This window comes from Podarcis filfolensis, assembly GCF_964270895.1.
Source record: "Podarcis filfolensis genome assembly, chromosome: 5".
In the NCBI taxonomy this organism is placed as follows: Eukaryota; Metazoa; Chordata; class Lepidosauria; order Squamata; family Lacertidae; genus Podarcis; species Podarcis filfolensis.
Window position 1 is genome coordinate 24067702 of NC_139608.1, and position 144179 is coordinate 24211880.

A 144179-nucleotide genomic window follows, 5' to 3' on the forward strand; every position below is an offset into this window, starting at 1 on the left:
GCATCCAGCTGGCCACTTTTGAGTATAGGATGCTGAACTAGATGGCCAACTGGTCTGATCCTGCAGGCTCTTCTTACAAGGGCCAGCCAAACGCCTGTGGAATTCTCCCTGCTCCTCAGGCAATATATTGTGGGAATGGGTGAGCCAGCAAGCAAATCCAGTTTGACCTTAGTTTTGTTTTTGCTTGCTGGCCCTATCAAAATACCTACTATTTTTCTGGGGCAAAGTTCTTTGAACAAGAGCAATGTTGTCATCTCAGATGGGACAGAGTCAATCTGATGCAGCTGTTTTTTTCCAGTTGACAATGGGTTAACTAACATACAAGAATGGCAAAGGGGCCAAAAATTCTAGTTAAAACTGGCCTAACATCATTCAACTCTCCCTGAATATATATACAGGTATCTGTCAGGACAGTTATTGTTTGGTAAGCTGATAAATAAGCATGGGTGTATTAAGTATACAGATTGTTCCCTCTGTTTTTGATATTCAGGCTGTGAGTGCTATTGTTTACTAAGCCAGAGCGCTGCCACCCACACAGACGAGGTATTTTTGCCAGGCTTGGCAGAACCTGAACATTTGTAGAAATACCAAAAGTAATTTCAGGGGAATACACCTAAGGGTGTACCCCCCCCCAAAAAAAAAGCTCAGAGAGGAATGACAGTGTGCAGTGACTACAGAATGTTGACTGCCTGGAGGAAAGTAAAAAAACCGGGTGATGGTGAATGTAGAATGGATAGAATCCTGAAAAGAAGCACTCCGCACTGCAACATTTTGTTGCAGTTCATTTGTATCCAAAGTCCATGAAGCTGACAACCCTGACATTAATTTTCTTCCCCATGTAACGGCTGGGAAAACAGCCCCATTTCATGCCTGCAACCCATGCCCCAACTATAACCCCCTTTTAATCCAGGAAGAGACTGGCTGCGCCCTTGCCAATTGTCAAGTTTTCTCAAATGTACACCACAGGGTTTTCTCAAGCACCCACAGCTTATGTGGACTTCCCCTCATTGGCCAGCAGTTGAATGATGACATCATCTGCCAATAAAGTTCACCTTGATTCAAGAAGCATAAAATACAGCATTATGTCTGTGTGATTTATCACTCATGCTTTGGACAGGGGCTACCAACTGTTGAGCTGAGTCTTTTGTTACGTTAGGTTGCCCAATTCACAGGTTGCTGGTCTAGATGGGCATTTGGCCTTCTTATGCTCTTTTGCTATTCTTATTTTTTCTTCTCTTACAAATACATCTGGTTTAAAAAACCCAAGCAAACCACCAGTGTACAGTGGTACCTTGGTTTAAGAACAGCTTAGTTTATGAACAACTTGGATTAAGAACGCTACAAACCCGGAAGTAGGTGTTCTGGTTTGTGAACTTTGCCTTGGAATAAGAACATGCTTCGCTTCCTGTTGAGTGTGTTCCATTTGTAAACTGAGTCCACCGCTGCCATGGGAAAGCACACCTTGGTTTAAGAACGGACTTCCGGAACGGATTAAGTTCGTAAACCAAGGTACCACTGTAATATTGCTCAGTACAGATACCATGACCTTTTCACCTTCTGCCTCACCCTTAGCTGTTAGTAAGAGCTTAACTGGGAGGAAAACCAAAAGCTGACACATAAAAAGGAGTTTCCACAAAAATTGGAGAACTAAGCTTTTAGTTATAAGCTTCTTTCTTTAGACGTCTGCTGTTGCTATTGCTACTTCTACCTTGAGTGCATATCTGGTGTGTCCTCTGTCCCATTTCAGTTCTATCCCTCCTTGCCCTGGGAAAAACATATTGGTGCATTTGACATACACACAATTCTTCCACGTCTAGGAACCGGTGGGCTCAGTTGCTAAACATTTTACCCCTTGCAATAGATACTGATAGTGTTGCCAAGAAGAAAAAAAACAACAGCAACAACCTAGTGTGGCCTATTCCCCCACTTTCCCTTTTAAATAGAGGTTTGCCCTGCAGGAAAAATCTGCCCAGGAAGCTTTTCAGTGGCACTGAGGTAAACGTTTATTGCTTGCTAATTACCGCAGATCAAACTGCTCTTAAAGGGACAGTTACAGTGGCCAGTTTGAAAGCTGACAAGGGCTAAATGCTGAATGCGCACAACTGCAGCCAGGGATGCTCTGATAATTGAGATGAGCTGTACTTGGTGGGAGAGGGGAGAACGCTTGAGACTAGATAATGAGGCAACTAAGTTCCCAGGGCATGAAATATACAGGCTTAGCCTATCCTAAAACCAATTAGTAAATAAATGCAATGAGACATATTCACCATTCTTCTTTAATGTTGTCAGAATGAGGAATTAAAGAGGCAAAACTATGGCCAGAAAAAGAAACAATATGAAGCTTCAGTCCATAGCTGAGTTAGTATCTATTTTCTAAGCACATTATCTTGGAAAAGGTGCTTCTAAACCCATGTTTGCCCAGAGATTGAAACTCTGAGGGTGGGCAGCTGCAGGACAGAATCAGCAAACCCCTCCTGTGACTGCCATTTCTCCCATGCTAATATCCACCCCCCAGTCATTTCCCCTGTCAGACTGGCTAACTTGAGAATTTTTGAGCCTGGCAGTGGCAAGGAAACATAAAGTCAGTGCAAAATGAGGGTGAGGTTTGGTGGCATTTGCAGGTGAGAATCTGCAGATAGAGGAAGAATTAGGCATTATCTTCCTCCTGTTTATTTTGTCCTGCAAGTATTTCACCCCCACTTCACATTAGTCTTAGGAGTGAAACACCAGATTCCCCTCGTCACATCTAGTTCCACATCAAATATTATGCTTTCTGTTGTTTATGAATCTTGATGAGCCAGCACACATGCATAAGGTATAGCATAAGCAACCTACTACTCTCATGAAACAGTGTGCCAGTGGTGTCATAGGCAGATGCCTTGATTCAAATCATAGGAGTCCTACTTTTAGTTCTCCTCCCACTTAACAATTTTTGGTCATTCTACAAGGAAAACATAAATGGAAATATTTTATTGTATGAAAGCAGGTGAGATAAAGCTAGCACTGTACTGGATTAAAAACTGGTTTAGAACAAGGAGCCATCTTACAACACAATTCCAGAAACAGAGAGAAAGAATCGGCAGCACACACTGCAACAGATTTCCAAGGAACACGAAGATCACTCATTGCATTGCCAAGTCCTTCTTGAAATTTTTAGGATTTTGTTATGTTCTCCGAGAAAGGAGAAAATCTAAAAAGAAGAAACAAAAGAGGAGCAAAGTAAGCCAATTGTTTCATTTAGCAGAACATATTTAACATTTTCAGCAAGTTTGTCACAACACAGTGTTTGGCAGAGGACATTTTTGCTGTAAACAACCAAGCGACACATCCGGCTTCACCTGGTTACAGCATAACCTACTTAATAAGCTTCTGTAAAATGAAAAATGGTCTTTCCTTACATTGTATCTTACATACCAAAACCTTGAACCGCCTCACAGATTCTGCAGATTAAAATCAACAACCTGACAGCTGCACTCTATAGCCACTTCCCTAGGAGTAAGTCCAATTCAATTCAGTGGAACTTACTCCTCAGCAGACATATATGGGGTACATTGCAAAAAGGCAGAAAAGGTGTATATCTTAAAATAGCGACTGCACACCTAAATAAGGTCACCAAAGGTTCAGGCAGAAAGGAATATAAACATAACCTGCAATTATAGTTTACCAGAGATAATCTATAGCAGGGATGTCCAACTGGTCGACCACGATCGACAGGTTGATCCCCAGGTGATAGTGGTAGATTGTGGCCGATTGCAGGGTCACTTTCTTCCATGGGGGAAAAAAGGGCATCTGGCCCCGCCCCTCTCTCTTCCCTTAATTTGCGCACGACTGCAAAAATGGAAGATGGAGTTATCGCTGCCGAGTTTTCTACTCAGTAAGCGATTTATGTCGCCCCCCACAAGAAGCGGCTTGCCCCCCTAAAAAAAAAAAGCTCAACAGGTTTGGGGTCTCCCCCCAAATGGGTAGATGGGTAGGGTTTTTTTATCTGTGAGTAGATCATAGTCTCTTGGGAGTTGGATGTCCCCGATCTAAAGTACAGATTATGGTTATAGTCACAAATATATGCTAATGATGTCAACAAATGAATTTGTACGATTAGTACCGGAAGTTGAACAAAATGCAGTCCCAATGTATTACATTATTCCACCAAGAGGAAGGTCTAATTACCCGTTTCTAACATACATCTTAGTGATGAGCATCCTTTATATGAAACACCTAATTTGTAAAGGGAGATCTCTTTACAGCAAGGGATACCGAATGATTTTCACATGCGGTTCCCATTTAAACAGTTGTTTTAACTTCATGTCGCAATGTGGCATGAAAAGGACTATGGAACGCCTTATCATCAAACAAGGCAAGAAGGATGAACCACAGAATTATTTTATGGATTGCGCTGGATGGATTTATTGAATTGTCAACATGAGATAACGTCTGATATTAATTGCAGGAGAGATATTTGGACGCTTTAAAGATGTGGAATGAATAGCAAATGAAATGCCCCTTTACTTCCTTGCTCCTATGCATCCCCATAACACACAAAGCAGAGCTGTCCCATCGCTTTGTGTGCAGAGGGTTCCCACATTAGAAGTATCCACATCTCACCATGAAGAAGGGCAGGGAGGGGAAGATACAAGGACCACTTCAGATGCTGAAAGTGAATTGCAGGGGGCAAGTGCTCTTCCTTCCCCTCCCACCAAGTCCCTGAATATCCAAAGCCGGGTTTCCCTTCTGCAGGACTGAAACTTGGGCCAGTTGCTGTTCTCCTGCTTTATTTTCAAGTCAAAATGCTTTGCCATTTTACTGCAGCACGGGATAAAACAGGGGGTGCTTCCTCTGACAGCAGTGCAAATATGAATATAAAAAGCTGCCTTATACCACCAGGTCATTGGTTCATTTGGTCAAGTACTATCTACTTGGCGGGCCTCTGACAGGTTTTTCAAAGGACAACCCAGTGTGGCCTATTTCCCCCACTTTCCCTTTGACCCTTTTAACTGCAATGTCAGGGATTGAATCAGGGCCCTTTTGCATGCAAAACTTATGCATCATCACTGATCTATGGCCCCTCCTGTCTAAATGCTAGAAACGAAGTGAGGACTGTAACTAGACCAGCACTAAATATACTGCATGTGCACAGAGCAAATGATATGTGACTCCACTACAAAACTGTCTTCTTCTTTGGCGATCACTCGTAGCTGAGTAAGATTGTCTTCCATAAACACAGTTTTAACAATGAGTCTGTAAGTGACTGTGGAGGCCAATTCTGGATCCACACGTCCTTCCACAGTGGAGTTGAACACGGTATGGATTTGCCAAGCATGCCTTCCTCTTAGCACATTTCTCCTTTGCGTCCTGAGTTCGAGTGTCTTCAAAGTCCATGACACCTTTGGTAAAGGCTGTTCTCCAAGTGGAACCAGTGTTTCCCAGTTGTCGGTGTTTATACTACATTTTTTTAGATTTGCCTTGACAGTCTTTAAACCTCTTTTGTTGACAACCAGCATTACGCTTTCCATATTTAAGTTCGGAACAGAGTAGTTGCTTTGGAAGACAGTCATCAGGCAACCACACAACATGACCAGTCCAACAAAGTTGATGTTGAAGAATCATTGCTTCAACACTGGTGATCTTTGCTTCATCCAGTATACTTATATTAGTTCGCCTGTCTTCCCAAGTGATGTGTAAGATTTTTTGGAAACACCGTTGATGGAATATTTCAAGAAGTTGGAGATGGTGTTTGTAAGTGGCTATGTTTCACAAGCATACAGTAAGGTTGGTAGTACAATAGCTTTGTAAACAAGCATTTTGGTTTCCCTTAGAATGTCCCGGTCCTCAAACAATACTGTCATATGCAAAGTACACTTCAGAGAGGGATTAGAGAATGACAAAGTAGCTTGTAATCCCTGATTTGCTCACGAAAACCTAACCAAAACAGGACGAGCTGCTCACCTTCCTAGAATCTCTGTCTTCACAGAAGATGGCTACTCGCATTGTAAGAAGTAGTGCTAAGAATGAATACCTTTTGCACACCCACAAAATGTGATTCTCTTGAAAAAAAAATTAAGTGCATATAGGGACATAGGAAGCAGCTGTACTATACCAAGTCAGACCTCTCTTCCTTCCACCTCTGGGTTGTCAACCCTAACTGGTACCCACCATCCAGAGTTTGGGATAAGAATCTTCCCTAGCCTTGCCTAGAGACCCCAAGGACTGATCAGAGTACAGTATCTTTTGCATGCAAAAGCATGATTTCTAATACTGAACCACATCCCCTTTCCCCTAGTCACTATTTTTTAAAAAATAAATAAATTTAAACCTCATCTATCTTCTAAAGGGCTCAAGGAGATGTATAAGCTTCTTTCAGCATTTTATCCTCATAACAACCCTGATCAGGCTAAGTGACCGGCCCACGGTGGGCTTCATGGCTGAGTGGAATTTGAACCCTGGTCGCTATACCAAGTAGCAATACACACTCTCAAGAGGTAGAACCATCCTTGCAGAAGGACCATTGCTGACATTTCTGCAAATGAAGCCTAGATCTTTCAAGATACAGGAAGGTGGATCCTTAAGAAGAGATGGAATTTCCAGGTGAACTGGTTATGGCAGAATAGCTTAGCCGAGGAGGAAAAAACAGTTGTCTATTTTTCATTTTTTCATTATCTGTGTGGAATATTATCTATGTGGTAAGACTGTTTTGCCAGTGGCAGAGTACAGTGGTACCTTGGTTTAAGAACAGCTTAGTTTATGAATAACTTGGATTAAGAATGCTGCAAACCCGGAAGTAGGTGTTCTGGTTTGTGAACTTTGCCTTGGAAGCAGAACATGTTCCGCTTCCTGTTGAGTGTGTTCCATTTGTAAATTGAGTCCCCCGCTGCTATGGGAAGGCACGCCTTGGTTTAAGAACAGACTTGCGGAACGGAATAAGTTCGCAAACCAAGGTACCACTGTATTCCCCAAACCACTTTCATTTAGCTCTTACTCAACCTCATTGCTGATAACTTCTTCCAGAATAATAGTAATTATTATTTAAAGGGAATTTGAGAATTCAGGTTTGTTGAGAATGGATCCAGCCAAAACATTAGTCGGTAGAGCGTGAGACTCTCCTTGAGCTCCTTGAAGATGGGATACAAATGCAATAATACATACATACCTACATCCCAGGTAAGCATGCAAGGGACTGCAACCGTACCTAGGAATATGCCTCATTTAGAAAGATTCCTCTCCCCCCAGCCCAAGTAAACACGTACAGGACCAGCCTTAATATCAGCTTGGGGAGGAGAATTTGCACAACAGTACCTTGAGCACTCAACAAATTGCTGGCTCAGGCACTCACTTTGGAGAAGATTGTGTGGGTGCAACATGTGCTCCTTATTATTAAGCTTCATTTTATTCTGGGCACTGGAGAATATACCTTGTGGTTTTCTCCCAAGTACAGTCCTTTTCTTGCAGGCTAGGTTTTAATCAAATGGGAAAGCAGCAAGAAGGAAACAGGGCATCAGCAGCAGGCTAAGCTTTCAATACTCCGGCAATTTGAACCATGCTTACAGCTGGGCTAGCTTTTGTTGCTTGAAATTATATGCAACAATATACCTCTGCTCACTTTACTAGCACTTTCCATCCCTTCTGCATAAGAGGGGGACAGTGATTGAGCAGCACTCAGCACCCGAGCAGCCATAAAAATGTATTGTTATTGTTGTTCCTTATGCTGAACGCGTGTTGGGAATGTTGACTGACTGATTAGAGATGAATTGCTGGTGAGGCTGAGCAGAACTGCATTAGCCATGGGAGATAAGCATAATGATCTGCAGAGCTGCCTCAGACCTTTAACTCTGAACTGCAAGCAGAAATTCCGATTGGAATTTGACATTATCTTTGTTCAATAAAGCTTAATTACATATCCAAGAACGCACTCACAGTGCCTTCCATTCACCGGAGGTATACAGAAGATGCCTCTTGTGAGCATGGAGGGCTGAGGGAGAAAAAACCCAGCTAGGTGCCATGATGAACCAGGCAAATGTACCACCTGAAGTGAAGTGAATTTCACACCTACGCTGTTTGTTGGCAAAACCCTCCCAAATGCTTAAACAGAAGCAAGATGTGTGTGCCATTTGACCTTGGTTTGAAAGCTCAGGCAAATGCAATGTATTTAGAACCAGTGTGCTGTAGTGGTTAAGAGCGGTGGACTCATAATCTGGTGAACTGGGTTCGCTTCCCTGCTCCTCCACATGCAGCTGCTGGGTGACCTTGGGCTAGTCATACTTCTCTGAAGTCTCTCATGTGATGTGTTGTATTGTTTTTTGTTTAAAATGATGTTTTTTACTTTTTCTTTTTGTACCCCTTAAAACTTTAATAAATATTATTTTTTTAAAAAAATGAAGTCTCTCAGCCCCACTCACCTCACAGAGTGTTTGTTGTGGGGGAGGAAGGGAAAGGAGAATGTTAGCCGCTTTGAGACTCCTTCGGGTAGTGATAAAGCGGGATAGCAAATCCAAACTCTTCTTCTTCTTCTCTTCTTTATACAACTCTGGGCTGGTTAACACTAGGACCTTCCTGCTAAGGAAATATTTTGGTGCCACTTCATAAATAACCTCCCTCCCTTCCTCTGCATCAGGGATGAGGAAACTGGTGATCTCCAAAAGTTGCGCTTCAAACTCCCATCGTGCCTGACCATGGGCTATGCTGGCTGGAGCAGATGGGAGGCCAACACCACCTCGAGGGCCACAGGTTCTCCCTCCCTGTTCTACATGGTTCCCCATCTACCGAAACTTGGTATACTTTAATCAAGATTATATCTTCTACTAAGGAGATAAGAGCAGCCATATGGGAAGACATCTTTTATTTTTAAAAAAGTCCTTGCTCTAGAATTTTGGAGGCTCCTTAAAGGAACCCAGAGCAGGCATCTTTAAGACAAGAGACTGGAATACAGGAAGCTGTCTTGCACCAAGCTACATTATTGCTCCATCAAGTTCAATACCACCTACATTGATCTGGAGAGGCTTTCTAGGTTTCCAAACGGGTCTTTTCCAGCCTAACCTGGAGTTGCAAACTGACTTTGTGTATGCAAATTGGGAATTTTCTAATGCTACCCACTTCCTAGGTACTCCATACATGAGAAGCACGGCTGCTGGGATATATGGCCGGCCTCTTCACTCTCTAGAATGGGTCCTACGTTTTATCGTTATACAATAACCCTGTGAGGTAGGTCAGGTAGAGAGATCATGACTGGCACAAGATCACCAGTGTGCCTCATGGTAAGGATTAGAATCCATGTCTGCCCATGCAACCTCACACCAGCCCTCAAGGGTATGGCTCTCTTTGCCCTCTTTCACAGGGTTATTATTTGGGGATTTGAACCTGAGACATCCCTACCATCAAAATCAAGAATCATATCTTAGGGCCAAGATGCTTCTCTTGTTCCGGGAAGTTTTTAATGTGTGACATTTTAATGTATTCTTAATCTTTGTTGGAAGCCACCCAGAGTGGCTGGGGAAACCCAGCCAGAAGGGCGGGGAACAAATAAATTATTATTATTATTATTATTATTATTATTATTATTATTATTCAGTTTTGTTGATGGGCTCCTCAAAATAATAAGATTTGAAAATGATAAATGTGAAAGCAATTTTATAACTTTATTTTTTTTACTTTCAGGCCTACTACCTATATGTTTTTTTCTGTGAGGTCTCAAAACCTGAAGAAAGAAAGAAAGAAACCCTAAGAATGTTGCTTTCTAGCAAGAGCCGATAGGCCATGAGTAGGTGTCTAGGCTAAGGGAGAAGGAGAGTAGAGACATATGACTTGTCACTGTTAACAATGTGTTCTGAATTATCATGGTTCCTACAAAAAATATTGCTCAGCGACATGGTTCAAAGAAACGGGAGATTTCCTCTAGCGATGGCATTGTTCAACAATGTATTGCGAAATGAATGTTGACACAGTCTCCGCTTTATTTTTAATACTTCTGCCGTTCTGTTGACATCAGCAAGGTTTCTGGGAGAGAAACCGACAACAGAATTTGACCCTAACAAAACAACTCCACTTGGAAGGCACACAATCCTGCTCTGATGCCTCCCATTTAAAATAACAACGTATCAAATATCTGAATGGATAAATTTGTGCGCCAGTTTCGCCTCTTTTCCAGCAGAAGGTATTTAGTGCCACCACCAGCTACAACCTATTTCCCTAATTAAAATGGGTGTTTTAGTTAGCGCCTATGAAGCGCTCTGCAGTGTGTGCATGCTGCCAAACGACGGTTCATATATTAGCTAATGTACTTTGCTCAACAGCAATCATAGTAATAAGGTTCTGAATTCTTATTACTTCCATATGTACTTACTATGGACAATTGCTCATACCAAAAGGTGAGCTGCATCTTACTCATCGACATCACAAGTTAGATGACCTGCAGTGTTATCACTTCAGAATGCAGGGTGGGGAACGTAATACAGTGTGTGATTTAAGTGCTTTTTGTAAGCCAGAGTAACGTTAGCCTTAACTTTCCCTTCAGTGGGAATTAAAGAATAGTGTTTTATGTAGACTTTTAAATAAGCAAAATGCTTTAGCATCTATCTCATTTTCAAAACCTTACAATTTGGTTGAGAGAGCGAGAGACTGCAAATGGGTGTTCTACATTATCCCCAGTAGAAGGTGGATGGGTGGGTGGGTTTCAATTAAGGGAATCCTTTCTTGTTAAGATGATGCATACAAGGAACAAGGGTCTATTTGCATCTATGACATGCCTGAATACGCATTCTCAGCAGGGCGAGAGAGCAAAAAGTACACTTTCAGAATAGGTACCCACCAGCCACCATCAAACTCTTAAAGAGAAATGAGTCCTTTTGGTTTAATTTGCCTGTATTGGTGTGCTTGCTTGTTACAGTCTTTTGCTTGAACTCCAATATATCTAGATGGAATTTGGTACACAAGATCAGGGCACAATTCTGTTTTCCACGTCTGAACCCAAATCCCATTCATGTCTGATTTAAAGAGGAAGGCGATAGGGGCACAATAATTATATTGTAATGATATACCGAAATGAAGAATAGAATGCACATTCAGGACCCAATTCTATGCTTCAAGTTTGACCCCTACTTTGATGCCTTCACATACTTTTAAGGGAGTCAGGAAAGCTTTGACATACATACTGGCCAGATTTAAATGTAACAAAACAAACCCTTCGCCATTATGAGCGTGAGCAGCCTCGAGTTCATACATTCTTTCCTCTCCTTCTCCTGTGCATGTAATAATAAGTCTAGAAGCTGGTTTGTGGCAAACCATCACTTCTTGTTCAGACAAAAGGAGAAACCACGGTTTGCCACAAAGCCAGGAATGGGAACTTCTAACCTATTCCATTCACGTGCAGGAAAAGGTGAGGTAAAGGTGCATGAGATCAAGGCTTCTCATGCTCATAAAACAAACTATGGTTTGCCATTACATTTATAGCCGCTATAAAGCAAAATCTCCTTGGGTTCTGAGAAATAAAACTTGGGAAGTGTATGCATCTGTTTTCTGAGATAAAAGATTAAAAACATGTTGGGTGATATCCAACTAAATCATGCTCAGAGGAGACCTATTCTGACTATGACTAACTCTTGATAGCACTCACTGTAATGTGGTATCTGAAGCAAAGCTTCTTAAACATTCCAATTTCATATTTTTATATTAGGTTTGGTGCGTCAGATGATTTCTTCCCCCAGGTTTTGCTTCCAGTCCTAGCGTAATAACCCTTAATTATGAAATTAGATGTGAGGAGACATCCTGAAGAGCCTTAAAATACTGTCAGTCTTAATTCTTACATGGGATTACAACCACAACAAAGCAAAATCTTCCCAAGTTAAAGCATAAACAACTACAGTCACTTGAAGCTGTTTCAACCACCGTATTTCTATAAACCACTTGTGGTAAAGAATAGATAGGAAACAGGAAACACAATGTGGTTTAGAAAGAAGTATTTAAAAGCATCACCACAACTCACACAGGAAATAATGAGGGAAAAATTGAAAGTATGTTGGCTTAAAGGCAGGGGTGAGAAACCTCAAGACCACGGGCCAAATCAGCTCTTCCAAATGTCTTCTGGCTCCTTGGAAATTTAACTATCCCCATTAATTTGGTATCACCATGTCATCCGTCAGTTTCTAACCTATCTCCATGGGCCAAGTTCCTCAAGGGTGGGGTTTCAAAGTGATCTGGGAGGCTTGACTTAAGGGGGAGAGTTACAGTGGTAAAAAGCAGGGAGTCAAACTATTTTTAAAACTTGATTCAATTCTGGCTCAGGTTCATCAGCATTTCTAAACTCTGTGATTCTGTCCTGTGCAATTGTTTGGCACCAGTTCTCTCTCTCTCTCTCTCTCTCTCTCTCTCTCTCTCTCTCTCACACACACACACACACACACACACACACACACACACACACTATATAATTGCAGTGTGACTCTTATAACATGACTACAGGGATATTTAATGCAGGAAAATGGTTGCTTTCTTCCCTAAACACATGCATGCATGCCAGATCGTTAGGAAGTTCACTCTCCAAACATACTTTTTACATTGACTTCCATCCCAGAAAAATATATATATGTTATTTTTAGCTTATCTCGGGCATCTTTTATTTGTTGGCTTCTGTAATGCTATTATAGTTCTAATCACCCTACCTATTCTCAGAAACATACAGAAAAGCAATTAAAACGGGGGGGGGGGGGGAGCTTTACCTAGCACAACTGGAGACAAGACAGAAGCTTTAAAAACTATACATTGTTGGACACATAACATGTTATGTGAGGGCTTATGGGATTGGAATGCTTACACAGAAAAAGGGAACCACTTCTCTGAATGCTTTCTCACGATCCTGTATTCACCTCACATAACTACAATTCCCAGCACCCTTAACAAACTACAGCTCCCAGGGTTCTTTTTTAGAGAAGGGACGTGTTTTAAATGTATAGTGTGGCTCTCCCCCTCCTGGCCTCTTTCCCTATTATTAGTCAAAAGAAATAAATATGGTGCGTACACAGCCTTACTGTTTGTCCTCATACACCAGGTCAAAGCATATGCAAGATACAGGAGAACTATAATCCCCAAACTCTTATTTTTGCTCCTCCTCCTCAGTTTGGCCTGCCTGCCTAATGTTAGAGAAGAGAAAGGCCCTATTCACCCCCCTCAAAAGGATCCTTCGGACTATTGGTGAAGCACTTATTTTGAACTGGTTACTAGGTTTTGTTCTGGGGGGGGGGGCTCGGCTCCAAGCTCAAGTTCAAAGCAACTCAACAAGTTCCGCGCCAGCTAAATGAAAAGGAGCAGGGTGGGAAGAGACAACCATCTGAACTGCTGTGTTTGATTTGACCTCCACAGTTGGCAGAATGACTACAGAGAAAGAGGACCAAGTGTTGCCAAGAGACCCCTGAAACTTCAAGGTTGGCCCTGCTGCTGGAACAAATTCCACTCGGTGCCACTATTTTTTTTAGTCAGTGGCCAATTCACGTATTCTTTAGTTCCAGGGCCTGTAGAGGCACATCCCACTTACCAGGGCTGGCCCAAGACATTTTGGTACCTGAGGCAAACCACAAAACGGCACCCTTCCCCCACCAGGGAAAAAGGGGTGAATGAAGATCTACAATGGGTTATCAATTCCTTGGCAGCCAGATCTGCTACACCTGTGGATTTTGCTGCTGGAGGCAAGGAGCTGGCCTTGCCTCAGGCGGGGGAGCAGCCCTGCCATTCATACTGCTGACCCCCACTGGGGATGCATAGGGTCTTTTGGATATGATCTGGCAGAGACCTGTAAGGGTTACGAGTGTTGCATTGGAAGAAGGGAATCAGAAGTGCAGGTTGCTTCTGTTTCTAGAAGCTCCACAACTGGGAAATGTATGAACTGGCTTTAAGCCTCAAGGGCATTTTGAAACAAAGCTCTCCAGAGAGAAAACTGCTGCTGGAAATAAACAAGCACAGGACAGGCTCCTGTTCTTGGCTACCCAGAGCAAAGGAATAGAAGCTTCTTTTTTTGACCATTACTTTGTGTGTGTTTGGGTGGGTGGGACAGAGTGTGCATTTAAGGAAGCACTGAGATGCGTAAGTCATCATTCTTGCATGTGAATCCATGTGTGCAAAGAAGAAAACATGAAACCGTCGAAACTGAGCACAGATTTGCATGGTTGTTATTTTCTGTTAGCCTTGCTGGGCAATTTAAAATTGGCAACGAGGTTTCCTTATCTAAAATAGTTTCCCTAACCCTGGCTTAAAGGCACCATATCATTAAATCAAAAGCAGTAACCAAAACAACTCTAAAGAGTGTGGAATTTCCTGCATTCCTTTGTGTTAAGAGTCTCTGTATCAGTTGTTGGAATCTATGGTTCTCTTTCAAACGAAATACTTTTTAAAGAAAAGAGAAAGAAAAAAAGTTCAGTTTGAAAAACCCACACAGTGCCCTTCCAGAGTTAGAACACATGTGTAAAATTCAAGTTTGCAGAAATGTATCTTGCTCCGATTCAACTTTGCTTTTGAGCATCAATGACATTTTGAACATAGCTCATTGCACTGAACACAGAGTTTTGGCACCATCACAAAAACTACTTTGAGGGAAGTGCTCCTTTATCCCTCTCTCTCTCCCACTGTAGGCAAACACTTCTGTGCATTCTCTTCAAGGCCTGGCTTTCATTCTCCCTGAATTAGGTTACTTGAACAGCACATTTGCAAAAGCATGCTTTTATTTAAAGTCACTGTGGAAAGTTTTTTTTACAAAGACTTTAATACATGGTCAGGAATTAAAACACCACAATTCCAAGTTGTTTTTAAATGTACCCTAAATTACTACACAGCTACTATAAATGTATCTTTGGCATGGACATGATTTAAAATTATGTTAATCTACTCATGCAACGTTTCCAAAAGTACAGCTCAAATAACTGTGTCAACATTAGAAAGAAATCCTGAGGCACTGGCACCAGTATAGCCTCTTCCCCTACTCCTTCCATTTTCCTGCAGGATGGGCTCACACCACATTTTTAATGAATAATGCTTTACTTGGTCTATGTGTGTGGTTGTCTTCACTCTCACCCGTTCCATTTTAGGTGACTCCTTGTTCAGGATTATAAATATCATCATGGACTCCACAGGTCTGTGCATGAAATTCTGGGTCTCCCTCAGTTCTGCTTGTAGGTGGGATAGGATCTCTTGTCAATTCCGCTGCAGGGAACAGCACTGTGGCTGCAGCTCCTGCCTCTGTCTGTCACCCTCTATCAGGGTGGATGGGGGGAGGCAGACAGATATATTACTGTCATGCCAGCTACACTTCCGGAGACAAGAGGATGAGCGAGACCCCTTCCAACTGGCCTGTTGTGACCATTTGTTGCTAGCTTTGAGGGGTGTTTTTTTGTCCTGATGAAAAAAGCAAGACTATCATTCGATCCAGTCGATTACGGATATGGGACCCAGAGCCCACAGGGCTCAACAGAGACTGCTTTATCCCAAGTCAGATAGTAGGTCCACCTAGATCAGGCTTCCTCAACCTCGACCCTCCAGGTGTTTTTGGTCTACAACTCCCATGATCCCTAGCTAGCAGGACCAGTGGTCAGGGATGATGGGAATTATACTCTCAAAACATCTGGAGGGCCAAGGTTGAGGAAGCCTGACCCAGATCAGCCACTCTCCAGAGGTTCATACATATTTCCCGGCCCAATCAAGAGACACTAGGGACCAGAAGCCTTCATTCCCCCCATCTTCTCTCTCTCCCCCTCCCAGCACTGTGAGCGCATGTGCAAAAAGAAGTGATGCAAAGAATGGGATGCCCACACACCCCTCCCACGTCAAAATCTGGAGCCCTGCAGGTTACACATCCTCTGGAACATGAGCGACTTGCATGGCACATGGCAGGATGAGGGTGTATAAAGGGCTCAATGATTTCCCATAATGCTCCTTTGCGCTGCTTGTGTGCATGCCCTGATGAGCTTTTGGGACTCATCTGGGGGTAACGCAGTGGTGCGTTTGACTTTGGCACTAGTAGCAGTCTGCCTTCATCCGCTCCATCCTCTGCATTTCCCTCTGTTTGAATGTGAGAGCGCTGCTGAAGAGCCACATCAACTTGTTCGGCAGTGAGGGCGAAAACAAAAGGGTCGTGAATGCCCAAGTGTTTGTGTTGGATCATAGGCATCCAAGTTTAATGAAGGGGTGGGAAACCTTGGGCCCAGAAGGACATTCCCACCCCCCAAACCATGCCTACTTGCCCCACACCTGACTTATGTGTAGGGCAGGTAAAAACATGGCTCCAAATAAGGAGTTGGGAGCTCAAAGTCAACTCCTAATTGCTCCTTTGCAAGTGGGGATCACTGGCAGCCCTGATCAGCTGACTGGCGGTGACAGCGAGCCCCAATCTGATCAACTGCACTGGGCATGCCTTCAAAGGGGCTTGCCTGGATTTAAGCCTGCAAACAGGCATTCTTCCTTTGCCAGCAGCCTGTCAATCTATGGAGGGGAAATGTCTACTTGCAGGTATGACCTGAATGCAAGCCACACTTGCAGACTGACTTCCAAAGGGTGTGAGAGTAGTGATTGGCAAAGGAACCACACTGGTGTGTCTGAGAGAACACTACATAGGTGGCTTAAGCATCACTTCCTGTTTTGCTGCAGGATTGTAGAGCTTAGACATTTTTTAAACAGGACAGGAAGATGTCTCTTTGGGAGGGACGATTTCTAGAACTAGCGAAAACAGCAAGTGAAGTGTCATCTATGTAAATGGTTCTCTTCATGTGCCATGTACCTTTGTTGGAGCTGCACATTAATCCATAAACTAACAATACGAGATATCAGTTATCAATTGGTTAAATCTCAGTTGGGACATATTTATCCTTGGTTGCCATAGGTCAGGGGCAGTTTGAGGCTGCCCTTTATTGTTATCATCTGGGCACATCTGTGTATCATTGTTATCATCTGGGCACATCTGCTGCAAACAGTAGATCTGAAGCGGGGTAAGTTGCTCAGTTTTAATGTTATCTACTAAACACTTATAACGGGACGCGGGTGACGCTGTGGTCTAAACCACAGAGCCTAGGGCTTGTCGATCAGAAGGTCGGCGGTTCAAATCCCTGCGACGGGGTAAGCTCCCATTGCTCGGTCCCTGCTCCTGCCAACCTAGCAGTTCGAAAGCACACCAAAAAGTGCAAGTAGATAAATAGGTACCACTCCGGCGGGAAGGTAAACAGTGTTTCCATGCACTGCTCTAGTTCGCCAGAAGCGGCTTAGTCATGCTGGCCACATGACCCGGAAGCTGTACTCCGGCTTCCTCGGCCAATAAAGTGAGATGAGCGCCACAACCCCAGAGTTGTCCACAACTGGACCTAACAGTCAGGGGTCCCTTTACCTTTACTAAACACTTATATGGATGGGAACAGGGTAGTCTGATGACCATTTTCGGATGCAGCATGTTCGGATGCTGTCTCTTTTGCGTTTTCTCCCACTTTCTTTCCTCTTGGTTTGGAAGGCAAGGATTTTTTAAAAAAATAAATAACAAAACTCAGCTTTAAAATTCTGCTGTTATGATGAGAAATTACATAGAACACACCGAAGACACTCATTTACAAGCAGGTGGCTTACTACATGTAAATGCACTAATTGCACAATACTTGAAACAGATTTGTGAGATGCTGAGGAGGCAATTTAAGACATTTTGATGCTTCAAGCAAAACAACCAAGTGAGAGGCCTCACATGGTGGCAAAAATAAATGAATGAATGAAAGGATACCCTTTCATGGGTGCTGCCTGGGGTGGATCACCTCACATTGCATAACAGTAAAAATGAGGCAACAGCATTCCAGATTAGCTGGAAAACACACCCAATAACGTTAACCTTACTTCCAGGAATATGTGTGTATATGGGGGCTGGATGCAGTTACTCAGCGATGAATGAAATATCTCTGCACATATTCAAAGGGTGCCTCACCTTATTATTCACATATTCAAGGGCATGTGAACTGCCACTGAATAGAACTCATTTCTGCGCAGAGATGTGTATGATTGCACTGAAAAACCAGGTTGGTTTCTGCTGTCACTTCAGCACTGTGATGGGAAAAGATTTAACAAGGAAGGTTCTCCCTTCTTGGCAATTCTCTAAGTTGCAGCCTATGGAGGTTTGGGGACCAGTAACCAACATGTCAAATGGAACCTCTGCATGTCACAATGCTGGTTTAAATAATATATGGATTCCACAACACACATAATTTTGATAAAGAGCTGAGGTTTGAAAGAACTCCTGTTAATTCCAATGGGCCTGACTGCCAAACAAGTACCACAGCATTAAAAGAGCAATCCAATTACAGTGGTACCTCAGGTTACAGACGTTTCAGGTTACGTGTTTTCGGGTTGTGCACCGTGCCAAACCTGGAAGTATATGAAACGGGTTACTTCCGGGTTTCAGTGCTTGCGCATGAGCAGAAGCGCTAAATCACGCATGCGTAGAAGCGCCAAATTGCAACCCGCGCGTGCGCAGGCTGTGAACGTGCCTCCTGCACGAATCATGTTCACAACCCGAGGTTCCACTGTAGTCTATAAAGCAACCTGCTCAAGTTTCATTGAGGACTATAGTCTTCTCTGGCATTACCTGAGAGTAGTCACTTGTGGGACTGCTCTGAAGAAAAACTGAGTCCAAGTGCAACAAAAAGAGACACACCCACACCCATGTTTTTCAGTGAGGAAGCGGGAAAAGAAAGTCATAATTTACTCTCAGGGAATTCAATGGATGCTCCTTTTCAAATGCAGGCACATAACAAAAACTGCATAAATTTAAGTCTTACAAACATCCAGAATTCTGGGCTGGTGTTTATACAGACCAAAAAGTTTAACCTGCAGCAGAAGTGATAAAATTACATGTGCCAAGCCTCTGCTCTCCTCCCATCTAAGAGGTGCTGAAGGGAAGCAAGCAAACACTCAAAACTTATTAAGCCTGCAACCTTTTCTCTTTTATTACAGTATGGTCAGATAACCATCTGGTGATCCCAGCCAAGAATATGACAGAGGCTCCAATTTACAAACTACTTACTCTTGCAGCCATCTCCTTGAAATCTCTCAGAGATGAATCTAGATTCAGTGCCCAAGGCAGCAAACCCTAGATGCTCTTGCTTGGAAGGAATTCTTTTTATTGAAATTAACTGAACTGAGTAGACATGTTTGGGATTTGCAGTAAAGGGCCGGGATCCTGACCTGAATTTCAACTCTTCACTAAAACCAGTTAAAGCTAGGGCATCAGCCTGCAGGGCAACTAACTTAGCAAACGATGGGGGGGGGGGGGATTCTTGTTCCACACATAAGCTTGTAGCAAGGCCAGGAAGAAACACCTTCTTTCTACAGGACTCTAGGCAGCAGGATCCTTAGCAGGGCTGCAACCCTAACCCCACATATCTGGGAGTAAGCCCATTAACTCCACAAAACCTACTTCCCAGTAGACCGTGGTTAGGACTGCACTGTGTCACTAAACTTGAAAGAGCTCCCAAGAAAACACGTGCAGCATCTCAGCCTGGGTACCAGTCGCATGTGAACCACCAGAAATAACGATTCACACGTCTTGCCCCCTTCCCGCACCTCTCCTCTACCCCAACACCTACATTGCAGGCGGAAAAGCCAACAGGTGAAGCCTCACTCGCCTCCGCCACTGCATCGCCACGCAGGGAACAGCTGCAAAGCGTTGACTTTTGACTTGCCCCATCTTTTTAAAGGAAAAAAAAAAAACTTAACGAAGCTTCAGCAGACCGCAAAAGTGGGATGGGGGCGCCTAGCATTTCTCACCTCTCTTCCCCTCCCTCCGGCCTACACCCCCGCGGGCCCCCGCACATACCCTTGCTCTGCAGCTGCCACGACGCCTCGCCCCGCCTGAGCCCACCAGAGCAGCCACGGCGAAGAAGAAGGCGCCAGCTGGTGTCCAGCAGCCCCCGCGAAGGAGAACAGCAGCAGCAGCAGCAGAGCGGACCCCCTCCTCCCCTCGTGCTTGGGCCTCAGCACGCAGCAGCGCAGCGTATCCCTCCGCCGGGAGGACCCACAATGCCAATAGGCGGCGGCGGCAGCGGAGGGATCCTGCAGCGAAGAGAAGCGTCCGCGGCATTGAGCGAGCGGTGGAGGAGGCGGCGGCAGCAGCGGCCACCCGCACTCTTTGGCTTGCCCTTCCCCCTCCTCCTCCTCCCTCTCGACGCCTCCACACGCGCCGTTCGTCGCTGCGGGTCGGTTGGGCGCTGCCCAGTGGCCGCCTCCTTCCTCTTCCTCGCCTCCCTGTGGGGGAAGCTGCCATTTAATAATAATAATAACGATAATAGTAATAATAATAATAAAGGGAGAAAAGCGGGCGGGCGGCCATCGCGGCAGTGGTTGCCGCCGCAAGCGCCTCAGGTGGACCCACCCCCTCGGTCCCCTCCCCCGCCTGCCTTCTCCTCAACCGCCGCCGCCGCCGCCTTCCCGTCCGTCAGAGAGTCTCGTCCGCTGCGGGGCTGCTCTCCCTCTCTGCCTTTTCTCTCTCTCCGTGTGTCTCTTTCCCCCGCTTCCTCTCGTCCTCGCCTTCTTTCCCTCCCGCCCGCCTCGAGTCCCGGCTTCCTCTCTCTCTCTCTTCCCCCCTCCCTTTCCTTTCCTTCCTTCTTCCCTCCTTCCCCGCCAACCCCCCATCCGCCAGGCGCGAGCCGAAGATGGCAGGCTGGCAGAGCTACGTGGATAACCTGATGTGCGATGGCTGCTGCCAGGAGGCCGCCATTGTCGGCTACTGTGACGCCAAGTACGTCTGGGCAGCGACGGCCGGGGGCATCTTTCAGAGCATTACGGTAAGGGCGGCCGGGGGTGGGTAGGTAGGTTGCGGGGGGGGGGGTCCCGGTCACGGAGAGAAGCAAGTGGCGGGGGGGGGGGAGAGAAAGAGGGATGGATGGAAGGCTAACCCATGATTTGTAACCCTCCCCTTTTAAAAACACCAAACCCGGGCGGGCATATTTCGGCCCTTGGAGAAGGGATGGCGGGCGGGCGGGGGGTGTCGGCTAGGCTTGGGCTTTGGGGGAGGAGGCGGATGAGCCCCACGGAGTTGCACCTAATCCCACGAGGGGCGGGTTGCAAAGTGCAGCCTTTTTTCTTTTTTTCCATGCATAGCGCGCGCGCAGGCGAGGGAAGAAAAAGGAGCGCCGCGTGCGGCGGAGGCGACTCTTCTTTTCTCTCCCACAACTAGGGAGTGGGGAAAGGGGGCTTTCTGTGTTTCCTGCATCTCTCCCTCTTCTCCCTCTGCCACCCAGATGATGATGATAATAATAATAATAATTTATCTCTTGCCCTCCAACCTTGGACCAGTGGTGGGGGTGCCGAGGCTAAGCTAGAAATCTGGGGGCGGGGAGCGCCCTCGTGCAAAAAGCTTTCTGCCCTTTTGCTAGCTTGCATTATGTGTGTGTGCGCGCGCGCGTCCCCTTCCCAGCTTTGGGCCACGGCCGTAGCGCCCCCACCCCCCAAAAAAGAAACACACGGGGGTGCGAGAAAAGGGAATATCAGGAGAGGCCCAGCTGGGTGAAGGTGTAAATGGCAGCGAGTTTCCCTCCTTGCGGTGTCTCCTCTCCTTCCCGCCCACCCGCAGCTTACGATGGCCGTAAAAGCGCCTTTAATGGGAAGAAAGCAGCAGCCCGCGCCAGTTAGGCCCCGGGCATTGCTGCGCCTTTCCCCCTCGGATCCAAGGCTCCTCTCCCCAAGTAGTGATTTGAGGCAGTGGGAGAAAAGGGCCCTTTATCTGGTGGCTGGGCGGGCGAGGGAGGGAGGAGGGGGCAGGCTGGCGTTTTGAGATCCCCTGCTGCTGGGCTACCTTGCAGCTCGCCCTCCCTAGCCTCCAAGGCATGTGGGGCCAGGTTGGGACGGGAATAGCCCCCGGCTTCTCGGGGGACCATTTTGTATGCTAGGCTGCGGGGCTCCTTAATTGCCACGGCAATTGGGCTGGAGCAATAGCCGGCAATACGGCGGCGGCGGGAGGAGGAGGAGGAGGAGGGAAAAGGCCGGGCGCGGGGAAGGGAGGCGATGATTCTTGGAGAGGCTTTGCGTAGGATTCCCTCGTCTCTGGTCCGCACTGCTGGGGAGAGACTTGCGAATCCAGCGTAGGAGGCTTTTGTGAATCCATTCCTCGCCACTGGTTCCATGTTTTTTCACCTCCAAGATGGCGCACTGCCGCTGATTTTTTTTTAACCCCTCCTTTTCTCTTCTCTCCCGAGATATTAATCACCCCGTTTCTGCACTGCAGTCTTTCTATCTCCTCTGTTTTTTCCATCTCTCATCTTTCTCTTGCCATAAAGTTTTCTGGTCATTCGAGATAAGAGTTTATAAAAAGAAAGGAGGGAAATTTCCGTGAGAAGGTTGTGTGCTTGCCTGCTTAACTCACCGATATGGTACCTGCAGGCTGAGAGTGTTGAAATGTGTATTGAAATAATATAGATCCTGTTGGCGCTTCCCCCTTTATTTACCCGTGCATTAGGTGTGCAATGTGATCTTGCATTACAACAGGGGTGGTGGCTGGCTGGCTTTATCCCCTTCCACTCCAAAATGCCATTTTGGCTGGCTGCCTGTCTATGCAGGCAAATGTCATGAAAAGCGAGCTCCCTTATTCTAAACAGCACTCCTCGCCCCTCTTGTCAGTGCCCCCTTATCGGGAATAATACTGAGGGCTCTGTCAGCAGTATTAAAACATGGCTTAGCCTTGTCCTGTCTGTAGGAGGCATAGGAATGGGTTAAAAGAAGTGGTGCCCTTGGTAGCTGCTGAGCCAGTCTCTTTGCTGCTAAGATGTTTATGGGTAGAATCTTGGCTTATGCTTTGGGAATGGCTGGGGCCTGCTATGACTCTGCAGTTCTACTGGAACAAGATGCCTATTCCATCATACAGTGCCGCGGGAGCATGTTTTCTTGCTGGACTCCCTTTTTCCATTTTGCTATACGAATACACACACCTTGCACTATTCCTGAGAAAAGGGGGCTAATATGTAGCCACCATGCTCTTGTTACACATTTTTGGTATTTATATTGCAAATTGCTCTGCGATTGTCAGATGAAGGGCGCCATAAAAATTTAAATTTAAAAATTAATTAATCCCCCCCCCTGCTTGTCTAACATTGAGCTACCATACCCAGTTTTTGAGGGCTCTGCAAAGCACGTGCATTTTCCACCTGAATGGCCTTATTAGCATTGGAGAAGCTGTAATGTAAACTTGGTAATCTGTGTGGGAAAGAACAGAAATGCAGTGTTAGAAACAATAACCTTGAGAACACTGTATTTTAAAAATATGGCTTAATAGCATTCCTGAAACTTATTGACAGCCATGTAGCTATAAGTAATGGAGGCTATTCTGCATTTTGTGCCTATGTTGCATGTAGAACATAGACCCTTTGTGCTTCTGCCATAGTGCTTTAGTTATTTGGCACATTGCAGGGAGTGGTCCTGTAGACAGCATGAAGCTCTAATAAAACTTTTTTTGATCTTCTCTCCCATAGATGTATATGCACAATCTAAAATCAGGGTCTCATCATTAATTGCATACTTAATGAAAAACATATTTGAAGACTCTACATGAGTATTATCCTACTTTGTAGCACTCAGAACTACCTCATTAACTTCATACAGTGTTAGACTTTAGAAGCTACAGTTGTTTCTGCTAGAGTTATGTTCTCTTTGCTATTACATTAGTACATTCAGTATGTACATTGACTCTTCAGAATCCAGGTATGAGAGCTTGCTCTAAAACTCTATGGACTTCTCTTTTTGACAGCCTGTAGAAATAGATATGATTGTAGGAAAAGACCGCGAGGGTTTCTTCACCAATGGTCTAACTCTGGGTGCAAAGAAGTGCTCTGTGATCAGAGATAGCCTCTATGTGGATGGTGACTGTACAATGGACATCAGGACAAAGAGCCAAGGTGGCGAGCCAACATATAATGTTGCTGTAGGCAGAGCTGGTCGAGGTAAGCTTGGAACTTTCACTAGTGTTTGATCTGGTGTTTTGTTTTCTACTGCTTAAAAAACATGTAGGCTTTAAATTATCTCAGTTGATCTGTCCAACAAGATCTGGATTAGGTGACTGGTTGTCAAAATAGCTTTGTGGAGAATAAGACCATATTTTTAAGACTAGGCACCCAGGATGTTAATGTTTTGGAGGTTATTTATTGTACAGCAAAAATATATGACAAAGAGCACATGTACCTGGTTGCTTAACTAAGCAGTTCATAGATGATTTATGCATATATCAGTTTATAAATATGGAATATCTGTTGCTTTACATTCCCAAGACATCCTCAATACTTCAGGATGCCAGTCCATGCAGACTTCTCATATAAACCTTCCACTAAATAAGAAATGCATGTTGGATGGTGTTCCAAAAGGAACTTCTAACAACCTGATCCTCTACAACAGGTGTGGGGAACTTGTGGCCTTCCAGTTGGCTTTGGACTCCCAGCTCCCATCCATCTTTGTCAGCATGGCCAGTAGTCAGAGATAATGGGCGTTGTAGTTGGCAACAGCTGAGTGCCACAGGTTTCCCACAAATGCTGCATATTAGTCTATTAAAAACCCAGTGCTTAGGATTTTACTTTTTAATTTGATATATGGTACTGATCATCATTCAGCTTGTTCAATTTCATATGCACTAAAACTGCAGTCCTGTACCTATTTACGTAGGAGTAAGACCCATTAAATTCTGTAGAGTTTACTTCTGTGTTGACATCTATAGGATTGTGCTGTTTGATTTCTTTCTTAAAATTTACATAAAATGTTGGCCTATAGGACTAATTACAAGTTATTTTGAGGCAAATCAACTAGTATAGAAGTAGAAGCATCAAAAGTGAGAGGACAGTGAGAATGTAAGATTGTTTTGCGCACAGAACTACAACACATTTTAGTGACACCTACTGGCATATAACAGTACATGCATTGATAAAGGTCTTCAGGACTCTTGGCATAAACACAATTGGATTCTTTTTGTACTGTGAACAACTTTTGACTTATGAACTACTAGAGCAAGTGAATATGATACAGTAGGTTCATTCCAGTTATTCCAATTCATATTACCCCACATCTGCTTTATTTACCTTGCAAGAAAATGTAGCCAAAGCTTCCTGACCCCACAGTATGCCCCATGTGTCTCATTTTAAAAGCTTGGTCATACTAAATTAACATCTGCGTCTGCCAAACATTCTTTTCAATTAAACAAGGTAAATGTTCAAAACAATATAGTAATGCTGTGCAGGTAACTATTCTGATATGCCAATATTTGAATATGCTTATTGTACTGCTTTATTAAAACTTGGAATATTTCCTTGTCTAACACACTCCTTTGTAAAACTTCTTTTCTTTTCTCTTTCAGTCTTGGTCTTTGTAATGGGCAAAGAAGGGGTCCATGGAGGCGGATTGAATAAGAAGGCATACTCAATGGCAAAATACTTGAGAGACTCTGGGTTCTAGTTGCTAGGCAGACTGTTAAGTATTAGGGGAAATTGCTATTAAACTTTCCTGGCCTCAAGCTACATTGTGGAAACTTTATTAGCAATGCAGGGTGATGGGGTATGAACCTGTGTCTCCTTTGTATCCCTCTATTGGTGGGGAAAGGTGTTATTCTTTCTTTAATTCTGTTCATCCTTGTTTCCTTGTGTACTCCAGCATTGGTTATGGCCATGGGAAAGGGAAGGTGTCCATGGAGGGACACTCAACAAGAAAGCTTATGAACTGGCTTTATACCTGAGGAGGCCTGACGTCTAAGCAGCCTCTCCCCATCCACATAGCAACTGTTTTCACCACCACCTCTTGTGTTAAAAGTACTACCAGCCTATAGATGGCGGTTTTATTTACACATTTCCCTATTGTCATGGCTCCAGTTACCCTTTTCGTTTGTATGTTAATCACTGTTGTACCCATGTTCTGTATCTGGCACCATCTATTGCAACACAAAAGATGATATGCATGATACGTTGAAGCCTTGGGAGGGAATCATGCCAAGTCCAGGCGTTACTTGTCTTAGCAATTAGTGTGACATTGAGAACTAAACCAATTTAAATTAAACTAAATAAGGTGCCGATTGTACAATCCAGATTGATCAATGCCTCCTCAGCACTTTGAGCATTTACACAGCTCATTAGTCTTCCTTTTGTAGAGCATGGTTGGGAGGGAAAAAGTGCATGCATATCTCTACTTTCCTCCCCCTTGTCCTTACCTTTAATCCACTCTTCTTTTTTGTTTGTTTGCTTCCATCTCTATCTATCTATATATATATACATTTTTAAATACAGTGCCTGGTTTGTTTAACCAATTTGCTGCTTGAAAGCTGTCACAAGTGTTGCTTTAGTTTTGTTGTTGCTCTTCTGTGTAGACTTGCAAAACTCTTCATGGTGTCTGAAGCGCATCCTGCTTTTAAAAGGGTAACTGCAAAACTATGAAAAGGTGCCGATGCTCTTCTCCCCTCCCCTTCACCACCATCCCCATCTTGAATGAATCCCCAGGGACATTCCATCACCGCAATAGCTCAGGCACGTAATTTTGTTTTTGTTTTTGCCAGCTCCTGTTCTGTAGTTGAAATGTAAAAAGGCTGCCATCATGGACTTTAGATATCCCAGTGTAACCATCTGGAGTGTGTCCGGTTTCATTTTTTCATAGGACCAATTTGATTTGCAGCTTGGGTTTTTATATGAAACTGCATTGTCATTGTCAACAAACTACCACCTCCAGCTATACACCTATAGCCTAGTCTGAGATCAGTCTGCCAGATCATCAACTGAGAAATAAGATTTGCTGCTCTGATATCAGTGTATGTTTTGAAGGCTGGTAGTTGTAAGATAAAACGGTCCAAACGGATACCATTTCAAATCTAATCTTCATTTGGCCTGTTATGCCCTTGCTGCAGAAATTGTGGAGTGAACTGCCTTGTGCACTAGTCATCCGAAACATGTGTAACCAAATTGTCAGTTTGAGCACAGTACTAACTTGTATGTCCATTTAAAAGAGAACTGCAGAACTCTGTATACAAAAGAGAAAATGGAAGATGGTCTTGGTTGGAATAACTGAGTTGGCTGTCTTGTGATGAATTTTTAATGTATTCTGTGCCATACTAATGTTTTAAAAAAAATGAACTGTTGCTATTGTGAGATGGATTTTAACTGACAAGAAAGATTTCTTCTGAATGGCACTACTTTAGGGACACTAGTATTTGCTTCTATTGTTCGGGCCTTTGTGGATAATGTACAGACTTAAAACAAATTCTTGTTGCTGATTTGTCCATTTATTTCCCTGCACTTTGTTACATCTGGGATACAGTCTAACTCATCTGATTTAATATGCATTTCAAAAAATGCCATAACTATTAAACACCTTGTTTACAGACAGATGAAATAAATTTATTCCAACCAAATAAAGTATGAGTTAGTGTGTTATGTGGTTCTGATCTGCCCCTTGCCCCACCCCTTATGAAGGCGTGTCATATTGCAGTGCCCTTGTGGCGACCTGACTGTGTTAAGGGTGGGTTTAATGTTGTATTACATTTACCTGGGTCATGTCTTTTATTAATAAAGTGCATCCCATTCATTGTAATGGAGTCACTCTGGTGTAAAATTTGAGTATAGTTCTTTATGGACCTGAACCTATAAAGATTACTTCTTGAACTATAAAACTGTTGCACTAGCTTTTAGTAATAAAATGAAACGTTCCTATACCAGTTAAGATGCATTTGTGGGAGTGGGGCACCCTGAGGCAGCACCTCTGGTACTATACAAAAACTTGTCTTAAACAAGGTTCTTTTTAGAGACTGAGTTTAGCCTAGGATGGTGTTGCTCTGCTGAATTCTGCTTCTGTTACAAATGAGAGAACTATGGTCTTGCACCCCTCAAGCTATTCCTTCTTAAAGGATGTACCATTTTTAAAAAGTAAAATTATGTAAATTTTCCTCTTTCTCTTATTGCTTCCCCCAAATTGCTGTAAGGCTGCTATAGATATCTTTCCACTGCAGCAAGCACTTATTTAGCCTGTGTGTCTCTTCAGTCTAAGTGGTTATTATATCTGCATGTGGAGGTCCTTTTCCCTTGTAGCCAGCAGCTCTTAGTTTGGAAGGAAGAATTAAGAGTTGCACATGGAATCGCCATATTGCAGTCCTATAGGGATATGGCACTTAGAGATTGTGAATAATGTTTCTTTCCAGAGCAGAAGAGTATCTGAAGGTAACATACCATAGGCAAGTGCTAAATTGTCATTTGTGGTGTGTTACAACTTTTCTCTACCCCCACCTTCCTACATAATTTTCTCCATGGTGATTTGTCAGCTTGGACTGAACATATGCATACTGTCTAAGACTGCCATTACCTATCCTGATCACAGCTTTGTGTGGCATGGAAAATCTGGAACCACTTCACAATGCATGTTACAGCTGGGTTAGGGAAATTGCCACAGCTTAAATATTCTTGAAATGGGCTTAGGAGTCAGCTACGTGATGTGTGTTTTTTTTTCCTTTTTAAAAGTCTGCCGCCCGATTAAGAACCTTAATTGACAGTTGTGCAAAATTTGCATATAAAAATAGTTCTGAAGTGGAAAGCATACTTTGTTTTTAGATATACACATGTGCTGTGGTAAGCATTATCATGAAAGTGGTATTGCTTCCTGAGGGGGGAAAGGGATATTTCTCAATATCAGGGAACTGTTTTAGTTAATTACTCTTAATTAAATATTGCAGTCCTAGTTTAAAATCTTAGCTAAAGCTTTGTTTTTAGAACGTTCCTGGTGGTATACATGAACTGTTTCATCAGAAATGCTGTTTTTATGAGAAGTAAGTTGAAATACGAGTGGTGAGAGGTGAGTCAGCATGGGGAACAGCTATAATACTCTCCCCCACCCCTTCCTCTCAAGGATATGAATGAGCCCTTGCAGTCCTTGTTTGAAGTCTGCCTGTCTTTTCAAGAAATGAGTCTGATTTTGTCTAACTGATCAAAATGAGTTGATTCTTTTAAGCTGGGTGAAAGGTTGGTGAAGAATAGAAGTTTTATACCCACTTTCGTCTTTTAACTTCACAATCTTTATTCTGTTAATAGCGTTTCCTTTATTGGTATTTTTAATATTATTCACTCTTCCTTCATAAATAGAAATAGATGATGACTTCAGAAGGTCTCTGATGTTTTCTTTTGTGCAGATGCTTCTCAAGCTCTTCTGTGAGGTATATATGAACCAGGTAGTAGAGGCTCCAGCGCTTTTGGAGGAAAGCAATTTATAGTCATACCTCGGAAGGCGAACGGAATCCGTTCCAGAAGTCCATTCAACTTCCAAAATGTTTGGAAAGTAAGGCGCGGCTTCTGATGGGCTGCAGGAAGCTCCTACAGCCAATTGGAATCTGCGTCAGATGTTCGGGTTCCAAAGAATGTTCGCAAACCGGAACACTCACCTTCGGGTTTCTGGCATTCAGGATCCAACATACAACTGTACACATATTCTTTAGGTAGTCTCCTCTCTCACCCCCACTCTTCTTTTGCTTTTACAAGCTTATCTTGGGTGGAGGGACTACAAAATGTCCATTAGGGCTGCTGCAAGGCACTGCACTGCCTGAAGTGGGGCCCCTCCCTCATCTGATTTGATGCTACTAGCATGGCAGCAGGTGAGGTGACCTGAGAGAGTGCTTGTGCTGCTGCTGCTTTGCCATAGCATCTAGAAAACCTTTTTTTATATAAAAAAGTAAAGTAATCAAAGTAAAAAGGTAAAGGGACCCCTGACAGTTAAGTCCAGTTACGAACGACTCTAGGGTTGTGGCGCTCACCTCACTTGACAGGCCAAGGGAGCCGGCGTTTGTCCGCAGACACTTTCCCCAGGTCATGTGATCAGCATGACTAAGCCGTTTCTGGCTTAACAGAACTCCAAAACCAGAGCAGCGCACGGAAACGCTGTTTAACTTCCCGCCGGAGCGGTTACCTATTTATCTACTTGCACTTTTTGAAATGCTTTTGAACTGCTAGATTGGCAGGAGCTGGGACCGAGCAACGGGAGCTCACCCTGTCGCGGGGATTCGAACCTTTGGGGGGGGGAGCTGACCAGGGATTTGGCAGGTGGATAGGCTGCAGAGGTAGTGGGTGGCAGGCCTGGGTAGAAAGGCAAGCAGGGTGGCTGAGCACTGCTTTCTGGCCTCTGCCACCTAAGACAGTTTCTCATTTCACCCCATGAAAAGACTAGCCCTATTGCCCAGTGATCCTTGGGTCTTAACAAGAAGTTGTACTTTGAAATTCTAATAGTTCATATGATTCTGTTATTGTGTTGACTGATTTGGAAGGATATAACTGGATGGTGCATCTGTCAGTGGGTTAATCTTGGATATTTCTGCATGCTTGAACATTCCTCTCCTTCCACACCCCCTTTACAAAATGTGGGCTAAATTGTGATCATTCGGCATTCTTCCACCAGTCTGTTATTTCTACAGAATACATGCAAAAATGTGTGGCTCAGATCCTCGCATTAAGGCGCGCTATAATTTTCACCCGGATACAAAAAATCCTGAATGGTTCTGGCTAGTGTTCCTAGGCTGCTGCAGTATTGTAGTATGCAACATTTTTGCCTTCACTGTGGAACAGGTTATAGAATAGAAAGCTGTCTTCATTTACCCTTTTCTCAGACGAAACAAATATGGAGGGAGGGAAGCCATTTGTGCACAACAGTGCCTGGAGTGGAAGGACTTGTGTGTGCATTTTAGCTAATGCATCTAATGACAGGGACCCCACCATGCTGGCATATGACAGGCATGACCTGACTGGCAGCCTGAGTGATGAATGTTGAAAAGGGCAGTTGAAGCAGCTTCTGTATGGTTGGTTTCTATATGAGAAAATGTGTGGGATAGGGCACACGATTGTAGCAAAGCAGCAGCTTGCTAGTGAGTGAGAGCCTTGGAAATGACTGCAGAAGTCAAATCTGCATAGCACGAGAGGTGTTAAAGCCCCAACTGTAGCACGTTTCATCATTCCTGTGTCAGCAATAGATTTACCTAGTAAGCTCCATTGAACTAGATACAGTGGTACCTTGGGTTACAGACGCTTCAGGTTACAGACTCCACTAACCCAGAAATAGTACCTTGGGTTAAGAACTTTGCTTCAGGATGAGAACAGCTAAAGTGGTGCTTCAGGTTAAGAACAGTTTCAGGTTAAGAACGGACCTCCGGAACAAATTAAGTTCTTAACCCGAGGTACCACTATAATTGCTTCTGAGTAGTAAGGTTTTTTTAACGTGAGTGTAACAAGGGCCATGTGCATGTTTGTTGTGGGGAAAATGTTAAAAAGGCTGAAAGTGGAAAGGAGAAGGATGTACAGAGAAGCTGTGGGGCAGGGGACCTGTTCTACAACATTTTTAGTAGCTCTCCATATGTACATTTAGTATAAAAACTTGCTTTTGCAGCCATTCTACTACTCTTTGTTGCATATCTCTCAAGAGTTAAAGCCACCATAACCCTAAGCATTCTTAAACTTAAGTAGTTTTTGCTGTTCTGATCTTACTTTCATTGTTTTCCTGGTTTTCTCTAGATCTTCAGTACCTGACTTTAGTCTGTATTAGCCATCACTCTATACAGCACCACCTCCTGAAATCTTGCTCTCGTATAGCTCAAGGCTTGGTGCTGTTCTGCCATGTTCAGTATGCACCCTTTAAGTGTGTGAATAGCTACCATATTTTCTCCTGCACTTTTTGTGGTTTCTCATAGCTCATACTCTTTGACTGCATAGAGATCCTCTCAAAGAGTCATAAAGCTAAAACTCCCTCCCTGCCCCTCCATCAAACCCTATTACAGTCCACCAACTATGTTGTACTAGCTGGTGTGTTCTGTTGAATATTTTACACATTCCCTTGGGGCAGTGGCTGCTGTCAAACCGTTGGTGTATTATCTTCATTTAATGTAACTGATAAATAGCTTCTGATGGGTGTATTCAGAGTATGCACCTTCAGTGATAAAGTAGATCAACATCCTCTCTAGTGTGTACACTTTAGTTTGATGCTTTGACTTCTGCTTATGACTGGGTTGTGTACTGATTGACTTTGATAAAACTTCCAAATCTCTACAGAGGGTTCTTGCTGGGTAAAAAGTGGTTTTCAGCTCATAGTTAAGCTGTCCTGAGCAGCAGTTAGCAAACTTTTGCAGCAGGGGGCCGGTCCACTGTCCCTCAGACCTTTTGGGGGGCCAGACTATATTTTGGGGGGCGGGGGGAAATGAACGAATTCCTATGCCTCACAAATAACCCAGAGATGCATTTTAAATAAAAGGACACATTCTACTCATGTAAAAACATTCTGATTCCTGGACCGTCCGGGGGCCAGATTTAGAAGGCAATTGGGCCAAATCGGGTCCCTGGGCCTTAGTTTGCCTACCCATGGTCATGAGGAAGGAACCAGGTTGATGGTTATTCAGCTCCTCAAGCACTTCTGTTCCTGTCCTTATAAAAGAGACCTATGTTATGGTTTGCAGTTTCCAGTTAGGCTGCAAAGGGGGTGCAGACATGTACAAGTTGTTAAAAGACTGCAAAAGCCATTTCCCAAAATTGTCACCTAGCATACAGCATCTATCTCATGAACCATGGCACCTACAGCTATGAATTTTGTCAAAGTTTTTGATGTCTCTTTAACAGCCAACATAATGAAATGATGTAAATATTAGCCAGAACATGTGTAACAGATAACAAACACTCCAAAATAAACTTTGGATCATCAGAGTTCCAGGAGCATCTCTGCTGTGAGATGGTGTTGAATCACATGTAGCTAGCTGTCTGCTACTTTCATGTGCCTATATACCAGTAATAGCCAAAATGCATTGAACATCATAAGGAATTAAACCACCCACACCTCTGTGAGTCTGCCCTCCTATGAGATAGTATTGAACCTCACCTGTGCCATTTGCCAAAATATGCTTTTTAAAAAATGAATTGGGGATATGCTCCCCCACTGTTAAGGTTTTTGCCACTCCAAATGATTCACTCAAGGTCCAGGAAAGCATCTCCTGCAAGACATTTGACCCAATGCGATGGTTGATGCAACATGCACATGATGAACTATTGAATTTTTTTCCCTGTCTAAATGAAGGTGTTATCAGTAATGACTTTACTGTAGAACCTGTTAGAACCACTGGGCCAGGGAGGGTTATTATTGGTTAACTTTATATCCCACCCTGCCTCCCAGAGGAGCCCAGGGTGACAGAAACACAAGTGATAAAACTCAGATATTTAAAAACATTTAAAGAGTTTATATGCAGTGAAAGATGCAGTGCAGAGCTACTGGTGCCCTCCAGCTGTTTTGGGACTACCCCTTCCATAATCCCTCACCATTGGCCATGCTGGCTGGAGCTGATAGGCATTATAGTCCAAAAATCTGGAAGGCATGTCAAGATGGGCTGCCACAAGCTTTCATGGTGAAAAAGCAGGCTCTAGTTTATGAATGTAAGTCTTTGAAATGCCACAAGACTTTTGAAATTAAGGGCTACAATCTATATTATTATTATTGCCCATTAGCTTTAATAGGGATACTGTGCACTGAAAGCTTTAGGACTTTAGTGATATCGTGTATTTTGTAAGCAGGTTGAGTGTGTATGCATGTGTGGCAGGGGAGAGAAGAGTCCTTCATCTAATGATTGTTGACTCATTTGTGTGTCGTCGCCCTCGCCCCCCACATCTTAATTTTCCTCCAGTCACATTGAGTGACCTTTCCTCAGCTACCACAGTAACACAGCTTGCAGAAATGATTTCTCAGCTGCTGTGAGAAGACTACTGACAGCGTTTCTTTTAAGTTGACAGAGGCTTCCCTAAGACAGGATATTTGAATATGATGGGGGCATTGATGCACTAAGGCTAAAGAGAGACTTATATTTATGTGTTGTTTTTTTAAAAAACTGCACAATGCCTAACACAGAAACTGCAACGAGTAATTTAGAATTGAGCATATTATAAGTGACAAACATATACTGTTCATTTTCTTGGTTCTATATTGGTCACGACATGAAAAGCAAAATATGCTTTTCAATAGGGCTCTTGATTTCAACAGGCTTGCACAAGTAATTCTTGATGTGTTGTGCCCTAAATTTTATTTGCTGCAATGTGAGTGAATACTTATGCATTCAACAGTTGAACTAGGTTAAATCTTCAGCAGGTAATATGGTTGATGCCCAAAAGCATTTCCCAAAAGTTTACTTTATTATACTGGCTCACAGCTCCCACTGACTGCAGCCTCTGCACCATTTCTTGCTTGAAAATAACACAGAACAGCTATGTGACACTCACTATAAACAGGGGGTGGAGACTCCAGATGTTGCTGAACTACTCCATCACCCCTGAGCCCTGCCCATGATGGGAGTTGGAGTCCAGCAACACCTGGAAGGCCACAGTTTCTCCATTACTGTTGTAACTACTCAGAGATGGCAAAGTGATAATGGCAAAGTGTCTGTTTGTGGAATGCTGCTGCCTGAATGCCACATAGTGGCAGGGAGGGGTTTTCTTATTGCATGAACACAGTTTCTCGCGCCTCCCCCACCCCCTTTTTGCATATCCTCTGGGAAGATTGCTTTTGTGGTTCTGTGTTCACAGCATTCCACTACATTTTGGTTCAACTGTAGTTTTTAAACACTTGGTTATGTAGTTCTTTCACATACAGTATTAAAGTGGAAAACATGTTTTATTAACATCCTTTCAAACTTTCCTATACAAGGCCATATAAAAAAATCTCTGCAGTTTAATTATACAGAAGTGTGGCTACTTTCTACATAGTTACAATTGTATATAATTTATCTTTTTCCATGATATACTGTAAGTAGAATTCTGTTAGATATTTATAAGCACTCATTTTTCAAATCCAATACTTAATTTTTCTATGTGCATAGTTGTAGCAGACTAATGGATCTTCAAATGCTCTGTATAGAGGTATATATCCTTTGAGAATCAATAGCGCACACACAAAATTCCATTTTTCTATATGTGGTGTGGCCTGATGGTGCCTTTCTGCATTGGTCCCCACCCCTGTCTTAAGAATAAACTGAGTTGCTTTTAGCGAAGTGTGCCAGATGAATACATTTGTATCCTGATTATTTTCCTCAGGAGATGTTTAAGCCTAAGTGATGCTGAAACTTCTTTCACTACTTCCAGCAGTTCTTGCAAGCACAATAGGATAATGGGAAGGGCAGGCAAATTGCTTTTCTATGGAGATCAAAGCCCATCTCCCTCATCTGTTGGAGAAGCTCTTGATAAATGAATACTAAAACAAGCCTACCTTGTTCTTTCATTGAGTACTAGCTGTTCTAGGAAAAGCCCTCACAGACACATACCCATATACTTTTTTGGTTGGATTTGCAGGGTAGAACGTACCATACATGTAATAAATAACGTTGTCAATATAACCTCTGCTTACCAACACACTGTAAGCAAGAAAAAATATTTACTGTCCTGGCTAAACTCCATTTTAACAAGGTGCTGAAATAACATCTCTTTCTGTGTGCATTGTCGTCTCTAGTGATGGGAGTGCCCCATGTTACTCATTACCATTGTGAAGTCCAGTTAAAACGCTTGTCTTCAAAAGACAAATGGGAACAAAACAACAACAACAAAGAAACCTGTAACGAGATTAAACTATATAGAACACTATATGAACAGCTGCTTCTACTGAAGCAACAGCAGGGTCACAATGTGCTTCCCTATGTATGTGTACATAAAAGTAGAGCTCTCTGGACAGAGGAGTTCAGTTAACACCATTTGTTCTGAAGTTCAAACGGTATTTGCCATTCTGTAATCCTGTTCATCATTGGGCTGTAGCTGGACTACTATACTCTCTTCAGTCATTCCATTCTCTGCATCGCTACTGTCGATATCTTCATTGTCGTCATCATCTTCGTCCTCATAGTCTGAAGACTCGGTCATGTTCGGGTGAGAATAAGACTCTGACAGCGCCCCAAAGGACTGAGTGCTGACGGAAGCAAGCGGCCTAAGCAAAGGAGTGTTCTCGGAGACTTCATTTTCTTCCTGGCTGTCCGTTTCAGAGTCTGAATCTCCCTGGGAAGGGACCACTTTCTGTTTACAGACTGGGCATGTTTTCTTGGTTTTAGTCAACCAGGGATCCACACACTTGCAGTGGTATGCTATTTGGGGGGAAAGAGAGAATCACTTAACTTTATCAGTAGTTTTAGAAAGTGGGTGGTTTATATTTAATGATAAAACATACACAACACTGCCCCCAAATCCCTACCTGTTCTATAGCAGGTAGCTTAGTGGGGTCCACTCCCCCCCCAAAAAAAAAATCAACCATGTGCTGCTTAGGTGTTATCCTCAATGGAGGAACAGCAATAGAACATTTGTCAAGCTTCAATTAATTTTGAAAATAAGGGGCTAAAGCTGAATATTAGGACATTTACAAGCAGATGATTTTGGGTTCAAGTTTTGGCATCAGTGGGTAAGACTGGGAATATCTCATTTCAGAAATTCTGGAGAGCTGCTGCCAGTCAGTGTGGATAATACTGAACTGGATGGACCAAAGGTCTGACTTGGTATAAGCTCCCTTGTACCAAATCAAATAATTGGTCCATCTAACTCAGCATTGCTGCTACTTTTAGAAGCCCTCTGGAAATCCCTGATTGTTCCTGTACAGAATTCTAGGTGGCACTGGGTATCAGGAAAATATTTTTGTCGGACTGCTTAAAAGCACAAAGTGCTGTATAAAATTAAAAGTGAAAGGGGCCCTGTCTGCAGCTCTCAATCTAATCAAATGCATGTACTGCCCTCATTTAGATGTATACTTCAGCCTATTGCTGAGAAAAGTTATTCTGGATTAAGGCAGACATTACACTGTCAGTCTCTCAGGTAGCAGAATTAATCAGGGAGGGAGCAAATTATGCAAACACCACTTTCTAGCTGCAATCAAGGCATTGATGTGTGTAACACTTCCTAACTTTTAGCTGACCTACATGTTCAAATAAGTAAGAGTGCATAGATTTCCTCAGATTAGCATTTCCAAATGCAAGTAGGAAATAGCATATTTGAATGTGCCTCCATTCGCATATTAAAAAGAAACCTCACTAGACAGGACTTCTATCTGGCTATTGCTGTTGGCCATTGTTGTATGAACTCCTTGAATTTGCTACATGACTTTCCTGGCATGCCAGTTTTTTCATAGGAAAGGGTTTTTTTTCACATGGGAGAGCAGTCAAACAGAGCATATGCATGATCTGGCATATGCATTTGGCAGTGGTACAGACTCCAGGGGAGGGGAACCACCTGCTTCTTTGGATAGTGTTGACTGCCATTAGCACTGGGCTGCCTGGAAAAGTTGCCATTCCATCTGTGCTTTTGCAGCAGTCTGCTGAACAAATACAATTTTATTTGTCCGTTATAGTACTTTAAACTATTCTCCTGCTTAACTCCACATACTAAACAACCTGTTGAGTAGATGAAAGTAGGAAGGGATGGTTTTTTCCAGTTTTATTATTTTCAGAAGTCCCAACAATACCCTTGTATTTCACTGTGCATCTTGGACAACTAAAAGGATTTGTTAACAACAACACAGGTTTTGATTTCTTATTCGTTGCATTTTTACATCAAGCCCAAATGAAGTTACTTGCCATGAGAACAAGGAAGGATTCTGAGCTTGTCTCCATCCTCATATTCATCCAGGCAAATGGCACAAACATCATATTCATCTCCTGCAGCAGAAAAAAATGGAATAAAAGTTGCATTACAAAAGTGGAAACTCAAGTATAAGATAGAAAACTGGCTCTACAGGGAATTTCACCTCAATCCTGCAAGGCTGTTTTAGAATGCAGGACAATTAATTTGATGAAATGTTGTCTCTTTTGTTTTTATTCTATTACTGTGTCTCATCTCTTCTTCATGTTAAGCTATTAATGCTATTTTCTCACATTCTTACAGGGTCACTTTCCATAACATTTTAAAATACTGCTAAATGCAGGCTTCTCTCATAGAGTAATACTGAGAATGCTGAACCTTTGTATTGTCCTTGGAACCTCCAGAGAGTGCTGAAATCCCTGTATGAAATGCTGGAGCCACAGCCAGTCAGTATAATAATAAAGCAATGTTTCAAGTGGGTTTAAGGTAGCTTCCAGTGCTGCTACCCCAATTATGGTAAGGTGTAAGAAAAATGGGTGAGGATGGGCCCAAAACGCAGTAGAGAATAGTCATGAAGAGAGCCCTGTACTGAGATCTGCATAACACTAGGCTGCAAGGAAACTAGAGCTCTTGTTTCATTAGACGATGTTTCCGAGCTGCCTACAATACCAAAATTATTTTTGATCTTTTCTCAGAAAGAGCAATGTGTATCATTTCTAGTCCTGGAGAGAAACTATAATTGTAGAGAGGTTAAGCAATCTAAGACATCTTAATATTTTTACAACAGAATAGTAATTTGTTAATTGTTGGAGTCATGATTCCTAAAATTATTAATAAATAATAACAACATGACAGTGTGTGTGTGTGTGTGTGTGTGTGTGAGAGAGAGAGAGAGAGAGAGAGAGAGAGAGTGTATAATATATACATAAATATAAAAACCAACAATATGATGAAAATACACAATTTGAAAGGGAAGATACCTATGGTGAATTTATGTTTGCTTAGATATTAATTTATCAGGTTAGATGATTACCCTTTGGAGTTTACTAATTGTTAATGGGAATAGTTCTGATTCTTTTAACATGGTAAGACCAGGATGTATACATCCTTGTACCCTAAGCCAGCATTTGTTATAAACATCCAAGCTCAGACACACATACACGATTCCTCTATATACAAACAGTTCTCCTTTCCCTATTTATTTCAACGGATGGGCACCTGACAAATACATGCATGGACTTGTTCAGAAGCTTTGTGTGTGCATCAAAGTGCACACAACACTTTGCATTGGGTGTGGTTTTGTATTTTGCAATGTTTTGTGTAACATGGGATGGAAACGTCAAAGCACCTTCCAGGAACTTGTCTGGCAATCGTAAAAGAGTTGCAACTGTATGGTGTGCCGGCACGTACTGCTTCAAAGAAGAGAGCACTGGTTAGAATCAGAATTGTAGAGTTGGGAGGGACCATGCGGGTCATCTAGTCCAACCGCCTGCAATGCAAGACTCTCTTGCCCAACATGGGGCTTGAACCCGCAACCCTGAGATTAAGAGTCTCAAGTTCCACCAACTAAGCTATCTGAGCAACACAAGCAGGGGCAGCAGCCCCTAGTAAACCTTATATTGCTAAATACCTGTACAGTTGAAGTGTTTTAAGACACTAACAATGGAAGCCATGAAAATAAAATTACTAAGACTTGAACCATATTTGGAGTTATACAGTATTGTGAAGTCAGGCAGATGGGCCAGTAATGGACAGTAACAGGATAAAGGACAATCCCATTTGAAAGAATAACACAATTTCTAAATGACAGAATTGTACTTATATTACTTTAGTTTATAATAACACAAACCACTGTTTTCTTCTTTGTCAGCATCCTTAATATGACTTCCATGATAAACTATGTTCAACATTTCTTCTGGTTTAACTATACCAGTTAAACCAGTTATATGAATTTATGGAATTCTTCCCAATCTTGCCACAAAAGGTTTACTTAGCATAGAATTTTCAGCCTACCCTAGGCACCTTCAAACACCACCTTCTCCCACAATTAGTTGTAGGTCTCAAAACCATGAACCCCCTCAGAATGGCTTCCCTACTGAATCCAACAGACATGATCAGTGTGTCTCTTCTTTTACTTGTACAGACAGAGCCTTCTGTTAAAAATGTGGGCATGCGATGGAGACATCTAGTGCAGAACTCAGCAGCCAGGCTGCTCACTGGGACAAAATTGCCTAGCACTTAACACCAATCCTGGCCCGAATGCACTGCCTACCAATTGGTTTCTAGACCAAAGTCAAAGTACTACTGGCTTTGGCTTATAAAACCTTCTGCAGCTCAGGTTCCTAACACTTCAGGGACTGCCTCTCAACACATGAACCAACCCAGAACCTGTGTTCCTTACCTGAGACCCTTCTCAAAGTGCTCCAAGCGAGACACAGAGGATGACAACACAAAAATGGGTCTCTCAGCTTACTGAATGCTCTCCCCAAGAAGGCCCACCTGGTACCATCACTATGTGTTTTTAGGTGCCAGGCCAAACATTATTATCCCAGGCCTCTGTATCTTAATTTTTCTATATTACTTGTGTGTTTTAAGTTGTTTTATCCTTGTTTTTAGTGTTCATTTTTTGCAAGTCTCTGAGTTTCAAAAAAAAAAGCAACTAACAACAGCAACGGCAGTCTCTACAAACACTCCACAAGCTTTGTCTCGACAGGAAAAGCTGGCTTCAACAGAAAATGCCTGACCAAGTCTTCAGGCTCTACATCCTAAATGCTAAGAAATGCATCACATATAATAAAAGAAAGGTCTGATTCTCTTCCCTTACTACTGTGAGACAGGTGTAAGGCCATCCCTGCACAATACCCCTCATGCCAAATGCAAGCTACCAAGAACAGCCAAGAACTGTTGGCTCAGAATTAAAGAGAAAATCCAGCAACGGAATAGCTGGATCCCTCTCCCTTTCTAAAAAGTTTGACTAATTAGCCTCATCTGAATGCAAGGAATCACACAATGCTTTTTCGGCAAGCAGAGTAGGCTGCAGTTGAAAGAAAACCCAGGAATGCCTAATACCAAGATTACAATCCTCTGGAGCTGCTGCTTTACTTCCCATCCAAATAAGTACCAGGAAAGCCCTGAAAGGTTAATCCTTTAGCATCGACAGGGCTGAAGCTGTTGTTATTGGTGCTAATGGATTTTGCATTACTGTCCTGGGAAATCTTATCTAGCAACAATCAAGCCATTTTTATTCCTCTCTTGCCAAATCTGACAAAGAGACAATATGGGACAAGAGTTGGCCATCACACAAGTTTCCCTCTGTAGGCAACACCAGGGATAACTCAGGCTTGCTCTGTCTAGACGCCAGCATACTCAGAGCTACCACATTGTTTAAAGGAGCTTTGAAGAATAATTAAGACTGAAATGTGCCCTATTCCCCACCTCCCCCAACAGGCTTAGAGCTTTTTTCCTTAGGTCTTCCTACGGGAAGTTGACACAGTTTTATATGCCACTTAGCAAATGGCATTAACAACCAGTGAAATATTAGCTTCTATCTTGATGCTTTTGAACTAAAGCAGTTTGAGCGGGGAGGGGGGTCACACTAAAGATGGCTGTTTTCCAAAATAACTATAAGAAACCTTGCACACACTGAAAAGTGGCAAGAAATATGTCTGCCTGTACATACTAAAAACGTTGTGTTCCTTACAACATGCAGGGGGGGGGGGTCAGGGGTATGGCTCACTCAAGCGCAAGCAAATATGCAAGGAGAAGCAGGGAGGAAGGGCACTGCCAAGTCTTAATAGTTTTGAGGGCAAAGGTCTATAGCAGTAAGCCTCCTCCACCCCTGGAGACTCTGCCTGCCATTTAGAAGCCAACTCAATCCACAATCTATTTTTTGTTGCCCTTTTCTTCACATTTTCCAGCTCTTCAGTATCCTTTTTGAGGTACACGACCAGAATGCTACCCAGTATTGCAGCTCAACCATAGATTCGAGTAACAGAATTATGCTACTGGAAGTTCTATTCTCAATCTCTTTCCTAATGATGCCTCACAGGGAATTTTCTTATTCACAGCTGTTGCACATTAGTTGCGTCGAGCAATCTACTACAATTCCAAGGTCTCATTCCTGCTCAGTCATGGTCAATTCAGGCCCCATTAGCATTTCCTTGAAGTTACGAATTTTTGCCCCAATGTACATCACTTAACCATTGCTTTTTCTGAATTGCATTTGTGATTTTAATGCCCATTTCAGCCAATTTGGAGAGATCCTTTTGGAGTTCCTTGCAATCATTCCCCCCCCCATCACCTTGAACAATATGGTGTCATCAGCAAGCTTGGCCACCTTACAGATAACTTCTAACTCCAGACTATTTATGAACAAGTTAAAAAGCAGAGGTTCCTAAACTGATTTTTGGACGAACCCACGTCTTACATCCCTCTGTTGTAAGAACTGTCCATTCCTGCTCTCTGCTTCTTGCTCTTCAAACAGTTACTGATCCATAACTGCTAAGCTCACTTAGGAATCTTTAAGAGACTGTATAGAAAGCATTTTGAGAGTCTTAAGTATACATGCTGTACATGTGCTTATTGACATTCTCAAATAACTCTTAAGAGGCTGGTTAGATGGGTCTTATTCTTGCAGAAGCCATGCTGGAATTGCCCAGTGTATTAATTTAGTAGATGTTTGGTCCCTGTGTTCTAGATGATGAATTATATGAAATAATAAATGCATGTATTCTGCACCTCTAACCTGGCAGATTAGGGAAATATAAAGTATGCAACCATTATTTGAGAAGTAATGGCCACCATGTGATTGTAATAGTATGTACTGGTTATAGGAGATGGGGAATTAATGCCAGCAAGTGGGATGAATGCTGAATCTGAGCTAAAACTTTTAACATCTGATTTCACAGAATTTTGCTCACAAGCACATTACATTAGAAAGGCAATACTACAGTTATCAAAATATGACTTCCATATATATATGTGCTTTGATTTGTAAAATGAATTAATGAATGTGGCGGTCTACTAAGACCCATACCAAATCGTGCCATTTGAGAACTGCTGGTCTAAGTGGAGATCTACTCTATTTTTCACACTCTCTCGCTACTCATTTTACCCTCATTAAGTTAACATTTCAGATTGAAAAAGATATTTGTGGTTTCTCTGGCTTTTACCATGATGGAAAAGATGGAATCTTAATTCATCTTTAAGATTCAGATGCTCTTCCAAACCTGTGAAAGACTGAATGAATTGAGTTAGCTGTGATTCTGCCTATCATGGAAGACCAGAATGAAGAGCTCTATGCTACTGTCTCCATCAATAATAGATTCAATACAGCACCCACTCAGTTGATTCCACAAAGGCCCCTTGATCAAATATTTATCACTTTTCCAGCGGTTTGTACAGTTAAACAATAATTTGGCAGTGTGTTTGAGTATAAATGGACTGCACCTTAAATGTCACACATTGGAGAGCTCCAGTGTAATTAATTAGCATTAGCAGTTAGTAATAGCCTTTACAATAAAAAAAAATGTTTACAAGACTTCAGGAAAAGATGAGCAAGGTAAAGCAACAGAATAATCCAAAAGCTTTCCTTGGAGTTACAGAAGATTTCTGGGTTGTCGTCTTGCCTTCAAAGAACACAAAATATCAGTGTTGTAAAGCCTAGTCTATTTGCTGTTTTAAATCAATTGGCATTGGAATTTAATTTTTTTATAGTAATTTGGAATGTGCTTTCCATTAAAAGAGTGCAAATATTCAAATAAAGTGGAAACAAATAAAAATAGTATGCGCCTGAGGACTTTCAGCTGGCACCCATCTCAGAAGCCTGTGGCTGTGTTCATGGGGACAGCTAATACAGCAGCTTATATGTGCCTGAAATTAGTACATAAAACAAGAACTGCCTGGAATCTAGCCATTAACTTGTGGCAGACCTGTCACCATGAAAGGAGCACTACTCTTGTCAATGGTTAGACAGGGAAGAGAGTTGTGCCCTCCAAATACCCTCGCAGCAGCTCTGGCTGTTCAGGGCCAAACGAGATGTGACATTGGGAAGTGTGCCATGGGATCTCCTGCAATTATTATTTTTTTAAGTTTAAAGGTCACCTGATCAGGACTGCAGCACCAGGAGGGGTATGTAACACATTATTCTATGCCACTTTTCTGATTAAAATCACAACACTCCAAAGATACTATTTGCCATGTAGGGCAAAACACGCAAGTATTTACAGTGCTAGTAAGTCAGCATTTGCCCTGTAGAGAGAAAAATACCATATGGGCACCTGTGTGGCAAATAGCTTTGTGGGACTATTTTCATCAGAGGGGAGGGAGAAATATTCTCTCCCCCTGCCCCCAAAGGCTGAGCATTTGCAGTGTGCCCCTCCATTAAGCCCCATGGATATTATTCTTCAGAAGTGCTTAGGAGAATGTGTTTCTTCCACGATAAGTAGTGTTATTCCACTCATATTTCAAGTGTTCATATGTGTGCCTCCGGCAATATAAAGTACCAGACAGATTTTTTAACTTGAAGAGCCTTACACCTTGTCTTCCTTCCCCCATTGCTTTCCTCCTCAGTCAGTTCTTAGGCAAAGGGTTGACTTCCTATTCTAAGCACCCAGCAACAGCTTTAAAGATTTAACAGACTTGCCTGGCTGTCAAAATCAGCACTTACTCTAGAACTCAATTCTATATATAGACCCGTTCTACAGTTATATGTGCAAACTCGTGACAGCAGTTTGAGGTTTTTTCTACAATCAAGTGACATATAAATTTTGTGAAATAAATAATAAATAAATAAATAAATATACAGTACACTTCTCAGAAAGAGGAATCTTTCATCTCCATGCCTCCCAAATTTTGGAAAAGCTATGTTCTCGTGACATTTCTATACCACTTCACATTTTGAGGTACCTCCACATGGCAGCAAACACACGCAAGTTGACTCTAGTTGTCAGATCTCTGCTAATGAAGGAGGTCAATTAAAAACTGGCAATACCTTAGAGCAAAGGTTTGATCAGAGCAGTTTCCAGGTTTGAGGGGACCCTCAGCATGGGGCTCCCTATGTCAATGTGGCCTCCTGAACATCAGTGGGTGACCCTGCTCCTATTCATTTCCACCATGACACAGTGGCAGATGGGCAGGCATATAAATGAGGGGACAATGACTGCACTCCTCTAAAGAGCATAAGGCAAGCTGCCGTTAACAGCACCCACAATGCCCTGCAGTGAAATAGCATTATGGTGGGCAACTTTGAGCAACTGCAGTGGGGGCTGACTGGAAAAAAGGCCTGGGTCAGCAGAAGTCAGCCTCAGCAATGGTCCAAACATGGCACCTGCTGACATCAGCCTTGGGAATGATATTGTGGCCTATTAGGTCTCTTCCACTTTCATGAAGCAAAGCAAAAAGCAACACACTTACTAAACACATACATGGATGCCATAATTCTACCACACCCCTCCCATGCTCCATAAGCAAGGCATACTGGCAAACCCAGTAAAATAACATGCAATACAACAAGAAGAAAATAATACTCCTTGCATATTTGTCCTCTTTAATTCATCTCCATCAGAAATCCTTATCAGGAAAAGAAATTAACACTCCTTTCTATTAAATTTTAAGCCCGAGAAACAAAAATACTCAGCCTCATTAATTTTTTTATGAGAAACTAACTTTGTATATGACACTGTGCACTCTTTTCAGCTGAACATCTGCTTTGCAATGTCCTCAATAATGGAAGACGGCAATCAAGGGTGAACAGCAAATAGGGTGCAGCTCTGCCCCGAAATCCAAGCCCATGTGTAAGCCTCATATATTCTTCATGTTGCCAATGACAATGTTGTAGTTATCTTAATGTCAGTGAAAATCTCCCCCTCAGTTGTTTGCGTGCTACAGGTTAAGGATGAAAGTCCAATGAATTAGGCAAAACATGTAGAGCAAAAACATTGGCAAAAAGATACATACTCTTCCTCCCCAAGAACTGAAGGGCTTCGTATTGGTTCAATGAATGTTGGAGTTGGGGAAAGGGTTGCAGATTGTGCCTGACTAATACAGTCATCACAGTTGTAATGGAAAAGAGAGACTGAAGGGAAACATGAACCAATTCAAGCATAAGCCTTCAGTTCTTGACTTAATAACTGATTTGTAAAACACATACAACAGCGCGTATACAATGATTCAACATATTTCCTTTTTTCAAAAGCAAAAAACCAAGACTCCCGTGTCCTCATGTGTCCAAACTATTAGGCTACATTAGCAGTCAGGTCATACTGCAACTGGCTCACACACAAATAACTGCTTATGCAAGCTACTCATGCAAACAATGCTCTGTGGGAGTCTGGGACTCGCAAGCAATCATGGTCGTGCTGTTGTAAGTCACAGACTCACGGAAGAGGAACCGCAATCACACAAAAGTTTCCTTTTTTAATATCACACTGCTCATGTCTTAGTCGGCTACAAGTGATCACCAAAGAAGCTCATGTGAATAGGCTACTTGCACAAGTTTTAATTTTAATTTTTTAATTAGTTTTAAAATACACAACACTGATCTGCAACCAACGAACTTGCCCAACCCACATAAACCAGTTGCTAGTATTAAGGTGATAATTATGTTATTCTTTCCTTTCCCCTCCCAACAGTAATGCAACATGATGTGTAAGTACAGTCCAGGAGACTCCAGAGGTGATTCAATCTGTCTATACAGATGATCAGGAGCACAATTAGTATATACAGAATCCTGAAGATCATATTTGTAAAGATGCAGCTGGCAGAGTGTTTTTCAACCCTGTGCCATTGCATTTCCACCATATGGCATAAAACTTTTTGTCCCCTGCCCCAGTTGCTTATTTCTACTATGGCTATATGCCAGACAGCATTGCCACCACTTACAAAAACCTTAGTAAGTCCTTCATTTTAATGTCCTCATTTGGCCTATCCATATTGGATAGGATGCGGGTAGCGCTGTGGTCTAAACCACCAAGTCTCTTAGGCTTGCCAACTAGAAGGTCGTGGTTTGAATCCACGCGACGGGGTAAGCTCCCATTGCTCTGTCCCAGCTCCTGCCAACACACCAGTTCAAAAGCATGCCAGTGCAAGTAGATAAATAGGTACTGCTGTGGTGGGAAGGTGAACAGTGTTTCTGTGCGCTTTGGCACTCGTCATAGTCCTCTGTGCGCCAGCAGCAGTTTAGTCATGCTGGCCACATGACCCAGAAAGCGGTCTATGAACAAACGCCAGCTCCCTCATCCTGAAGCAAGATGAGCACCACAACCCACAGTTGCCTTTGACTGGACTTAACTGTCCAGGGGTCCTTTACCTTTTACCTTTACCAATATGGATAACAAGGACAGTTGCACTGTAATGTCTATTGGTTCATGTAGTAATTTAGCATTTCAGCATGCACTGTCCTCACAAACTGTATCATGTACAATTTTTTTTAAAGTACCTTTATAGCCTGCTTTTTTCCACTGTGGAACTTGGTTATGAGTAGTTAATGAAAAGATTTAGCCAACTCCAGCAATATATGACCTGGTTCAGTAGTAATGACCTATAATACCAGTTCAACTACACAGAGATCTTTTCCAGTCCTGAGTGCCTTAACCAGAGAAGCTGGGGACAGAACACAATGTCTTTGTAATATTAATCATGTGATGCCATTCAATCTACATCAAACCTGCTCAGGTTTGAAAACTCAATGTAGAGTTCTTCATTGCAATCCCATACCGTTCTGCTCAGAAGCAAGCCCTACTGAATTCAATGGGACTTACACCATGGTAAATATGCATAAAATTGCAGCCTTGGCAAAATTAGCCTGTGTCATCTGTAGCTCTAAAATGGCATAGATTATTCAATCAATTCTAAAAAGCCACACTTACCTTTCTTGAACTTATGTACCGGAAGCTTCTTAAGCTGATCTTTTTGAAGCCGATTCCTTCTTGCTCTGTGTCTGTCCTGGACAAATTTTGTGATCTTGAAAGAGACAGAAATAGAAGACGGAAACTTTTAAGAGTAATACACCACACAACTCAAGTCTCCTTTCATTCTGAGAACAGTTGGTCAAAAGAAGAAAGACAAAATCAGCCACACAGAAAACATGACTCAATAGTGGGAATGAAAAACCTATGCACATATCCTTATCCTGCACACCAACACCTCCACAAGGTTATATTGCTTCATCTTCTCTGAAGTCATCATAGTCACCACTACTCAAGGCTACTATAAGACCAAAGCAGCTCTAGTATAGCTATTGGACAAGTGACAAGCTCTAAAGAAGTCTACCTAGTGCATTTAGAAGAACCAACAGGGTCACGCTCCCCAGTCTCCCTCCTACCATCAAGCGACCAAAGCAATCTCTGGACCAAACCCAGGCTTGAAACCTGATTGACACAGATCTACACAATTACTATAATTTGAGAGTTAGGGGGTTGTACAGCAACCATCTGCTCAAGCACCTTGCCTAGTGAATGGTTCTTACCCACTAGCCAAGCTGTTACAATCTTTTATGCCCAGGGATGACTTTTTCCAGGAGTGTTTGCACTCCTACCTCCTTTAATGCAGATGGGACTGACTCGCCTCCCTCAAAACAAAGCATTTATTTCTTGAACCAAGCTGGTCAGCTCTTACCTACACAATGTCATGTAGGAAAGATCTAACTTGGCCCATATCCTCAGGCCTCAACAAAATAATCCATCAGAACCAGATGCTCTCTGGATACATCACAGACTGAACTGCCTCAATAGTGGCTTCCAGGCTGCGGCTGATGTGAGCAATTCCACCCTCAAAGTGCATGTCCTATGAGGAGTATTTCACTTCTTCTGCTGGGTCAAAATGCTGGTGTTGTGTAGTGGTTACAATGTCAAACTAAGACCTGAGAAAGCAAGGTTCAAATCTCCACTGAGCTATCTGGGTGACGGGCAACTCACTCTCAGCCTAACTTACATCACAGGGTTGTTGTGGGGATTAAAAGGGGTGGGGGGAGAAACCATGTACAACACCTTGAGCTCCCTAGATAAAATGGTGGGATAGAAATGCAATTTTTTTTAAAAAAAAGAGGAAGGACCTAAAGCCACTAAGAAAAGCTCAGCTGGACAGAACTATGAAGATGAAATGGCAATAGAAAAATAATGACCCTTCACCATCATCACTGCCACAGAGCAGGTTCAATAAACAGCTCTCACCTGTGTTCCATCAGATTCATTGCAAGTTTGTATTCAAGCCATCTCCCCATCTGCTTTATAGCCTTTAGCTATGGTTGCAGGAAAATAGAGCCACTGTGCTGTGGCCAGATGCGACAAATGACTCTGTCGTTCCCATGTGCTTAGAGTTGCTGTGCGCTGAGTTTTTAAGTGGCTACTTATACTGAAAATGAGAATGTGCACCCATCCTTTGTGGAAAGATGCCAAAGAGGAGGCTGGGAAACTGCCCTTCTCTGCTACATCTCATGCTCTGGGCTTAGCTGTGGCCGTGGAAAAAAGTTGAGAGATGGAGCCTGCATATTCTTTACTGAAAGTTCAACCCTGGGTTTATCATCTTTGGGTATCACCTCCTCTTGCTTTGCCTCTTTTCTATGATTCAGACTGATACGTACATTAGAGAAACTAGACATAGTGCATAGCTGTGTATTCCACAGAAAAATTCTCCAGAGGTTTGCAATTCAGTGTCTTCCTTTAATTGCACATACAGTAAGCTTATCAAAGGCAGCGTCCCCAGGGTTACAATTGTTTTTAAATAACATGTGGTGCTTCTTCCATAGGGAGTTTGAATTCCATTGTATTTGACCAGTTGTCTCCTAGCAGCTCTATTCTATGTTCTATGGTGTTACCCTCTGAGGTCAGCATTGTTTCTGGTTGTTGTTCTTTAATGTATGGTAGAAGAACTGAAAGTGTAATTTCTAAGGTAAAAACATCTTTGTCCATTCAACTTCAGATGGCCAGCTCTGCTTCAAGAAATCCCCAGAAAGTTGAGGACTGTGTTTATCGCTTACATCCAGTACACTCCCACCACTGGTTTGGGAAGTGGTGTACACATGACGTTAGTCACAATCCAAATCTATCCTGCTGTTTCTTATTAAATACTGCATTTTGATGTGTGTTTTTCCCAAACCAGCTTTGATCTGAATTGAAAAAAAGAATGACCTAGCTGCATTTTAAGCGAGTAAATGAGTACACAGCCTACTTTTTTTCCTTCTATAGATGAAATAAATTTGAAAAAAAGTAACTATGACATTGTGAAATCAAAAAAAGATCTAAAGTGTGTTCCTTTGTACAAGCAGATGTTTACCCCAATGAAATGAACAAGAACCCAGGCATGGGCTACATATATGTGTGAGCATCAGCACTCACATAATTCTCTTAACTGGGGATATTTAGGCTTTTTAAAAACCTATTTGTTTCTAGCATTTCGCTGTTATTCTGGCATTAATTTCTAAGCTACCTCAGCAAGGCAAAAAAGGCAAGGATTTTTTACATTGTTTTTAAAATAAAGGCATAACATGAGCATCTAACAAGAGCTGCAAGCACTTTAGGGACCACATACAGCTTCTTTGGTAATTCTCTTTTGATGAAGGACAATTAGGAGTGTCGTAAAGGTTCCTTCTTTTTTTCAAAATTACATACAAGGAAGACACTGAACCTGCAAGGAATCAATCTAATTAAAGCTGCTGTGTCTTCAACATAACAGCAGAAAAAAATCACTGGGTATAGCATAAAACATGGTATCTTCAAAGAATTTTATAAAAAAAGTTAGGTCTAAAACGAGTAAAAGAGTTTTGTCTCTGGAGCATCTGCTGTCATCTCATCCATGAAACTTGCAAATCAAGCATGGCATCAAAGTAACATGCTTGTGTCAACTGTGATGCAGAAAACTATCAATTTCACCTGTAGCATAAAATATACAACTCCAACTGGCCTTATGGAGGGATTGCCTCAGCAGTCAGATCTGCTTTGTCTCTTTTCTGTCCTCCCTCAGCAGCGATGTCAACAGATGGGCAGGTAGGCATAGTTTGGGGGGAAATTCCTCGTGGGCCAAAGTGCACCCACTGATTGGTCATGACAGGCCCACGTGCTGGAGGTTCTCCAATTCTAACAATTCCTAAGTTCTAGAAGCTCACATGCCCTTGTTGTTCTGGGTTTGTAATTCTTTAAAATTTTAATTTACCAATGTATGAACTTCCTCCAGCCTACAGAATTCCCCAAGTAAATCATTACTTTATTCTGGAGCAGCACTGTTTCACTTCCAAACTGATAAGCACTGAGTGGTGGGAGCGACAGCTTTGAATTTTGAGAAGGGCACCATTTAAACTTTCAGTAAGAAGGAAAGAAGGACATGCACTTTTGATCTCTTGTGGGCACCGAAGCAGATGCATACAAAGAACCTCCAGACCCACACCAGCTTCCCTTTTCATATCGACAGATGCAGAACTTCATGTTTGCAGCCCGTTGCATACATATGAATACCCATTCCCACAGAATCTCTTATTGAACTGGTGTATACATGTTGGGGATCTCAATTGGCTGACAGCTTCAAAGCCATTTTTAGATATTTCTTAGTGTATGTCTTAAGAGCTTTAGTGTGCTGATTTCATTTTAAAAAAGAAGCACCCTATCAAGTAAGTCGTAGGCTAAACGGATTCCAGCAATACAACAGCAGTATGTTTATATCACTTGTGGAAGGGGAGCAGGAGAGGAGGTTATACTTACCATAAAAATAACAATAAGGATGAGACAGATTCCCACAATAATTAGGAATGGTATTAGGTAGTACTCCAAAGGAAGGCTGAACTCTGGGATTAACAGAATATGGCCTCTGTTAAAGGGGGGAAAAGGAGAAGGATTGATAGTGAAATTCATGTTAAGGTAGCTGAATATAAATCACTCTTGCCTATGTCCTATATCCACATTCTTCCCCCGACAAAAAAGGTTGTGCCACATTTTATTGAAATATTTAAATCTGAATCATACTTTATTGATTTAAAAATCCATATAAAGTTTGAAAAATCACTAGATATTAACAGTTCACAAACAACTAAAATAAAAGTAAATCTTTGCATACCCTTTCTCATAGGTGAATTCTTTAAGAGACTTAGCTGATGTTTCACCAATAAAGACAGATGGAATGTCAATCTTCTTTAAAACTTCAACTGTTCAAAGAGAGAGGACAGAAAGGGAAAAAAGATGAGCAACAATATACAGTTTATGAGTGCTGTATACTACTATATATGGGTATAATACTAGTGACAATTGGTGAATATAAGCAAATCACTGTGCAAAGGCACCTTTAATAAAATAATTGTTCAGGTACTTTTTGCGTGGGTGTGCTGTGAAAAATCCATTTCCTTCAATAGTATTTCACATGGACACAGTAACATGTTAATGATCCTTACCCCGCATGACCACATAATAAGAATGCATGTCCCCTCTGTTGTCTGGAATATCCTAGCAATAGCCTTGCAGTGGGTAATGAACACCCCAGTGTAATTGCTTCTGCATGAACAGCCACAATAAGAAAGAACTTTCTGGTGGTGTGCAAGTAGGTACAGTAATTTCTGACCTCGATCAAAAGTGACTCCAAGTGTGATGGGAGATGCAGCAAGGAGGGGCTGCACAACAAACATGTCTCTCATGTTTCCTACTCCTCACCACCTCTGTTACATGTGAAATAGTGTGCTTTCATATCTTGCAAAAACCTCTAATGTCATGTGCAAATACAAGTATGCTGCTCACAACTGCTTTTCTTGTGCCTATGCAGCCATTTTCCAATCACTTACAAAACCACATTTTAGGAATGCAAGATCTGATGATGTGATACACCAAAAGCAGAGTTACAATCTAAGACAGAGTATCTTGTTCGTCCCTTGCTTCAATACTTCCAAATACGAACACAGTAGGGAGTGGTCATAAGAAATTTTGGAGCAAGGTGTCCAATGATACTCAACTCTTAATTTTCTGTAACATCCGAGCTGGAAATGGCTGCCCAATACTGGACTGGTGTCTGGATGCAGTGGTAGGCTGAATGAGTTTGAATCCTGGCAAGACGGAGGTTCTGTGGGCAAGTGGTTCCCAGGTTTCTAAGATTTGCTCATTTTATTATGTCCGTTACAGGCTATGCTAGTATGCCCTCTAGTGGAATTGCTAGTTGACTTACACCAGCTGTATGTACCTGCTCTGCAAGCACATGGGCTTATAAGAGCAAAAGTATTGATCACTGCATAATGAAAGAGCATTAAATCTCCATTTACAGCAGCGTGTCAGGGTGTGAGAGGTTCTAGTATTTGACAGAACCCCAGTTACAAGGACTATTGTTGCAAATGTGGGTGTCCTTCATGACCTTCACTAAAGCAAAACAGAACTGACATTCCAGGCAGCATTTTTATTATGCATCTGCTGGAGCACTTTGGCTATGTAAAATGCTTGGTATTTGGCTCTGACAAGTTACTGTCTCTGAACTGGCCTTACTGCAGAAGATGGATTCCACACATTACATATTTGTACCACCAGTACTTTCAAGAAATTCATGTCAATTAGTTCCCTCCACCCCCTGTTGAATTTTATTGCGATTTTAAAAAAACACTCTGAGAACAAAAGAAAAGTTTTAAAAACATGAAAGGAGGAAAATAAGATATGGAAAATGGCCCTCAGGAGAACATAGCACTATAAAGGGTATTGCAACAAAAATAGCATGTATTTTAGATATATATCTTTGGCATTTATATACCACCCAGTCTATTATGCCCTCTTGTCATACTGTTATATCTTGATCGCCTTTACTGATTTCAGTCCTTTTTATGGAGGAGGACTAAACATCTGACAGGCTTACAATCTTCAAAACATTAGCAGGCCTGAAAATGTTACTTCCAACTGGCTAAGTTGGAAGTAAATGAATTTTCATTTGAATTGTACACATTCTGAAGCTTCTGTTTTTGATTGTTGCAAAGAGTGGGAGAATGTCATCAAGCAAGATACCTGTACTTACTGTCTTGAGATCCCATGCTAATGAGGTCATCGGAATCAACATTGTGAACTATGGCTGCCTTATAGCCAGCTCTTTGTGCGTTCAGAACCTGTGAGCCAAACAAAATGCCAGTCAACAAAAAAACTGCACAGAACTGAGAAAATAACTCAGAACATTTTGTGCATAAGAACATTAGCAAATATTAAAGATATTAGCAAGTTCCCTTTCATTCATGCCGTATTCAAATTGCTGCACAAAATATATCCATATATCCACCTTCCCTTCTCCCATTTTATTACTACTACAAGCTTGTGAAATAGGTAAGTTGGGCTGAAAGATAGTGACAGGCTCAAGATCACCCAGTGAGTTTATGAGTAAGTAGGGAATTTGAACTCTGGTCTCAGTCCAGCATTCTAATCACACCACCACACCGGAAGTATACAGTCCTTTGTGTACTAGTTGGTCTCTAAGGTGCTATTGGAAGGAATTTTTTTATTTTGTTCTGACTATGGCAGACCAACACGGCTACCTACCTGTAACTAGAACCGTTAATAATGTACACTATTCAGTACCCTGCATTTCCAACTGAAGTTGACTAAGTATATAGTTTATACACCAATTTGTTAACTCTGTAGAATACTTCCAGGAACTTCGTGAGGTATGTTACACTGTCAACAGAATTTGGTGTCCTACTTTTATACTACTGCACTAAAAATAGCTAACAGTGATACTAGTAACAGTCTGTTTCTGCATAATCATGCAAAAACGTTAGGCTTGATCACATTCTTCTGTTAAGAGCTTTCCACTGGTGGAGGAAGGGAGGGGGAACTCCCTAATTTAATCACAGAGATAACCAAATAAAATAAGCTGGCTAAAACATAAGCGTAACCGAACTATAGCTTAGCACAATTGTGTCAGGGTTCCTGGCGTCACCACTGAGTTCTTCCCACAGTTCACCTGCTGCTCCAAGCTAAGCTACAGTTTAATTTAGCAGGTCATCCATACCCAGGCTCATGGTTTGTCTCCTTCAGACAAGCCATGAGTCCTGGCTCGGACAACATACTAAGTCAAAGCATGGCTTAGCCTACAGCAGTGTAGCAGGTCCAGGGGAAGTGCAAAATAGCTGTAATCTCTTCCTTGGAAGCTTGCACATTCATGTCAAACCTCACACTCTCAAACTGTAGATTATTTCCTCCTCTTTCATGTGCACAGTGATAAATGCCTCCTCTAAATCTTCATCACATGTGGTGATCTGAATTAGAACTATAAGGATTCAATGTAGCAGCATAGTAAAATTTTAAAAAATAATTGGAGTGTGTAATGCTCACTGTGCTAGAACAGAGCTCACGGAAGGCAATGATGCTTTTAAATAATTTCTGTTTTTCTTTCAGGGTTTTAAAATGCTCTCACAGCTCCAATACATGATACTGCAAGTGCCACTGATACCAAGGCTGACCCCAAATTCCATATCAAAACATGGCAGGCAATGCTGGTATGTGAGGCTTGTGCCTCTAAGAGAGCAAAGGAATCTCTCTACACATGAAACCATCTCTCATTCTGAGCCACGGCCACATAATGTGTCTCCATCACATCCTGCAAAACAGGGGGAAATGTGTTCTGGATAAACCACCCTCTCTTACTCAGCAGTTATAGCGACGTCTCTCACAAGGACAACACAGGTTAAATATATGCTGTACAGAGCTGTGGTTGCTCTTGCAACCCCCCCAAAAAAAACCCACACAACCGAGCTGGTCTAGGTTTATAGGCCAGCTAAGTCATGGGATGCTGAAGGTGCCCATTAAACACCAGTGCAAGGGGGGGGAGGGAGAGAATGGCCCTGTTTCCACCCCCAACAGTATATTCTTATGGTAAGCATTTGAGCCAGAGAGGAAAGATGCATCATGAGGTTAGCACACTAACTTAATTTATACAGCAGGAGTGGAAAACCTTTTTCAGCCACAGAACCACGTTAACTTGTGGGCAACCTTCTGGAGGGTATCACTTACTAGTAGTGGACAGGACCAGAGGCAAAAGTGGGCAATTTGCATCCCGCAATGCAAAAAGGCAGAGGTTTCTACACTCCATCTCTACCACCTTCACCATCACCTCTCTCCATCCAGGCAAACAAGATATATTTTCACAGCTGAAGGGCAATTCAAGGCAGCCAAGGAGCAGAACATGTGAGGGGTGTGGTCAGGGGAGTACAACCTGGGGAGACTCTATAGGCCCCCGACCTTGGGTTTCTCCGCCTCTGCTATACCACAAATAAAGTATTAAGGTTCAGGGCTGGCAGCCTGCCCAAACCACGAAGCCTTTAGCATCATAAAGCACAGCGAAGGAAGCTTTCAGCAGTTTTCTGTGAGCCCTAAACAGCACTCCAAGGCTCCTGCTTCAATCTAGCTAGAGCAGAAACAGAAGCACTCTTGGTAGGGGCTGGGGATAAGATTGGAACACTTTGTTTCAAGTCCTCACAAGTAAATACATAAACACAAAACTGAACTGCTTAAATTTTGATGTCTAAACAACCATTTGATCTACCAGGCAGACATTCATGGATATTCATAACCTGCTGATCTACAAAAGAGGAAACACACGCAAAAGGAGCCAACAAAATATGCCGAAAACTCACAAGTTCACTTACTGTTTATTCAACTTAACTCTCAAATTTGTTTTCTGAATATTTCCTCTCAATAGATTGAAAGAGCTCTAAAAACAAAACTTAGTGGAAATGTGCTGCCTTTAAAAAAAACCAATCATGCAAGTTTTCCATTCAGGAATCAGAACTGATTGCAGTTGTTTTCAGCCTATTGTTTCAGTTATTAGACACACAACTTCAGGAGACTTTGTCCATGCCCAAGTTCTGTGTCATCCCCAATTGCCTGCTACTTATTCTATTAGTGGATAATTTACAAGCTGCCTGGGGCTCAGTAGGCATTTCTCAAGCACAAATAACCCAACTCTCCTGGCAACTGTGCTCTGCAAAGTCAATAGCATTTCTTTAGGCGTGGGCTGTCTAACTGGATCCATCAGTAGAATCTGTCCTACACTGGCGCCTCGTCTGTTGCAGTAGGTTAACCATACTGCACTTTTTACCACCAGGTCACAGCAATTATCTCCCCTAAAGGAAACTGGCATTTACATTCCTACAGCTCTTGTTGCTACAGGCATCCAAATCCTTTGGGAGATGCATAGGTTACACTTCTGGATGCTGCACAGAGAAAGCTGTCATCTGTTCCCACGGCTTGCTTTTCCACTGCAGCAAGAGATCAAATGAATGAGCTACAGGCAGTTCTCATTACTGCATTCAGCTGTGAAGTTTTGAGGCGAGATCTGTTCTATGCTGATGTCACAGGATCAGAAAGCACACAAGATATGCTTCATACTTTTTCTGATTTGTGGACCACAGAAGATTTGAAGTTGAGCTAATTGTAGGATAAACTATTACAGGAATATAATATATTATTCGTTTTGTACAACACAGAATATTTTAACACAGCTATCCAGAACACACAGGTTTAGATCAACCCTCCATCCAAGACAGGCTCCTTTCCGTTGGATGATGCGAATGTTGGATGCAACTCACTGGGCCCATTTGGGCAAGCAATCATACCTCAGCATAGTAAAGCTGAGATATTGGCAGAACTGGCACTTTTACAGGTGCCACATAATACCTGCACTGCATCTATAAAAACTCAATCATTTAGTGGCAGCACTGACACTTTGGAACTCCCTGCCTATTGAGGAGGGAGGAGGGAGAAAGGTTGTTTTCTGCTGCTCCAGAGAAGCAGACACGGAGCAATGGATCCAAACTACAAGAAAGAAGATTCCACCTAAACATTAGGAAGAACTTCCTGACAGTAAGAGCTGTTCGACAGTGGATTTTGCTGCCAAGGAGTGTGGTGGAGTCTCCTTCTTTGGAGGTCTTTAAGCAGAGGCTTGACAACCATATGTCAGGAGTGCTCTGATGGTGTTTCCTGCTTGGCAGGGGGTTGGACTCGATGGCCCTTGTGGTCTCTTCCAACTCTATGATTCTATTATTCTATGACCTTCACTGTATTATTTTTGGTGCCTGCTAAAGTCATTCTTATGTAGATGTGTCTACCCATATGTTTAGAAAGTCTGTATGAGTTTTGATTTGTTTTAGTCTATTCTATTGTGGTTTTAACTTTCTGTACGCTTTAAATTATGGTTGTAAATTTTGTAGTGGTCATTTTATTGTTGTAAACCACTTTGATGCTTTTTCTACAATCAAGTGGTATATAAATTTAATGAAATAAATAAATATGAACATGCCTCGCATAGCTTAGTGAGAAGGAGCTGGCCCATTGGGACATCTCCATTAACTACAGCTTCCCATTAAGTCTGAACTAGGCATCAATGGGGAATGGTTTCCAAAAAAGCTAGAATATGAAGCCAACTTTAAAGCATGGCTTAATATTCTAGATAGTTTAGAAGCCATTAACCATCAATAACCAGTTCTGGTACAGCAGGAAACCATTCTTAACTAACACTTCCTGGCTCATGAGAATGGAAGAACAAATCAACTGTGTGAGCATGCAAGGTTCGTTCAAACATAGCTGCTATCAAAATCAATTAACAAGTTTTTTTGCCCAAGTAACTAGAACAGTACAGACAATGATAATAGAAGAGAAAAAATGTGCAGTGAGTCTATATGGGTTTTTTGCAACTAAGTTTATTTATGCACATTGATTCTGTTTTAGGGAGATGTGCATGCACACCTTGGAGGACCACAGAAAGTTTTGTGTACTATGGTGTATGCAGTAGTACTATAATCCCAGAACACCTAGGTAATATACCCAGGATTTTAAGCACTGAAAATTAAAAGGCAGTGGTGGGCCACAAGTTAGCCACTCCTGCTCAAGCCCAACATTTCAGGCTTTGATTTGACAATGCTGTTTTGCTTTCCTGCTCTCACTTTCAGAGGTGACATTAGCAATGCAGCATTATAGTATTCCGTCCCATCTAACAAAAGCAACCCTAAGGCTGTCAAAGCTCCTGCTGTAAAAATGCATGCCATTCCTTCATCTACTTGTGAAAATTTATTCCAAGATTGTTCCAGCTTCAAAGTGGCTTGCTCTTATAACAAAAATAAAAGGAGTATGGGAATCAGAAACCTATTGAATAATGAATGGCATGCCATAGTGTTAATGGTATTCAGCCCCAGAAGGGAAAGGATAATGCTACACAAAACTAAAAGAAAGGGGGAAAGTTACTTTCCTGCGAGACATTTCTCTGCTGTCATTAAAGTTTTTGTAAATTAGGATCAGCCTTCTCCTAATACACTTCATCTGTTGGAATTATAGCCATCAGTGTAGTGCCTAATACAAAGTGTTTATTTCAGTTTGGATTATTTATAGAATACCAAGATGCTTTAGTTTTCCATCCTGCAACTGGAAGGATGGGCAGATGATAAGAGCATGTCTAAAAACATGAGAAGAGCTCTGCTGCATCGGACCAAAGGTCCACCCACTCTCAACATCCGGTTCTCACCGTGGCCAACCAGATGCCTATGGGAAGCCCACAAGCAGGACCAGAGTGCAAGAGAACTCTAAGCATGAGTGCTCCCCAGCAACTGGCATTCAGAGGCATACTGCCTTAAACTGTATTCAATGTGAACTAAGCAACAAAGTTTTATTCCATGTATCTTAAATTGGAATCCTTAGATAATGTTACATTATATCTTTTATCCTAAACAGTGTTGTATACTGCCACACAATGGGATGCCCTTCAAGTGTTTCTGAATTTTAATCTCCATCATCCCTTACCATTGGCCATGCTGGCTGGAGCTGAGGGGAGTTGGGAAACCAGTACAGTCATACCTCGGATTGAATGTGCTTCAGGTTGAGCACTTTCGGGTTGCACTCCGCGGCAACCCAGAAGTAACGGAGTGCATTACTTCCGGGTTTCGCCGCTTGTGCATGCGCAGACGCTCAAAATGACGTCACGCACATGCGCAGAAGCGGCAAAACGTGACCCACGCACGCACAGACGCGCTGTCACATCTTATGTTCCATTCAGGATGTGAACGTGGCTCTGGAACGGATCCTGTTCGCATCCCGAAGTACCACTGTATATGGAGGGCACCTCGTTGGCTACAATAACATCCCTACAATGGCAGCATAACATCAGGTGATTTGGTTTTTAATCAGTGTATGCCAACAGTAAGTCATTTAAATGGACTGCTAGGGGCACTCCACTCAAATATGGTACTCTCATTTTATTTTTTTCATTTGGGCGTGCACAATTTTTCATTAGGTTCAACTTTGTCCACAAAAAATAATAATGTAATATTTCCACCCACACTCCCAATACTACAGATGAGGTGAAAGCTATACAATATTCAACAAAAACATTTTATATATTATATAAGAACCTATCCGGATCAGACAGGCATAAGAGGAAACCATTGTTTCCTGCTACATCAGGGCTGGAGGATCTCTTTCAGTCCAAGGGCCACACTGCCTCATGAACAACTTCAAGGGGTCACATGCCAGTGGTGGGTGGAACCAGAACAACCAGATATAACTCTTTCCTATGTACAGTAGGCTACACTCCATCAAGTATGCCCTCATAAATGTGCTTCCAGGGAAATCATATGATCCTACCCTCTAATACAAGTCAACCCCCCACAAAACGCCTCCTCCAGCACTGTTCCTTCTTTACAGAACAGAAATGTGGGGTCCACAACAGCAACACTGATAATACTGATTTTGCTGAGGGTAAGTAACCGCATGCAATCTTTTTAAGGACACAAGCCACTTTGAGGTTTTATTACAATCAAGTGGTATATAAATCTTGTGAAATTAAGAAAAATAGAGCCGATCAAAGTAAAGCACAAAATGTTACACTTTAAATGACATTCAGAACATTAATCAATGATGCAGAAAATGACTAAAAGAATATTTGTGTAGAACCCAAGCAACTACCACAAATGGTGAAAATTGGTAACACGTTCCTAAAGAAATGTGTATGTATACACCAGATCTGCATGGCTCTTTTTAAAAGAACAAACTAAAGATTATTCTGAATCCTTAGAAACACTGTTCAGAATCCTTACATATGAGAAATTACCTACCTTTATATCAAAGTTGCAATCAAGTCTTCTGATTAATACAATGAATTCATGAGATGTGTTGTCCTTCAGAGGTGGAGGAGTTATGGGCTCACATGCATTCTCGGGTTTTGAATTTATTAGAAAACCCTGAAAGACATTTTCAAAAGCAAATCAATCAGTTCTCAGTCACAAAATGGCTGCATAAGTAGAAGCTACTTGCCTCATACAGTATCATTGAACTCCAATGCAAGTTGCGAAAATTCTTAACACTGCAGCTAGTGAAAATAATTTTGACCAGATTGATACATGTAGCAGTGGTAGAACAGACTATACTATTTTAAGATGCTGGTGACAGCACACTTTTTTTCAATGCCCCTGTATTTATTTTAAAGACAATTCCTTTAACTAGAAAACTAGTATGGAGGGAACAACATATTATATGTTGGTTTTGTATCCACAAGTAGTTGGTTTTTCCTTTATATGCTGTTCTCCATATCCTTTGATTAGAAGACGGGATCAGCACCCATTTGGTTTCAAATTTAAAGTAGGAAGTGAGTTGGGGGAAAAGTCAGCAGCCAGCACCAGTTCTGTTTAGCTGATTGCAGCCTTTGGGAGCTCATGGCCAGGACTTGTAAACAGGAATGCTGTCTCACAGTGTGCGTATGACCAAGATACACTGGTGGTGAGGGAGCTGCTGCAGTGACCTGCAACACCTGTGCCAGAGAAAGTGCAAAACTATACTGCAGCAAGTGCAAGATGGTTGCCTTGCTGGAAGATACAGCAACTTAAGGCCCACCTCTCCACACTTGGAGCTATCAGAAAAGATGAGGAAATTCTTGCTAGAGCAGAGTGGACTGTCCTGGAACAGTGATGCGGGGCGAGGATGCCCCTAGAGAGGGAGAAGATCGCCCAGTGTAGGAGACAAACTCCTGGAGGAACGTGACACACAGAAGCAGGACTGTCAGGGGCCATGCTGTGTCACTGGAGCTGCAAAATCGATTCTATGCCCTCACCTTGGATACCAATTCTGGGCCAGAGGAACAAGGACAGCAGTTGCAGATCTCAGAACACACCGAGGTATACAACTTTTTAATAATAAATTATTATGTGGAAATTGAGAGGTATAAGCTATTCAAAAGGAATTGACCAGACAGGAAGGGAGGAAGAGGAGATTGGCAACTGGCTGGTAGTTACTTAGATTTTCCGAGTTCAGGGTGGTGCAAATTGTTGTCGTCTCTCCATTTTATCCTCCTAAGAATGTTGTGAGGTAGGGAAAGGCTGAGGGACAGTGGCTGGCACAAGGTCAACCAGGGAGCTTCATGGCTAAGTGGAGATTTGAACCCTGGTCTCCCAGGTCATAGGCTAATCCTCTAACCCTTACACGACATTGGCCCTCTTACATATGCCTATTTTTAGAAAGTTCTCGCCACAATGATTAGAAACATGGTAGATCATTCTATGACACCAGGAAACGAAGAGTTTATAATTTAAATAAAGTAGTAAGGGGGGCTCAAGTTCAGCAAAACCTAAAAATCATCAAAAGTCAAAGTATGGTACAACTTGTAATGACAAGTTGTCAAGTATGAAAGAGATATGTTTCTAGTACCACTCCACCTGGGCATTAATCCAACAAAGCACTTAAGTGTTTACTTCGTTTTAAAAATGCACACTGTCTCATGAAAGCTAAAGTTTAAAGTTAAGCATATGCTGAAGTGCTCTACTGGAGTGAAGCCTGCCAATTTCAGTGTTTTAACAACAACAACAACAACAACAACAACAATAATAATAATAATAATAATAATAAATTTTATTTATATCCCGCCCTCCCCAGCCGAAGCCGGGCTCAGGGCGGCTAACAACAATCAAATAATCAAACAATCAAATAATCCAACATTCTAAAAATATTTCATTATAAAAATTAATTAAAATCAAGTTGATGGCAACCATTAAGCAAAATTCTGTGCAAGTTGCCAGAGGAGGGAGTCAGGCTGCGCCCTGACCAAAGGCCTGGTGGAACAACTCTGTCTTGCAGGCCCTGCGGAAAGATGTCAGGTCCCGCAGGGCCCTAGTCTCTTGGAGCCGCAGCCGAGAAGGCCCTGGCTCTAGTTGAGGCCAGCCTAACCTCTCTGAGGCCTGGGACCTTCAGGATGTTTTTATTTGCAGACCGTAGGTTTCTCTGTGAGGCATACCAGGAGAGGCGGTCCCGTAGGTACGAGGGTCCTAGGCCGTATAGGGCTTTAAAGGTTAAAACCAGCACCTTAAACCTGATCCTGTACTCCACCGGGAGCCAGTGCAGCTGGTATAGTACCGGATGAATGTGGTCTCGCAGCGAAGACCCCATAAGGAGTCTCGCCGCGGCATTCTGCACCCGCTGGAGTTTCTGAGTCAGTCTCAAGGGCAGCCGCACGTAGAGCGAGTTACAATTATCCAGTCTGGAGGTGACCGTCGCATGGATCACAGTGGCTAGGTCAGGGCGAGAGAGATAAGGGGCCAACTGCTTAGCTTGGCGGAGATGAAAAAATGCCGCCTTTGTTATAGCTGTAATCTGCGCCTCCATAGAGAGGGAGGTATCGAAGATTACACCCAAACTCTTAACGGACGGTGCTGGCACTAATTGCACCCCCGCAAGAGATGGGAGTTGCCCCCTCAATCCCATATCGTCCTGTCCCAGCCAGAGGACCTCTGTCTTCGAAGGACTTCAACCGGCTCCCACGTAACCATCCAGCCACAGCTTCCAGACATCTGGTCAGTGTGTCTGGGGCCGAGTCAGGGTGGCCATCCATCAACAGATAGAGTTGGGTGTCATTGGCATACTGATGGCAACCCAGCCCAAAACTCCGGACAAGCTGGGCGAGGGGGCGCATAAAGATGTTAAAAAGCATCGGGGAGAGAATCGCACCCTGAGGCACTCCACACACCAAGGAGTGGCGCGATGACAATTCCCCCCCAAGCGCCACCCTCTGTCCCCGACCAGAGAGAAACGAGCGCAGCCATTGGAGGACTGTGCCCTGGATCCCCACGTCGGCAAGGCGGTGGTCTAGGAGTTCGTGATCGACCATGTCGAAGGCTGCTGACAGGTCTAGAAGAATCAGCAGCCCCGACCCGCCTCGATCCAGCTGCCTGCGGAGATCATCTGTTAGGGCGACCAGAGCCGTCTCGGTCCCATGACCAGCGCGGAAGCCAGACTGGAATGGATCGAGAGCCGATGTTTCATCCAGAAACCTACCAAGCTGTTCAGCAACCGCTCTCTCAATCACCTTACCCAGGAATGGAAGATTCGAAACCGGGCGGTAATTGGATAGATCTAAGGGATCTAATGATGTTTTCTTTAAGAGCGGACGCACCACTGCCTCCTTCAGTTCCCCTGGGAATATCCCGGTGCCAAGGGACAAATTGATGATATCCCCCAGGGGGGCCCGCACCTCGTCTGGACACGCTCTAATCAGCCATGACGGGCACGGGTCAAGAGGACAGGTGGTGGGCTTTCCAGCTTGGAGGAGTCTGTCCACATCGGCTGGAGATATCCGGTCAAAGTGGTCCAATACTGGACCCGAGGACAGTAGAGGGGCCTCCATTATTGTATCCAAATTGGCAGGAAGGTCATGGCGGAGCAACAGGACCTTCTCCGCAAAAAAGCTCATAAATGCCTCACAGCTGTGTGTCAGATTGTTATTTAAATTTGGCTGTCCTTCAAGGGACGTTAAAGACCTAATTATACTAAATAATTGCGCCGGGCGAGAGCTAGTGGATGCAATGGAGGCCGAGAAGTAAGACTTCTTAGCGGCCTTCACTGCCATCTCATAGGTTTTCATAAAAACCCTATAAGATGTTGTTGAGACTCCGTCACGGGCACCCCGCCATACTCGCTCTAGCCGTCTGAGATCCCGCTTCATTTTCCGAAGCTCCTCGGTAAACCAGGGAGCCCGGTTTCTGCGGGGTCGCAGAGGGCGCTTAGGTGCGATCTCATCGATGGCTGCCAGGAGCTGGATATTCCAGCCCTCAACAAGCTCAGTCAATGAGTCACCAGGGGGAGCAAGGTCCCGCAAGGCTTGACGGAATCTATCAGGGTTCATCAGCCTCTGCGGGCGAGCCCAAATCGGCTCGCCACCTAAGCAGGGTGGGGGTGGAAAGTCAATCCTGGCTTTCAGAGCGTAGTGATCAGACCATGGCACCTTCATCAAAGGAGACATGATCACATCTATACCGGCGCCAAAGATCAAATCCAGCGTGTGGCCTGCTTGATGTGTGGGGCCCGAAACAAACTGGGAGAGCCCTAGTGTTGCCATGGAAGACACCAGGTCCAGAGCCTGTGAGGAGCGAGTGGCATCAGCATGGATGTTGAAGTCCCCCAATACCAATAGGTTAGGGAACTCCAAGGCCCAGCCAGCCACCGCCTCCAGCAGGCCTGACAGGGTGGCTGCTGGTGCGCTAGGTGGCCGGTACACCAGCCAGACAGCCAAGCTCACCTCAGAGCCCCACACTAGGCCAACACATTCAATGCCGGGGATCAATGGCGATGGTAGAGCCCTGAAAGAACAATCTTCCCGGATTAATAATGCCACCCCTCCCCCCCGGCCCACAGTCCGTGACTGGTGGAGGACGGAGAAACCCGGGGGCGCCATCTCTCGTAAGGTAACAGTTTCCCCTTCGCGCACCCAGGTCTCCGTCACACAAGCCAGATCGACCCCCTGCGAGGTGAAGAAGTCTCGCAGGGTGGCGGTTTTGTTGCCTATAGACCTGGCATTGCACAACACCAGTGAAGGAGGTGAGTAATCCTTGCTCACCCTACCCTCGTCCCTCGGGATGGGGCGCAGATTGGAAGGGGTACGAGCATATCCGTATCTTGATCCCCTTCGCCTATGACATCTGCCCCCACCGCCATACCTCCCTCGCCCCACTACGGTAGCAATCCCAAGCCTCATACTTGCCTCCATTTACAAAATAGAAAAACAAAACAACCAAAAACAATTATACCCAAACAAAACCAATCCCCACCCCACTCAATATTCAACCCCAAACCAAAACAAAACAGAACAAAACAAAAATACATAGATAAGAACCACCATTCACAGTGGTACAACAGAGTAAACAGTAAAAACACCTTTAAAACACCTTAAAATATATAAAAACATCTTTAACATTTGCTGCAGCAGCACCAGTGTCCTTAAAGCTGTCACAGAGGTGAGCCTGGGCCCCGCCCCCTAGGCCAGATGGAATTAGCCTGAGGAGGGAGAACTCCACTAATAAAGCTTTTAGCTACTCTCATGGGCAGCATGATGGTAGGATTTTTATTGCAATCTGCATTTAAAACATGGCAGGTACTGGGTAGCATTCATTTCTATCACCTTGTTCAAGCAAGCCTTTCAAATCTGGAATAATTGCTGGATTTTTAAAGGAATCACTTTCAAGTGATTCCCCGCCCGCCCACCCCAACAAAGGAAAGCCAGGAAATGAAATATTCAGAACACCCAAGGTCACTTAACAAGGATAAGCTATTTCGCCAAATAAATGTAACCAATCTTCTGTATACACAGATCAAAGCAGCTGGAATTTAAAAAGAGCATATTGCAACTTGCTCTCTTTCAACACAGGTTTAGGTGCAGAGTAAGGAATCTTCTCTTATTAGCAATTTGGTGACAATAGCTATTGTGAATCAGTATATTAGGAGCAGCATTATGGTTTTAGGAATAAAAAGCAAGCAGTGCATTTAGCCTTGTTTGCACATTGTCTTCACCCAAGTTTCATTGTTCAGCAGTTCTGAAATAGCGTGACCAGAAAACTTTATGCACTCTAGTGCTAACATGGATCTCTTGCATGACTGTTTCCATAGTCACTTAAACGAAGTGGAAGCTTTACCTAGAGCAGGCATCCCCAAAGTCGGCCATCCAGTTGTTTTGGGACTATAATCCCCATCATCCCTGACCACTGGTCCTGTTAGCTAGGGATCCCAAAACAGCTGGAGGGCCAAGTTTGGGGATGTCTGACCTTTAGCAAAGCAGATGGAGCCATCTTCTCTATCAATATGAACACCAACAGTGATGAAGTTCCAAGTGTCATCAGAGAACCCACTTCAACGTGTCACTACTTCAGCAAGCGTTTCCGAGGATATCTTAGAATCCCCATGTTATTTATCTACTGTGCTTTGTATCAAGTTTCATATTCACTATAGGCTAACATACAATGGATACCTACAACCATACTTCCACAAAGGAGGAACATGTCTTCCAGGTGTATGACTATTTCATTATAGGGAAAGGAATTTCTATAAATTTGAATACTTCTGTCCAGTCTGTTGTACATTCGGAAGTTCAGCTGCTCTCAATGAATTTAATATCAATATACATCTTACCATTCTCCACTGCTTCCCAGTTTCCCACATTAATAGCAGAATTTTCTGTGTAGCTTTCCTGAACTGCAAATCTGAATAAAGACTGGCACTAAAGCAAATGCTCTACTGATATATGAAAAAAATAATGAATACCATTTGGCTGTTGCGTGGTATGTTGTTTTGAAATTAATATAGATAGAATCTTCTCATAATAGCAAAATGGCAATTATCCCAATACCTCTATTTTTTCTTGCAATTCTTATTTCTTGCCTCAAAAATAAAATGAAAACACAATAAAATTACTGCAACTGTATTTCTACCACCTTCCTGACTATTAGGGCACGTGATAAAAGCTTCTTTCAGATATGTCTGGATTTTAGATTTCTTCAGCAAAGCCCCTATATTTTGTAAAGTTACTTTAAAAAAATCACTATTAGAAAATATATGTACAAGACTCTCAGTAGCCGAGGTTTGAAAAACACTGCTCGCATTTAGCATTCATACCACGGCATCAATAGTGACACAATCTGGTGTTTGCAACTATAATGTACTGATTTTAACCTTGAGACACTGAATGCTGCGGCTTGCTGCAATTACATTAGCAGGCAGAGGAGGCAGACCTCAGTCAATATCCAGAGAAACCAAAATGCTCTTGGAATATGTTGCACTACAAACAGCAGTACAACATACTGCTGCTTCCTAGTCCCCTTACGTACTGTTACACATCAGAAACTGTGAAGGGCTAGATGGTATCATATATACGGTGGTATCAAGTCAAAGATACTCATCAAATCCTGAAAGTCTTTACATTAAATTCAACAGTAAATCAGCTCTAGGTGTTGCAGAGACATCTGAGGAGGATCAAAGTTGTGGGAAGTGTTCTCACAATCTCCAAACCACTTATTCTCAGAACAAACAATACTGTCTTTGAGGAGATGTACAAGTGAGTTCAATACTGCAACCGACTGCCCGCTATTCTCTGCCCTAAGTCAACAGTACCACAAATTCTGGAGAAGACAACATCAGAAGAGGAGACCCTATGGCCCTCAGATGTTGCTGGACTACAGGCTCCCCTTTCCAGGTACATATGGTTGCGTCCATGTCTATCAAGAACAACCTGCTTCACAAGGATATATGGCCAGAACATATGTCACCACAATTCTAAACAACAGCTGAAATGAACTAAAGTATGATTTTCCTATGTGCTTTCATAATTCGAATTGCCAGGGTTTGGGTGGGAGGCTACTCCAGCTCCTAAACCAAATTGTTCCAACAACATTGTTTGTCAGCATTGTTTAAAAAAACTTTTTGCTAAGTTTTTTGTATTTTGTAGAGGTCCTTGAGCATACACATTCATTAAGGCTATAAATGTTTAGAATCAACTGAAAGAAACACAAAAGATGACTCACGGCCATTGTTGGACAAGGGCGTATTGTCCAAGAATGTCTAACTAAAGAAAGTGTTCAAAATGCAGAAATCACTTATATTTGACTAAGAGTCACTGGCTACAGCAGAGACCCTGAATCAAACTGCAAGAGATATTGGGGTATTGCAACAAGTGTACAATTGTTATGGGACAATCAAATAAGAGAAGAACTGCAAGCATGCATTAAAATATAGTATGGTTATTTATGCTAAGGTTTGTTTTAGACAGGATCAAACTTGGCTGTTACGTTTTATCAGTTTTAAAGCTAACTAACTGATAGCTTAGACCAACTTCATTTGAGGAATAGTTGCATATCAGAAGTATTATAAGCAAAAGCAGGAGCAATAAAAACATTTCCTAACAGGTCAATCTTGTGCAGATTTCCTCAGGATTCAATCCCACTGAGTTACTGTCAAGCAACTAAGCACAGGACAACCACAGGACAAGAAATAAAGCCTGTGGAGTTAATAGGAGGACACTGATTTCAGGTAGGTTTAGGGTTGGGTCCTTGATGAAAGGAAGACCTACTGTTTGCCACAGAAGGAAGGAAAGGTGATTGCTCCAGAGGGAAGATCTAGAATTATTGGGTGAAAACTGCAGGGAAGCAGATTTTGATTAAACATTAGTAGAAGCTTCCTAACTGTAGGAGATGTTTAGCAATGTAAAAGGCTGCCTTGGAAGGTGGTGGAATCGCCTTCATTTTAGGTCAGAGATGTTGCAGTTGTATCCTGCACTGCAGGTCCAACATTGAGCAAGGGCTGACCTCCCACACTCATCCCAACTCTGTGATTTTAGAGAGCCAGATACTAGATTAGTATCATTCTAAAGCCAAGCCTTAGTTTAAATGTTCTGGGCTCAGTCTTTTACTTGACTGCTTTCTAATAACATCTTTACATGGAAGTCCAGTGGTTGTCATAAATGCTTTTCTGCAGGTTTATATCTCAAAGCTTTATTTCTCAACACCCTGTCCCTTAATTAATCACCAAGGATTATAAAAGTATTCTTGAAATCCTCCACACTAGAAAGAAAAGTCTTTGCATTGTTTTCCGTTGCTCTAGGCAACACTATTGGCAGAGAGTTCTTTCTTTTCTTTTCTTACAGTTGGGACACAGTTGTGCCTACCACCTTTTCCAGCTGATTTTGGATTAAGTCTGTCCTGCAGTTGTAAAATCCATAGAGCCAATTGAGACTAAGCTACATATTAAGAACTCACAAAGCACCATGTTAAATTTTATTTATTTGCTCCTATTCTGTTACTTGCTGTTGCAAGCTGTTGCTTCTTACCTTCAAGCCTTCCGTCGGGAGTCTGTAGCCAAACCTTGCTGGCAGGTCATCAAATGTTTGTGTTACATTTTCAAAATTAAACTAAAAGCAAAAGGAAAGTGAAGGATTATATTATGTACTAAACTGGAAAGGGGATCATATAAAACCATTGTCGTACTACTAAGAAATAAGATACCAATAGCACAAATGATTCATTTCTCAAAGTACAGTTCAACTATCTCAACAAAATCTTGTCATATGCCCCACATTGTGCCCAGGACCAGCCCCTGAAGTTCCTTTCTTCACCTAATGACCTGCTTCAGTTTCAGTTTATAACACAGCTCAGCAATATTTTAATTCCCAAGGTTTTTCCACCTTCAAACATTTTTGCAATGAGTTAAATGCTGAACAACTCTTTGGAAGTGTTCCAGTTCCTTAAATTTCACTGTAAAGTCTGCTTTTACTGTAAAAAGAATGCACAGTAAACAGCAAAGAGTGGTTTGCAAAATGTTTTAACGTTAAAGTTTTTAATCCTAAACAGTCTTTGCTAATTTTTCTACAACAGACTAACACGACAAGCCCCTGGAAATTGTTACAAAGCAAAATCAAGACTATGTCTTTAAAATGGACAAAACAGGCAGTGTGTGTTTTGAACTTAAATTAGACATTGTAAAATGCTTTCTTTATGGAAGTTCAGAATCTACAACTGTCAGATTGCAGAAACCCACTAAAATTATGTAATCTGTATTCTTTTGCCTGAGCTCTTTTTATGCTTCTGACCAGAGTAAAAAAAAAAGGTCATTTTAAATCCAATTAAGTAAAATAAAAGTTATGTTTTCAACATATTGCAAGGAAGAAAATGTACCATTTGTGAAAACTGAACTAGAGCCAACTAGAGCCAAGTGTGTTTGTGATAGTGAACTCTTGTCATAAGCGGAGGATTTTCTGGTCAAAAGAAATAAGGGACTCTTTTATTAAATACAGATTCCTGGGTTGACCACAGGCTTAATGCAGATGTGGGAAGAACGAAGAATGGAGAATTTGCTAGGAGAGAACAGCTATCAGAGAAGAAAACACTTTTGTAAGAAGCTAGTAAAAGGGGGATAGGGGAAAAACAGAGGGGAAGGAGTAAGTTCTGCAATCACACATTATTGGTGGTAAAGAAGATTTCTTTTCTTTATAAATCAAGAGAGGCACTACAGCTCAAGCTTGCATGACAGTAATGTTATATCCAGTCCTGTAAGTCTGAATGACCTAGGAGGGGAGAAAGCTTTATTGGAGTGTATATGTTGGAGAGAAAGAAATGAGAGATTCCCCCTCCCTTCTTTCTCAGTACAGGAACTAAGGGCGTTCCAATGAAGTTGATTGGCAGGAGTTTCAAGACTGACAAAAGAACGGACGTTTCACATTCATGAATTTCTTGCCACAAGTGAATGGAGTGCAATGGTCATACAAAGGGAAGTGTGGGAGACTGTAGATTAGAGAACACTTAGAAATGGCCAAAAGCAGGGACCACCATCATGTTAAACCATAGTTTGTTTTAAACTATGCTTTAATGTGAACGAGCAACATATTGTTCATATTTAAAACTTATATCCTTCCCTCATCACAAGACCCCAGTGTGAATTGCAAACACATAGAACAAGGTAATAAAACCAATAGTAGCAACAGTTCTTACTACACAAGCCAATCTTGCAGCTTTAAAAGGCCTGTTCAAAAACGCACGGGCTCAGGAGGTGCCTGAAGATATAGAATGTTGGTGCCAAAGTAACCTCCAGAGGAAGTATGTTCCAAAACCATGGTGTTACTGCTGAGAAGGCTCTCCGACAGGTCAGTGACCCCCAGATTCTACTTAAGCTTGGAACTACCAGCAGTGCTTCCACAGGAGTTCTCATGCCCCAGGCTGGATGGTATAGGGGAGGCATTCTGCCGGTAACCAGGTCACTAACCATTTAGGGCTTTATATATCAGAACCATTGTCTAACATAAACTATAGTTGAATTGAGATGCAAACTGGGCCCCTGACTAGAACTGATCAGCCCCAACAGACTGCTAGGTCACTATACACAGTAACTTTATCAAATGGAAACAGGAGATCAAAAGCAATATATCACCCCATGCAGGCATTCCTACAGCAATTCCTCTTTGCATTGGAGACATTTTACTACCTTCTATGCTAAATAATGCATGTTTACAAGTTCTAAGTGGAGACTATTGCAAGTAGATGAACTAATGTAGTGAAGTCCCTTGATTAGAGTTTTACTATCTTAAAATAAGCGTAAACTGCCTAACCCCATACTCATAAGCAAGCATGTAAAAGAAAACAGGAAATGCATACAAATTTGTATTTTTTGCACTCACTGCTTGTAACCTATTACATCCCAAATCAGTTTCCACCCATTTAAAAAAAGGTAAAGGACCCCTGACAGTTAAGTCCAGTCGCAAACAACTCTGGGGTTGCGGCGCTCATCTTGCTTTACAGGCCAAGGGAGCAGACGTTTGTCCACAGACAGTTTTTCCAGGTCACGTGGCCAACATGACTAAGTCGCTTCTGGTGAAACCAGAGCAGCGCACAGAAACGCCGTTTACCTTCCCGCCGGAGTGGTACCTATTTATCTACTTGCACTTTGACGTGCTTTCGAACTGCTAGGTTGGCAGGAGCTGGGACCAAGCAACGGGAGCTCACCCCATCGCAGGGATTCGAACTGCCAACCTTCCGATCAGCAAGCCCTAGGCTCAGTGGTTTAGACCACAGCGCCACTCGTGTCCCTATTACCTAAAAGCTAGCTCAGATTTTTCGAAGATATTCCTATGTCAGTTTAAGGGTTGAGAGCCCCTTGGATCCTTTGACAACCTCATTGTTTCTTTAGGAATGCTTTATACACACATGGTGTAATTTAATGCTGCACTATGATGAACACTCCATCTGCACAAGTATTTCAGCTTGTCAGATGAAAGAAGCCCCCCTTTCGTCTCCCCATGCATTGCTGTGATGCTTATCCAGCCCCTCTCTCAGCCAATTTTGGGGTGCTTTGGGGGGGACGGATAGCCCTGCTGTACAAGCAGAAGTCCTTGTTCAGTGCTTCCGCTGATGGGGGCCCTTTGGGTGAATCCCAACCACAGGGGAAAATAAATAAATAATACTTACGGCTAAAATATCTGCTTCCACAGGCAATAGGTTTAAGAAAGCAAACAGCTGAACTGTGAGAATGGTGTAGATTTGAGTGGCAGACAACATTAACATTCCTATTGACAGCAGCATTTTAATTAAATTCCTGCAAGACAAAAACAAAGAAAGTCAAGACTGGCAGAAGGCAATAACACTCTGATCCAATAAATACACATAGCTGCTACTGCGCATAAAGTTACTTAAGCAAGTGCAGCGCAATCAAGGATTTGGCAGCTCTTCTGCCAGATTCTACCTCACCCAACCCTAAAAGATTGTTCTGTTCATCAGGCACACAGGTTTGTTCTGATGAAATGCTCAGATAGAAAGCATGTTGCACTTTATCCTACCCCATTCTGTATTTTCCTCATCTTCAATACATACACTTTCTGCTCTGTGGCTTCATATCACATAGTTATATCATACTTGGGGATGGGTGCAGTGACAGGCAGCAGAGGAGTGCCATTCTGTCCTCTGAGTTAATGCAAAGTGCTAATCCCAAGCCAAAGCACACGACAAGTGCAAATATGAATCCTGTGGTGAGTTGCTAGCGCAGCAGACGCTAAGCTGCACCCCAAACATTGTTCTACCAGTCCAATGGCTTGTAGAAACAAGATCACAGAGTCAGTCACCCAATGACTACTCTGAAATATTTTGCTTTATTAATATGCAAGAATAACCTACTTTGAATTTCAACTCCTTTATTATTTACTTAGAATTGCTAAAAGTTGCTAAGGAGTTGTACCAGACTTTGGCAGGTAGGTGAGATAATTGTTCTCTGCACACGAAGCACTAAAACAAATCTAATAAGTCATTTACAAGTTCTATCAATCAAGTGACACACACTCCTCCAGCCTTCTGCTTTCATTTACATTAATGGTTTCAGTCTTCCAAACACTGATTTATTAATTGAAATCTACTTGTACTAATAGAATCAGAAGGCACTACTAAACCATACTGAAATTGAAATGCTCACTTACAATCTGCTTCACATCTGAAAACCTGCATACTGTACTTGATTACCACAAGTCACTGCAAAATTGAAGTAAAGTTGGTTAACCTGCTGCAATCTGAGAGCCAATATAAATGCCCCTACATGTATGATTTGAACCTACCAAATTGTGGAACACAAAATGTATTGAAGAAGAAAAGTGTGATCCTCCTAACTAGCCACATTGTGGCAACTAGAGCTTGTGCTAACTTCCAGGCACTAGCCTAGTACATAGAAGCAGTCACATGCAGGCCAACAGAGCACACAAAAGTCTTGAATTTTAGCACATCCTTCAGGGACTACAGGCTCTTGCTTAATTGGATTGTGCCTCACACAAGTGAAAAATTCCAAAAACAGATGATGGATCCAAAGATAAACGTCGCTGGGCTTTATTATGGTCTCACTCTTTTTTTTTTTTTAAAGATATTTATTAAAATTTTCAAAAAATAAAGAAAAAAATACAAAAATAAAAATATAAAAAAGAAAACACACATATAATTACATTCCTTTCTTTCAATAACATATTTCCTTGACTTCCCCACACCTCCCCTTCTTGTATTCCAATTCAATTTTTAGTTCAGCAAGTTCTTATCCCCAAATTTTACCTTATTATATTTAAATCCTTTTAATTAACCAATTTTAACATAAACCTCAATCTTTATGCATCAGTACTTATTCTTAATATCTTTTTCTAAGATCGACCCCAATTCCCTTTCACAAGTTCCCCATTTTAATATAAGTAACAAAACAAAAATATATAAAAACAAAGTATAATTGTACAGCCTTTGGATGCCCAAAACCCCACTCCCCACCTTTCCCGGTTTCAAGCTCCAACAAATGTCCATCAGTCTATCTGGTGTCAGCCTGGTGACCTCACATCCGAGGCTCTTAAGTCTCTCTGATTTCCTCTCTGCCGGTTTTTTTGGTAGTCCTTTATATTAAACACCAAATCTCAGAGAAGCTCTGTCCCTATAAGGTCCATGTTTCTTCCAGCCAGACCTCCATATTTAAAATTGTAGTCCAAATCTTGTTTCTTACTTCTTTTAAGTCCAAATGTCCCAGTAACTCCAGCTTCCACTTTAGTCAGGTTTGTAATCCATAAGTCTTCAGATCTCCACATGAGGAGATCTCTCCATTCCTCCTTCTTCCATTCAAACCAGATTTTCATAATCTCATTCTTCTTTTCCTTCATATCCATCTTAGCAGGCCTCTGGCTCTCCTTAACCAGCTGCAACATTATAGCTCCTCCTTCCTTTCCCTCTAAATTGTCATGTATCTCTTTCCCCACTTTCTCAAATTTCTCGAATTTCTTCTCTTGTTCAGCTTGAAAAGTTTTTAGCTCAGATACAGTATCTTTTTGTTCTGATACAAAGACTTGAGTCAAGTCCCTTTCAGTTTCAGCAAGCTTGTTTACTGTTTCATTCAATGTTGTAACATTTATAACCAAAACAATGCATTGTTCTTGAAGTTTTCCCAAAAGAAAAAAAGTCTTTTCCAGTTCAATCGGTATTTTTCCACTTGCAGCCATTCTTGTAATGTCCCAGAGCCCCCTCTAGAGGAGTTTTGGTTATTTAATATTCCTTTCAGTTCCAATCCAAAAGTCAAAATAACTTTTTTTCCTCTTTATTTTCAACACTTTATTACCTGAATGTAACAAATATAACCAGCAGAGACAACAGAAACAAAGTCTCTTTTTTTTTCTTTTCCCCCCCCAGCTTTGACAGCTAATTTGACAGCTGTCAAAATCTTCTATGTCTCTTCAACAGGCTCTCAGATCGCTCCCGGGTCCTGGGGGGGGGTAACAGTTCCACTCTCAAAATTAGCTCTTATCCTCCAGTAAAATCACTTATACTGCCAAAACGTGAAATTAATTACTTTTATCCTCTCAAGAAGAAGGTGTTCTCTCAACCTTAGTTATCTAGTCCTTGCTTTAAGATGTTTACAAAACGGGGAGACGGACTTCCTCTTTGCGCCTTCCCCGCTCGTGCCAAATCCAAAGAAAAGAATTTTAAGTCCAATTTCCGTATTACTCACGGGTTGTTACTTTTAGTCCAAATGTTCAAAGGAAGAAGTCAGCGCTCTCCGACCATGGCATGCGGCTTCACTCCGCGGAGACGGGTAAACAGCTCTCAGCTCCGCGCCGCTCACCCCCGGTCCGTTCCGGAGCCTTTAAAAAGGCTCCTTTGCAGCGGGGGGGGGCGCAAATGGAGCCCGCCGAGCCTTCAGCTCACAGGCTTCCCCACCTGTGATTTTTTTCGGGTCCCCGCTTCGCCGTAGCGGTAGAACCCTAGCTCCACGAAGTCGATTTCCTCCGGAGATCGGAGGAAATCCGCCATTACGGTCGCTGGCGCTGACCGGAAGTCTATTATGGTCTCACTCTTGATTCACATTAGAGAAACTGAATGCACACAAATTCCAACATTTCTGAGTGGATACATAGGTGCTTTTGAGTTTTAAATGTTTTTATTATTTAAAATATTTCTAAACTGCCCTTTATCCAAATGGAATTTACACAACTTAGGTCCAGGATACCTCAGGGACCACCTAATCTCTTATATACCTGTTTGATCACCATCTTTCCTGAGGGAATCACTGCTAGTGGTACCCCATGGCTCAGATGTACAGCCTGTATCCACAAGGGGCCACGTGTTCAGTATTTTGTGGAATTTTCTTCCAGTTGAGGTCCAATAGATTGCTCCCCAGTTGAACTTCCGGTGCCTACTGAATACTTTTTAATTCCAGCAGGCTTTTAAACTGAGAAATTTTATAATTTTTACTCATTTCAGTCTTAATGTTTTGTAGTTCCTATATGCCACTTAAGAGACAACTATGATTAAGTGATATAAAATCACTCAAATAAATAAGATTAAAACAATTAAAAACATCAATAAATTAAAGCTTGGAGGCAGCAATAAACAACTGTTAAATTAATAAAAGAAAACCCTAAAATGCCAGGGTAAACAGAAATGTTTAATTTGTGACTGCAAGGACTAATATTAGCACTAGCTGTACTTCTTGGAGAGGGCATTCCAATTTGGGACACTACCATTAACTTCACAGATGTCATTTGCCTCTGGTGTTCTGTTCTGCCTTAATTCTCCCACAAAATAAACTGGTCATTGGTGGAGTAGGTTCTTTGATTCCTTGGAAGATGATGAGACATTCTTTATCAGTGAGAAGAACAGCAATGGCTGTCAAATTTTCAGTAGCAGGATACTGCAGAAATTTACACAGGTCCCACTTTCAGGCTTCCCACAGATATCTGGATGGCCATGATGAGAACAGGGTGCTGGACTAGATGGGACACTAGCTTAATCTTGCAGGATCTTTTTATGTTAAGCTTCCCCAAAGAGTACTTTGCCCACCACTACTGATCTTCCCCTATAATGCAAAGTCACAGAGGTACACTGGACATTTTTTTGGTGGTGGTGGTGGGGCTGTTAAAACACACCTCTGTATGAATTGTGGAAATATTAGCAGAGCCCCACCATCCCTAATTTTCAAGAGGTGTCTGGAATCATCAACACTGCCTAACTACCCACTTGGCAAGAGATGTCAGCAGAGGGTTTCAGTAGTACAGTACTATGGTGGGTTGGAATGCATAGTTAATAGCATTAATTTCTTATCATTTCTTATTAATGTTCAAAGGCAAAGTCTGACTTTCAGGAAGAAGTTACACTCTGAGCAGTTGAATCATTCACACAATACATACTCACTTTTTTGGCTCTTGTTTAACTATTTTCCAAAAACTAATTTCAGGCCAGAATCTGCTGCTCAACAATGCAAAGATCATTTAGATGCGTTAACCACCTCAAATACTACAATGTCCATTATCCTTACACTTCACCAAGTCTAGAGAGCCCTGGCTTTTGAAAGCCGAAAATCTGCATTTCCCATTTGTCAAGGCTTCATGCACTGGTCTCACAGATGTTCCAACTATTCTGCCTGTAGAAAAATCTCTCTTTGGAAATGGGACAGAGTCATCACATACATGAAGTATTGCACCAGAAATAGGTAAGGTAAAAAGGTAAAGGACCCCTGGACGGTTAAGTCCAGTCAAAGGTGACTTTGGGAGCCAGCATTTGTCTGCAGACAGCTTTCCAGGGTCATGTGGCCTGCATGACTAAACCGCTTCTGGCGCAACGGGACACCGTGACGGAAGCCAGAGCACACGGAAACGCTGTTTAACTTCCCGCCACAGCAGTACCTATTTGCTCCACGACACACCTGTTAGCACCCATGGCTGTTGAAGTCCTAACCTCAGCTGTCATCATTAGCATCACAGCACACCTGGAATGGACAGTTTGTGAATTCAGTCTGATTGGCCCACCTGAACCTCACTTCCTTTCCATCATCTTCCCTTAAGCTTACTATCCAGCAGTAGCTTAACAGATCTCCTAGCCCTGAGACAACTGAACAAATTGCCACGTCACTGATCTTGCCACCTTATTTCTTCCTATACTGTTGCAATTCATCTTTTAAAGTAGGGCAAGCTTCTTCACTTTTGACAGCTATCAACTATCAGATGCAATCTATTTTCAAATCCCAGTTGCCTCTGAAACAAAAATCAAGCCTAATTAATATTCTGAAAGAGCCCCAAAGCATTCCCCTTCTCCAATACTCCTTTTCACATCCTTCTGTAAGTTACATTTCTGAACCCTAGTCCAGTTACAGAATATAATTGAGGCTGTAGCCAGATGTGTTTCCTCATGAAACATTGAACACAAGCAAAGTCAATAGTTTAATGACTCCACTTTACATGAAGTCCCATTTTTAAAAACCACTTACATTGTTTATAAATGCTTTTAAATACATAAAACTGACAGATCTCTGAAGGTTCTGAACTAACTTGTAGAGCATGAAAGAAAAAGGGTAAACTGAAATCACAAGAACTTTGATTGCAGAACAACTGTTTTCTTTTTTTATTATTATTAAAGATTTTCTTGTTTTACAGAAGTAAGTGTAATGTCTCTCGTATTTTTTCCATGGAACATTTTTACAAATCCGTTTCATTTGTTGAGACATTAGGGGGAGGGGGGGGAAAGGGGGTGGAGGGAGGGAAGATGGGTGGGGGTGGCGTCGGGGGCGATGTTCCTATTATGCTTAATGTATGTAGGGTTTGGTGTCAGCGTTGCTTGTGCTGTTCACTTGTGTTCCTTTGGTGGTGAGAGAGGTTGGGTTTGGCCTAGGGTGTGGTTGTTTGTTTGTGATTGGCTGTGGTCATCTTTGTTTTTGTGTGAGAGTGGGGTTGGTGAATATATGCTACTGCAAGTGTCTGGGCAATCTGATGATGTGTTCCTATTCCGGTAAAAGAAAGAAATAGATACAAGGAACAAGAAAATAAAAGACTATAAGGACTTCATGAATGTGACAGCTCCAACTTCCCATTTTACAAACGCTACCACTCATTTTGAAAACAAAGGTAGCTTTTAATGTTTATTAGTTTATTAGTTTTTTTGTCTGGCGTGCTCTGGTCCATGGGGTCACGAAGAGTCGGACACGACTAAACAACAACAAGTTTTGGAAATCAAAGTATAGAATATTCTCCAAAACAAATCTTGCAGCAGGAATGAGGAACTTCAGGACTGGGAACCTTCTATTTCTCCACAGCCCACTGGACTCACTGGCCCTTTCCTGCTCCCTCCTCCAGTTTTTTGGCCTGGCTGGAATGTGACCTTCAACTGCTTGCCTGGATAGACAGATGCATACATACAAAACTCTGACTTGTGTGACTGGACTACAAAGATAAGAATCATATTCACTGTACCACCACCACCACTGGCATGTGGCCCCCAAAATGTTGCATACTAGGGAAAGTGGCCCTCAAGTTGATAAACAATTCTCAACCCATCTTTCAATAACACAGCAGCATAGAAGAGTTCCTATCCTGTTGGAAATATGAAAGATAGATTAAAGATGTACAGGTAAAAGTAGTACTGACAAGATTTCAATGGGACACTATTAGTTGACTTTCTTGCTAAGTAAATGAGAGAGAAAAACCACAGCAGTTTCACCTGTGAAAGATAACTGCTATCTTCGGTCTCAAACTAAAGGAGAAGCAGCCCACATTTTACTTTAAAAAAATCAAAATCAAATTTGGGACAGAAAAGAAGTAGTTGGCATATCTGTTAGCTTTGGGTAAAAAAAATAAATCATCACTGGTGGTAGGGAAGAATGGGCTGTGCATGCTAATTTTAATTTGTGATTAGTATTTTAATAAACCAACCTACAAATATACTGATTAAAACTGGAGAGGCCCAGTAGGAATAGTTATACAAACTCATTTTGGATCTTTTTTTATATTTATTAAAAATGCATGCCTGCCTTTTTAAAACCTCAAAGGTGGCTAATAACCAAAAGCAAGAACATTAGAATAAATAAGAACATCTCAGCAATTTAAAATAAGCTATATCTATAATCCTTAAAGCCACCAACCCTGTCAGACAAGGTCAGTCCTCAATAATTCAATGGTATACCTTTTACTATATTTAGTAGGAAAGCAAGCATCGTTATGATATGTGGGAGAGTACTGCTATCCTTGAGTATGAATAGCACTTTACAAAGCATAAAAGTCAAATTCCTGCCCAAGCGAGTTACAATCTAAAATACAACACAAAGGAGTCAGAGTATGATAGAGGCAGTGTAAACAGCGGGAGAATATGTATTATTTGAGTTATATATACTTCAGGTTAGTTACAATGGGATATGTAGACTACAGGGTATATCAAACGTTCATGGAAAAGTGAGTTTTTGAGAAAAGATTAGAGAGTTAGCAAGTGGCATCATAATCAGGAAGGCCAGATGAAGACTGGAAAATATTCTCTCCCCCACAACCACACCTCCTTCTTCCAATTAGTTCCCCTCCCCATCCAGCTCTATATTGGCTTGTTCTTGCTACCCTTACTGGGCACTGTTTTGTTGGGGCAGGGGCAGTTTAGAAACTTGACACTCCACTTTACACCCAGATAGAGCAGTCAATACCTAATTTTTGAGAGCAGGGCTTTATTTTCCTCCAGAGGAATAACTCACTTCTTATATGGGAGAAAATAAAAGGCACATACTCAGGAACACTTAACCTACCCCCTAACCCAATGCCTAGACCAACAGCAGGCTCTCCTTCCTCTTGATTGTAACCCAGATGGAAGCTTGTTTACCCTGCCCTACAGAACTAAAAACAGACCCATCCCTTGTCTACAGAGTCTCATTCTGACTGCATAGACATTCCCTGACTTACGCTTCAATATGACTCAATGTGACTTAGTGAGCACCTACCAGGGATATTTGAATCCAGGTATTGGAGCATGTTTCGGTTCACTGGGTCAGGCACCTTCCACCTGAAAGGAAAGGTGGGCCAAGTATTTTGGTCCTGTCTTTTCCACCCCAAGACTTAAGTGCACCAATGGAAGGGACATTGTACAATATTTGTGAAGCTACAGGAACTCCATCTACACGCCGCCTAAATACAGGGGTGCTGTATTTTGCTTCTCAGTACACCTTTCCCTAAGGCAAAGCAATAGAAATAGATACTGTGCCTACACCCCATTTAGAAGGCCAGGTAGCTTCACGATACCCACTCAGAAGCCAAGTCACTGGCTCCTGAAATTAGCAAACCAAGAAGACTGCAAATTAGGTTAGGACATGACGAAAGCAACTGGAAGATCAGGCTGCTCAATACCATAACTAGGGAAACAGCTTAATCATTTTGCTCTCAGAATTTTCCTGAGCACCTGTGAAAACACAGGGAGCTGCCTTATACAAAGCCAGATCACTGGTCATCAACTCTGTATTCTCTACAGCAACTGAGAATCAGATGTCAAGGGTTTCAGACAGTGGTCATTCCCAACCCTATTAAAAGCTCTGAGTTCCAAGAATCGTTCTTACCAAGGAACAATTATGTGTGACACGGGAACACAGGTCTTCAGACTGTTGGGGACTCAGAAATGGAGGGTCATATTTGAGGCTAAGAACTGCCCACGCCTCTAGTGCAATTTACATATACCTTTAAGGGATTGATGTTTACTGACCTCCTCTTCAAATGATTTTTATATACAAGATAAATGCCCTGACCTTATTCCATACTCTCCTGGTTCATGTTAGGCTGCTTCAGGGTTGCCTACTGAACAGGCAACAAAGCAATAGGGAGGACTGTTGGGGAGATGGAAGTGTTATGGACCTTGAATCCTTGCTTCAGGCAATATATACACCCAAACTGGTCCAATGCAGCTTGGAGCTCTAGCTAGAAAACTTGTAGATTCAATCTGCCAAGTCAGATCAGTTGACTCACAAGCTCCATAGAGACATTTCTCATTTTAGAAGTTATGTAGTTGAATAAAAGATCCAATCTTAATTCTCCAAGTGCCTGACAGCTGTCTCAGAAACCTTCTCTCTTCCTGTGCATCTGATGGGTGAGTTTTAAACTGTTTCTCAGATTTTGTCTTTTTATCCTTCACAGTCTCCCACAGGGTGCTTTTCCAGATTGGAATTCCCTGCTCTTCTAGCAAGTGATAATCCTCTCAAGCTGTTGACCAACTCCCTGAGACCCAAGTGCCTACAACGAATTAGATCATAGCTGGGCAGGGATCTTCCATGGTTTGGTCAATGTTCCATTAACACATAAGGAGGAGGAGCTAGTCACCCAGTACACATTTAACAGTAGAAATAACACTTAAGCTTATGTTTTGAGAAACACATCAGCTATACTACTTATCTAATAGAGGAAGTTTAATCTGGAAAGTATGAAAAGAGCATGTCCAAACTTCTTTATTTTTGCTCTGACAGATTTAGTTGAAAGCAAAGTGATACTGAACAGCTGACCTACTGTGTGAGAGACCTGTGGCTTCTTCACCATTTACACAGACATAATCCATATGCAAATATACTGACTGCTTTATCAGACAATACAGCAGTGTGTTGAACTAACAGCAATCTACCAAGCACGTCCCTGGCAATCTGTAAGAACTAAGAGCTCAGTGCTCTCTGAATTCTAAAGTGCATTAAATGCAAATAAAAATCAAAGTATCTTCTCAGTATCCCATTTCCATCTAAGTAACAGCAATGCCAGGTGATTGGGAAGGACTATATAATTCATTCTTTAGAAAAGAAAGGATGCAGTGAGACTAATATGAGCCCATTTCGTTATAATAAACAACAGTAGACTACATCTGTTTCTAACAGTTAACAACCTGCCTTTCTGAAAATGAAATGAGATGAAATGAAAAGAACAGATAACACCAAAGAGACCAATAGGTTATCATAGAATCTCAGATGTTAGAAACTCAGATATCTAATCACCAAATTGCACCTTAAACCTGGGTTCCAGTAGACACAATGGAATGTTTAGGTACCAGAGGTTCCCCCCAATGGGATTTATCATCATCATTCTTCATGTCGTTTCTATACTGCTTTATATTTTAAAGAACAAATCTCAAAGCAGTTTACAACACATTAAAACAACAAATAAAACAATCCAGAATAAAACAATTTCAAGCTTTAAGGGAAATATTTCAGATCTCTACGTGACATTATGCTTTTCCCAGTCACCAACCTGGCATCCAGAGATCTCCACATGGTCGCAATTTGACCCATGCCAGGAGCAAAACACGCCTGGCTAATTTCTAGCACTGCATAGAATCTGAATTGTAGAGTTGGAAGGGACCACAAGGGTAATATAGTCCAACTATCCTATGTCTACTATACCTAGCATAATTCTAGTATTTTTTAAAAAAAAGAATTCAAACAGGTTTTGAATCCTATTCTATTGCTTACAAATTCTGTAATTTATTTTCTAAACTAAGAAGAGAATTCAAAATTATTCTGATTATATTCTTACCACGGTGATTTCTTAATTATCTTGAACAAGTCCCTTCTACTGGGGGACAGCTGAAGTCTGATATTCAGCAGATGATTTCTTCAAGGATTTGAGTTCTTATCATGGCAATTACCATTTGGGAATTAGAAAAACCGAACAGCAGGGCCCACTCAATGGCTCAGACTGCCTTTTGACTCTTCCAAGAGATAGCAACAGTGTTTCCTTGCTTTCATCTTCCCTCACCATATCTTTACCACATGTGTTCTCTCCCATACTGCAGGCCTGTGTGCAGCATTTAAGTAAACTTTAGGCACCTTATCAATGAATGTTTTTTAAAGCCTATTCTCAAGCTGCACAATCAAATAATGTTTTTAGGATATGCCATCACAATGACTGTTTCAGCTATATCAGTGCCACCAACAAATTTCAAATTGAACAGAAAAATCTGCTGTGCCAGCAGCTATCTGCTACAGCACAGAAACAAAAGCAGCTATAGATATAGCCTTCAGTGGCCACATAGTGGGATCCCTGTGTTTAAGATAATCATAACATCACAATAACATCACAAATAAGGCTCTTAAATTTATCCAATGACCTGGGAAAGGGAGAGGTTGGTGCAATCACTACCAGTATAAGCAGTCAATATATTATTGGTTGTAACATCTCACAGCTACTACTATCTGCTACTACCATAATAGTACAGGCAGGTGCAGGAAGCACCCAAACAATAAGTACCGTATTTTTCGCCCTATAAGACGCACTTTTCCCCCTCCAAAAATGAAGGGGAAATGTGTGTGCGTCCTATGGGGCGAATGCAGGCTTTCGCTGAAGCCTGGAGAGCGAGGGGGGTCGGTGCGCACCGACCCCTATCACTCTCCAGGCTTCAGGAAGCTATCCGCTAGCCGTGGGAGACCCAGCTCTCCCACGGCTAGCGGAGACCTTGCCGGCACCCAGAAGCTTGGGGCACGCTGAGCTCCACACGCCCCAAGCTTCGGGATTAGCGCAGCGCTCCGCTAGCCGTGGGAAAGCCGTGCGGCTCTCCCACGGCTAGCAGAGACCTTGCCAGCACCCAGAAGCTTGGGGCGCGCTGAGCTCCGCACGCCACAAGCTTCAGGATTAGCACAGCGCTCCGCTAGCCCTGAGAGAGCCGCGCGGCTCTCCCATGGCTAGCGAAGACCTTGCCGGCACCCAGAAGCTTGGGGCCGCTGAGCTCCGCACGCCCCAAGCTTTGGGATTAGCGTAGCGCTCCGCTAGCCCTGGGAGAGCCGCGCGGCTCTCCCACGGCTAGTGGAGACCTTGCCGGCACCCAGAAGCTTGGGGCGCGCTGAGCTCCGCACGCCCCAAGCTTCGGGATTAGCGCAGCGCACCTGGGGGGGAATAATTTCCCCCCTTTATTTCCCCCCCAAAAAACTAGGTGCGTCCTATGGGCCGGTGCGTCCTATGGGGCGAAAAATACGGTATATTAAATAGAGGTTTTTAGTAGCAAAATTACAATGCAATGCTGAGTAGAATGGGAACTGCTTCCAGGGTGCAGTCTTAGCTGCTAAACAGCAAAAACTCAGGACAAGTGACAAAATTAGAAGTCAACTTGTCCCAGTACAGCCAGCACATTAATAAATGGTAAATCCCAATGTCTTAGTGCAATTGTAAAACTACCTACCCAAGTAAGCCTACAACACACTTGTAAAGGCATGCTCAGCTTTTACCAGATTTCCAGGAAGCTTGATAGTTGCAGAGCAGTCACTTTAAAACGCTTCCCCGCATATCCTTGCTGTCCAAATAGGGCATTCTTGGCTACACAGAGAAAGGAAAAGCCCTCACAAATTGGTCCCAAGCCATTTATGACCTATCTCTAGCAGATAACAGGATGTGAAGGTAAACACTGCAGTATAATCCCATCATCTATTAGGCTGCACATCAATTTGGATGCACTCAGTGCTAGCTAATGTTCTTTGAAATCATCAAGGGAAGCCTCACAAAGTATTACACAACTGTGGAACACACCCCAGCCTTGAGCACGGACACTCATACATATACAATGCCAGCTTAGGCCACTAGCACCAGAATCAGGCCATGTGGGTGAGATTGGGGGGGGGGGTACACCTACCCAGCATGCTGGAAACAAATGACATTTACAGGAGGAAGAGGAGGAGGAGGAAGAGACCCATATTGAATTTCTAACCCACTTCATGATTCAGTACGACCAAAGCACAGAACCGGGCAGCAAACGAGACTCGCACAGCTGAGTGCCGCGCAAGCAGCGGCTACGCCATGTCTGCTCCCCCATTTAACAACGACTAAGAGGGATATAGACATCCCTGAGCCTCCAGCTCAACCCCAACAGAGGCTCTGAAAAACCTAAGTCGTGTCATCACAAGCACCGGCTACATCACAAAACCCAGCTGACAAAACCACAAGCCGCCACCGCGAGCCCAGTTCCACCCCAGGTTAAGAACCAAGGCAAATGCAGCACACCTTTACATACCTGGCACGGGGCCGCGTCAAACAAGGGGGGAGATTTTAAGGCCGGCGCATCAGACGCTCTTTTGCGCAGATGAGCGTCTCGAAACCAGACGCTGCGTTGCGCGAGTTTCTACCCAAAGCGCAAAAAAAAGGAAGAGGAGGGAAACGAGAAGTTGAAAGTAAGGCTTTAGAAAGTGAAGTGCAACTTGCCAACTTGGCTCCTCCCGATTCCTGGGTTGTCAACACGCGCCCGCCCTTCGCCCCATTCAGACGTGCGCGTGTGACGCGTTTCTTTTTTTTCCCCTCGCGAAAGTGGGCTCTCGGTGAGAGGGGAAAGAGGCGGCAAAGGCCCGCGCCGTGAAGGGCGAGAGGGTCCGTTGGGCTCTCCGAACGACCCCGCGCAGCAGACGCCGGAGCCGGCAGAGCCCCGAGCCTCCGGCGCCCGCTTCCTCTCAGCCCGGCAGTGGCGGCGGCAACGCCCGCCTCTCGCTTACCCGGAATCCGGAGGCAGAAGCTGGCGAGGGGCGAGCGGGGTTTGCCCAGGGAGGGAAGAGCTTCAGGCGGAATCCATAGTCTAAAGACCCCCCTCTCTCGACCCCTCAGACGAAGCAGCGGCGGAAATCCCGCCCCGGGCGGAGAACGCGCCCACGCATAGGCGGAGAGGGAGAAGCGAGAGGCGGGGATTGGCCGCTCCCGGATGCCCGTCGCAGGGGGGCGGACGGTGTTTTGCGCACGGATGCTCGCACGTGACGGCCGCCGGAGGGGGCGGGCCCCGCAGGGAGGAGGGAGGAGGAGCAGGGAGGATGCGGCGGCTGGTCCTGGCAGGAGGCGTAATGGGGGTGAGGGCGGATGGCCTCAGGAGCATAGCTGTCAACTTTTCCCTTTTCTTGGGAGGAATCCTATTCGGAATAAGGGAATTTCCCTTTAAAAAAGGGAGACGTTGACAGCTATGCTCAGGAGCCTGTATTAAAGCAAAATGATGGCATAAAATATACTTAGGTCATTTGTTCTATATACGATATTATGTGCTGGAATGAACCAGTTGCAAGGGATAGCAGAGCCTTTGAGCATGTGCAGAGTGGTTTTGGTTTGGTTTTGCCCGCATGAAGACAACCATCTGGAAGCCACGCTGGTCCCTCGACAATGCATGGGATGGAAGCCCTTCTTGCAGGTGGGAAAAGGTGGCTTAAGATGCAAAGAAAGAAAGAAAGAAAGAAAGAAAGAAAGAAAGAAAGAAAGAAAGAGAAAGATGCACCAAGGAAAGGGGACATAGAACAGAGGTGATAAGTGACAAGGCAAAGAAAGAAGTGAGAGAGGGAATTGTTGAAGATGCTTGAAGTGCCGAATAAGGGATGGGAGTACTGGTGGAGTTTTGTGCAGGGGAAAGAAGCTAAGCGCTAATAATATAAGGGAAAACAAGCCAATGAGAGCTTCTGATAAGAGGAAGTTGATCTCTGCAAGATGGAAGATACACATATTGTGCAGGATGGGAAGCAAAAGGAAAGAAGCTCCATGTGGTTTGGGAGTAGGAAAGAGAGAAAAGATGCTGCAAATTTAAGACTTTTATTATACATCTACATCCACCCCAGCTGGATGTAGACTTGACTGAATAACATTTGATGTCTACTCTGAAGTTACGCAAGAATAGTCTATGATTCTCATGCTAGCACTTTTCCGTATGAAGCCCTTAGAAATGACGTACAAAATGTAGCAGGAGGGGATAAATGACTTTTTCTTCTTTTCTTTCCATGCCTACCAGTCATACAAGAGGCTTTTAGGCAAGCCGTTACTAAACTTCCTTAGGTTCTCTCTCTCACCCCTAGACAGGAGTGATTTCTGGAGATCCAAGGTACATACTTTGGAGACCAGAGAACATATAGCTTACCTTGGCTTTTTCCAAGCCCAAAATGGCTCCCAAATAGTCAAGGCACACAAAGGATTAAAATAACCCTTTGAGGCTGGTACAAATGCACCCAAGACCAATTTTATGAAGCTTATTAAGAATAAAAGACAGTAAAAAGACAAATGGAAGCGACAAAATGTTGCTTCAGGAAAATAATAAAGAAAATGTTTTTAGTCTATTTTGCCTGTAGTAGCTACTTGCAAACCAACCTGGTCTCACATGTAACATAGCAATGTAGATGCTCAAGTTGAGGGGCAAGGGGTTGTTCAGCATTTCACTTGCAGAAAAATACCTCTGGATACAAGCCACTATATCTGCATAATGTTGAGGCCCTTTTCAGCGCAGCTGTTTCTATGAAATCAGTTCAGACCTCAGGAAGGGGAAGACCGGCTTTGCCCCATCTATTGCTTGAATCAAGGAAGGGAGCTTCCTTCCTCTTTCACTGCCAGATATAACTCTGCTCCAGTTACCAGTTGCCGTGTGACTTCAGAACAGTTGAAGTACATTCTGAGTAAAAGATCACATGCCATTGTTATTACCATATCACTCCTTAGTCCTCTGACTTTCCCGTGGTGTGAACTGATTTCACAGAAAAGTAACAGCTCAGTTGAAAAGGGCCTTGCATTATGCAGATAGGGTGGCTTGTACCCAGAGGTATTCTTCTGCAAGTAAAGTGTGTTTCCATCCCCAAAAGTTGGAGCCTCCAAATTTACACTAAGCTCCTTGAGCCACAGCACCCACTAAAAAGTTGATGTTGCGGGAGGGGGGGATCCTCTGGTACATTATGCAAAGTGGTGCGGAGGCAGCAGTAGACAGGTGGATTGGTGAAAATAGGGAAGCCAGCCTTGTGTGAGCAGATGTGTTTTCTGTTTTTGCCAAAGCATTTTTTTTTCCATTCAAGACATTGTGCTTGGTATGACGGCAATTTATAATTCTGTTGGATATATCAGTGCTGCCCATCGACATCTTTAAGTGATCGTTCAGTTCTGGTAAAGAAAGTAGTAGTATGCATAGAAGTTCTCACTTCAGTCGTCAGATGATAAAGCAAACCTGTGCAAACCAGCCTGATGACATTTTAAATGCCATTGGTGATTCAGGGTGTGACTGTGTGGTTAGGGCCCGATTCTTGCACCACCAGGAATCGCAGAAAAGAGACTAACAGGTGACAGATGTAAGCTGTTATTGATCCTGGCAGTGATAACAAAGTTGCGTGAAGGTTATCTGACTACTCCTTGATTGTTACATAGGTTTTCGGCATAAATAGAGGTGTGTCAGTACAGCCTTTACATTTTCTGATTCGGTTCTTGGAGGCAAAACCTACATTGGGCAGAACTTTAATAGCGAAATAGTACTATGCTTGAATGTAGAAGATCTGAATTCAGTCTTAGAAAAGGAGAAACGCCATGGCATATGTTGAATGGTTTCTTTAAATGTAAAGGTTCATCATTGTTCCACTCGATGTGTATGTCTTTAAGGGGCCAGAGCAAGGGCCAGAGCAAAATAACGAGACCCAGTTTTACAGCTGTGAAACATAGCAGGTGCTGCTGAGTTGTATTGATTAAGCTGTGTCAGCATTTGGGTGTAGTATATAAGGAGCAGCACCTAGCTCTCCCATTACCCTGGGGGATGGGTTGGTGGTTGGGTCTGGTTTGTTGTTGATGTATTTAGTGTATAAGGAGTTTTTGTTTTTGTTATTAAAACCTTGTTTAAGTTATTTTTGAGTCCCTTTTTAATGCATGGTCTCCCCAGCAAGCTCTCTGCAGCGCTACCATACTGCAAATAGTGGTGCGGAGGCAGCAGTAGACAGGTGGATTGGTGAAAATAGGGAAGCCAGCCTTGTGTGAGCAGATGTGTTTTCTGTTTTTGCCAAAGCATTTTTTTTCCATTCAAGACATTGTACTTGGTATGACAGCAATTTATAATTCTGTTGGATATATCGGTGCTGCCCATCGACATCTTTAAGTGATCGTTCAGTTTTGGTAAAGAAAGTAGTAGTATGCATAGAAGTTCTCACTTCAGTTGTCAGATGATAAAGCAAACCTGTGCAAACCAGCCTGATGACATTTTAAATGCCATTGGTGATTCAGGGTGTGACTGTGTGGTTAGGGCCTGATTCTTGCACCACCAGGAATCACAGAAAGAGACTAACAGGTGACAGAGATGTAGGCCATCATTCAGCTGTTATTGATCCTGGCAGTGATAACAAAGTTGTGTGAAGGTTATCTGACAACTCCTTGATTGTTACATAGGTTTTCGGCATAAATAGAGGTGTCAGTACAGCATTTACATTTTCTGATTAGGTTCTTGGAGGCAAAACCTACATTGGGCAGAACTTTAATAGTGAAAGAGTACTATGCTTGAATGTAGAAGATCTGAATTCAGTCCTAGAAAAGGAGAAACGCCATGGCGTGTGTATATGTGTACGTGTGTGTGTGTGTGTGTGTGTATGGAAAGGCAACATTCTCAGTGGCCCATCTGTAAAAAAAAATAAAAACAAACAAATAGGGCCTCGTAACAAAATAATGTGTCGTATCTGTGGTGTGTGTGTGTCTGTGTTCAGATGGCATTTTATTCCATCTTCACAATGTTTTCGTACCTGTTCATATTCACATTTCACATGATTTTTCAGACAAATAAAAGCCGCCTCTGGGAATCTACTGGCATCTAGTGAATGTGCATTGCTCATTTCTGTGCTGTTACTAGACAAAAATCCAATGGCAACCCCATTGGCTCAGAAAAATGCTGGAATGTTGCATTGATTAAATTTGGGTCAGAATATTGGCATAAGTTCCTGCCATTTAAAATTTAGCAGAACATGAAGTGATCAAAAAGCCACCATTCCATAACACAACAACTTAAAGCAATACAAAAGGAACTTTAGACATCAGGTGGAGGAAGGCTGCTCTCAAAGTACCAGCTACCTTACTATTTTAGGAATTGTTAGCCACAAAAATATTTTCAGTTTAAGATACAGAACAGAGGATTTGCTGTGTTGCCCTCTTGCAGCAAAACCAACTAAGAGTCCTGGTGTACAGACAAGTTGTCAAGCATTTCAGTTGGCTCTGATTATATTTTATACATTTAAAATTTAAACATATGCATGCCTCTTGAATTCCATTGTCATTTGGCCATCTGATGATGACAATGACACTGATTTATTACAGTTATCAGTCACTTTATACAAAAAAAAAGTCTCAAAGCAACTTGACAGGATAACATGCAACAAAGAAAAGCAATTTAAAACTAGAAAATTTTTTAAAGCAATGAACAATACAAAATACATAAAATGCTGATCTAGTGGCATTAATAAGGACATGTCCTTCCTACCCCACAAAAAGACTGGTACCACCATAGGAGTTAGCCTAATGACCAGAAGCCTGAGCAAGCAAAAAGGTCTTAGAATGGCACCTGAGGACTGACAAGGATGGCACCAGGTGCTTCTCCCTGGAGAGAGCATTCCACATTCAGGGTGAAGGGCTCCACTAAAGAAAGCCCATTCTTATGCACCTATCTCTGCATCTCCTTTGAGTGGCCTTCTAGTCCCATAAGTGCATCTGCAAGCATCCAACTAGGGATAACATGTCACACACCTAGTCCATGGCTCTAGTCCATGAAAGCTTTTGCCACAAAAGATTTGTTAGTCTTCATGGTGCCATAAGGGACGCGGGTGGCGCTGTGGGTTAAACCACAGAGCCTATGGCTTGCCGATCAGAAGGTCGGCGGTTCGAATCCCCGCGACAGGTGAGCTCCCATTGCTCGATCCCTGCTCCTGCCCACCTAGCAGTTCGAAAGCACATCAAAGTGCAAGTAGATAAATAGGTACCACTCTGGCGGGAAGGTAAATGGCGTTTCCGTGCGCTGCTGTGGTTTTCCAGAAGTGGCTTAGTCATGCTGGCCACATGACCCAGAAGCTGTACGCCGGCTCCCTCGGCCAATAAAGCGAGATGAGCGCCACAACCCCAGAGTCGGCACAACTGGAACTAATGGTCAGGGGTCCCTTTACCTTTACAGTGCCATACGTGATGTATGGAAGTGAGAGCTGGACCATAAAGAAGGCTGATCGCCGAAGAATTGATGCTTTTGAATTATGGTGCTGGAGGAGACTCTTGAGAGTCCCATGGACTGCAAGAAGGTCAAACCTATCCATTCTTAAGGAAATCAGCCCTGAGTGCTTAGTGGAAGGACAGATCCTGAAGCTGAGGCTCCAATACTTAGGCCACCTCAGGAGAAGAGAAGACTCCCTGGAAAGACTCTGATGTTGGAAAAGATTGAGGGCACAAGGAGAAGGGGACGACGGAGGACAAGATGGTGGGACAGTGTTCTCGAAGCTACCAGCATGAGTTTGACCAAACTGCGGGAGGCAGTGGAAGACAGGAGTGCCTGGCGTTCTCTGGTCCATGGGGTCACAAAGAGTCGGACATGACTAAATGACTAAACAAACAAACATGGTGCCATTAAGACATGCCTCTCCCAAGCTTGAAAGCATATGAAATAACACAGGGATATTAAATGGTTCTTTACCCAGTTCTCATGCATTTGCTTTTCAGATACCTATAGTTTCAAGCTATTAAGCTGTCTGATCCTTGTATGGGGAGGGGGGAGAGTACAGTTGGCTTCTGATCCAAACTGGTGGAGCTGGCTTATAAAGTTGTTATGGTAACATGAGTGCTGAGATTAGATTTATTTACAGAAAGTGCAAAGCCTACCATAAGCAATAAAATAAACACAGACTCACTTATGTTCTGGAGCTCTGTGGTTTGAGAAGTGCTTGTTGAGCAAATATGACGGGTGTGATTAGCTTGGAACATGCATGCACATGCCTTGATCAATACGTGGTTTGCTGGTTTAATTAAGTTTACGGGTTGGAAAAGGGAACATTTTTTTTTGCTGTTCAGTGCAGCCTGGGAAACAAATTCCACTCATTGTTTCCTGCAGGGTCTACACTGCCTGCTTGAGCCTGGGTTTTCCAGGCTGCCTTTTGGCTTTTGGGAGGCGGGGGCAGGGTGGGATGTGCACATTTTGCTTGGATGTTTACAGCCTGCTTTAAATAGTTTTTCTTTTGCCAGTGTGGAGATAAGATTTGCATCTGACATGGAATTTGATGGAGTAGAAAGACGTTGGAGGCGTTTCTAAAAAGCTTTTTCCCCCCAAAATGAGGATTTTCGTCGCTTTTGAAGGACTTTGGGAATCCTTCGACATTTCATCAGAAAACACAGTGAAAGATCTAAAACTGATGATAAAGGTAAGGGCTTGGCCAAGTTGCTTCGTTCTCTATTATTTTGATTAAGTGCTTGTGAGAATCTGAATCAGATAATATTCATTGCCAAAATGAAACTTCTAAGGAACGTCTTCCTACCCGCTGGGTTCTTTAAAAAAAATGAGAGTTCAAATTTAATGGAATTGTCTTCGTTGTATTTCATTTCAAGAGGCTGGTTTAAATTTATATTATCTGTTTTTATATTAGAGTATAATATTTTACATTTTAATCCATCTGATTAGGGCTGCATATACACCATACATTTAAAGCACATGACTTTAAAACCTTGGGAACTGTAGTTTTTAAGGGTGCTGGGAATTTATCCCTGAGGGGTTAACTACAGTTCCCATAATTCTTTTTGGAAGAAGTTATGTGCTATAGATGTGCATTAAATATATGGCGTGAATATGACCTCAGCTTCACTAGGTGGTTTTGAATCTGCATATATTTTCATGAGGGATGGTTAGAATAGTCTCTCTGAGGGATGAAAGCTGAGTAGACAAACTTAAATAACTAAGGGCTCTGCTGTCTTGTAAGGTTCAGCTAAACCCTTCCAGTTGCAGTATGCAAATGAGAAAGTTTAAATTTGTGTACAAGGATTTATGTATTTTGGCACAACCACCAAGCACATTTGAGGGGGGCTTCAGATTCACTCCAGGGCACTGTAAGTCGATATGAAACAACACAAAATAAAAATACAGTTCAATATGTTTTAATTTATCAGAGTTTTAATCCATTTTTACTATTAAGTATGTCCCATTGAATTATAAGGTGCTTATCCTCAAGTAAGTGTGCATAGGATTGCAACCCAAACACGTTTACGGTCCAATAGTATGATTGTTTACTTGCAAGTATATCCCAGTGAATTCAAAAGGACTCTTGTTCTCCATCAGGGAAATAAAACTGAGATAGATAGATATATTTTAAAGCCTATTATAACCTCAAGCCATGAAGAACAGCATGAGAGAACCTGGTCCTGGTCCTGGTAAACAGAGCACAGGATCTGGCACTGAGTTGGGATAAGCAGCTTGTGGCCTCCCAGATGTTATCGGGCTACAACTACCATCTTCACTGACTGTTGACCATGCTAGCTGGGGCTGATGGGAGCTGGAGGCCACTGGCGTTGGGAAGGTTGCCGGCTGTCCACCCCACACTAAGTGTCCCCCTACTGCAATGGGACCCCTTACACCAGTGTTTCTCAAACTTGGATTTCCTGCTGGTTTTGGACTACAACTCCCATCATCCCTAGCCAGCAGAACCAGTGGTCAGGGATGATGGGAATTGTAGTTCAATAAACAGCTGGGGACCCAAGTCTGGAAAACACTGCCTTACAGTCTCTAATACTGGGCTCAGGCCCTGCCTCCTGTACTGAAGCAACAAGTCATCGCCAAATGCTATGTGGGTTAGTCCACATAGAGGAGGAGGCAAGGATGGTGAGGGGGTGGGATCCACATAAATAATTAATTCCCATTTTAATAGGAAGCTGGCATTATACTGAACCACACCAGTGGTCCATTTAGCTCAGCATCATCTACACCAAGGTGGAGAACCTCGGGTCCAGCGACCAACTGTGTTCTTCCAGACCTTTCTGTCTGGCCCTCAGGGCTGTGACAACCCCTTGTTTGCGTGGATGGAGGATATGCATGTGGATGAATGCAGAGAGACTTTTGGAGGGTTAGGATGCAAGTCTGCTGTAGAAAGGTCCAAGGCACATCCATGGCTCCACCCACTTCTGCCTCTCGCCCTACCCACTGCTGCAATGCGGCCCCCGGAAAGTTGCCTGCCAGGGAAGGTGGCCCTCAGGCTGAAAATGCTCCCCACCCCTTGTCTACACTGACTGTCAGTGAGCCTCTGATTTTTTAGACAGAGATGCTAGGAACTGAGCCTGGGAAAGGCACCGTATTTTTCGCTCTATAGGACGCACTTCTCCCCCTCCAAAAATTAAGGGGAAATGTGTGTGCATCCTATGGAGCGAATACAGGCTCCTTGGCTTCAGTGATAGCAACACGAAGCCTCCGAAGCGCAGAGGGAGCACTCCCTCCGCACTCTGGAGGCTTCGTGTTGCTTTCGCTGAAGCCTGGCTTCAGCAGAGAGGGAGAGCTGCACAGCGCCCCTTCAGCCAAGCAGGAGGAGAAATGGAAGGGGCTCCGTTTCTCCTGCCGCTTTGCTGAAGGGACGCTGAGCAGAGAGGGGGAGAATTTTTTCCCCTTGTTCTCCCTCTCTAAAGCTAGGTGCGTCCTATGGTCGGGTGCGTCCTATAGAGCGAAAAATACGGTACTTTGCACTTAGCAATATGCCTTCCCTGTAGCTCCCTCAGTGGTGGGTATTGACTTGAACGCTAACAGGTTATTTGCCCTGGATGTAAGTGTTTACGGCTATCTCTAAAATAATTATTTCCTCCCCCTTTAAGGATTATTTTCACGTTCCTCTCTCGGAAGATAAGCAAGGCAGGCGGTATTTGGAGCTAATTTATGCAGGAGCAGTGTTAAAGGACAGCTGGATACTTGCTGATGTAGGCATATCAGTTTCTTCGACCATCAAATGTGTTGTTAAGGTATAGTACGGTTTTAAAACAAACAAACCTAGGCTGCCTAATTAGCACGGAAAGTCTCCATGCATGCCGATTTCCTCACTAAATTATAGATCTTGGGCTAGGATCACTCAGCAGGAATCAAAAAGCACCTGATCTTCCAATGAGATGCAGTCACCTTCAGATAATGATGGCAGGAAGGCGCTAATGCAAGGAGAGTTGAACCTTAGGCTGTGTACACAACATGTTCGTAGCACAAAAATATGCCTTTTCTGTCTGGAATTGTACATGCTTATCCTCAGCGTTTTGCTTTCAATCTGGATTGCTTCTAGACCCTGCCATCCACAAGCATGGGTGTGGTTTCTTGATAGCCCTTTGAAAATCCTCCCTTTGATTGGGTTATTATCCACACCTAGTCCTCCCTACACATGTCCTAGGTGAAAGAGGAAGGAGGTGGCGATTGTGACCTAGTTAGATGCCCATCCACTATGTCACTGGGCAGCTATGTATACACACCCTGTTGCCAGGGCTGTTGACACTTGTTTTCAAAAGAACACTGTGTGGGGTAATCTTTGGTGACCTTTTGGAATGAAACCAGTTTCTCAATGCATGCTTTCCAGGGGCAGGAAAATACGCAACAGATCTTGATTGTGTGTGGCCTATGTTGGGGGGGGGGGGGGGGACTACTCAGTCTCCACTGATTCTAGAATAAAATGCCACATGTACACAGACTTTAGCCTCACACTGATTTGTAAGGAACTTTGACTGCACAACACACACTATACACTTCAATTCCTGCAAAGAATCATGGGGACTGTAGTTTACTCTTTGCAGAGCTATCATTCCCAGCACTACAGTTCCCAGGATTCTTTGGGTGGGGGGGAAGTCCTGTGATTTGGATGTATGGTGTGAGCACAGCCTTTGAAATATTTCAAGGCTCTCTTTAAAAATGCTAAACCTTGAATATTCCGTATTGCTTAGTATCCCATATCTTATCACATTCTGTAGTTCTTCAGAAAAATGGAAACTGGGAAAAGACAGATCTTTACATAATTGATAGAAAGCACAGCTCCTTGCCTGGATGTCAATGCCTGTGAGATGTGAAAGGATGTTCTGCCTCACACACAGTTCCTCTTTGCCCCTACCTGCTGCATCCAGCAGGATGCTAGTTTTGCCCTAAGGGAGGCAGAGGAGCAGGGGGTTGTTGTTGCTATTATTGTTATTGTTATCTGTCACCCACCCTTCACCAGCAGGTCCCACAGCTACTTAAGGTAAAGGTACCCCTGCCCGTACGGGCCAGTCTTGCCAGACTCTAGGGTTGTGCGCTCATCTCACTCTATAGGCCGGGAGCCAGCGTTGTCCGCAGACACTTCCGGGTCACGTGGCCAGCGTGACAAGCTGCATCTGGCGAGCCAGCGCAGCACACGGAACGCCGTTTACCTTCCCGCAGAGCTACTTAGAACAATGTAAAAATTGAGAATTAAAAAGCAGTTGAAACATCTTACAGTCACAAGAGTAGGGTAAGTCCCAGAAACACAAATTTCAGGTGCTAATGGGCTGGCTGGCTGCAGTACTAGCTCTAGGCTTGAGGACAGCCAGCCTCTTGGCAAAGTTGGAAGGGGCCCTTAGTGACACCAGGTGGACTTACCTGGTGGCGGCGGCAGCAGCAGTGCCCTGAATCAGTACCGGGTGACTTGAAATCCGCCATTTAGATATCCCCCAATGCCCAGAGCAATCCCCCCCTTTGAAGCTGATATGCAAACAGAGAGAATTTCTGAATTCAGCTTGGCTGTGGTTTGAGAATCCTGAAACAATTTATCCCAGGTCGCTTTGTTTTCTCAGTTTGAGAGTTAGTTTGCCAGAATTTTTTTATTGTTCCTGGCACAGCATTACTAAGATCACTGAAGACGAGAACAAAGCATAGAACATTGAGAACTGCAATTCTCTGCCCAGTTACCTAGGAATGCAATCCTCTGATCTCAGTTGGAGTAAACAGAATTGAACTGAAAAAGGACTGTGCTCATACTGGAGCATCTACAGAGATGGAGAAACATAGCCAGACATTGTTCTCTTGGCCTGGAAATCCTATATTAGAAACCATTAGTTCCATTCGACAGGACAAGCGTTCTACAAGTCCTGTTTTGTTTTCTCTCTGAACACTTCTACTTTGTGAGGTAGGTCAGTGGTTATTCCTATTTCACAGATGGGAATGAAGGTTGCAAAAGAAGGACTTGCACTAAGTTGTAACTAGGCGGATCTGGAATTCAAATCCAGCTCTTTGTATATAGGACAGTGCTAGGTCTTCATATCTTCCTGTATCTCCCCACTGTAGAGATTGTAAATTAAATTGAATTGAATTTTAAAACAAAACTGATTGCTGCTGTTGTGGGCTACAGCATCATCCACAAGACCACATTCTATGCATGGGCAATGGATGCCCTCATGTCTTATAATCAGAATTCTACATGGGCTATAAGCACAATTTTACAAAGGATATTACCACTGGAATACTGATCTCATTGTTGGGTTTCCTTTCCAGGAAGAAGATAAGCCAGTTTTCTATGTTTACAATGCTGTCACTCGTGAAAAAGTGCCCATCATGGGGAAGATTTATCTCCTGGGGTTAAAGGTTTCCCAGCTCAAAAGCCTGGTAACCCTGAAGTGCGGCTTCCCAAACAGCATTTATTGTCTCAGGACGCCAGAGGGCAGAGAGATGTACGACTGCAATACCTTGAGTGATTATCAGTTAGATATAGGTATTAAGACTGTTTGTGGATTTTTATCTATAACATAGCTCTCCAGACTTTTCTAGAAATATCTGAGCTTAAGAAATAGGTATCATTTTGGACTGTTTCCCTGAATAAAAATATTTTTTGTGTATGTTGGACAACACCATATTTTGCAATATTTTTGGGCCTTCCCACGCGTGCCTTCTTAACATCTGCAAGTGAAATAGAGCATTTGGAAATGTCAAAACAAACAAAGCTGATAAAAAGCTAGTTAAGTTTAACTTTTTAGAACCATGCAGTCAGATAATTCAGCCTTGGTTCAGAGATACTGCTGATGCAATGTGCACATTATAAAACAACAACAACACTTTGTAGTAAGCAATCTATATCTAAGTAGCCTATGAAATGACCAAGACAACTTGAAAGGAAGCATTGTTGATACACTGGTTTGCCTCATAGAAAAGCAAAATAAGTAGTCATAGAGTAAGGCTGCAAGCCTATGCTCACCTACCAGGCTGTAAAGCCCATTGAACTCGGGGTGTAATTCTGAGCAAAGATATATGTATAGAATTAATAAATAATATTTTTTTATTTATACCCCGCCCTTCCCGGTTCAGAAAACCGGGCTCAGGCGGCTAACAACAAATTTAAAACAATGCAACAAAAAAACAGCGTAAAATACAGTATAAAACGTGAATAACAATAAATTCAGAATTCAAAAATCAATTTAGGGGGGAAATCCATCCAATAAACATTAGATGATCACCAGGGCTAGCTGGCTAAATTGGTCCTATTTGGGCCAGGGAGGAGACCAGGAGAGAATTAGCTGTGGGATCCCAGAGTGGGTAATCTTCATAAAAAGGGGAGGGGGAGGGAAGGAAGGGGAAGAAAAGATCAGGCTAAGTTCAAATTGAAATCCAGGCGGAATAGCTCTGTCTTACAGGCCCTGTGGAAGAAAGTTAAATCCTGCAGGGCCCTGGTCTCATGGGACAGAGCATTCCACCAGGTTGGAGTCATCACTGAGACGGCCCTGGCCCTGGTGGAGGATAATCTGACTTCCTTAGGGCCCAGGACCTCTAAACTATGATTATTCATGGACCTTAAGGTCCTCTGCGGGGCATACCAGGAGAGGCGGTCCCGTAAATACGAGGGTGTAAGGCTATAGTCCAGTGCATCCCACTCAACTATCCCATTTTAAGCGGGGCATTCCAGATTGACAGACGCCTTCCTGGCTTCTGATCCCAATCCTGGATGCCCCAGTCCCATGCTCTGGCCGTGCCAGAGTGCAGGACCAAAACACTGGTGTATTTTTTGCTTCCGTGCTGTGGTGCAAGTCAATTGGCTCACACCTGAGCACGGGGCCAAAAAACAACAACCCAGAAGCAAAACCCACCTTTCCCCCTGCATTTCTCTGCTCTTCTCACTTCTTCTGACCTGACACTTCTGGAAGCCAGTTTCCGGAAGTACGTCTGCACTGCTGGCAAAGGAGGAAGAGGTGGCAGGCCAAGGGAGGAGGGCAGGGAGTAGGAGCAGCATGAGCGAAGGAGAGCAGAGATGGCTTGGGCAAGTAGCGCCAAGATTGGGTTGGTGAGTGAGCGAAGGAGTACAAAGGTGGGACAGGTGGGATGGTGGGGCCAGGGGTGTCCTGCTTTGCCCTCCCGGAATTTTGGAATGTATGCCAGCGCACACTCAACAGAGAAGCCCATTAAACATACTTACTTCCACAGAAACTTGCACATAAACTGGCCACAAGATGTACAAAGTGTCATGGAATTCTACTCAATATTGATCCAGAGTAGATTCCATTGTACAGTGGTACCTCGGGTTACATACTCTTCAGGTTACATACGCTTCAGGTTACAGACTCCATTAATCCAGAAGTAGTACCTCGGGTTAAGAACTTTGCTTCAGGATGAGAACAGAAATCATGCCGCCGCAGTGCGGCAGCAGCGGGAGGCCCTATTAGCTAAAGTAGTGCTTCAGGTTAAGAACGGTTTCAGGTTAAGAACGGACTTCCAGAACAAATTAAGTATGTAACCAGAGGTACCTCTGTATAGTTAGCAGAGTAACAACTTAAACATGTTGCAGGATTCCCAAAAATAGACCAGAGGCACTTAATATTTCATCCAGCAGAGCTTTACTGGTCACAAATCCAATACATTCAGGATTGGCACTGTTCATAAGAAATCCAGTTGCAGCAGACTTAACTTAAACTTACAAGAACTTATAATAAGTCTAAACCTTCACTCTAAGCATACTATGTACATAACACCACACCAGACGGAAGAGAGATAGAAAGAGAAGGTGAAACCCAGGCTTCTTCTGGCCCTACTTTTATAGTCAGCATGACCGTGACAGAGAGATAAGAGAGCCAGTTTAAGCCAGCTGTGCTCAGCTTCTCTGAAGGAATAACCTAAACAAGAACCTTCTGCTTGTTTCTTTGACACAGAAAGAAACCTTCCAGAACCCTCATGAACTAAGACTACAGGAAAGCTCTCTGCACATCAGATTAATACTTTCTGTACTAAGAAATGCAAACCAACACAAAGAATATACCATACTGGCCTGAATATAAGCCTCCCTTTTTTCCAAATTCTGACTCTGAAAAGTTAAAGTGCGGCTTAAGTTCGCAATCTTACAAAAATTGGCTTTTACGATATTGCTGCTGAAACAGACATATGGTAAAACGGAACGGGTGTGAGTGCCTGCGGGATTTTAAGGGAGCGGCTTATATTTGGGTATTGTCTTCCCCCTTGAATTTTAAAGGTGCGGCTTATATTTGGATACAGCTTATATTTAGGCTAATACGGTATTAGCGTTTCCCAACCTGTTGCTCTCTCAGTGTTCGGACTAACGCTCCCATTGGCTACGTTGGCTGGGGCTGATGGGAGTTGTAGTTCAAAGCATCTGGAGGACTTGCAGGTTGGGGAAAGCAGAACTACAGAACTCAAATAGCACACTTTGGTTGTGATGGCATCTAACAACAGTTCCCGCCTGCAAATGACCTTGTGAAAAGTCTATTATAACATGTGAGATTTTAAAATTTTCATGAAAAAGCTAGAAGCAGAGCAAAGGACTGGAACTTTCTATTGGCAGGCACAACTCTTCACCTGGATGTTTGGGATGGGTGGAAAGAATTCCTGACTGGATGTCTCTTAGGAAACAAGCCCAAGGTCCAGCGCTATCTTTCAAAGGAAGAACCAGTGCTCAGGTACAATCAATTTAAAATAATAGTTAACTTTATAAAGAGGTTTTCCATTTGAGACCGAAACGGTCAGTTTCAAAATGCCCCTCGCCTTAAAGAAAAAAAACTTTCTTATTTGGCCTAGGTTCTAATCTTGCTTTGACACCTTTATGAAAGGTGCTTCTCAGGCAAATTAGGTGCCTCCCTTCATGGATTGCAAATGGAGGGAGAGAAACAAAAACAAAATGCAAACCCCAAAGTACTTAGTACTGAGTACTAGTACTCAGCTAGACTGGTAAAGAAAAAGTGTTTTATATGCGCTGTATATGCGATATTATATTGTGGCACCAGATGGAGAGGTGGAGTCCCATTTTTCTCTACCTGTTTTCCCTGTTTAAAATCACAAAGCTTTAAACTGAAACGCCTCTTTGGTGTGTCTAGATCCAGCCTTAGATGGAGCTTGATCTGCACAGCCCTAGTGAGCAGTTGCTTTTACAGTCAGAAGCAATCTGCCCGGACGCTGAGGTCCAGTGCCAAGGGCCTTCTGGCAGTTCCCTCACTGCGAGAAGCAAAGCTACAGGGAACCAGGCAGAGGGCCTTCTCTGTAGTGGCACCCGCCCTGTGGAATGCCCTTCCATCAGATGTCAAAGAGATAGACAACTACCTGACATTTAGAAGACATCTGAAGGTTCAGGGAAGTTTTTAATGTGTGACATTTTAATGTATTTTTAATCTTTGTTGGAAGCCGCCCAGAGTGGCTGGGGAAACCCAGCCAAATGGGCGGGATACAAATAAATTATTATTATTATTATTATTATTATTATTATTATTATTATTTACTTTTATTCAGGGATTTTCAGACTCATGACTTAAAAAAAAATTGTTACATTATCCTCTCTACACTGCATGCATAACTATGATTTTTGCAAAGGACTTGTTTTACTTTTCACTACTCAATTCATGTTCTCTCTCTCTCTCTCTCTCAGATATCAAAAGAGGGTAGCTCTTTATATGGCAGCCTTTTTCGGGCACCTTCAGCTTTTGGCGTGGCTCCTGAAACAGGGTGTGAAACCCACTGAACCAGTTGGCATACATCCCTATCGAGAGTGGTGTCACGAAAGCAGCCAGCCGGATGTCACCAGTTGTCCAGTTCATGCAGCTGCTGAGGCAGGCCAACTCATGGTTCTGAAAGCCTTTGTCAATTACAGTGTCTTATGCCTGGAATGCCAGAACTCTGCCGGACAAACTCCCTTGCAGCTATGTATCCAACACAGACACAAGAACTGTGTGCTGTATTTAGTCACCAAGATGTGGTCAGTGGTTTCTTACCCTAATTCCTCCCTTCCCATGAAAATCTACATCAAGTTAAAACTGTGGCTGCTTAAGGCTCAAAATAACATCTGTACGAAGAAGCGGCGCAAGAAGACATCAGTCTTCAGGACTAGGGTTGGGGACATTGTCCTTGTGGATGGTTTCACAGAGCCCAAAATGACTTCCAAAAGTTTTTATTCGGCCACAGTCAAGGGCACAGGCCGCAGAGGCTATGAACTACCAAACATCAACTCTCAGTTCCAGCACGGGCAGGGTGACTGGTGCTTGACGATTTCAAAGGGGCACCTAGGGACAAATGTCAAATTGCCCCTGGTAGCAGATGCATACAACCATGCTAATGCGGGCAGACTGACACAGAAAAATAACGCCAGGAGGAAGATTCTGCACATTAGCAGTGAAGAAAATATTTACCAAAATATGTGTTTAGCAAGAGTTCCTCTACCCGCTGTCTCTGTTGTCAAGCCGGTTTCTCGTTATTCCATCTCCAATGCAAGAATTCTGCTCAATTCTTCTGTCAAGTCTTTTTCAGAACACAGTGGAAGATCACCAAGGGAGAATGCAATCTACTGCTTAGCTATAGCCAGGTATGTTTATCTTTGTTCTTACCAAGGGTGGGCAGTGCACCCAGAAACACCCCAGTTTGAAAGGCAGCAGCTAATCACACTTGGTGTTGTATCCTTTTTAATTCTGCCCCCACCCCACCGTCAAGACTGAATAAAATATAAATAAATAAAAAGTGACATTTTAAAGTACATGGCTTCCCCCCCAAAGAATCCTGAGAAGTGTACTTTACCCCTTGCAGGGCTATAATTCTCAGCACCTTTATTAAAATACAGTCCCCAGGGTTCTTTGGGTGAAACATCTTCTTTAAACGTGTGTTAGGTGTGCTTTTGAGGACGTGGGTAGCGCCGTGGTCTAAACCACTGAGCCTTGGGCTTGCCCATCAAAAGGTCGGCGGTTCAAATCCCCGCGATGAGGTGAGCTCCCGTTGCTCAGTCACAGCTCCTGCCAACCTAGCAGTTTGAAAGCACGTCAAAGTGCAAGTAGATAAATAGGTACTGCTCCGGCGGGAAGGTAAACAGCATTTCCGTGCGCTGCTCTGGTGTCGGTGTTCAGTTGTGCCAGAAGTGGCTTAGTCATGCTGGCCACATGACCCAGAAAAACTGCAGAGTGGACAAACGCCGGCTCCCTCAGCCTGTAAAGCGAGATGAGCGCCGCAACCCCAGAATCATTCGCGACTGGACTTAACTGTCAGGGGTCCCTTTACCTTTACGTTTTAGGTGTGCTTTAAAGGCATATGTTTTATGCATTTTCCTGATCTGCCACAAGCTATTTTATCCCATCGATTCACCCAATTCTATGTATCTTTCTAGTACAGTGGTATCCCGGGTTACATATGCTTCAGGTTACAGACTCCACTAACCCAGAAATAGTACCTCGGGTTACTAGTACCTCAGGATGAGAACAGAAATCGTGCTCCGGTGGCGCAGTGGCAGCAGGAGGCCCCCATTAGCTAAAGTGGTGCTTCAGGTTAAGAACAGTTTCAAGTTAAGAATGGACCTCCAGAACGAATTAAGTACTTAAGCCGAGGTACCACTGTAAAAAACTGCACTGATCTTCTTTACAGTTTTATTTAACATTTACCTCCCATATTTCTATGGTGAGCACAGCAGTCAACTTAAGAAAATAAAAATTTTCCTGGAAAGAAGTTCCATCTAGCCATTAGTCATAGTAGAATATCGCCCATTGGAAACAATGGGACATACTTCTCAATAGATAATTGTAAGATTGGGACCTAAATCATAAAACAAAAGCACTAGAAAAAGCAAGATACTATCAAGCATACAGTAGTGAGGTATCATAAAAACAGCACAGCATCCAACAGAGAAAACATGCCAGCCTGGACTGTGAATTGAAAACACCTGTCAACATAAAATGTGCTTGATCTTAAGAATCTTCTTAAAAGCGAGAAAACAGGGGGCCAGATACACCTGATTTGGCAGGGTGTTCTACAACTAAGGCACCACAACTGAAAAGACTGTACTATCAGGATCTCATCCAACTCAGATCCTGGGGAGAGCTGTTCAGAGAAAGAGGCTTGAGGTCTCACAGAGAACCCTGTTCATCTGAACACCTGGAGGGACCCGCAGTAGGTTAAAAGTAGCCTGAGCAGCCCCATCTCAGGGATGCCTCACTTCCACACCCCTGGCCTTATTTTTTGGAGTATCTACCCTGCGCTGAAATCAGTTGATATAATGCAGGACTGAAGTTTTTTTAAAACAACAACAACAACAATTAAATACAGTAGTACCTTGATTCTCAAACTTAATCCGTTCCGGAAGTCTGTTCCAAATCCAAAGTGTTCCAAAACCAAGGCGTGCTTTCCCATAGAAAGTAATGCAAAACAGATTAATCCCTTCCAGACTTTTAAAAACAACCTCTAAAACAGCAATTTAACATGAATTTTACTATCTAACGAGACCACTGATCCATAAAGTGAAAGCAATAATCAATGTACTGTACTATAAAATAAATAAGACAGTATTGTAGATGATAAAAATTAAAATTATTTTTTTTCTTACCTGCACTGATGATAGCCATTGTTTGGATGGGGGGCTTTTATCCATTTCCACAATCACTCACTCACTCACTCACTCAATCAATCAATCAATCAATCAGTAGCTGAACTGGGTTCCACACAGTTACAAAAACAAATTAGTCAAAAAAGCCTCAAAAACAAAAAAGCAAAATAAATAGCAAAAACAAAAGTGCCAAACTTAATCCGTCTTGGAAGTCCGTTTGACTTCCAAAATGGTCGAAAACCAAGGCGCATCTTCTGATTTGTGCAGGCGCCCCAGAAACAGTAGCCGACAACTGCAGTGGATGTTCAGCTTCTGAAAAACGTTTGAAAACCAGAACACTTCCAGGTTTTTTAGTGTTTGGGAATCAAGGTGTTTGAGTACCAAGGTACCACTGTAAATGAAGTCTGCAGCTTATTTAACAAATGAATGATAGCTGGATCTGACTCAGGGTCTGGGTAGGCTACTTTATTCTGAGAAAAAACACAGAATACATAATCTCCCTCTCTTAAAGATTTTATTTTTAAGTGCATATGCAAGAGAGAAGTGCAGATGCAGTAATTGAATCCTCTTTATTAGCTGTAATATTTATTTTGGGGAGACTCCTACAAAAGGGTGTCTTGGATAGACTTGAGAGTGAGACTCTCGCTGATGAATGCATACTGCCACCATGTGGTGGTAGTGATTTAAGCAATAGTAACCCTGGTGTTTCCATCTGAAGAAAAATACCTTTATGCAGCTACAAGCTAAAGGACGGTAGGAAACAGCAGGAAACTGCTGAGTAAGCTGACAGTTGCTAAACTCTGCAGGGAAATAAAACAAGCAAAGAACTAGGTAATAAGCATAGACAACATATAAAATGGAAGAGACTGATCTGCATCAAATGATGACTCAAACCATGGTTTTAGGTTAGGCTGATTGGGAACCAACTTTCATGTACCTTGGCTTCTGCATAACATCTGAAGTCTGGGAACGGTGGCTTATTCTAACCAAAGGGAGTTAAAACCAAGCAAGAATCATACTGTGATTTCAGTTCCTGGATTGTTTACTTTCTGAGGACATAAAGCTAAAGAGACCCCTGACCATTAGGTCCAGTCGTGGCCGACTCTGGGGTTGCGGTGCTCATCTTGCTTTATTGGCCAAGGGAGCTGGCGTACAGCTTCCGGGTCATGTGGCCAGCATGACTAAGCCGCTTCTGGTGAACCAGAGCAGCGCACGGAAACACTGTTTACCTTCCCGCCGGAGCGGTACCTATTTATCTACTTGCACTTCAAAGTGCTTTCAAACTGCTAGGTTGGCAGGAGCAGGGACCGAGTAACGGAAGCTCACCCCATCGCGGGGATTTGAACCGCCAACCTTCTGATCGGCAAGTCCTAGGATCTGTGGTTTAACCCACAGCGCCCCCCACGTCCCTACTGAGGACATATCTACCTACATTTCCATGATGGACCTTTTAAGAGCCATACCGTTCACCAGTGGATTTTCCAGACCAACACAAGGATCTTTATTAGCAAGGGGAAGGAGGGCCAGAGGCAGATGCTTTGTGACATTCCTAGGCAGCCAGAGCAATAGCAGAGCCCTGATGGGTCAGACCAAAAGGCCCATCTAGTCCAGCATACAACCATATACCTATGAGAAATCTACAAGCATGACGTGAATGTAATTGCCCTCTTCTGGGTTATGGTCACCAATAATTGTTATGCAGAGGTATATTGCTTCTGATACTGGAGGCAATATAGCTATTATGACTAGTAGTCATTTGATGTCCTCCATGAATATATGTTTTGCCCTAGTTTAAGTGACTGGAGATTTCTGCAGCATAACCTGTGCCCATCTTAGGCGAAAGGTAAAAACTATGATCACTGCTGTGGTCTCTCTTTGATGATGCATGAAGCTGAAACAGGCTAATGTTTGCCATGGAAGTTTCCTGAAATAGTCTTCACATGATAATCAGTCCCTATCTGACCACCGTATAGATTAGGAGTGGGGATCCTGTGGCCCTCCAGATGTTGTTTGCCTGCAGCTTCCACATTCCTGATCGTTGGTCATGCTGGCTGGGGCTGATGGGAGTTGAGCATCTCATAACACATCACGTAGCAAAACTGTTCCTGGACCGCGCCACCTCAAGCTGCAAGTGGGGAATTAATATGTCTGAATGTTTTCCCTGTTGGAAATGGGGTGGAATCCTGCACACAGGAAACCAACAGCATGGAGGTTGCTCCTAGACACATTCTGTGTTTGGTAAATTTTGAGGCAATGTAGGCTCCAGTTCCCATCAGCCCCTAGCAGTACGGTCTGTGATCAGGGATGATGGGAGCTGTAGTCCAACAACATCAGGAGGGCTGCAGACTAGCCCCCTCAGCATTAAGCCTTTGGTTTAATCTCTCTGTGTTTGTCTCTTGCAGAAACAAACCCTAAATACATCTGAATGTAAATATTCACATTTATCCTTTTATCACCTTGCCTCTTTCCCCCCTCTTTTCCCCCTGGTATCTCTCCCTCTGGATAAATTCCAATTGCAGTCTCTTTGGGGCAAGGAATTCTAATTTTGCTTATGTTAATCTGCAAAGCTCTACGTACACCTACAGTACTACATAAATAAAAACAGTATGAGATGGAAATGCATCAACCAACTATAGCATTACTACATATTTATGTTTCCTTGATTTAAAACAGGGTGTTTGGGTTTGTCTGTTTGCTTTTATATATATTTAAAACTAGGTGTGATATGTACTTATTCTCTGCTTTTTCTTTGACAGTGAAAAGTAACAGACATCATATCTAAATCTTCTATTGCAGTGCATTTAAAGAGAAACCTTGGCTCGAACAACTTAGCATTGCAAGAACCCTGGCTAAGAAAAGCATATACAAACCTGTGTGCTTACCAGCCTCCATTTGAAGCGAGCATTTGCTGGAGATGATCCATCTTGAAAAGTTGTGTTCGGAGATCCTGACACATTTGCTGAAAATTTTAAGCTAGATTTCCCACCCCACCAACTACATACAAAGAGGATTACATCATGGAATATTCATAAGACAGATATATTCAAAATGTAATATATAATTTGTGACTGTATATTTTTGGCTCTTAGTGTCAGGCACTGTAAATTGACAGGCCTTGTAAGCTGTCAGCATGCTACTTTACATAAATTTCATCTGAGGGGAGTAGATTGAGAGGGAATCATTTTTGAAGGCTAGTAAGTTGGAACTGACAGATGGACTTTCCCCCCCTGAGGACTGAAGTCTGTTTTTTAAAAAACAAACAAAAAAAAAAACCGAATTGCAGGTTTTTTTTAATGCAGCAAATAAACCTATACAAAGTTGACCAAGACTTGCTTATATAAAAACAAAATTAGTTAAAAACTGAAGTGAAGCCTCAAGAGAGATGGAGCCTTTGGGTAATGAATATTCAGACTATCCAGTACTCAACGTGTACAGTAGGTTCTGTCTTTGGAGAATTGGATTGAGGGTTAAATTTGTAGATTAAAATTGAAACCTGCTGTCTCATGTGTGGGAGAAATACAAAAAGTAAACGGGCTGTGAAACCTTTCTAGCAGAGTAAAAGCACTTGCACATTTTGCAGCTTACTGAATTTTAGAAATTAAGCAGTTATGCCTTTTTATCTCCTTTTTTGTTGTCTCTGACCTTCCCCTCTTAACCACTGTTGCAGAGAATGAATCACACATGTATAGTAAGATAAACAAAAAAGGTCACATTTAGCTACAAAAGGAGCCCAAGCTTGGTGGAGGAATTCAGGTCTCACATGCAGGAGTCCTATGTTTGAATCCAGGGTAGAACCCCAAAGAAAATATTTCTTGGGGGTTGGGCATATCTCCACACTTAGCCACAGCTGAGCCAATCAGCAGAAGTATGGTTCCTGCATGGAGCTCACCTAGGGGCAGCTGTGGGCAGGATTCTTTCACTGCAGGGAGTTGAATCCTCGGGGTTCCCAACTCTACAATTCTGATTCAATGGGCCAAGCTGCCATTTTGGCCTACTTGTTCCCTTCGCAACCCATGAAACCAAAACCCCTCCCAACGTGCTACTATCAGGGAATTTATGATTCTGCTTTCAATATCATTTGTACCTGCAAAAGTTTCAGGGCTGGCAAGTGCTGCTTCATTTTCCAACTGGTGCGTATCCCACAACTTTCAACAAAATAGCTGCAACTTTCTATGCCACAAATGTCCAGGGCAGGGTGTTTGCCCCACGTTCGTTGCTCTTCAGAAGGCAGCAGTGCAGCAACACTGCAGATGTATCACAGAACAACTTATAAAGGGGAATGATGTGTGGTCCACTATAAATCCACCTCTTAATGCACCACTACTGCATCAACTGTATGTTGCAGAATGCACCTGTGAAAAACCACCACCACGGCCATTCTAGAGCAGGGTTTCCCAAACCTGTAGTCCAAAAACAGCTGGAGACCCAAGTTTGGGAAACCCTGTTCTAGAGGGGGCCCCAAATCCTCTTCAGATGCATAGGCATAGCCAAGGGAGTGCAGGGGGGCACCTGAAATATGCTCAGAGTCGAGAATGGATTTCATGCTCTTTATTCAGCTCATAGTGGTGAGGAGGAATGGAAGTTCCCCCAGAATGTCTGCTTTATATACATTATTTACACAATGGGCCCCGTGTGATTGGCTAGTTCCGGGATTCTCCTGTAGGCCAATCAGGTTGTGGATTCACTTCCACCTGGAGCTGGATTGGGTGGCTCCTGTGGACCAATCAGACTGCTGCATTCTGGAGCCTATTGTTCTAGGACCAATCAGACTGCGGCATTCTGGATCCTATTGTTCTAGGACCAATCAGACTGCTGCATTTTGGCTCCTATTGTTCTAGGACCAATCAGACTGCTGCATTTTGGATCCTATTCAACTCAGTACATAACAGCACCCAAAATCAAGTTAATAAAAAAATGCATACCTGAGGTCCCCCCCCCCCGCGCGCAACATAAATCCTGGCTACGCCCATATTCACGTGTTACTCACAGCAGGCATCTCTCTACTGCTTCATGCGTCTGGTGAAGCGACCTCCACGAAAGCTTATGCCTTAAAGAATGCAATTAAGGTAGCTGTCAGCCGAAGGCCGCCTGACAACCGCCTAGCGATTCCCAAACGCCCCGCAAGGGGACGGATTGAAGTACAGTACTGCGTGGGGACAGAATCAGGAGGCGGAACGCTTCGGCGCGGGAGTTGATTCCCGACCGGACGGCTTTGGCTGAGGGGCCGCAGTGGCTGCGGGGGAAGCTTCCGCCTGACGCGCAGCAGCGGCGCCGGGGTTACGGTCGGCGTCGGTTTCGGTCGGCGGGGGGCGCCAAGCTGCGGAAGATGTTGCTGGTCCTGTCGGAGGAGCATAAGGAGCACCTGGGCTTCCTTCTCCAGGTGGAGAGCTCAGGTACGAGCTAAAAGACCATCGGGTTAGGATTTCAGCCCAAACCTACCCCCTTTTTTTGGGATGTGCGCATTTACCTAGTGACACATCCCACCGAAGTCGACGGGGCTTGCTTCTGACGTGAGTTAGACACGGGTCAGGATTGCCCTGTCGGTGTTAAGCCCCGTTTCGTTCAACGGGATTTGCTCCCAGGCAAGCGTTTAGGGGATCGAACCCTAAAAAGTAAAAAAACCCAACTCTTCGAGATTAGGGGAGAAAAGCTGCAGTGCTTTTCTTTCTTTTTAGGGGTGGTGGTGGCAAATAATACTTAATAGTTTTCCAAATTTTTAACAAACCAACGCCAAATTACATCGAATTTGATAGTGGATAAAACGCTGCAGCCCTAACCCCGGCGACTGTGCTTGGCGAATTGTTCCCAATGTCTGAAGCTTTATGTCCAGTGGTTGGCCTATGCTTTTTAATTTATTTGCTGTTCGGTTTATTTTATTTTTTACTTGTGCCACTAAATATCGGACAGTTCAATAATCTTATTGTAGAAGAAAACGTACAGTACTTATAAACATTGCAAACATGAAGAGGGAAAAAGAAGAGAGAGGGTAGTTTTAACTTTTATTTTTGTTTATTTAGAGAGACCTTTAAGTTAAAGCAGTATTTTACCATTGGCTACTTTTTATTGTTCTTCAGTGTAGTTTTAAACAAATGAGACTGTAATTTTGATGGTGCTATACAAGTAAGAGAGAAAACATACATGCCTGCCTCATAGTGAAGTTGTAACTTTCAGTAATATGTATATTTTAATCGGTGTTCAGCATTTTGTGAATGTTGACTACCTGACATTCATTTTTAGACGTGCTATTAACATGCAGTTGAGTTGAAAGTTTAATATTTTGTTGGAAGCCACCCAGAGTGGCTGGGGAAACCCACCCAGGTGGGCAGGGTATAAATAAATTATCATTATCATTTTATTTATTTATTTAAAAATATTTGTGTAGGTCAACTGCATGCATACACAAACACGCACACTGTAAAAACCACTTAAAGAAATTAAAGCAGGTAGCCTGCCATGACTGAAAATGCTTTTCTTGAATGGTTGGCATGGGAAAAGTTTTCAGCCAACGCTGCAAGGTTGAGAGAAGAATCTCTCTTGGGAGAGCCTCACTCCAAAGCGCTGGGCTGAGTTCAGGCCATTGAATTCGGTGGGATTTGCCGTCTTAGAAGACATGGTTGGCATTGCATTATTATCCTCAGTGGCGGACTTTGGTCTTTCAAATTTTAGTGGCATCCTGGGTGATGCCAAAATTCGGCGTCCCCCCCCCCCATCTCTCGCCCTCTGTGGCATCATTGTGGCAAAGGTAACCGCCAACCTTCTGATCGGCAAGCCCAAGAAGCTCAGTGGTTTAGACCACAGTGCCACCCGCGTCCCGATTATATCATTGTGGTACCCTCTTGGTTCATCACCAACTGTGGGAAACTGGTCATGCTTCCCTAAATTCGCCTCTGTTGTCCTATATAGCACTTAAGTGTAGTTATACCAAACTGATACAGTTTGCACAATAAATCTAGCTTCATTTCCCCTACAGTACTGAAGTTGTATGTAATAGAAATCAGCACTGATTTGTTCACTTTACAAGATGTTTCAGGTTTGGGCCTGCGTGGAGCTGAGACTCGCTTCCTCCCCACCTCTATATGTTTGCTTTATGCATTTTCTGTGTGAGCTTATGATTAGCTACAGCTTTTAATAGTAAATATTTAAGTAGGACTTTGGAGCTTTCTAAGTGCTTCACATACTTTATCTTAGTAGTATTTACAGTAGCCCTATAACATAGGTCTTTATTATTACGCTCCATGTTGTGGAGGAAGCCCAAGGCAGCAAACACACAGCTGGGCTGTGACCCCCACATTCATAGAGCAGAGGTAACATTTCAGTTAGTAACTTCTCAGTTCACATTCTCAGATTCTTAACTAGACGTTATTGGGCAGGCAGGTGTGCCTGTCACTGGCATGTATCTCCCTGTTAAAACATGCTGAGACATCATCTCACTTGGTATTTCCCTGCCACAATTCACTAGCTCCTCCTGCCTGGTAGTGGGGAGATGTCGAACGTGGTGACATCATATGTTCTCAGGCAAATATTTAGAGATGGGGGTCTTCAGCAGCCCCATGTCCCCTGTAACAGCAACTAGGTATTTATATATTTTTAGTAAGCAAAACCTATGTGCCAATAAATAAATAAATAAGTGGTTTACATAAAATATTGTAAAATACTAATTTTTAAAATAGAGATTAAAAACACATAATAAAATTATCCAAATATAGGTAAAACCATCAATCCTTAGCTGCTACACAATGGAAATCTCACAACTGTAATAACAAAAAATGCATTTCTTTACATTCACAAGGATCAGAAATTTAGGATGCACGCTTTAGTACTGTGCCCATTCCTGCTGACTTTTACTACCATAAAAACTGCCCTGTGGAAATTAAAAAAATGGATTCACAATTTACAGTAGGCTGAGATAAGCCGTATTAAGTTGAGCTACTCCTAATGAAGTCTGGTTTTCTACAACCAAGCCATCATCTAGTTTCCTGGTGCTGCAAACAAATCTTTTTTTCTTTTCAGTTGTCAATGAATTCTGCAAACAAATCTTCTTTCTTTTCAGTTGTCAATGAATTTGGCCGTATTGCGCTGGAGTTCCTAAGAAAAGGCACAAACCCAAAAATCTACGAAGGAGCAGCAAGTAAGAATTTGAGAAGTGTGGTTGAAGGGCAGTATTTTCCAAGGGCCTTGAATCAATACACTGCTAGACATCTGTCCAATTCAGAGATAACAATGTTGGTCCAGCAAAAATTGGACCAAGAATAGCTGTGTTTTCACACAAAGGTAAACTAAGGTACTTGAATCAGTTAACCAAACCGTGTGCGTTCCTCCTAATGACACTTGCTTCACTCCTCCCATGGTAAGAGCATGTATATAAACCAGGAGGGGAATAGCGTACTGCTTTAGCCATGCCTGACATTGTGGTTTGTTTAAAGCAGGGATGGGGAATCTTTTTGGCTCCATGGGCCAGATCCTTATCAGCATCAGCCTCAGTGACCAAATTTGAAAGGCGAGCAGGGCCACCCACCTGTCAATTACACTGTGTCATTATGATGTCACATGGTTGACAGATGGGCAGTCAAAATCCCTTCCTGGAGTGATGTTAAAATGAGGCAGGTGAGAAGCACTTCAGAAAGCAATCTGCCTTGTTGAGGGCTTACTGATTAAGAATTTTTTGGAGTCAAATAAATCATCATCTTTGATTTGAATGGAACATGATGACACCTATAGCTTCCTCCAGTTATTACAAAGCAGCAACAAAATTGAAATAATTCCCTGCAGATTTGTCAGGCTGTAGTACCTGTGTAAGCTCAACTGAAATGAACTGAGCTGAGCTTTCATTGGTGCAGATGCAACCGTTTGCGGGTTGCTGATGTACAAGTTGATCTGGGCCTTTAGAAAACAAATGGTGCCGTCCTAGCACTGTTTGCCATGAGAATGTAGAGGAGGAATAGTGGCATGTTTGAATGCTTCTATGTGAATTTTTTTTCTTTTAGACTCCTTCTCCCAGACACAAGTTTTCCACAGGTGTGGAATTTTGACAGAGGGAAACATGGAATTACAGTGGTGCCCCGCAAGACGAACGCCTCGCAAGACGAAAAACCCGCTAGACGAAAGGGTTTTCCGTTTTGGAGGCGCTTCGCAAAACGAATTTCCCTATGGGCTTCCTTCGCAAGACGAAAGCCCATAGGGAAATCTCCAGGACAGCGGGGAAGCGCAGCACGTCTTCCCCACTGTCCTCGGACCTCCTCCGAAGGCTGGCGGTGGGGCGGAGAGACCTCCTCCCGCCGCCAGCTTTCGGAAGGCTGCTCTGAAGGCTGGCGGCGGGAGGAGGTCTCTCCGCCCCACCGCCAGCCTTCAGAAGACTGCTCCGAAGGCTGGCGGTGGGGCGGAGAGACCTCCTCCCGCCGCCAGCCTTCGGAAGGCTCCTCCGAAGGCTGGCGGTGGGGCGGAGAGACCTTCTCCCCGCTCCAGCCTTCGGATGGCTGTCCTGAAGACTTGTGGTGGGAGGAGGGTTTTCCTTCCCACTGCCAACATTCAGAATGCTGTTCTGAATGTTGGCAGTGGGGAGGAAAAACCCTCCTCCCACCGCAAGCCCCGGGAACAGAGGAGAAGCGCTGCGCGCCTTCCCCTCTGTTCCCGTACCTGTCCTGAAGGCTTGCGGTGGGGAGAAAAGCCCTTCTCCGCACCGCCAGCCTGGCAAGCGGTCTCCATAGGAACGCATTAATTGATTTTCAATGCATTCCTATGGGAAACCATGCTTCGCAAGACGAAAAACTCGCAAGAAGAAAAAACTTGCGGAACGAATTAATTTCGTCTTGCGAGGCACCACTGTATGCTGTCTCCAAGTGGCATTCTTAAGTGGCACAGTCCTTGGAGCACTGTGTCATTTACTTTTCTGAACATATAGTCCTGGGTCTATATTGTTTTTCTCAAATATTTGTTAAGATGATGCTTGTTTACATTTCCCCCCCCCAATAGATTCTGAAGAGACAGCAGCTGTAGTAAAAATGCATCAAAGATTAGTTAAGTCTAGAATACAAGCACTATTTACTAAGGCCTCTGATCTCCCATAATCGTCATGGAATATTCTAAGCTAGAGGCCTCTTTTTGCCTCTACTTTCCATTATTATATACCATATATAGTACAGGGATATGCAGACTAAGTGTGCTTCGATTTGCAACCTATTTTTATTTGAGATTTATTTGCATGTATATTATATTGGATCAGATCCCTGTTTGATGTTTTCTCATTTCGTTTTTCAGGAAAACTTAATGTTAGTAGTGAAACAATTCAGCATGGTGTAGAAGGATTAACATACCTTCTCACTGAGAGCTCAAAACTCATGGTAAGTGTAACTCACAGTGCTCTTAGTGAGCTAGGCAGATGCTTTGAACTTCTTACTTTCTTGGATATGTGGGTTGGGGGCAGTGGCGGGGGGGGGCGGTAAATAAAGGTCACAGTTACAAGATGTGGTGTTTTAGGTGAAGGCTCGGAAAAACTCCTATTTTGCTGCATCCTCCATATAGTGTTCCCAACTTCTTTTATATCAGCCCCTTCTGCTACTTCTTAGCAGGCGTTAATGCTTATCTCCACATTGTGAAAACTTCACCTGCTGATTTCTACTGATGTTGGGTGGAGGCGGTGAGAGAAAGAAACACTGACAGGACCAAGACTTAGTGCTACTTTGGATACCAGCTTTCAAAAAGATAAAAGCCATTTTATAAAATTTTACGTATATTAAGGGGATTAAATCTGAAAAATTCAGTTGGTTTCTTCTGTATGATTAGGTTTAGTTTTTATTCTAGTTTCTGCCCAGTGTATCAAAATGATCATCTGACCATGGATGTCATAAATGAGATGCACCATATACACATTTGGAATAGGAGGGCATGTACACATGTTAAACTATGGGTAATATCCAGTGTTAGATATAGAATAGAGCCGTTCAGACAGGGTGGATTTGATTTAAATCAAATCGATTTAAATCATGATTTAAATCACTAGTCAGTAAGACTTTATTTAAATTATTTTTTTACAGAAAGACTCATTCTTGCTAGTATAAACTTAATATTTACAACCAGATGAAGGTTTCATTTTTGGAATGATAAATTTTCAGCGTAGCTTTTACAGTTATATCAAAAATTACTTATTTGGTTATACTATTAGAAATACAAAGACAGGTAATTATGAAATTATTGTTTATATTTGGACAACTTTTCTGCTGTACTTTATTGGAAGCAGAAAAATAATCATATCCTTAATAACAATTTATACAATTTATTTAACTAAAACAATTAACATTATAGCATATGTATCCATGTTTGTTAACTGATGTGGTTAAATTGTTTTTTTTTAAAAAAATTGAGTTTTAGCACACATAAAAAACTTAAAACAAATCCTTATTTCCTGATGAATAGCCTTTGGACCAAAATGTAACTTAAATAGAAAACTATCTTTAGAAAGATTTTTCCTCCAAAAGCATTTTATTTTAAAAATCCGATTTAAATTTTAAAAAATCTGATTTTTTAAAAAATCATTGATTTTTATCCACCCTGCATTCAATGGACATAAATAACCTTAGAATATGCTTCAATTGGATACCGCCCAATATTTCTGTAAATGGTGTTGCATTATGAATGTTGAGAATTACTTTCTATGTTGGCCTCTGCTTCCTTTTTCTATTTGGTATTAATAGACTGCAGTTAATCAATTCTTACTAAATGATTTCCTTTCACGCCTATTTCACAGTTGGAAATGCAATCCTTACACCAATTTACAAAGACTGTGGGCAGAGGAAGGGCCATCGCTCAGTGGCATAGCATCTGTTTTGCATGCAGGCTTAATCCCAGGCATTTCCAAGCAGGGCTGGGAAAAGGCTACTCCTGCCTGAACCCTGGTGAGCTGCTGCCAGACAGTGTAGGCAATCTGGAGGCAGATGGACCAATGGTGCAACTCACTATATGGGAGTTTCCTATGTTTGTAAGTAAAACAGTAATAGAAGCAATCGGGAACTCAAACATTCTATTTTTAATTTTTAGATATCGGAGATAGATTTCCAAGACTCTATACTTGTACTAGGATTCTCTGAAGAATTGAATGCCGTATTGCTTCAGCTGTATCTTGACAATAGGAAGGAGATCAGAAGTATTCTTACTGAACTAGCACCGAAGCTGCCTAGTTATCACAGTCTTGAATGGAGACTAGATGTGCAGGTAAGGGTGAAAATCTTTAGTTTATAGTGCTGTTTACATTTGGCATGACACAAACTGCTAAAGGCAATGGTTTCAAAATTACAGCGGTAGCAGTAGTATTATTCATACACATTTTTGCATACAGTTATTCATAATAGAACAGTAGAAAGCGACCTGCACAGTTAGTTGCCCAGTGATTTACCAACACAACGCAGCCTACTTAGGTTTCCATGTACTTTGAAGCTGTACTTTAATATTAAGACAGAATTTCCCATCTCTGTATCAGAACTAGCTCTGACAGTACGCCAGTGTTCTGTCTGGTTACAGACAATTGTATTGACATTTTATGGAACTGGAACATTGATTTTGAAAGCAGCAGCTTGTTGCTAAAATTTGCCATTAAAAAAATTGAAAATTTAATAAGCTATTGAAAATGTAGCTTAACAAAAAAAATTAAAACAGAATTAAGAAACGAGGAAAAATGTCAACTTTAACAGAGCCAGTAAGAGGTCAAGTATGCAAACTAGTCTGTATAATAAAAATCAGCAAACCAATTGTGTGGAAAGCCATTTGTGAGCTGAGTGCAAGGGTGACTCGCATACATGTGCAAGCACATAGGTGTGCAGACACACACACACCTTAAATGTTCACTACCACCTTAAGCATTTTACCCTGCACTTTAGCTGAAAATCTTCCAGAATATCTTACATAAGGTCAGTAAAAGCAAGAAGGTTCCCACCCTCTCAAACAAGTCCCCCAACCCTATGAAAGGGCTTGTGATTTTCCTCAAATCTTCTCATCTTCCATATCCTCCTTCCCACCTCCTTTATGTTACTGAGTCCATGCTAGTATGCAGCCTATTATGAACCTGTGGCAACTGTAGCTGGCCAGGTAGGTGAGGGGAGCACATCTTTAGTGATCCGTGTTCCAACCTTCCCTGGGCTGAGTTTAGTCTTAAGCCAGAAATTGCCAACCAAAGGCACTGATCTGTTTTTGAAATGTACATCCATTTCATCTTTTTCCTCCCACACCAGAAGAGGCCTAATAGGGAGCATTTCATGTGGTTAGTCAAGCTCAAAAAATAACACTAGATCCTGGAATTCCCCCCCCCCCCCGGGTTAGTTTATTTGGTCTACAGACCATAAACTTCAGATACAGCATTGGGTTATCAAGACAGCTGCAGTGGGGTGGGAGACTATTTGCATGTACACCAGTTGTGCCTTTTAAAATAAGAGTGTTACAAAATCCATGAACAATCAAAAAGTAATATTTTTAAAATGCAGGCAATTTGACTCAAAATTCATCCTCTCTTTGTGGCCTAGTTTTGATGGCTACAGCAAGGAACTTGACTATATTTTCAGTAAGCATGGGGTTGGAGTCTGCCATGAAAATTGAAACATAAAATTAATCTGAATTCCCCAAATATAAGGAAAGTACTGGGGAAGTAAATCAGGATCTTATATTTCTAGAAACATTACAATATAGAAGGAAGTCTTCAATGTAGGCAAAGCTTATTTACTTTCAGCAATTTCAGCTGCCCCTGGCTTTGCTCGATAAATATGCTGCTTTTGGCTAAAATTTGTTTATAAAAAACTTAACACCTTTGCCTATTTACTACCGCATCTTCTGCCACTGGGATTAGAAAATGCATGCAACTAGTAGCATTAAACAGAGATTTCTAGATCTCAGTTTATAAATTCCATTAGCTTGGGCAAAAGGGATTTCTTCACCACTGTACCTTGGGTCTACAACCTAGCACTGATTTTCTTCTAGACACAGAAGTGTCTTTTCAGCAGTTAGGTTCAGTGCTTTGCCACCAGCTGTTATGGAAGTTCTATTTACCTGGCTGCCTTGGCATTTAAGAATTTGACTTTGCAAAAGTGGCTCAGTTGAAACATTATCCCATGTAATGTTTATAGGAATATAAGACCCTGATTTATTTCTCCAGTATTTCCCTTACACTTGGGGAACTCCAAAACTAGGCCACAACTGTTAAAGTAAAGGTGAGTTAGGAATCAAAATTGTTGGTATTTTAAATTTATTTTTAAGATACATTTGATTGTTCATGGGTTTTGTTATACTCTTACGTTAAAAGGCCAAAATTACAACAATGAAGATAATAGTGTTTGGTTCTTATTTTAGTTCTTAACCCAGTATATCCAATTGTCCTTCTGAATCAAGGGGTGGATATCTTAATGTAGTAGGTACACACTGTAAAATATATCTACATTTCCTTGTTGAATTATGAATGCTGAGAATTAGAATGCTTTTGTTAATGGCTATTCTTAGCACATGGGACACAGGTGGCGCTGCGGGTAAAACCTCAGCGCCTAGGACTTGCCGATCGTATGGTCAGCGGTTCGAATCCCTGCGGCGGGGTGCGCTCCCGTCGTTCAGTCCCAGCGCCTGCCAACCTAGCAGTTCGAAAGCACCCCCGGGTGCAAGTAGATAAATAGGGACCGCTTACCAGCGGGAAGGTAAACGGCGTTCCGTGTGCTGCGCTGGCTCGCTAGATGCAGCTTGTCACGCTGGCCACGTGACCCGGAAGTGTCTGCGGACAGCGCTGGCTCCCGGCCTATAGAGTGAGATGAGCGCACAACCCTAGAGTCTGGCAAGACTGGCCCGTACGGGCAGGGGTACCTTTACCTTTACCTTTATTCTTAGCACATCTCTTCGTTTTAAATCTTACTGAGTTTTCTTTTCCTCACCTCACTATTTACATAGCTTGCTAGCAGAAGTCTGAGACAGCAAATTAAGCCTATTGTGACTCTGAAGCTCCACCTTACACAGAATGGAAACCAAACTACTCAAATATTACAGACCGACCCTGCGACGTTGCTTCACCTGATTCAGCAACTGGAACAAGCTTTGGGAGAAATGAAAACAAATCATTGTAGACGAATAGTGCGTAACATCAAGTAGTATTTGCCATCTCAGTAAACTTATGGAAACCAGTGTCGCCAAACAACAGTGCGTCTGGACCAGTCAAAAGCTTTTCCTCAGCCAAGTTCTTGAGACTGCATTTAAGGGCTGAATTTGCTTGGGTGCTAATCTAGTAATAATGTCAGATGCAAGTTAGAATAATCATCATAATCTAACCAGACATCAATACTATTTGAACATGTGACCTTTTCTAATTTTATGTACAGCTGCCTTTTGCATAATGTGCTGTACAGCTTATTGGTATAATGACCAAACATTTTTCCTTCTTGTCTTTTCTGATCTGAATAAAGAAACATATACAGTAATATTTTATATGTATTTGTATTCAGGCTAATTTCTTGTAATTACTTTTTTTTATTTTGGGGCCAGCCGCTACTCATACAGAGGAGAAATTGTCCATCCCCTAAGTGCTGGCTGATGTTACTACGCAAAAGGAAATAGCACCAACCTATGGTCAAAATTGTTGTTGTGTTTGAAATAAGCAACCATGTTTGGTTCATACAGGATGTCACCTCCTGTGCGTGAGCTGACTTGAGAAGGATGCCCTTGGATAACATAACATTGCAACTGGAAACCTGAAAAAATATCACTATACCGAAAAATATTGCGGTGTGGGATTTGCTAGCTTTATCTATGGTACAAACACTACGCTATTCATGGAAGCACACGGGCAAGGCAACTGGGACTGCTCACATGTACAGGGAAATGCATTGTTATGAATCAAAGCACTTAACAAAAAAAGTGCCACCAACTTGCACAGATTGTTCAGGAGGATACTATGGTCACAGGGCTGGATTAACCATTAAGCAAGATAAGCATGTGCTTAGGGCATCTAGGGAAGGTACAGAAGTTTTCCATTGCCGGATTTACCATGGACCATATGGCACAGCTAAACCAGGCTCCACAAATAAAGGCTCCCATAATAAATGGAAAAATTGCATACATACAATTGCATACAATTGTAATAATAAAAATAATACTAAGATATTAATACTAAAAATACTAAAAATAGAGATTAATGATATACCTTGAACTTGGGAACACAACAAAATGTAGAAATTTGCTTTCGTATTTTTTTTAACATTAATAATCACAAATTGCTCGGCAGAGTATTCATTTTCTCAGTTGAGGTATATTGAAAACCCCAACAGAACAACTATGCAACAAGGCAGGCTGGATGCCTTAACTCTATTAAGTATAGAAGCAGATGTGTTACATAAGATTTGTTTTGAGGATCTGATCAAAGACTATGCATTTAGACAAATTGGGAGAATTCTCCCCCCACACAAAAAAAAATTAAATAAAGTGGAGGTATACACAAAATAAAGATCATTTCCCATCTTGCTATAGGTTTTGTTTAATTTCTAAAAACAAAAGTTAATTTTACGGTTTATTATTGTTTATATTTTTACTTAGATATATATGGGGGCACCAAAATCTTTTAGGTGCTTACAGCCTCTAAAGGTCTTAATCTGGCCCTGCATGGCCAGTGGTATTAAACATTCCCAAGAGATCAAGTAAGAGCTACAAGGTCATACACAGCCCACTCCTGAAGGCTAAGGCTGGTTTCTATCCCAAAACAGTGCCTGAACCCAGAAGGATAGAAACCAGAAGGGTTGACAAAGTTCTCAGGAAATGGGTAGTTACAGCAATCCTTTTCTTGGGGAGAAAAGTTAGTTCTACTGTTTTGATTGGCTGAGGGCAGGCCACAAGATTTTTCTATGCAACGTTGCTCGGGACAGAAAGCAAAGAAGCAGTGCAGTTTCTATTTGTTAGCTATGGATATCCTCAACTCAATGGTACCTCGGGTTAAGTACTTACGTAATTCGTTCCAGAGGTCCGTTCTTAACCTGAAACTGTTCTTAACCTGAAGCACCACTTTAGCTAATGGGGCCTCCCACTGCTGCTGCTGCCGCCGCACGATTTCTGTTCTCATCCTGAAGCAAAGTTCTTAACCTGAGGTACTATTTCTCGGTTAGCGGAGTCTGTAACCTGAAGCGTCTGTAACCCGAGGTACCACTGTAATATGCAAGAGCTCTAGAGGAAAATAAGCAGAAGCTGTACTGCATTATACTGTGTATTGTGGGTTGCATGACTTTGCTCTTTGTGTCAAGACCAGCACCACAGGTAACATGAGAGACTTGAGTCAAATAAATAAAAGAATATGTTTCATGGGCCAACACAGCTATTTTGGACTTGAGAGAGTGCTTACCATTGCAGTTTTTAAAAGGCACAATCTTAACCATTCAATGCCCTATTTAATTCAATGGCGTTTACTCCCAAGTAAATGGGGTTAGGATTACAGTTTTAGTAGATGAAATCCAATGGACTGATTAAGCACGGCAGTATCTCTGCAAGGGGCAGGGGAAAGAAGGGGAGAGGCTCCCAATCGAAGCATCAGCACTGACGAGCTATAGAAACCCTCTACATATCTCTTCATTTCACAGTCACCAGGCACCTGTGGGAACCTGCAACGGGTGGGGGTGGGGGACACGGGGGGACGAACACATTCCTACCATGCCGTTTGCGATGCGACTCTCAATGCAGGATCTGTCAGAGCCTAACCCTGAGCTGTGCTCAAACTCCTTTTTGCATATGAAAGTCCCACTGAATATCTGAGAAAAAGCGGCTAAGTGGCTTCAGGGAAGTATTTAATGGTAGTTTCGGCCAGTCTGATAAAGGCGAGGCCGCCCCCAAACGAGCGACAGGGGCGAACTGGTTTTCTGCACGGTATCCCCTCCCCCTCTCCCCCCTTTGTACGATTCCTTATTAGGGAGAGTCCCGCAGGAAGCGGTGGCACGCTTCCTTTGCCCGATGTATTAGTCATAACCCCGCTGGATTTCCGTCCAAGATCCCCGTAAAACTCCCTAAACCCACCCCCAGGAGGCTCCTCTATCCCAGCTGGAAAAAAAAAATCCAGCAGGGTCCGGCTCTCAGCTGAGCCGTGGGAGGACTCACAGTGGGTGTACCGTGTAATCGGGCTGGTCCCAGACACTGAGCTCATGAATAATGCAGCTGCCAAACTTTCTGCGCCGCCCTGAGAGTTTTGGGTAACTTTGTTTGGGATAGTCCGAAAGCAGCCGCCGCTGCCGCCACTACCACGGCGGGAAGTACTCAGCTCTTCAAGATCCGGACCATGGGTATGTGAACGGGAAAGGGGACCCCCTTCCCCTCTTTCTCCCCCGCAAAAGATCGGTTTTCTGCCCACCCACCCTTTAAGAAAAATCAAAAACTTTTTTTTTTGCGCTCGGCCAGGGAGAGGGAGGAATCTTCGGTCAGGCCTGGGAACCGAACGCTGGCGAGACCCTCGGGAAACCCCGGCGTTCGAAATCGGAACGTTCGCGGGAGCGTCAGCGTTCCAAATCAGAACGTTCAAGCCCCTCGGAAGCTTTCACTCGAGCCTCAGGCCTCTTCTGGAATTCCGGGCGGCGAGGCTGAGCCCTCCTTTCCTCCCCTCCCGTGACAGCCGCGGCTGCAGATCTACCCCCACCTCCCCAACACACCAACTAGTCCTTTAAAGGAGGTGCTTTCTTAAGAGGGAATTGTAACAAATCTCTGCAGTTGCAGCGGGGAGGGACAGCAAAGCAAAGAAAAGAAAAGTTGCATAACTTTCCGCCGGGGCCTGACTTGGACGTGCTTCATGTGTACTCTGGAAGATCCTGCGAGATAAAAAGTTTTGGGAGGGAGGGGACGGCTGCCTTGGAGCCGCCGGGGCCTCTGGGGAGAAGGTGAAAGGGGAAAAAAAAGGGCGCTCGGATAAGTTTAGCTTTGGAAGGGTTTGAAGAAGCTTATCATCATCATCATTTGCATCTCGTGTCTCGGATGACTTTCGGGTCTCTTTTGGACCCTCACTGCAAAATACTTATTTTGTGCGACGGGGGTTGGAAACTGGCGATTTAAGAGGGCGAAACCCCAGAGATTTGCTCCAGAGACTCGACTTCCCCGCCCAAAGTTCGGGAAAGAAAAGTTCGGGAAAAGGTGGCGAAAATGAACCCTGCTGGCGTCCCTCCCCCGCCGGGGCAGCAGGTGATCCATGTCACGCAGGATCTGGACACCGACCTGGAGGCTCTCTTCAACTCGGTCATGAACCCCAAGCCCAGCTCGTGGAGGAAAAAGATCCTGCCGGAGTCCTTCTTCAAGGAGCCCGATTCGGGCTCCCACTCCCGGCAGTCCAGCACCGACTCAGGCAGCCACCCGCCGCGGCTCAGCAGCGCTGCCGTCGGAGCCCACCACGTCCGCTCGCACTCGTCGCCCGCCTCCCTGCAGCTGGGCGCCGGGGCCGGGGCCACCCCGAGCCAGGCCCAGCAACATGCGCACCTCCGCCAGCAATCCTACGACGTGACGGACGAGCTGCCGCTGCCTCCCGGCTGGGAGATGGCACTCACGCACACGGGCCAGAGATACTTCCTCAAGTAAGTCTGGGGAGGAAATAGCGCGGGGGGAGGCGAAGCGGGCAGAATGAAGGCTTGGGGGCTGCTCTTGAGTGCAGGGAGGCGACTCAAAAGAGTCAGGGGCAACGCAACGCTAGGCCTGGCTGGGACGTGTAAGATCAGTGGTGGGGAAAAGGACGGGCCTGGGAGAAGAGGACCCTCCCCCCTCAGCCCGAAGCCCCAGAGAGTTGCTGCCAGTCCGAGCGGGCAGTACTGACCTAAGTGGGGCCAAAGCTATGACTTGGTATAAGGCAGTTTCTGTGTGTAGTCCAGTGTTGAGAAAGACAGGTGGGTCTGTTAAGATACACAAAGACTAAGCAGTACACCTGAGCACTCTCATCCGGTGTAGAGTTTTGTGCTATTTCCTACATGGAAATTACCTCACACAAATCCATGTGTGTTTCATGGACTAGGACTTTGGAAACCAGGATTCGAATCCCCACTCGGCCATGTAGCTCACTGGGCCCGTCACTCACTCGCAGCCTGACCTACCTCACAGGGTTGTTGTGGGGATTAAATGAGGAGGGGGATTAAATGAGGAGGGGAAGAACTATGCAAGTAATCCTGAGCTCTATGGGGAAGCAGGTGGGATATAACCTCAGTTTTTTAAAAAAATAAATAAAAATACACAAAAGTGACCATTGTTGGTGAAGGAGTTTGCATCCGCTCAGAGGAGCTTACCTTTATCATTTATTTTCTTTCCTCCAAGGAGCTCAAGGTAGTGTGCATCATTCTTCCACCACCCAGCCTCATTCAAACACCTCCCAATTTTATCCAAGCTACAACCCCGTGTGATAGGTTAGGCTACAATGGTATAACTGGCCCCAGGTCACCCAGTGAGCTTCACGGCTGAGTGGGAATTTGAACCCGGGTTTCTCGGGGCCAAGTCTGACATGCTGACTGCTACACTGCCCTGGTTCTCAGAGCGATATCTTTGATACTTCAACCTTGGCACAGAAAACAGGGCTCATCCCCCTAGGGCCAGACTTGAATCAACTCTTCATGAACCTCTTCATGCTTCTTTTAATTCCTCTGCACACATAAACTTGAGCAGGTGTGCAAAGTTGAAACCGGGAGTGAAGGACCCCCTGAGAAAATGCCCTCCTGTGAGCCCCCCTCCGTTGCCTGCAGGGCCATTCATATGGCGGGTTTACTAGGAGCAAGCAAGAGGCAGCATCTGTGATGGGTGTGAGTCACCTTCCATTTTCATGTCCTTGTGTAATGTGCCTCTGTGGGAACATGAAAATAATGGCTTTACAACGGCCACAGCTCAGGTGGGCATCAGCACTGGTAGGGCCTGCTGGGATGTGATGTGCAAGCGAAGGCCTCTTTCCCTGCTAGGGGGGTCTCAGGTGTGTGAGGACTAGGACTAGATGCTGCTGCTTAGTGCATACTTAGGGACACTTTGGCTGAGTTGTACCACTGAAAATTAATTCTGGGCTTAAGTCCTTGGGGGTGAGCCCTGGAACAAATCAAATGCCGCAGTGTAGCCCACTGGAGTTTAACCTCTTTGGAAGCAAGTCAACGGAAACAGTACATTTGATTTTACCGCCAATATAAGTTGAGGTGCTACAACAAAATCGTGGGTTCATGTTGATGTCTCCAGTGGCTCCACTCTATTCCATTCCCCTTCCTCTCATGTTATTTCCTTGCCCTGCCTCCCAGCAGTCAAGCCAGCATTCCATACCCACTTGAGTTGTTCAGTTTCACTAGACTTCTTTTTTGAGTGGGGTTTCCTTTCCCCCACCCGCCACCGCCATTGCTGTTTGGGGGAGTGGGGTAATGGTGGACAAGCTTGTTCAATTCTTTAATTTCCCTGTTGATGTCGATGGGCAACTCCTCCTGCTCCTGGGAATGTCTTAAAAATAGCTTCTCAGAGTGAAACAGGAAGTGGCCTATCCAGACAATGGTTTTATTTTACACTTTATATGTGTGTGTGTGTGTATATATATATATATATATATATATATATATATATATATATATATATGTTTGTGTCCCTATCTTCCTGTTCCAGACACTCTATTCTGTTCTCACTCCCCATCCAGCTGGCAGGGATGTTTTCCTTCCCACCCTGCAACCTCCTGTCTCTCAAAAGTCTATACTACAGTTGTTATGGATTTGTTTCCCCCCCTTGCAAATTTTCTCATATGCATTTTGGGGTTATCTTCAGTCTGCTGATAATTGTCACTTTTGCATAAATTGTCCAGTCTTCCTTACATGAACACCAGAAGGCTCAAATCAGTATTATTAAATAGAAATAATTATTTGCGCAGTACAGGTTCTCCACTACTTTGTAGAGGCAACCAGGAAGATTGCAAAAATAATATTTAAAAGGATATTTTTTTATCTGTGGATTAAAAAAAAAGGAGTAAAGAGAGAACAACACTATTGCTGTTATTCCTAATAAATTATTTTAGATAAAGGAGGAGAGGCTTTAAAATATGTCCCGAAATATACCAGAGAAGGAGCTAAGGTTGACCCTAGGAGCTCCTGGCCTGTTTCTAACTGTGTGCTAAGCCATGGTTTAGTGCAACCTGGACAAACCATAAGCTGTTAACCATAGGGCATACCTTGGCTATACTGTAGTGTGTGGTTAGTCTGGAGAGAGTTAACCCATCAGCTAGAATTGGCTCGCTAGGTGGAGTGGAGTTGCTATGCTAGCTTTCTGGCAGGAGAGTTGATGTTGCTTATCAGGAGAGAGGAAGAGGGAGGTCAGTGCAGTGCAGCGGCACTGGCAGGAGCACTGGGTTGGCTCTGCTGGTGCATTTGTGCTGCACCAACCATCCCATTTCCTTGCTGCTCTCTGTGCCAGTAAGCAACAGCGACCCACCTGTCTGGATGCTAGTGTGATGGCTCTTTCCCACCTGGAAAGCCATTTCTTCCACCAGCCCAGGTTCGGATGACAGGCTAGGCCAATCCACGGCTTGGCTCAGCACAGCACAGCACCAAAATAACCAGGGCAGAGCAAAACAGCTGCAACCTGCTCTCCCAGAGACTGTATGCCTGCAGTTTTCCCCTAGCATCACCTGCAAACAAGGCCACAGTGTGATGGGAAAATGGATGAAGGGGCCTTTCCCAAAGCCATCTGTGTGTGGGTAGGGAAACAGGAATTTAAAACATGGGCAAGCTGTATGGCCTTCAGGGCCTGTGTGGGCCCCAAAGTCAGTTTACACATTGAGATAAACAAACATGGGAGGAACATGGTTATAGAGAGCATCGTTATGCTGCAGTGAGGGAAAAGAAGGGTGAGATAAGGAAGGGATGAGAGGAGTACAGCTTGAATCGCACCCTCGATGCTAACACGTTGCTCAGAAGTAAGTTGCTTTGAATTCCATCATGGAACAACAGACTGTTGTTCACATTAGGTGTTGTGAAATCAAGGGTCCTTCTGGGCTGTGGGGGATGCACACCATAATTCAGCGGTAGAGCCCATGCTTTGTATGCAGTGGGTCCCAGTTCACTTGCTGGCCTTCCCAGTTCAAAGGACATTGGGAGGCCAATGATGGGAAAGGCTGGAGAGCCCTGCTAGTCTGAGCTAGTTCCCGCTCCACAGGTAAAGATATGGAGCTCACTCGCAAGTTGTAGTGATGGCCGCCAACTTGGATGGCTTTAAAAGGTAAAGGTAAAGGGACCCCTTTACCAGGTCCAGTTGGGGCCGACTCTGGGGTTGCGGTGCTCATCTCGCTTTATTGGCCAAGGGAGCTGGCGTACAGCTTCCGGGTCATGTGGCCAGCATGACTAATCCGCTTCTGGCGAACCAGAGCAGCGCACAGAAACGCTGTTTACCTTCCCGCCGGAGTGGTACCTATTTATCTACTTGCACTTTGACATGTTTTCAAACTGCTGGGTTGGCAGGAGCAGGGACTGAGCAACAGGATCTCACCCCGTCGAGGGGATTCGAACCGCCGACATTCTGATCGGCAAGTCCTAGGCTCTGTGGTTTAACCCACAGCGCCATACACGTCCCTTTAAAAGAGGGTTCGACAAATTCATGGAGGTTAAGGCTGTCAGTGGCTTACCAGGCATGATGGCTTTATTCTGCCTTCACTGTTAGTGGAGGTATTCCTCTCAACGCCAGTCGCTGTGCATCACAAGTGTGGAACATATTCTTGCGCTTGGCTGCTGCTTGTGGACTTCCCACAAGCATCTGGTTAGGAAGAGGAAGCTAGATAAGATGACCCTTTGGCCTGACCAAACGAGCCGCTGCTTATATTTTGGACTACAACTCCCATCATCCCTGACCTTGCTAGCTGGAATGGATGTGAGTTGTAGTCCACAAACACCAAGAGGGCTCCAGTTTGGAGAAGGCTGGTTCAGTAACTTGGCTAGATGGATTCACAGGCCAAAACAAACAAGATGAATTTTAACAGGGAGAAATGTAAAGTATTGCACTTGGGCAAAAAAAATGAGAGGCACAAATACAAGATGGGTGACACCTGGCTTGAGAGCAGTACATGTGAAAAGGATCTAGGAGTCTTGGTTGACCACAAACTTGACATGAGCCAACAGTGTGATGCGGCAGCTAAAAAAGCCAATGCAATTCTGGGCTGCATCAATAGGAGTATAGCATCTAGATCAAGGGAAGTCATAGTGCCACTGTATTCTGCTCTGGTCAGACCTCACCTGGAGTACTGTGTCCAGTTCTGGGCACCACAGTTCAAGAAGGACACTGACAAACTGGAACGTGTCCAGAGGAGGGCAACCAAAATGGTCAAAGGCCTGGAAACGATGCCTTATGAGGAACGGCTAAGGGAGCTGGGCATGTTTAGCCTGGAGAAGAGGAGGTTAAGGGGTGATATGATAGCCATGTTCAAATATATAAAAGGATGTCACATAGAGGAGGGAGAAAGGTTGTTTTCTGCTGCTCCAGAGAAGCGGACACGGAGCAATGGATCCAAACTACAAGAAAGAAGATTCCACCTAAACATTAGGAAGAACTTCCTGACAGTAAGAGCTGTTCGACAGTGGAATTTGCTGCCAAGGAGTGTGGTGGAGTCTCCTTCTTTGGAGGTCTTTAAGCAGAGGCTTGACAACCATATGTCAGGAGTGCTCTGATGGTGTTTCCTGCTTGGCAGGGGGTTGGACTCGATGGCCCTTGTGGTCTCTTCCAACTCTATGATTCTATGATTCTATGATTCTATGATTCAGTCTGACCTGATATAAAACAGCTGCCATGAGGCCGGGTGAAGCAGCTGCCTCAGGTGGCAAGTTGCAGGCGCAGCAGATTCTGATGTAGATATTTCTTCCCGCCTTGTTCCTGATGTAGATCTTCACTTGCCCCTTCTTTCCTGGCGGAAAGCGGGGTGCCATTTTGTGGCTCCCCCCCCAAATGTCATGGGCCAGCCCTGCTTCCTGTATTTCTGTACTAAAGACAAATGCTACCAGCCATTAAGGATTTCTGCAGTGCAAGGAAATCTGGATGTTAGTAGACAAAGTTTCTTAAAGAAGGGCGCTACCACTTAGGTGACTGAATAGGAGGGGTAGAAATTACTGAAATGTTTGCACTGTTGGTTCCCTCCTCCCTTTCTTTTTGATTTTCCAATCATCTTGACCGTGAATTCCGGATAAAGTGAAGTAGGGTGCTGCAGTGAGATTTATTGGGTGAGATTTCTCTAGCAGTGGCTCTGAACCTCTGGAGTAACAAGATGAGCCTATGCTGATGCACACAGATCAGTGACTGCTCATAATATGACCATTCTTGTCGGATTTGACAGCACCAGCTCCCTGTTTGGTGCTGCATACATGGTCCCAGAGGGACGCGGGTGGCGCTGTGGGTTAAACCACAGAGCCTAGGGCTTGCCGATCAGAAGGTCGGCGGTTCGAATCCCCGCAACGGGGTGAGCTCCCGTTGCTCAGTCCCTGCTCCTGCCAACCTACCAGTTCGAAAGCACGTCAAAGTGTAAGTAGATAAATAGGTACCACTGTGGCGGGAAGGTAAACGGCGTTTCCATGCGCTGCTCTGGTTTGCCAGAAGCGGCTTAGTCATGCTGGCCACATGACCTGGAAGCTGTATGCCGGCTCCCTCGGCCAGTAAAGCGAGATGAGCGCCGCAACCCCAGAGTCGTACACAACTGGACGTAACAGTCAGGGGTCCCTTTACCTTTACCTTTTTACATGGTCCCAGATTTGTGCTGGGATCTGTGTGTGCACTTCTAAGTGACCCAGATACATACCCTGTACCACACAGTGTGCTTTTTTTTACTTGTGCAGCTCCTTTCCAAGCAGAGGATGTGTTGAGGAAATCTGCTTTCCGCCTGTGCATCGCTCTTGCCAGATGGTGGGCATTTGTGGTAGTCTGTCAGCATTTGTCAGTGCTTTGCGAGGGGATGATTTCAAACTCTGGAAACAAATATCCTGAGCGTGATATTTCAAGAATACATTTGCTAACTCCCAAGTGTGCTGTCGAGAGTGTTTTCTCATTGTATCTCCCAAACTGGATTGCTACGTTAAAAGTGTCTTTTGCATTTACTGTGCGTATTTTTAAAAATACAAATGGCAGCCACTGGGGAACTGATGTTGATGATCAAAGTTGCAGCTGGCAGGGAGATGAAGTTTAACTATTCCCTCCCCTGCTGTGGTCCTGGGAGAAATTGCCTCTCCGGAGCTGCTATTTGCATTGGGAAATCTCCCCTCAGTGCAGCTGCCATTTGCATTTTAAGTGCACATTAAATTAAAATACATGTTTAATGTTGTGCTGGCTCCATGTAACTGCCACACCTTGTCCTCCAGGGCTGCTTTGGGTGCTTGAAAGACCCCTGTGGGAGTAGAATACAATGACATCTGGCCTCTTGAGTAGAAAGAGTTGGCTAAGATGCAATCCTATGCATTGTTACCTGGAAATTAGGGCCATTGTGCACAGTGGGATTCACTTCCAAGTAAATATAAGGAGGATTCATTGGTTATTGTTGTTTTCTCTCTCAAAAATAATGTTCATAGTGTCATTCAACAAATGTTTCTCCAGGACTATTTGCAAAAAAGAAGCAAGTGCTTCTGTTGAAGGGTAGAAGCATCCAAACTTGATGTAGACAGATAAGATAAGATAAGATAAGATAAGATAAATTTATTGTCATTGTCCGTATATACACAGTATACACAACAACGAAAATCAAACACCCCCCCAAAGACCGGGTTCACATACACATTTACACGTATCTCCAACACTCTCATCCTATTCAGACATAATCTATAAAACATAACATAATCCAGAATATAGCATAACCTATTTAAAGGCATAACATAACCTAAAACCTATCTCATTCCTTCCTACTCCCTGCTTGCTATTTCTTGCAACTGGCCCTGAGATCATTATTTAGTACAATCAGAGCTCTTGGATAGAAACTATTCAGAAGGCGTGTGGTTCGTGTTTTCATTGTCCTATATCTTCTGCCCGAAGGCAACAGTTCAAAGAAGTTGTGAGCAGGATGGGTGGGATCTCTCAGGATATTGTGTGACTTCTTCAAAGTGCGAGACGTGAAGATCTCATCCAGGGTTGGTAGTTGGAGCCCAATAACATTCTGGGCAATTTTAATTATTCTCTGTAAAGCTTTTTTATCCGTTTCGGAGCTGCTCCCATACCACGATAATACACTATAGGTTAAGACACTCTCGATGGTACTGTGATAATAGGACAGAAGTAGGTGCTGAGATAGATTCAGTCCCCTGAGCATTCTCAGGAAATACAACCTCCCCTGCACCTTCCTCACAACCATATTAATATTTGCAGTCCATGAGAGGTCCTCAGAGATATAAATGCCCAGGTATTTAAAACTACCAACCCTCTCCACCTCCTCGCCATTTATGTACAATGGTAAAAGTACACTTTTCTTTCTCCTAAAGTCAATTATGAGTTCTTTGGTTTTTTTGGTGTTAAGCATAAGATTGTTTTCTTTACACCATTGAATTAACCCCTGTACTTCTTTCCTATAAGCAGTCTCATTGTTCTCACTAATGAGCCCCACCACTGTTGTATCATCCGCAAATTTGATGATTGTGTTGGACTTATACAGTGGGGTGCAATCAAATGTGTACAGGGAATAGAGAAAGGGACTTAGCACACATCCCTGAGGGGCTCCTGTGCTTAATACTAGAGTAGAAGAATAGTAAGGTCCCATTCTCACTGTCTGCGGCCTATCAGTCAGGAAATTCCTTACCCACAGACAGATCTTCTGATGTATACCCAAATTGGTCATTTTAAGAAATAACCTGTCTGGCAGAATTGTATTGAAGGCAGAACTGTAGTCCACAAACAACAGCCTTGCGTAGGTTCCCTGTCGTTCTAGATGACTCAGCACAGTATGGACAGCGATGGAAATAGCATCATCAGTAGATCTGTTTCTTCTGTATGCAAACTGGAACGGGTCTAGAGTAGATGGAAGACCAGCCTTAATATGATCTAGCACCAATCTCTCAAAACATTTCATAACGACAGATGTTAGAGCTATTGGTCTATAGTCATTGAGAGATACCACCACTGACTGCTTGGGGACTGGCACTATAATCGATGTCTTCAGGCAGGTAGGGACAGAACCCTGCAACAGGGATAGGTTAAAAATATCCGTAAATACCCCAGCTAATTCTGCAGCGCAGTCCCTAATAACCCGTCCCACGATTCCATCCGGTCCAGCTGCCTTCCTACTGTTAATGCTCCGAAAGGCACGTTGTACGTCAGAGGTCTGTAATAAAAATGGTTGTCTATCAGTAGTAGTTTCTGATGATGTGCTGGTAGCCAATGCTGTAGTGACGGTAGTTCCAGTTCCCACCTCAACCACTCTGGGATGGCTATTATTTTTCAATAGTTTTCAATATTCAGAACCAAAGTGTCTTGTGGCAATTTTAAAGATTTACAGCATAATCATATCTACTCAGAAGTAAGTCCTGTTGACTTCCATAGAGCTTACTCCCTGGTAAGTGCAGTATACACACTTTCCCGAGAGTAAGCATCATTGCTTCAAAAATGTATATGACTGTACTGTAAGAAATTTATTGTGGCATGGACCAGTGGCTGCTTCATCAGATGGTAATGAAATCCAAAAAGTACATGGTATCGATCAGAGCACAAAAAGTGTGCAAAATAAAGCACAGCGAGCATTCGACTTCCCTGTTCACTTCCCCCCATGCCCTAGCACCACTGTATATATAAATTTCTTCCAGCTGAGAATAAGGCATCAGGCATCTAATGAAGTGGATTTGTACCATCGGAAATGTGTTAGTCTTTAAGGTGCTGCAAGACTCCTGCTTATTTTTGTTGCAATAGAATAATTCTGCTACCACTCTGGATGTTTTCTCCAATGGGAGACAAGCTCCCACTGGAAGAATCAAGAAGTGGTGGAAACAACAACAACAACGGCCATTCTGGATGGCTTCCAACACATAAAACATGAACTCATGCTGTTTGAAGTGGTTGGCGTACAACACATTGGGATAGATCCAGTGGTGCAGCATAATCATTTGCATGCTTACTCAGTAGTAAATTCCTCTGTGTTTAATGAATCTGACTCCCTATTAAGTGTGTTTAGGACTTGAGCCTAAGTTAGTTGAAATGAATGAATCAAGTTAGGTCTGACTAACAGTACAGTCCTAACTGTGTCTACTCAGAAGTAGGTCCTACTGAATTCATTGAGGCTGGCTCCATCAAGTGGGGTTAGGTTCGCAGTCTCGGTCGCCTCTGAAATCTATAGGCGTCAATTTTGCTGAACTCAACAGTGCAAACCAGTGCAGGTCTACTCAGAAGTAAGCCCCATTGTGTCCCGTGGGACCTGTTCTCAAGTCTGTGTGCATAAGATCCAACCCATTGGCCTTGAAAAAGGTTTTAAAGGCTTGTAAAGCAATTTGTGTTTATATTAGGACACTGGTTAGTTCTCAAATGGTATATATTTCCACTTGCAAATAGAAGAAAGTGGAGCTGGAACTTTGTACTGACAATAAGTCTTGCTTTGCTTTGTTTACCCGGGACCAGCTGTGACTTATAGAAATCACAGTTTTGCATGTCGGTCCCTGTGGAGATTTTTTGGCGATGACTGTAAGAAACTTAAGTAGCCCCAGGACCACCCTAAACTGTAACGCAACACCGGGTCTCAAAAGTGGGGGGTGGAAAACAGACTTACGACAAAGCTGCATGTGTTTACCAGGAACGATTCTCCATTGGTATTGGCTGTACTTGGCTGGAGATGTTTAGATATTTAACAAACCTTGAACAGTCACTGGTAAAACAATAGTGACCGGCAAGAACTGGAGGAAAACAAGATTGTCATTACATTTGGCTTACCTGACGCAACTCCAAAAGTTGCAACTTGTTTTACATTCAAGGGCTGGGAGCTCAGTATTGCCTCTGGCCCCCTTTTGAACATGGGAAACTTGGAAAGGGGTGGTTAACACACCTGAAGAAAGGAGACCTGGAAGATCTAGGAATGGTTGGATTAAAATTTCCCATCCCAACTTTATTAAAGACATAATTGATCCAAATGCTTTCTTATGCCAGCCCAAAATATTTACACAAGTTTTCAGTAGAAGGAAATCACTGTCAGAGTGTATTATAACTATATATATATAGCATTCTGCAAAGGTCACAGAATTTTTGCTTCCTGAGAATCTCAGTTTCCTTTTTTTTTAAAAGCAAGTATCTAGTCTGCAAGAGTGTGAAAACAGCCTTGTACAGCGAAAAAAGAAATTGACAGTGCACATCTGTATTTTAATTGACTACTATGTGTGCATTTCATCAGAATGTTTGCCAGTCAATGAAACAAAAACATCATTGTATAGTTAGTCTCAAGTTATAGTATTACAATTTATTTATTTACGGCTATTAGCCCATAAATCAAGTTATAGTAAACATGTATACATTAGAATAGCCTCAGAATGACATCTTACCCAGATTTTGTGGCCCGTATAAATGTTGCAAATTGAACACAGTTCCTTTTAACATTGTTTTGCTTAATCTGTTTTGGTTTGAAGTACTGAGGTACCTTGGTACTCGAACAACTTGGCTCCCGAACAAATCGGCTCCCGAACGCTGCAAACCCGGAAGTAAGTGTTCCGGTTTGCAAACGTTTTTTAGAAGCCGAATGTCCAACGCTGCTTCTGCTTGAGTGCACGAAGCTCTTGCATCCAACTGGAAGCCACGCCTTGGTTTTTGAATGGTTTCGGGAGTCAAACGGACTCCCGGAATGGGTTAAGTTTGAGAACCAAGGTACCACTGTACTGGTTTTAAGCTATAAAGCCTGAAACTGCTTGGTAGCCAGCAAGTGACCTGGAAGATCATCTCCTGCCACTTGTGTGTGTTCTGACCTTAAGATCCATTTTGGAAGCCCTGCCTCACCACATGGTGAGCCAGGTAGCTACCAAAGCAAGGGCTGTTTGGCTAATGGAACACCCTTTGTAAAAAATAAAATAAAATAAATTATTAGTTTTCTTAACATATCGTTTCCAACATTCATATAACATAATATCTTATACAATATTTTTGACTACTGTCAGATCCTCTGGTGATTTTCCGTTTATTCTGCATTTCCGAATTTTTCTATTACTCTTAATTATCATTAACGAATAATTTTCTTCATGGTCTTTTTTGCAATATTTCAAATAGTCCTCCTTACAAAACTTCTTGCAACCCTACTAGCGGAATCTGTTCATTACAATTACTTTTCAAATAGTTCGTGTATTTACTCCAGTCTTCTGAGAATCTCTGGTCCCGCAGGTTTCGAATCCTTGCTGTTAATATATCTAGCTCTGCATAGTCTGGCTAGTGGCACCCCCAACAATGGAATACCCCAGAGAGGCTCACCTAGTCAGGGGCGGAGGAAGGGGGGGTGCGTTGGGGGGGATCCACTCCGGGTGTCACCACTGAGGGGGGTGACAAAATGCTGGGCAGCACTCACCGCAGGGCCTGCAGCGCGACCGAGCCACACATCTCTCCTGGCTCAGGCGCGCGCAGGCTCCGCGTTGTCCCAAACTGTCCGCCCGCCGCCTCCCTCTCAGCTGTCCCAGGCGCCCAATCGGCTTGCTCTGCCGCTGCACCTAGTGTTTCTCTCTGGTCTTTGGGGCACCAGTCAAATACCTTTTTCTTCACCCCCGCCTTCTAATTGTATGTTAGGCACCACAGCCCGAGGTGAATTTAAAGTAGCCTAATCTGATCTGTAAACTGTTTTGTTGCCTCTGTGCAAAGAAAGCCCTTCCCCACTTCCAAGGACTGCATATTGGTTTAATGATCATGCTCTGTGCTCCTAATATTCTTTTTTTTGTAAGATGCCCGAGGATACTTATTGATGGACAGCTATTTACATTTAAACAATGCATGTGTTTAATAACCAACAAAAATATATTCATAATGTTGCAAGAAGGAACATAATATTGCAAGAAGCGGGGAGGCGACTTTTTATTTCCCTTTTGCATGCTTGAAATCTTTTTCTGTGGGTCTGTATAGGAATTTGTTCTCTCCCCCCCCCCCCACCAATTTTACCTTCCTGTGACAAGGAAGGGTGTGAAGCAGCAGAAATGTCCCGGTTTTGCCTCAAGCAGTTTCCAGACATTGCTGCTCCTGTGGTTGGGAGTTGTCCCTCTGTCTGAATCTGCAGGGCAGCTTGGCAAAGGAGTCCGTGGCTTGTGGATTTCTGCCACAGCGGCTTCCATGCTTCTGGAAATGTTGGCAGCTGAGTTTTGTGACCGAGCAGCGTGTTGCTCCTGTGAATGTAGAGCTTGGTATGACCGCCGGAACTGCAGAAATGCTTGCCAGTATAAAGTCTGGAAATGGCCTTTGGTTGCAGTTCAGAGGCTCGGCCTGTTTGCTTAAATTCTGCCAGTCTCTCTATACAAGATCTCATGTAGCAGAGGGCTTCAGTCAGTCTGTACTGCAGATCTACAGTGGTACCTCAGGTTAAGTACTTAATTCGTTCCGGAGGTCTGTTCTTAAGCTGAAACTGTTCTTAACCTGAAGCACCACTTTAGCTAATGGGGCCTCCTGCTGCCGCCGCGCTGCCGGAGCACGATTTGTGTTCTCATCCTGAAGCAAAGTTCTTAACCTGAAGCACAATTTCTGGGTTAGCGGAGTCTGTAACCTGAAGCGTATGTAACCTGAAGTGTATGTAACCTGAAGCGTATGTCACCCGAGGTACCACTGTACTGGGTTCTTTAGAAGGCCTGTAGAAGCAAGGCCTAGACTTGGAATTACAGAATGGTAGAGTTGGAAGGGATCCATTATCTAGCCCGCCCTCTGCAATGCAGAAATCAAAACATTCCTAGCAGATGGCCATCCAATCTCTGTTTAAAGACTTCCAAAGAGTACACCACCTCGAAAGAGAGTCCATTCCACTGTCAGACACACACACCCATTTTTGCATTGTGAGGAACCAGAATCTCCAATAAGAAAAGCTGATTGCATACTGTTAAGAGGCCTTTGTCCCCCTTTTTAAAAATTACTTCCAAGGTCCTTGAACTTCTTGTTATTGCACCTTAAAGAAAAGTTGACTTTCTGGTACTTTAAAAGTATTTTGTCCCTGAAAAGCTGCTTTTCTGGTAGTCCTAAGTACTCTTCCCATCTTACACTGGCGTTTAAAGGTCATCTTGATATATCTTGCAAACTAGCAGGAGTACATTGCCTTGGTTGCATTCAGGGCTTGTATAAACATGTAGCTTCAGCAGGAGTGGTCAAGAATAATAGAGCAGATGAGGCACTAATTCAGCTTAGCTCGGTTTCCTAAAGGCATGTTTTAACTTGGGGTAGCGGTTGTAATACTGAGGGTGAGCAAACGCACAACTTTTAACAGCCTCATCTCATTTCCTTGCTTTACCTGCAAATCCCAAGGCAAGTCTTTGAAACAGTGTACAGTGTCTGTGTATGTTTACTCACATGTAAGCCCCATTGCATCCTGTGTAGCTATGCGTGGGATTGCACTGCACATTTGCTATTGAGTGTTGTCGTAAAAAGGCCAATTTTTGATAAATGTGATTTTTTTTAAAAGGTATGTTCAAAGCAGTATTAGCAACTGGGATAGAAAAGCTAGGAGCCAAATGGCTTCTGGGACCTGGGCTGTGGGTGCCAAAACAGAATGCCAGGCCGTCACGGGGGGGGTTGGGGTGGTCAGCAACACTTTTTATTTATTAATTTCATAAGCATGAATTAATCCACAATACACATAAGTGATACGTTGTTAATATCACATTTTTAATAGAAATTGTTCATACATGTTTAATTTGGTGTTTACAATAAAAATATTGGTACCGTACTTCAGTTTTCAAAACACTCTACTCTTTCTTGTTATACCCTTTAACACAGTGTTTCTCAAACTTGGGTCCGCAGATGTATATTGTCTATCCTTAACATATACTTCGGGCCTTCAGAGCACATACATTTCAGTGATCCTTAAGTGTCAGCCAGGCGCAAAAAAATGGTAGATGGTTATTATTATTACTACAAAGTAGGCTTCACCTGATCCTGATGAAGACTCCATAAAATGAGATGCTTCTAATTTCTCTTGAGGCTCTTGCTAAATCCAATTGCCGGCGCTTGGACATGTTGCGATAATACAGTACAGGGCACCTCCTAGCATCCAATCATACGTGCGAACCTTGGAAAAAGCTGTATATGCAGCAACGTGTTGAGGCAGATATAATCAGGACTTCGTATAGTAAAGCAATTGTGTTTTGTATTTGCTTTTCACTTATACTTAAGTAATCATTGATTATGGGTGATTATTAACTTAAGCTGCTTTGTGCCTGGCAACAGATTGAATGGTGGCATTCATGATCGTGGGTAGGAATGTATGGAAGACGGTATGGAAAACAGGGTTGCCATATATCCAGGAATTCCTGGACATGTCCTCTTTTGGGGGTCCTACATGCCCATCGGGGGGGGGGGATTGTACATTTTAAAGCAAATGTCCTGGATTTTGGGTTAAATAATAATTTTTGGGGGGCGTTGGCAGCTCGGTTCAGTCTCTGGGTCTGGTGCAGGCTCGGCGGTGGCTGTGGGGCTATCAGGCAATTGCCCTACAAAAGCTCAACAACTTTTTGTGTCTGGATTTGTACCTTTTGAAATATGTCAGCCCTAATGGAAAATGGGGGATATATATATCCTAAACATAAGGAGAAACTTACTGAATGAAACTAAGGGCCAATCCAGTCAGCTTTCTGATCTCATACTGGCCACTCAGCTACCTATGGGAAGCCCACAAGACCTCTCTTCTGTTTGTGTTCCATGGCAAGTATTTAGATGACCTAGTAGCCCTCGATATAGCCTTCATAGATAAATCCTCTATGAATTTAGTAGCCCTCGACATAGCCTTTATAGATAAATCCTCTATGAATTTATCCTCTATGAATGGCTCCATTTGGAGAACTTTGGAGAAAACTTTGTAGGATTTTTCTGAAATTTGGATATAGCTCATTTACACCCCATTAATAGCAGCCATTGTAGCAGTTCCATAGTTTCTGTGCAGAAATGACACATGGACTGTAGGCTCCTGACTTCCAGGTTTATATTCCTTGTGACAAGAGACCATTGCTGGGTTGTAAGATTAGCATTTCTCTATTTGTGTAAATGTTGCCTTCTCATTGCACTGCTCAACATGGATGGAAGAGATCAAAAGGATTTCTGCGGACCAAGAATGCCTTATTAATGACCGCAAATTGACTCCTGAGTAATGGCCGCTCATTTTGCACTGCTCATTATTAAAAGTAGCTCTCCTTTTTCAATTAAACTGTTACCCGCTCTGGAACACAGTCCAGGTACCCAAGCAAGGAGTGCGGGAGGGAAGGTTTGGGTTAGCTTTCTCCAACCGGTGCCCTACAAATGCTTTGGTTCGTTCTTGGCTTCCTGGTTGTGGTTTGTTTGGGAGAAACAAATGATGGCCCCAGGGTCAGATGTAATGGCAACCCCTCACTGAGCTACTCCATGGTTTGTTTCTGGGCTCAACAATGGGAGGAGCAAAGCACAGAGTTGTTGGCTTAGGGACTTCTTGTTACTTTCAGTTGCTGCCAAGGGGTAGCTATGTGGAAGAACAGTCAAATCAATTGTGCAAAACAGAACAGTAAGTACATATGAAGATCCCTGCTGCAGCAGACAAAAGGCATGTCTAGTCTAGCATCCTGTTCTCAGATGCCTGTGGGAAACCCGCAAGCAAGACTAGAGTTAGAGAGCACCCTCTCCATTTGTGATTCTCAGTAATTGATGACATACAGATGCATGGTACAATCTGACAGTGGAGATAGAACAAAGGTCATCCTGGCTAGTAGCCATTGATAGCTTTATGAATTTGTCTAATCCTCTTTTCTTTTTTTCTTTCAAAACCAAAGAGAATTACGAGCATCAAATTCAAAATCCATATTCGTTTTCTAACATAAACCTATTACATAAATTACCTAAATTGAAATATACCTAATTACTCTAAATTTCCCTTTGCTGTATATAAATACAACGCAACTGGAGAATTCATATTATAAATAATATTATAAATTCCCCTATACCCCCCCACTCCCCTTCACCCATGCGTGATCTCCATTTTTACTTCTTCCAGCTTGTTATAATTTAATAATTGTCCAATTAATTCTGTTGTTATTTTCTTGCTTACCCCTGCACGTTTTACACATTATCTATTTGTATTTCAATTCCGGAACCATATTTTTTCATGTATTCCTTCACTCCATCCCTCTCTTTAATTATTCTTTGTTTTGAGTGGCCTCTAATAAGTGCCATCAATTTTGCCATTTCTACAAACTCACAGAGTTTGTTTTGCCATTCTAATAGTCATGGGATTTTCTCCCCTTCCAATTCCTTGCAATCAATATTCTGGCTGCTGCTGTTGCATAGAGGAATACATTTTTCTTGTCTAATCCTCTTTTTAAGCCATCCGAGTTGGTGACCATATTCTACATGGTGAATGAAATGGCATAGAGTTTTGGGGGTGGGTTTTTTTGATGGGGTAGGGAAGTATTATATAGTTTTTGGCACCCTGCGGAGGGTTATCTATGAGCCCAGATAAGTAGGAGAGTTTTAATTAGGGTGGCTATTCTCATCCAGCAGAAACTGGGCTGGAAGTGAAGAAACAATTTCTGGAGTTCTGAGAAGGCCCGTTCGAGACTTGCTTGGACTGATGGGTATCTATTTCGGGCCTTGGCTTGAGAGGGCCTGAAAAGAGCAGAGTCAGCACTTCTAAGTTGGTGTGTTGTAAACCGATTCTCTCGAGCTGCTGCAGCTGAAACGATAGATCGTATTTATGATGATTTCCAACGGGCTGTTTTAACAATGTCTGTTTTGTATATGAAGAAGGAGGTCTGCCAAGTGTGAGGCTTAAAACGTAATTACAATTTTAGAGTAAAATGAAAGGCGACCGGGGTGGCGGAGTGAGGAATATGTGTAACGATGCTCAGTTCCATTAAAATACTAGGTCCTCAGGAGAAACTTGGAACAGGTAATTTCAGAATCAGTTTTATTCACTTGAGAAATAGACAAGTAAGTGGGCTGACTAGATAATTCAGGTGTTGTTGTTGTTGCTATTTCCTTAAAGAAACATGGCAGTTTTTCAAAAAAAAAGTTTCAGAAGGCTTTCTTAGCAACCTGCCTGATGTGGTAACAGCAGTTGAAATGAAGTTAGGAAGGCATGGAGTAAAATTAATTAAGTCTTTGTTTGTTTTGCCCAGCATAGCTGGGGCTGATGGGAGTTGTAGTCCAAAACATGAGGAGGGGAACCAGGTTTGCCAAAGGCGGATGTAGACTAGACAGTGTGCAGTTAACGCTGTTACCCAGTTTTCTTCTAACTTCTCTCTAGATCCTGACAGAAGAACTAGCTGTTAGGGCGGACTTGCTTCCTGACAGAAATGTGCTTTTGAATGCAGTTGGAAACCTGTTTATTTCAATAACTCTGGCTGTTCTGCCTTACCCATAATTCCTTCACTTTGATTGCCGAGGTTATTATAGGACAAGAGCGCCTTTGTAGCAGGGTGCATGGAGCACTCTGAGGCCTAGCGTGACTAGCAGATATAAACTGTATGGAAGCAATTAAAGTAGAAGGAAATGTCATACAGGCGGAATTTAAATGTACAGGCTTGTGGCATTGATTCCCTCCCTCCTCGTTTTTATAGAAAGAGATAATGACTTTTTTTTTTTTTAAATGTTCCATCCAAACTGATCAAATATTATGCCGTTCTCATAGAATATCCAGTAAGATAATTCCCTGGAGCGATTATATTTATCCTGAAATGAATGAAGAATGGCAATAGAAAGAGTAAAAAGAGGGAGGGAGGGATCTTTGAAGAAAATAACAAGAAGAGGGAAAAGTCCTTCAGCCCAGCAGCTATGGGGAATTCTCACAGAATTCCTTGTTATATTCTTCGAGCCTAGGTCCTGATTCCATCTTTACTTTGCTTTTACATACTGGGGAGGCTGATTTTAAAGGACTCAGAGGACTGCATTACCTCATGGGCTTCCTTCCTGGGGTAGCATGCCAGGGGTAGGTGAGCCCCAGAGGCAAAGTGGGGCAGAGCAATACTCTTACCTTTGCACAATGGACTACATTCTAGCCATGCAAAACTCAGAGATGTCTAGGCACCCAGACTCATGCACATCTCTCCATCCTGGCAAGCAAAGTGTGTTATCACAGTTTGAAGACACGTTTCAGCCAGGCAAAGTTCTCAAAGGGGAGCAGAGCTGAAGAGGAGGCATAACCTGGAGTTTGACAGAGAGAATAATAGAACTGTAACCTTGTGGTCAACTAATGCGCCTCGCTCCCAAGTCATCTCTTGTTTTGGTTTCAAAGCGATTTGCGATTCCGTTCATTCTTTACCCCCAGTGGATCAGCAAATACGGTACCTGTGCCCTTGGATGAAGGAGTTTTGATACTCTAGTTTTGACAGACCTATATTAGAGCATGAACTTGTACAACTGGAATTGGCAAAGGAAGCAACTACCCAGTCTTATTTAAGAAAAACAAATCTGCATGCAATGGCAACCTGAGGCCTCTGAAGAGCTAAGACTGTGTATAATATGCTGTGTGTGGGTTAGTGGAGAACAAGAGAGAGAGAGAGTCCCAGAGTTCCAGGAAGTTGATCCCATATTGAACTCGAGGCTTTAATCTCTGGATAAACTTCTCTAGTACAGTACAATTGTTCCTTGGTTCTCG

The 144179-nt window shown here is 43.1% G+C and overlaps 5 protein-coding genes and 1 long non-coding RNA gene across 18 annotated transcripts in view; 4 read left to right on the top strand and 2 right to left on the bottom strand.

The window, feature by feature from the left end:
- Positions 1–2260: 2260 nt before the first annotated feature.
- LOC310762469 lies at positions 2261–19932 on the bottom strand. The gene is made up of 2 exons (XR_014547990.1): positions 19808–19932; positions 2261–3190 (listed from the first exon to the last, which is right to left on the bottom strand). It is a non-coding gene; the product is annotated as an uncharacterized lncRNA (long non-coding RNA).
- A 121-nt stretch (positions 19933–20053) lies between these two features.
- PFN2 (profilin 2) lies at positions 20054–27356 on the top strand. Its single transcript, XM_083613609.1, has 3 exons — positions 20054–20774; positions 23729–23921; positions 25319–27356. Exons 1-3 carry the CDS (start codon positions 20643–20645, stop codon positions 25414–25416), a joined length of 423 nt encoding a protein of 140 aa, XP_083469735.1. The 5' UTR covers positions 20054–20642; the 3' UTR covers positions 25417–27356.
- A 7230-nt stretch (positions 27357–34586) lies between these two features.
- On the bottom strand, positions 34587–86687 carry RNF13 (ring finger protein 13). Of its 7 annotated transcripts, XM_083613508.1 has the most exons (11): positions 86020–86111; positions 85195–85328; positions 72718–72844; positions 69591–69671; positions 60574–60699; positions 53499–53586; positions 51579–51666; positions 51227–51332; positions 47405–47498; positions 37535–37615; positions 34587–36058 (listed from the first exon to the last, which is right to left on the bottom strand). In XM_083613508.1, exons 3-11 carry the CDS (start codon positions 72829–72831, stop codon positions 35688–35690), a joined length of 1149 nt encoding a protein of 382 aa, XP_083469634.1. In that variant the 5' UTR covers positions 72832–72844; positions 85195–85328; positions 86020–86111; the 3' UTR covers positions 34587–35687. The 7 variants fall into 7 exon arrangements, with proteins under 7 accessions (XP_083469634.1, XP_083469631.1, XP_083469637.1 ...); XM_083613505.1 differs by lacking the exons at positions 85195–85328; positions 86020–86111 and adding an exon at positions 86492–86687; XM_083613511.1 differs by lacking the exons at positions 85195–85328; positions 86020–86111 and adding an exon at positions 86492–86649 and having other exon boundaries at positions 53489–53586.
- ANKUB1 (ankyrin repeat and ubiquitin domain containing 1) lies at positions 86051–109103 on the top strand. 7 transcript variants are annotated; one of them, XM_083613331.1, is made up of 7 exons: positions 86051–86176; positions 92967–93142; positions 95568–95711; positions 98227–98443; positions 101474–101627; positions 102587–103516; positions 108311–109103. In XM_083613331.1, exons 2-7 carry the CDS (start codon positions 93053–93055, stop codon positions 108408–108410), a joined length of 1635 nt encoding a protein of 544 aa, XP_083469457.1. In that variant the 5' UTR covers positions 86051–86176; positions 92967–93052; the 3' UTR covers positions 108411–109103. The 7 variants fall into 7 exon arrangements, with proteins under 7 accessions (XP_083469457.1, XP_083469459.1, XP_083469461.1 ...); XM_083613333.1 differs by having other exon boundaries at positions 101513–101627; XM_083613335.1 differs by having other exon boundaries at positions 86060–86176; positions 93058–93142.
- Positions 109104–110499: 1396 nt separating this feature from the next.
- On the top strand, positions 110500–120945 carry COMMD2 (COMM domain containing 2). Its single transcript, XM_083613598.1, has 5 exons — positions 110500–110907; positions 113565–113642; positions 115769–115851; positions 117545–117718; positions 120422–120945. The coding sequence occupies exons 1-5, from the start codon at positions 110841–110843 to the stop codon at positions 120617–120619; spliced, it is 600 nt and encodes a 199-aa protein (XP_083469724.1). The 5' UTR covers positions 110500–110840; the 3' UTR covers positions 120620–120945.
- A 2548-nt stretch (positions 120946–123493) lies between these two features.
- Positions 123494–144179, top strand: part of WWTR1 (WW domain containing transcription regulator 1) — a 91418-nt gene continuing 70732 nt past the window's right edge. The window contains exon 1 of the mRNA XM_083613502.1: positions 123494–125052. Within this exon, the coding sequence (XP_083469628.1) occupies positions 124628–125052 (425 nt within the window). The 5' untranslated portion in view covers positions 123494–124627. The remainder of the gene's footprint in view (positions 125053–144179) is intronic.

What these genes read in the sequence shown, in the direction of transcription:
- PFN2 (XM_083613609.1), top strand. Translation starts at nt 20,643, where the DNA reads ATGGCAGGCTGGCAGAGCTACGTGGATAACCTGATGTGCGATGGCTGC. An exon ending in GCATCTTTCAGAGCATTACG is followed by an intron (nt 20,775 to 23,728) that starts GTAAGGGCGGCC and finishes TCTTTTTGACAG; the next exon opens with CCTGTAGAAATAGATATGAT. An exon ending in TGTAGGCAGAGCTGGTCGAG is followed by an intron (nt 23,922 to 25,318) that starts GTAAGCTTGGAA and finishes TTTCTCTTTCAG; the next exon opens with TCTTGGTCTTTGTAATGGGC.
- RNF13 (XM_083613505.1), bottom strand. Translation starts at nt 72,831, where the DNA reads ATGCTGCTGTCAATAGGAATGTTAATGTTGTCTGCCACTCAAATCTAC. An exon ending in TGGAAGCAGATATTTTAGCC is followed by an intron (nt 69,672 to 72,717) that starts GTAAGTATTATT and finishes TTTTGCTTTTAG; the next exon opens with TTTAATTTTGAAAATGTAAC. An exon ending in TCCCGACGGAAGGCTTGAAG is followed by an intron (nt 60,700 to 69,590) that starts GTAAGAAGCAAC and finishes AATGTCTTTCAG; the next exon opens with GGTTTTCTAATAAATTCAAA.
- ANKUB1 (XM_083613329.1), top strand. Translation starts at nt 87,101, where the DNA reads ATGAAGACAACCATCTGGAAGCCACGCTGGTCCCTCGACAATGCATGG. An exon ending in GATGGAAGCCCTTCTTGCAG is followed by an intron (nt 87,169 to 93,057) that starts GTGGGAAAAGGT and finishes CCCCAAAATGAG; the next exon opens with GATTTTCGTCGCTTTTGAAG. An exon ending in TGATTATCAGTTAGATATAG is followed by an intron (nt 98,444 to 101,473) that starts GTATTAAGACTG and finishes TTCATGAAAAAG; the next exon opens with CTAGAAGCAGAGCAAAGGAC.
- COMMD2 (XM_083613598.1), top strand. Translation starts at nt 110,841, where the DNA reads ATGTTGCTGGTCCTGTCGGAGGAGCATAAGGAGCACCTGGGCTTCCTT. An exon ending in CTGAGAGCTCAAAACTCATG is followed by an intron (nt 115,852 to 117,544) that starts GTAAGTGTAACT and finishes TTTAATTTTTAG; the next exon opens with ATATCGGAGATAGATTTCCA. An exon ending in AATGGAGACTAGATGTGCAG is followed by an intron (nt 117,719 to 120,421) that starts GTAAGGGTGAAA and finishes CTATTTACATAG; the next exon opens with CTTGCTAGCAGAAGTCTGAG.